The 141036-nt window shown below is 35.0% G+C and overlaps 18 protein-coding genes and 2 long non-coding RNA genes across 40 annotated transcripts; 8 read left to right on the plus strand and 12 right to left on the minus strand.

Moving 5' to 3' along the window:
• Nucleotides 1-2273: 2273 nt before the first annotated feature.
• LOC132792217 (probable cytochrome P450 9h1) lies at nucleotides 2274-4116 on the minus strand. Its single transcript, XM_060801477.1, has 3 exons — nucleotides 3307-4116; nucleotides 2596-3250; nucleotides 2274-2533 (listed from the first exon to the last, which is right to left on the minus strand). The coding sequence occupies exons 1-3, from the start codon at nucleotides 4012-4014 to the stop codon at nucleotides 2355-2357; spliced, it is 1542 nt and encodes a 513-aa protein (XP_060657460.1). The 5' UTR covers nucleotides 4015-4116; the 3' UTR covers nucleotides 2274-2354.
• A 753-nt stretch (nucleotides 4117-4869) lies between these two features.
• On the minus strand, nucleotides 4870-6681 carry LOC132790109 (probable cytochrome P450 9h1). The gene is made up of 3 exons (XM_060798545.1): nucleotides 5967-6681; nucleotides 5228-5900; nucleotides 4870-5169 (listed from the first exon to the last, which is right to left on the minus strand). Exons 1-3 carry the CDS (start codon nucleotides 6678-6680, stop codon nucleotides 4997-4999), a joined length of 1560 nt encoding a protein of 519 aa, XP_060654528.1. The 5' UTR covers nucleotide 6681; the 3' UTR covers nucleotides 4870-4996.
• Nucleotides 6682-7712: 1031 nt separating this feature from the next.
• On the plus strand, nucleotides 7713-9987 carry LOC132791989 (odorant receptor 49b). The gene is made up of 6 exons (XM_060801168.1): nucleotides 7713-8145; nucleotides 9004-9274; nucleotides 9381-9480; nucleotides 9548-9649; nucleotides 9717-9824; nucleotides 9886-9987. Exons 1-6 carry the CDS (start codon nucleotides 7713-7715, stop codon nucleotides 9985-9987), a joined length of 1116 nt encoding a protein of 371 aa, XP_060657151.1.
• A 1823-nt stretch (nucleotides 9988-11810) lies between these two features.
• Nucleotides 11811-12907, minus strand: LOC132789278 (antigen 5 like allergen Cul n 1). 2 transcript variants are annotated; one of them, XM_060797186.1, is made up of 3 exons: nucleotides 12748-12907; nucleotides 12270-12694; nucleotides 11811-12217 (listed from the first exon to the last, which is right to left on the minus strand). In XM_060797186.1, exons 1-3 carry the CDS (start codon nucleotides 12877-12879, stop codon nucleotides 11902-11904), a joined length of 873 nt encoding a protein of 290 aa, XP_060653169.1. In that variant the 5' UTR covers nucleotides 12880-12907; the 3' UTR covers nucleotides 11811-11901. The 2 variants fall into 2 exon arrangements, with proteins under 2 accessions (XP_060653169.1, XP_060653170.1); XM_060797187.1 differs by having other exon boundaries at nucleotides 11813-12196; nucleotides 12748-12906.
• Nucleotides 12908-13001: 94 nt separating this feature from the next.
• Nucleotides 13002-14012, minus strand: LOC132789279 (tabinhibitin 3). The gene is made up of 3 exons (XM_060797188.1): nucleotides 13832-14012; nucleotides 13382-13773; nucleotides 13002-13324 (listed from the first exon to the last, which is right to left on the minus strand). Exons 1-3 carry the CDS (start codon nucleotides 13970-13972, stop codon nucleotides 13018-13020), a joined length of 840 nt encoding a protein of 279 aa, XP_060653171.1. The 5' UTR covers nucleotides 13973-14012; the 3' UTR covers nucleotides 13002-13017.
• Nucleotides 14013-15126: 1114 nt separating this feature from the next.
• Nucleotides 15127-41483, minus strand: LOC132789280 (protein shisa-5). 12 transcript variants are annotated; one of them, XM_060797200.1, is made up of 5 exons: nucleotides 41224-41483; nucleotides 41053-41161; nucleotides 15640-15760; nucleotides 15485-15544; nucleotides 15127-15414 (listed from the first exon to the last, which is right to left on the minus strand). In XM_060797200.1, exons 2-5 carry the CDS (start codon nucleotides 41153-41155, stop codon nucleotides 15249-15251), a joined length of 450 nt encoding a protein of 149 aa, XP_060653183.1. In that variant the 5' UTR covers nucleotides 41156-41161; nucleotides 41224-41483; the 3' UTR covers nucleotides 15127-15248. The 12 variants fall into 12 exon arrangements, with proteins under 12 accessions (XP_060653183.1, XP_060653184.1, XP_060653177.1 ...); XM_060797201.1 differs by having other exon boundaries at nucleotides 41053-41165; XM_060797194.1 differs by lacking the exons at nucleotides 41053-41161; nucleotides 41224-41483 and adding an exon at nucleotides 39416-39584.
• Nucleotides 26152-27501, minus strand: LOC132789283 (uncharacterized). The gene is made up of 2 exons (XR_009632690.1): nucleotides 26835-27501; nucleotides 26152-26639 (listed from the first exon to the last, which is right to left on the minus strand). It is a non-coding gene; the product is annotated as an uncharacterized LOC132789283 (long non-coding RNA).
• LOC132789282 (uncharacterized) lies at nucleotides 31162-32136 on the minus strand. Its single transcript, XM_060797202.1, has 2 exons — nucleotides 31934-32136; nucleotides 31162-31720 (listed from the first exon to the last, which is right to left on the minus strand). The coding sequence occupies exons 1-2, from the start codon at nucleotides 32052-32054 to the stop codon at nucleotides 31539-31541; spliced, it is 303 nt and encodes a 100-aa protein (XP_060653185.1). The 5' UTR covers nucleotides 32055-32136; the 3' UTR covers nucleotides 31162-31538.
• On the minus strand, nucleotides 36433-36891 carry LOC132789284 (uncharacterized). Its single transcript, XR_009632691.1, has 2 exons — nucleotides 36765-36891; nucleotides 36433-36706 (listed from the first exon to the last, which is right to left on the minus strand). It is a non-coding gene; the product is annotated as an uncharacterized LOC132789284 (long non-coding RNA).
• A 718-nt stretch (nucleotides 41484-42201) lies between the features above and the next one.
• LOC132794300 (transcription factor BTF3 homolog 4) lies at nucleotides 42202-43369 on the plus strand. 2 transcript variants are annotated; one of them, XM_060804650.1, is made up of 2 exons: nucleotides 42202-42340; nucleotides 42452-43369. In XM_060804650.1, exon 2 carries the CDS (start codon nucleotides 42452-42454, stop codon nucleotides 42980-42982), a length of 531 nt encoding a protein of 176 aa, XP_060660633.1. In that variant the 5' UTR covers nucleotides 42202-42340; the 3' UTR covers nucleotides 42983-43369. The 2 variants fall into 2 exon arrangements, with proteins under 2 accessions (XP_060660633.1, XP_060660634.1); XM_060804651.1 differs by having other exon boundaries at nucleotides 42253-42329.
• Nucleotides 43370-45198: 1829 nt separating this feature from the next.
• Nucleotides 45199-50265, plus strand: LOC132794294 (GTP-binding protein 1). 2 transcript variants are annotated; one of them, XM_060804637.1, is made up of 5 exons: nucleotides 45199-45371; nucleotides 46443-46821; nucleotides 48312-48492; nucleotides 48554-48896; nucleotides 48959-50265. In XM_060804637.1, the coding sequence occupies exons 2-5, from the start codon at nucleotides 46548-46550 to the stop codon at nucleotides 50225-50227; spliced, it is 2067 nt and encodes a 688-aa protein (XP_060660620.1). In that variant the 5' UTR covers nucleotides 45199-45371; nucleotides 46443-46547; the 3' UTR covers nucleotides 50228-50265. The 2 variants fall into 2 exon arrangements, with proteins under 2 accessions (XP_060660620.1, XP_060660621.1); XM_060804638.1 differs by lacking the exon at nucleotides 45199-45371 and adding an exon at nucleotides 46268-46366.
• Nucleotides 50266-50355: 90 nt separating this feature from the next.
• LOC132794302 (protein NCBP2AS2 homolog) lies at nucleotides 50356-51512 on the minus strand. The gene is made up of 2 exons (XM_060804653.1): nucleotides 51340-51512; nucleotides 50356-50902 (listed from the first exon to the last, which is right to left on the minus strand). The coding sequence occupies exons 1-2, from the start codon at nucleotides 51510-51512 to the stop codon at nucleotides 50818-50820; spliced, it is 258 nt and encodes an 85-aa protein (XP_060660636.1). The 3' UTR covers nucleotides 50356-50817.
• Nucleotides 51513-51553: 41 nt separating this feature from the next.
• Nucleotides 51554-59884, minus strand: LOC132794299 (mediator of RNA polymerase II transcription subunit 9). The gene is made up of 4 exons (XM_060804649.1): nucleotides 59833-59884; nucleotides 52073-52400; nucleotides 51779-51842; nucleotides 51554-51718 (listed from the first exon to the last, which is right to left on the minus strand). Exons 1-4 carry the CDS (start codon nucleotides 59867-59869, stop codon nucleotides 51554-51556), a joined length of 594 nt encoding a protein of 197 aa, XP_060660632.1. The 5' UTR covers nucleotides 59870-59884.
• LOC132794301 (uncharacterized) lies at nucleotides 54234-57472 on the plus strand. The gene has a single exon (XM_060804652.1). The coding sequence runs from the start codon at nucleotides 57179-57181 to the stop codon at nucleotides 57470-57472; it is 294 nt and encodes a 97-aa protein (XP_060660635.1). The 5' UTR covers nucleotides 54234-57178.
• On the plus strand, nucleotides 58038-71354 carry LOC132794293 (putative uncharacterized protein DDB_G0277255). The gene is made up of 13 exons (XM_060804636.1): nucleotides 58038-58398; nucleotides 59887-59998; nucleotides 60113-60316; nucleotides 64236-64308; nucleotides 64372-64742; nucleotides 64815-64908; nucleotides 65507-65651; nucleotides 66229-66834; nucleotides 66904-67082; nucleotides 68783-68984; nucleotides 69053-69168; nucleotides 69229-69303; nucleotides 70026-71354. Exons 1-13 carry the CDS (start codon nucleotides 58051-58053, stop codon nucleotides 70438-70440), a joined length of 2940 nt encoding a protein of 979 aa, XP_060660619.1. The 5' UTR covers nucleotides 58038-58050; the 3' UTR covers nucleotides 70441-71354.
• Nucleotides 71355-71451: 97 nt separating this feature from the next.
• Nucleotides 71452-74179, plus strand: LOC132794298 (uncharacterized). 3 transcript variants are annotated; one of them, XM_060804648.1, is made up of 4 exons: nucleotides 71452-71609; nucleotides 71668-72054; nucleotides 72107-72726; nucleotides 74115-74179. In XM_060804648.1, exons 1-3 carry the CDS (start codon nucleotides 71558-71560, stop codon nucleotides 72715-72717), a joined length of 1050 nt encoding a protein of 349 aa, XP_060660631.1. In that variant the 5' UTR covers nucleotides 71452-71557; the 3' UTR covers nucleotides 72718-72726; nucleotides 74115-74179. The 3 variants fall into 3 exon arrangements, with proteins under 3 accessions (XP_060660631.1, XP_060660629.1, XP_060660628.1); XM_060804646.1 differs by lacking the exon at nucleotides 74115-74179 and adding an exon at nucleotides 73872-73964; XM_060804645.1 differs by lacking the exon at nucleotides 74115-74179 and adding an exon at nucleotides 73860-73951.
• Nucleotides 73965-78177, plus strand: LOC132794296 (odorant receptor 46a). 5 transcript variants are annotated; one of them, XM_060804641.1, is made up of 5 exons: nucleotides 73965-74235; nucleotides 74690-75274; nucleotides 76195-76283; nucleotides 76340-76514; nucleotides 77854-78173. In XM_060804641.1, the coding sequence occupies exons 1-5, from the start codon at nucleotides 73978-73980 to the stop codon at nucleotides 77905-77907; spliced, it is 1161 nt and encodes a 386-aa protein (XP_060660624.1). In that variant the 5' UTR covers nucleotides 73965-73977; the 3' UTR covers nucleotides 77908-78173. The 5 variants fall into 5 exon arrangements, with proteins under 5 accessions (XP_060660624.1, XP_060660625.1, XP_060660626.1 ...); XM_060804642.1 differs by lacking the exon at nucleotides 77854-78173 and adding an exon at nucleotides 76579-76669; XM_060804643.1 differs by lacking the exons at nucleotides 73965-74235; nucleotides 74690-75274; nucleotides 76195-76283; nucleotides 76340-76514 and adding exons at nucleotides 76657-77165; nucleotides 77286-77792 and having other exon boundaries at nucleotides 77854-78177.
• A 441-nt stretch (nucleotides 78178-78618) lies between these two features.
• LOC132794291 (zinc finger protein 595) lies at nucleotides 78619-83386 on the plus strand. Its single transcript, XM_060804633.1, is given in 12 exon segments — nucleotides 78619-79541; nucleotides 79597-79737; nucleotides 79798-79982; nucleotides 79984-80060; nucleotides 80290-80442; nucleotides 80498-80641; nucleotides 80699-80834; nucleotides 81158-81319; nucleotides 81377-81670; nucleotides 81729-81909; nucleotides 81969-82201; nucleotides 82262-83386. Coding segments are annotated over 12 exon segments (3117 nt in total). The 5' UTR covers nucleotides 78619-78706; the 3' UTR covers nucleotides 82838-83386.
• Nucleotides 83387-83573: 187 nt separating this feature from the next.
• Nucleotides 83574-97302, minus strand: LOC132794292 (potassium voltage-gated channel subfamily KQT member 5). The gene is given in 20 exon segments (XM_060804635.1): nucleotides 83574-83730; nucleotides 83798-84009; nucleotides 84275-84390; nucleotides 84445-84548; nucleotides 85076-85441; nucleotides 85510-85606; nucleotides 86331-86373; nucleotides 86431-86515; nucleotides 86585-86655; nucleotides 87411-87498; nucleotides 87501-87856; nucleotides 88208-88300; nucleotides 90461-90654; nucleotides 93395-93582; nucleotides 93725-93835; nucleotides 93912-94037; nucleotides 94862-95037; nucleotides 95100-95317; nucleotides 96831-97022; nucleotides 97113-97302. Coding segments are annotated over 20 exon segments (2976 nt in total). The 5' UTR covers nucleotides 97166-97302; the 3' UTR covers nucleotides 83574-83643.
• Nucleotides 97303-99100: 1798 nt separating this feature from the next.
• On the minus strand, nucleotides 99101-102467 carry LOC132794295 (tubulin-specific chaperone cofactor E-like protein). Its single transcript, XM_060804639.1, has one exon. The coding sequence runs from the start codon at nucleotides 101176-101178 to the stop codon at nucleotides 99676-99678; it is 1503 nt and encodes a 500-aa protein (XP_060660622.1). The 5' UTR covers nucleotides 101179-102467; the 3' UTR covers nucleotides 99101-99675.
• Between the last annotated feature and the right edge of the window lie 38569 nt (nucleotides 102468-141036).

Here is a 141036-nt window from a genome sequence, read left to right on the forward strand (position 1 = left end):
TATTCTCGGTTACTGCGGCAATAAAAAATGCTAAACAATAAATAAGGAACAAAAAGCGCAGTGCAAAGACAGTGAGAAAGAGATTCCGAATACGGAGAGTGAGAAAGTGTGGCGGAGTCAGGGCGGAAGCGGAAGGAAGGAAGGAAGTAAGAATGATGCTCACATGAGTTTATTATGCGATACGGGGCATTATCCGCCAGCTAACAGAGTTCACACACACACATGTGTAAGACAGAGAATATGTGTGTGAGTGTGTGTAAGACAGAGAATATGTGTGTGAGTGTGTGTGTGCACTGAAGCATCATTTTATTTATGCTCATAATGCTGCGCAATGAATAATTATGCAAATGGGTCAACCAGTGGTCAAGTCGCCTGCCAACCATTTTGTCCAAAATGGGATTTTGGCTTCGAAGCAGATATAACCACAAGCCAGTCCCTGCTGTCTCGCTTTCTTCCTCTTTCTCTCCTCTCTGCAGCTGCTGCCAGTCTTCTCCAGTTACAAATTACAAGTTTGCACAATTTGCCAAGCACTTAAGCCGCATTGCAGTTTGCCCAAAATATGACCATTAACATTTAACGCTTACTTCACTTCACTTTTTCCAGAGTTAAGATTCTTCTTCAAATTAAATAAAAAATTCGCTTTTAATCGTTTATTGGAAGAAAAATGCTTAAATGTCGCTGGCAGTTCAGCGAAAATAATTAACAACTTTTTGCCTCTGGGCCAAAAATCGCAGCTAACAAATTTTCAAGCTTTATGTACTTTTTGAGATTTTGTGTTTTTTTTTTTGGTGCGCCTTTTGTCGCCAAGGCTTCGCTCAAGTGCAAGTCCAAGTCCAAGTTTTTCCGCGTAAAACTTTGTTGCCTTTTGATAGAAACTTCAAGTTTTTCGTCTGTGCCACTTTGATATTTGAGATTCTTGGCTTTAGCCTCAGCAGTCTGGCAGCTCATGAAACTCTTGGACCCCCCTCAACGATCCCCTCTAAAAACTCAGACACAACTTAATCGTCTCTATTCGCATTTCAATTTCATGAACTTGAAATAAATGCGATCTATTCACTTTTTATTTTTGAGAAAGACTCCAAATCAAAACAAACTTTTGGAATGAGCTCCTTAAAAAATATATATAGAATATTTTTATTTATATATATATATTTTTTTTTTTGGTATTTTTAGCTGCATAATATTTATTAGACGAAGCAAAAGCGCAAAGCAGCTGCTGACTCTAGGCGAATAAATCAATATCGCATTAACTGCTTAGTCGGCCAAAAAAGTTTTTGCCTAAATATCCCAAGCACATAAATAACGAAATGTCAAAAAGTTTTTGCCCAACAATTTCTTTACCAAATTAAACTGGCAACTCCGCAGTCAACTGCAAATGTTGCGTCCATTTTGATAGCCTTTTGCCATGGACACGGACACGGATACGGATACGGACATGGACACTCGAAACATCTTCCTGGAAATCTTTCAATATTATTCGCTTTCTCTTTATGGAATATGCAGTTTAGGCTAATTGGTAAATTAATTAACAGATTTCTGTCAAAAAGTTTGCTTTAAAGATGCTGTGTTTATTGCTAATTAATTTTTGGGGAATGAACAAAAATTAGCGCAAATTTATGTATTAGTAGTTGGCAGCATCAGCCAAGCTGTCAGAACAAGTTCTTTCATTATTTTGGAATATAATGAAAATGCCATCACGAAACATACAAAAGAAATTTCACAAACTATTCGCCATAGTTGTGTGGCGCCATCTAGGGTTCATTTACATGCATTTAAAGTGCAGCTCTTTTGGCGAACATTTTCGCATTATGTTAACGAATAAAATTAAATTCTGCATAAATATAATAATAGAAAAGCACCTCTTCGCTTCTTCCGCACCAAATCTTTTATCCGTATGCCATTTTGCCAGCAGTTTTACATATTATTATTCTTTCATAAGCCAGGGATACTTGCATGCTTTTGCTTTTGCTGTCGCTTGCAGTAATAAAAGGAAGCTTAGTGCTTTATTTTCGATTGCTTTTAATTAATTCTGTCTGTGAACTTTGAGTGTGTTTTTCTGCTCGTAATGTGGCAAAAACAAATTTCACTTTGATGCATCAGCATAAGAGAAATTAAATAAAGATAATTAAATGAAGCTTGTCAGGGAAAATAGTGCAATTTGCTGTGACTTCAGACGTGATAAATGACTGAAGTCGTCGGTGTTTCAAAAGCAGTAAATATAATAAAGTCTTAATTAGAATCCCAAGTGATTAATTAATACAATAAACAGAGCAGATAGTTTTGGCATTAAACTGGAGTAAATGCATTCAAAGCACTCGGATCAAAGTCAGTCAAAGCCTTTATTATTATTTTGCTTAACTTTCATTCGATTTTCTAGCAACAAATTTGATCCAGAACTTTTCCTTTGGCACCATTGTGAAACCTTGAATGCTGCTCATCATATCCTTTACCGTTTTCTCTGCTGGCTCCAATTGGAATTTGAGTATTAAATGATACACTATGGACTTGACCTCCATCAAAGCCAAGCGATTGCCTGAAAAGGTAAAAATAATAAATTAGAAAATAAATAGAATTAAATTTATACAAGACACCCACCAATGCAATTTCTGGGTCCAACACCAAAGGGTAGATAGGTAAATGGTTTAATCTCTTGCTTATTCTCGTCTGAGAAACGTTCAGGTCTAAACTCTGTGGGCTCTGCAAAGTTCTCTGGATCATAGTGCAATGCAATGATAGGTATAAAGAGCACATCTCCTTTCTTTAACGAGACCACAAACTGATTGTTTTCATCCTTCAGATCGATGTCTGCATTGCACAAGCGATCTGTGCGAGGAGCTGGCGGCCATTTACGCAATGCTTCAGATACAACCATATCAAGATACTTCATATGCACCAGAGTATCATAGTCCAGAGGTTTTCCCTGCAGTTTCTGCTGCACCTCGCGAATTTCATTGTAAAGCTGCGATTGCACTTCGGGATTCTTGCATAACTCGTAGGTGAGAAAGCAGAGACAGGTGGAAACCGTTTCAAAGCCAGCGAAGAAGAAAAGCAGACATTGAGCCAATAAATCGTCGTCTGAAAATTGTTTTTCCGCTGCTCCCTCAGCTTCTCCCTGTCGTTGAGCCTCCATTAGTAAATGTATCATATCTGGTCGTATAATCTCGTGCTCCTTACGATATTTCATAGCATCAAACACCAGACGCTTAAAGTAATCAATGCTCTTCTCATCAAACACACTAACTCGCAGAGCCTGTAGAAAGGAATTAAAGAATCAAACTGCATAACCCAGCAATATTTTAGACTAACCTTCATTATCTTTGGTATGACACTGAAGAGCAATCCTTTAATAATGGCAGTGCCCGTCAATTTCGTTACAGACTGTCCTATTTTAAAGAACTCGTTCTCCTTATCCGCAAACGAATCCACTTTGATGCCAAATGCAGCAGAAGCAATTACATCGTTAGTAAATCGCGTGAAATAATCCTTCATCTCCAGCTCAATGCTATCAGCGCCTTTTTCTTTAATTTCCCCAGCAATATATTGAACTCCAAGCTCACTGCAGACATTAATCAACTCGTACATCGCTCGCATTTTCTTGCCCGTAAATGTGGGTGTCAATATGTTCCGCATATTTTTCCATTTGCGATCTTTAAGTTGAACGAGACTCTTCGAGAGAAGTGATTCAATTTTATCCGATCCCGAGTGATTCATAAAATGATCAAAGTCCTTGACGCCCACATTCTTGATCAATTCCACGTCACGCACCACAAAAATGGGATCACGCAAGAAGTACAATCCATAGACTTTGCAATCCCGATACTCTCGATGCTGATCGATTTGCTTTTGCAATTGCGGCACAGAACCCAGAAAGTCGCCGAGCCCAAAGTTGCCCATCAAAGGCTTTGGCGTCTCATGGCGAATGCCGCGTTCTATAAACGTCTGATATTTGGCCACAGACCATTTGTAGATCAATGCCAACAGCACAATGACAAGTGTACCGATTATCAGATACATTACCGGCTTTATAATTTAGATACTATAAACAGATACGAATAGATTTTTATGCGAAGCGGTCACTTTCTGGGGAACTTTACGGAGCGACCACAAAATAACAACTAATGTCGCAACATCTAAACGAAATATAGAACCCGGGAACTCTCTCGTCATCTAATCAGAAATACAAACAAAAAACAATTATACTCAAAGAGAGAGATATATGTACATACATATGTATATACATTTATCGCATATTCTTGTTCATTCATTAGAACTATGCTCACTCCCTCTCAATTCTCTCGTTGCCGCAAAATCTATTTAAATGTATGAAATAAATTATTCGCTCTCTCAGTCCACAAACTTGTTTTGCGCGTTATTATTCACAATCTCTCGTTAAATTTCTCTACTAGAATATTGTTTGTAAACCAAAAAAAAAAGACAAACAAATGCTCTAACATTTTCCACTTGATACTATGAATCATTCGCCTTCTTTGTCAACCAACTTTTGGTATCAATAGTCATAAATTTTTATCTTTACATTGATATGTGTTAGTACTAAAGATAGCATAAGGCTGCTAAAGGTCAACATGAAATTATCTTGACATTATAATATACAATTTATAAAAATTATAGAGTATTTCAAAGTTGTGATAATGTACTTTAGAATGTGGTTCAAACACAAAAAAGTGAGATAAGCCATTAATAAACAGCAAACAAATAAAATGTTGTTGAAAAGTAATAAACATTTAAATTTTTTGTTTTGTTTTAGCGTTCGCTATTTTTCACTGTTTGTACTTGAATATATGGTTGAATTGATATACTTATTATCTTAAATCGATTCAATAATAATCAGCTCTTATCAGATATGGTTACCTTTATTTATCGGGCGTGTAAATAAAGTAATCTAATCTTTATTATGCATAGATAATTCAATTTCAAATCAAACATATACTAAGCCATATACGCTGATTATTGATTTGTTTATATATTTCAAACACTTTTAAAGCACATCTCGGCGCACAAATTTGATCCAGAACTTGTCCTTTGGCTGCATATGAAATCCCTTTAAGCTATCCATTACATTTTTAACAGTTTTTTCACCCGGCACCAATTTAAATTTGCACAGCATATGGTAAATAATAGATTTTACCTCCATCAAAGCCATTCTGTTGCCTACAAAAAATCAATCTTTGTTACTTTCTTAACTCATTTGTTAAACAGCATTTTTTACCAATGCAACTTCGTGGTCCAAGGCCAAAGGGCAAATATGTAAAGGGCTTGATTTCGTCTTTATTCTCTTCCAAAAAGCGTTCCGGTTTAAAGAGTTCGGGTTCGGGAAAATGTTCTGGATCGCGATGTAAAGCAATCACTGGAATTACTATAATGTCGCCCTTACGAAACTTAACCAAGACTTCTTGATTGTCATCGAGTAGGTCGATATCTTTGCCACACACTCGATCCAAACTAAAAGCAGGTGGCCAAAGACGCAATAGCTCCGATATAACCAACTCCATGTACTTCATTTTCGACAACATATTGTAGTTGAGTGGTTTGCCTTGCAATTCCTGTTCCACTGATTGAATCTCCTCGTACAATTTCGATTGGACCGTGGGATTCATGCAGAGTTCATAGGTCAAATAGGAGAGGCAAGCGGACATTACTTCGAAACCTACAAAGAAAAACAAAACACATTGTGCCAGTAGATCGTCATCATTGAACTCGGCATGCTCCGTGGAGGATTCTGGAATAGTTTCCTGTAGAAGAAATTGTCGTTTGGCCTCCATCAGCAAATGTATCATATCGGGTCGAATGATTTTATTCTCAGTGCGATATTTTATGGCATCGAATATTAGGGTCTTGAAATAATCCAACTTTCGTTGATCGAACATTGAAATGGGCAAAATCTAAACAAGTTTAAATTAAATAAATATAGCAGCTGCATTATTTGTCTGACAATTTGTAAGGTTTACCTTCATCACGCGAGGCATTATGCTATAGAGTATAATCTTGATCATGGCGAGTCCAGAGAAGTGTATCACCGACTGTCCAGCTTTATAGAATTGATTCTTTTTATCCACAAACGAATTGACTTTAATGCCAAATGCAGCCGATGCAATCACATCATTGGCAAACCGTTCAAAGTAATCTTTCATCTCCAATTCAATGTCCAGACTATTTGCATTTCTCAACTCGTTCTCAATGTATCTGACGCCCTCCAGGCTGCACTCATTAATCAACTCGAACATGGCCTTAAGTTTGCTTCCAGTGAATGCTGGTGTCAACGTATTGCGCATTTCCCTCCATTTATCGTCGTTCAATGATATCAAACACTTGGAGAATATGGTCCCGGAGGACTCAGGTAACATGGGGCGATGATTGGTGAAGTAATCAAAGTCCTGGATGCCCACTTTCTTAATCACCTCAACGTCGCGCAACACAAATAACGGCTCCCGCACATTATAGAATCCATACACTTTATGCTGCTTAAATTTCTTATATTTATCAAGAATGACCTGTATGAATGGAGTGCGAGCGAAGATTACTCGTAGACTCAGATTCCCAATGAACGGTTTTGGCATCTCATGAGCGATTCCTCGAGCACTTAAGACACCATATGGTGCCATCGAAAACTTGTAAAGCAACACAAAGAGCACAAGTAAAAGTGCTAGGATAATTAGTGCCATGTTGAACTGCACCTGCCAAATGAATAATTATAACTAAACTATGAATCAAATTCATATAATGATGATATGACTATTTGTAATAAATTATCTAACTGTTGGCATTGATAATCATATGCAAATACAAATTGGTAAATTAACTAATATATATTGAAATAGGTGAAAAGCAAAAAATTATGATTTAATTCTGTATATATATAATATTGTTATTTTATTTTAAATGGCTTAAACAAATATTTATATACTTACTTACAAAAAAATATATATGTATATACTTATAATTTAACGTATTTTTCACTATAGAGCAACGCAGAATCGGCTTTCACTCTTTAATTGCATTTCTCTAATCAAGTGCTCAAATAAATAAATAGAAATAAACAAAATAATTACATTAGCATTTAGCGATTGCGATAGCCGTTGGTATGTACACAAAAAAAGAATATATGATAAATGTTTATCAGATAAACCGATGATAATTCAATGGTAATTGCATATTGAAGAATATTGCAGGCAAATTCAATGCAACACGCACTCAAAACTTATTGATAAAATAAAAGAGAATTAAATGGAAAATACTTTTTAAATTGAAATACTGCAAACATCAATTTGTTCTCTTAAAAGCAATAATCAAATGTACAGCAAAAAACAAACCCTGGTACACACAAAGGTGTGTGTAAGCTTTTTTTATTATATAGTATACAAATGTTCAAATTGCAACTGGGAATCAATAAAATAGTTCAATGCAAATAAAATTAATGAAAAATTGTGTTGCGAACTCGTTGCCTTGAATACACGCTCAGGTGGTCACTTTCATAATAAAAATGCCAAATCATCTGCAACTCAATTTGGGCTATTGAAATTCCAATTCCAATTGAAATTGTAATGAATTTGTTATTGATACTCAACCTGCTGCAGCTTGAGAGCCTTTTCCCATGACTTGAGCAGCAAATTATACGAGAAAAAATCGTTGCATAATTTTAGGCGGCGCTATAAAAGGCCATCGTCAGCGCAGGGCGGCAAACAGTTGTGCGCAAAATGTTTGAGGATATCAAATTAATTTATATGAACGTTCGCATCCTACGCTTCTGGGCCTTGCTCTACGATAAGAATGTGAAGCGTTACATTTGCCTAACGCTGACCATCTTCCATGTGGTCACTCAGCTGCTGTACATGTTGTCCACCAACGAAGGCATCACCGGCATCATACGCAACTCGTATATGCTTGTGCTGTGGATAAACACACTGCTGCGGGCATATTTACTGCTATTCGACCAGAATAGCTACTTGCAGCTGATTAGCAATCTGCAAGCTGACTACTATCAGCTGCAGCGTCTTAACGACGGTTATGTGACGCATCTCTTAGATCAGGTGAATAGACAGGGTCAGCTCATGGCGCGTGGAAATCTCTTTTTTGGTCTGCTCACCTGCATCGGTTTTGGTCTATATCCATTGAGTTCAAGTGAGCGAGGTAAGCAAAAAAATTAAAGACTAACTAAACGTGGCTTATCAGCTGAAAAGCTAAAGTGAATTAAAGTGCTAAACTCATTACAAATTTATGCAAACTATTAATTAAATAGTATAAACTAATCAAATATCAAGCGTTGCATTGCTTGCAAATCCGAGATAAAGTTATGCAAATTATGCTCAGCAAGAACTTGTCTGAAAGCTGTTTAAACAGCACTCAAGTATGTTAAAGTGAAAGTAAAAGAATCTTTTTTATTTATTTAACATTTATTTATTTATTCTCTAGTATTAGCTAAAGCTTAGGTGAATTACTAACACTTCAATTTTACTATTTTTAATATGATATTTTTAACTAACTAAAGCTATTTTAATTTTAATTTTAATTCAATTTTTATTTTTACATCACGAATATCAAATATTAGTAAATCTAAATATGGCTTGTGTGTTTATGATTTATTTAAATATGTGTTTAAAAGTACGGACGGTAGTTATTATGGTAACTGATATGCAAATAACATTTCGTTCTATATGTAAAACATGTTTAGTTGTCGATTCGCTCTAAAACAGAGAATTGCAGTTTATCATATAATATAATTATGGTTGCTTTATCGTTTCAATTTTATGTAGAAAAATAAATGTTCTGAAATTCACTAGCCACAACATTTAAAGTTATGAAGCTAATACTTATTCCACTTGAAATTAAATACTTCTATTAGAAGCTATAATAATTCAAATTAACATTATTCATCCGGTAACATGCACAACTTCTGCACTTAAAGCGTTTAACGCTTTAAATCGAAGGCTGACTTGCCGCACTCAAACTCTAATGCCATCATGGCCATCATCCTTTGGTATATTACAGTTTTGCCCTTTGGTAGCAAAATACCCGGCGTGAATGAGTACGCCACGCCCTACTATCAAATTTGGTTCGTCTTTCACATGCTCATCACCCCGATGGGCTGCTGCATGTATATACCGTACACGAGTCTCTGTGTTGCCTTCATTATGTTCGGGATTGTGATGTGCAAGGCGCTGCAACATCGATTGCGTTGCCTCTGCCAAAAGCAGCTAACCCGAGAGCAACTATCTGTGGAAATAGTCGATTGTATTATCTATCATCAGCGGATCATTGAGTAAGCTAAAAGCAAAAGCACACACACACACGAAAACGAAAATAATAATAACCAAAAGGAATTGATTTGATAGTGGCCTTAACCCAAATTCCAATTCCATCTATAGTTATATACAGACCATCAATAAGCTAACAACCTACATATTTCTGATTGAGTTTTTGGCATTTGGTGCTCTACTCTGCGCCTTGCTCTTTATGCTGATATTTGTAAGTGTGTCACAAGCAAGTGCCTCTCTCCTCTCTCGACCATCACTTGATTCCATGCTATTTTTAGGTGGATTCAACGGCGCATGTGGCCATTGTAGGTGCGTATATAAACATGATACTAGCACAGATATTGGCCCTGTACTGGTATGCCAATGAGTTAAGGGAACAGGTGAGTGAGCTGTATTTTTTGGCCTCGTCTCTTCTAACTGAATTACTGTTGCCTTTTAACGTCACAGAACTTGGCCATTGCCACGGCTGCCTATGAGACCGAATGGTTTACCTTTGACCTCGCCATACGCAAAAACATTCAGCTGATGATATTGCGTGCGCAGCGTCCAGCTTCGGTGAGACTAGAGATAGTAATTTAATTACTTTTCATTACATTTAATTACTGACAAACTGCAGATACGCTTGGGCAACATTCGACCCATCACCCTGGAGCTATTTCAGCATCTGCTCAACACAACTTACACGTTCTTCACGGTGCTCAAACGCATTTACGGTTAAGCTAAATGCATTACACATACGTCAGGTGTGCTTTGTAGCAAAATCTATTGCATACTTTTTGGCTGCTTCATTTAAAAACCCTAAATACATTTGATCTCTACGCAACTATGAATATGCGGTAATAGAATATTCTATAGGTTCATTTAAATCGCCATCGAAGTAGCACAACCTTGAAAACACATTCAATTTTAATTGAAAACATGCAATTTTAAGCACATGTTAGTGGTCTTGAAATATTAATTGGCCCCATTTTTAGTAAACCGCAGAAAAATCTTGACTATTGTGCGCAAACTGCGTATTTAAATGCAGCGTAATTAAATAGTTGGCCTTTAATAAATAATTAAAAGAAATTAAAAATAAATGCTGTGATTTCATTCGATAAATTGTGTTTTATCAACAATAATGAATAAAAAAATATTGTAAATTCTATTATGATGAAAAAATCAATTTATTTTCAAAATACAGGTAATTTCATGTGTTTTTTACTTCACAGATTTAATGTATTTTTATTTTGTTGCTATTTTATCAACACACTGAAAAATTCTGGTACATTTTGATGCGCATCATTTGCGGTTGTCGCGCGCTTCACGCTGCGTTTGCATTTTTCATACCCTCGCCCCTCCTCAATCGACCACACACACATATAAAAAACGCATAAAACAGTGGAAGGTGTGGCACGAGAGCGATAAAAATTGTTTGCTGAAGTTGTCAACGGCAAACGCTGAATTGCCAGGCAACTTTTGCATCGCTGACTTTGAGTGGCATTCTCCAGCAGCATCAGCAGCAACAGCAGCTGGGAGGGTTCACTAGGTGCACGACACTGTCAGCAAATGAAGCAGCTCCAACGACAGCAAAGAACATTAATAAAAATAATAAAAAAAACAATTCAATTTGGGGGAACACAGTGCAACCAAATTTAAGGTAAAATAAAGGCAAATGGTAATCAATTTATGAACAAAGCATTTAATACACAAATGACATAATTAAATAAGAGAATTAATTTCTAGTGAGTGAAACAAACTTTTTTATTACTTAAAATTATCAAACTGCAATTTAAGACAATAATTATAGCTAACCAACCAAATTTAAGGTAAAATAAAGACAAATGGTAATCAATTTATGAACAAAGCATTTAATACACAAAATGACATAATTAAATAAGAGAATTAATTTCTAGTCAGTGAAACAAACTTTTTTATTACATAAAATTATCAAACTGCAATTTAAGACAATAATTATAGCTAATATTTAGAAAAGACCTTCAATATAATCACTAATACTACTAAAGACTATTTCCACGTCTACCGAGAAGAAAACGAACAGCAAGAACTCATATATTTTTCTATTAAATGGTATATTTTTAATTTAGTAGTATATCGATACAGGAAATATACCCTTTGGTATATTGTAGTATTTTTTCGGTATATTATAATATGATTTACACATTTTTAGTGCAGTAATATATCGGAATACGAAATAAAGCTTTTGGCACGCTTTAGTATTTTTTTGGTATATTACTTTATTTTATTTTTATTTGTATTTTTTATATGTATTAGGAAATATTCCTCTTGGTATATTGTAATATTTTTCGGTATATTATTTTAATATTATTTATATATTTTTAATGCAGTTGTATATCGGTAAACGAAATATAGTTTATGTTATAATGAAGTACTTTTTCGGTACATTATTTCAATATTATTTATATATTTTTAATGCAGTACCATATCGGTATACGAAATATCGCTCTTGGTATAATTTAATATTACTTCAGTAAATGAATTCAAAAAATGTTAACCATAATTCCACACTGCAAACATTAATAAACATAATTCAATTGGTTTGATTTTATTTGAGATAGTTATTAGATAGATAGATAGTTATTAAGTATAATATTTCGTGATTATCAGCGAATTAATAGAAACTAAATCCGGACAGAGCAGTGTTGTCGTAGATCTCGTTGATGGAGCACAGATTGACGAATGCCGGATTGCGTCCCGTGCGGCATTCAATCGCCGGTCTATCGCCGCTGAGATAAACCGGGGCATTCACATCGTTGCCCCGCACAAAGTTGCAAGTCATGTACTGACGTGTCCCGAGCAACCATTGTCCAGCATTGTTGGTGGTGTTGTGCGTCTGCCGCAGGATGCCGCAGCCAACGTGGGTGGTGCTATCCCGAACCAGTTGGGTGAAGTACGCAATGCACTTGCTAATGCGAATGTGTAGAATTCTTTTTGAGAGACATTCTCAGGAGTCGGGACTCAATGTTGGCATTCTCTTACCTATTGATGGGCGGACTGTACGCAATAATGTCACGCATGCTGCACTCCTTGTACTCGGCAAACATTTGCTCCAGCGTGGCATTGAGAACCTCTTCCTCTGTATGATATTCCAGTGGCTCATCGCTGTTGTCACTCGGTGCACTCTGCCAACCACCTTCGGCAACCACTTGTGCCACATTGCGAAACTGTTCGCTGTTGCGACAATGATCGTTGACCAGCGCACAGCGCTTCACATTAAGCTCCGCAAAGCTGGCCAATTCCGGATCCCATTGCAGCGTGGCCATGCGTAAAGCAGGCTTAAAGCCCAACAAATCGCCGCGTGCAATACGATCCCGATAATCGTTCAATGCATTGAGAATCAGCAAACGTCGCTCCGGCGTTATGCGCACCACATGCGCATCCGCACTGCAACTCTCCGCCAACTCCTATGAAGCAAATATATTCATAAAAAACAGTAAAACATCCTGCTCTAACTTACGCCAAAATTGTTGCATGCTATGTGCTTCTCGGGTCCCGGACAGAGCACAGGATCACAGTAGTCAAAGGCGTATATCCTTAGCCAAAGGCAGAGCTGCCCGACAACAGCCAGCAGCCAGTTAGTGCTCAACATTGCGTTTGCCCAGCTCTGTCTTCGATACACACTCTCTTATAGAGTTGGCGTACAAATCGATTAGTTTCCCCCGATGAATATCAATAACAAATATCGACTCGGCCATGCCATGTTTAATAATCAATTTTCATTATTTATTCACTCTTTTATGACTCTTGCGCCAAAGGGTTCCACATAGTTTGGATCGATTTCCTCATTCACATCGCATAGAAACTCAAAGAACGGATGTCGTCCGGTTTCACATTCCTGGGCAGGCACCAAGCTCACTTCGTAGTGTGGCATATCATTGACATGGGCACGGGATAGATTGCAGATAACAACCAACCGATTGTTAGCAAATTCATTTCCATCGGGCACAGGTTCAGCAGCAACATCAAGACGCATAGCGCAACCCATTCGATTGCCTCTGTCCTGGATGAGCGGTATATAGTGTCCCACACAAGAGCTTACAAAATAAATAGATAGTTAATTATGCACAATGATGGATCAAAAACCAACTTACTCCATTTCTTTGCGAGTAACCCCTTCCCGGATATTCATGTTACAACCATTTACATCATTTAACCATTCAGGCAATATGATGTGAAGGAAATCTTCAGATATACTTTGTGAATTACGAACACCGCCGCTTATCTCCACGGTCGCCACATAGTTGTACTTTGCAGAATTTGAACAGATTTTGCTGTGATCACACTCTTGGATCAGCACCTTGGCTGCATGTGCCAACTCTGGGTCCCACATCATGGTCGGCATGCGAGCACCAGTCGATGAATTAAACAAGCCACTTGCCAAGCGAGCGCGCACCATATTCACATCGAAAAGTATTTCCTCACGAAGTTGGCTATCCACTGGCACAAAGATATGTTCAGATGAGCCACATTTATCCGAGAAACCCTAGTGATGTAATTATATTATTCTATTGATTTGATTTAAAGTTCATATCAAGACTTACTGTTGGTTTGATACAGCCCACGGGTAACATTCCCTCAGCACAGTATTTGTAATCGCAGGGCGTACAATGTGAACAATTTTGCTCTCCCTGCACACAACTCACGATTGCCACGAGCAACAAGAGCAACAGCATCAGTTGCATTTTGAAAACAAGTCTGCTTTGTATGTGAAGGAAGAGAAGACTAAAGCCATAATTATAGCTTAATGCAGTTGATTAGCTTGGCATCAGCATGGCTAAAATAGGTGTTAATCAATTGGCTACAGTTGGCAGCATCTAACTTTCAACATTGCTCAACTATTTGCTAATAACAGATCAGTGTAGTCTCTTATTTCTAATTTTAAAGTTCTCCTTATGAGAGTTGTTAGTTTCCATCTCACAACATCAAAAATATACATATATCCAAAACTAACGAATTTGGTTACATAAAATAATAACTTAAGTATTTAAGACTCCTCAAAATTTCCTGATTTATTTGCGATCAGATTAAAATCTTAGAATCTTAATCAAAAATGTCATATGGCAAAAAAACGGAAGCAGCTGTCGGGTCTTAACTGCTTTGATTGACAACTTATTTTGTTATCTATGGTATATTTTGAATAAATAAGTAAATCGAATTACCTCATAAAAGTTTTAGTAAATTAATTTAGTATACTTTACCTATATTACCACACTGTTTTACTTTTATTAAATATGAATAGCATTCTTTCTTGTTCTTTTTAAAAATAAATTTGCTGTAGAAGATTATTGTTGTAGCCTTCTTTAAATATGACTAACACATTCCATGCATATTTTTAGATTTCTGTACTATTTCAACTCATATTTTTTCATTTAGAAGTTGTTTGTACAATAGTATTTATTATTATGGAGCATACAAAAAAAATGCAGTTTCAATCATTTAGAAACTATAATTAAAGGAGTCATCCATCCATTTTCAACTCTTTTATATATTTTTCCAATAAAGATTTCAAATTGTATTATTCGTTTTAGTTTGGTTGAATTCTTCACAACATTATGCCTAAAATAACATAATTTGCGACAATTCAAACGCGTTTATTAACAGTTCAATTTCATATTTTGTTCTTATGTTCATAATATAAATTAAAAAATAAGTCACTCTTAGCATATTTACATCACAAATATGTGTGAATTAATGAATAAAGCAAAATGTTACACTTTTTTCCAGATAACAATGTATGGCTCATCTTTTTGGTTTTTTTGGTTGCCTGCAACACATATCGCATTCGTCTATATTAATAAATTGTGGGCAACTTTGAAGCACTTAGTTTAGATGGTTGTGTTTGTTTGTTTGTTTGTTTCTCATTCTTTGTTTCGTTGAAAAAGTTTTGTTGTGAGACATCAATACTTGATGGAAATGTTGGATGAAATGAGGCATATATTGAGGTACAGATCAATCGATTTAATAGTTGGGATTGTAAGGCATTTGCTTCTCATAGCCAGGAGCCGCAACGGAGGGACTCGAATTTGCCATCGCCGCATCGTATGATGGCGGATTCATGTTTGCTGCACCGGCGCCAGGATATTGCTGCACAGGTGGATAAGGTGCGCCCTGTGGTTGTTGCACACTGTAAATTGACATAAGGCACAGCGGTAAGTAGTTGCTTTTGAATTGTGGCTAATATCAATTAAACTTACCCAGGCATTGGTGAATGTGCTGTTGGCATCGGCATTGGCATCTGCACTGTGAGGTTGGGCCTATAAAGCGAAAGAGACAGAGAGAGAGAGAGAGAGAGAGAGAGAGAGAGGGAGATTAACACACACTCATGATATATTGAAGAGTCAAAGCTTACCCTGTGGTCTGGGCGGGATAAGGCGTTGCATATGTAGTCGTCTGGTAGGTTCTAGCTGGCACCGTTGTCACTGGATAACCGCCAGGCGCGGTGTGTGTGGCCGATGTAACCACAACGGGAGCTGCAATTACAAAACGAATACAAATTTGATTAATTTCATGGTATTTTGTTAAACCTATAAAAGGATATCAAATGATGATATGAAAGGATATCAGTATCATCAAAAATCCCTAATTTAAAGTATATGGTCACACTTTTATCTCTTTTGTTTCTGATGTGTGGCTACAAAAATAAAATACAAAACTACAATCTACGAGATTTAATCTAAAATCACTTCTAATTAAAATACAACTGAATCACATACTATTAAACGATATAACATCTCTAATCTAATATATGTATAATCGCGAATATAATATTATCAAAAAGCCCCAATTTAAATATATGGGCACACTTTTATCTATTCTCTTTCCAATGACTTGCCACAAATTTGAAATATAAATCTAAAAATACAAACGGGGTTTTTCTATTAATCAAAAATCATGACTAATTAAAATATATTTCAATCACACGCTATTATTTCATATAACTTTACCATGATCATTTATTACATAGCCCAAATCGCGTTTAGCTTTTGCGCGTCGTATTAAATACACAACCGTTGTGATAATCACGAATAGCATAAATCCCAGGGATAAACCAATAACTAGTCCTGCCGCCATTATAAACTAGCGAATTTCACAATCTACAGCGACAATCAGCTGCCTTTGAGATGACAATGCAAACTGTCTACTGAGCACACTCAGAGCCAAGTCTAATCATCACAATTATCGGGTGTGTATGGAAGTATTGCCTGATAAGCGAAATACGCTCTCTACTACGTACATAGTGTCATTCTTTATTTTCTGTTTTATCAAGAATTTCCACGCTTATTAAATAGCAAATACTCTTGAAAACAAGCGGACACTTGTAAAACCTAAAAACAACAAGAAATAAAAGTTATTTCCTCAAAGCAGTTGCGAAAAAACAAAGTACCGAGAAAAAAGTACAGCTCATTTAAATTGCCTTGAACTTAAATCTTAAAGTTAATAAATAATAAAGGTAATATTACAATGTTTTTTAACATTATTATATGAATACTTTACGTATTTGCAAAGTTCTTTTAGTCGAATTTGGATTAAAAACAATCTATATAATAGGTAAAGAAAATAATACTTGTCTCAAGACTTGTTATGCACTATTTGTCGACAAATATATATTTAAATTTATTGAACTTTTTATCCACTACTTAAAACAATCCACACATTTCTTCTGAACTATCAATCAAAACCAAACAATATTTTACAAATGTTTTTATAAATAAATTTTTTATATGTTGTATTTCCAACAGCACTTTTTTTGCATATTTAATCAACTCGTATTCGCTTAATAGACAAAATAAGTAAACAACAACATGAATTTGTTGAATTGTTAGTTTCCAAAGTTTTGTCATCAGTTGCCGATGTGTGAACACAACTTAATGAATTATTAATTTGGGACAATCAACTACTGACAACATAATGTTGTATCGAAGTTTAGATTTGGTTAATTGTTTGGGTAAAATGCGCCTTTGACACACGTCAACGTAGGTTAATTGAAAAAACAAATTTTACCACTGTCTGCTGCAGACTTTGCCTGTTGTTTTGCTTCCATATGAAATCCAATACAACACAACGCACAATTAAATAAGATTATCGCACTAACACAACACAGCCAGATAAGAAACACTTCCATTGTAAGTCAAATAATTTACACGTAACGTTTACTCTCTAAGGGCACAAAGTGAACTGAATGTTGATGAAAAGTTACCCCAAGTAAATTGAGTTGTCAATTAATTGTGGAGTTCCCCGAAGAAAATGATAACTATTCAATTATTTACCATATTCAGGTCGATTTCGATTTCGATTTTGATTTCGGCGTTTAATCAATTTGCGCAAAATGAGAAAGAAAAGTATAATTGTAGGTATGAACAGTTTAATAAGGATATATTGCTTAGTCCGTTCATTCTTCATTTTGTTAGATGCAAGCTAGTACTAAAGACGAAATAAACTGAGACTAGGTTTAACAAAAAATTCGCACAAAATACTCAAGGGAGAAGATAAGGCGTTACATGTGTAGAAAGTTATAAATAGTAGGGAAATTGTATATGAAATATATATAGGGGCGTATACACATATTTATCGCGCTTATCAAACTCTTATCGTCATTTACTGATTAGATACATAAGAAATTGCAATGATTCAGAGAAGTTGGACAGACCTGCACCCTTCATTAAGTCCGCTCGTCGATTGCGACCACGTGTGAGAAATACTGCCATCGACGTCAGAAAGAAGACGGAAAATGTGAAAAATAATATCCATAACATGCCGGAATTATCCATTGATATTTAATGAAAGTCTTCGAATCGCGTAAAGAAAGTGTAACGAACAACTCAACATACGCGCAACGACTAAAGCCAACAAAATGCACAAACTACGACTAATTCAAAAAGATTACAACAATTGCACAAGTCATGCCGTGAATTTGCAACAATTGAAAAGGGCAATCTGAAGAATCATAAAGATAAGACAAAAGCCAAGCCAAACAAATCAAGTTGATAGAGCTTTCACACCTAATTTTAGACATAAAACAACTCACTTAGATCTTCCAAAGTTTCGACTCGTCGCTGCTGTCGCCTATAATGCAGAGCATAACTGATTGTGCCAAAGATCAGGCCATAGCTGAACACTCTCAGGATCAGCTTTAGTATATACATCAGCAACATCAGTTGAGGATTGTAACTGTACTCCGAAATTGGATCTAGCTGAAGGGTAGAGTTCGGCATTTTCAGACAGCTCAACAAAAACTAAACTCTGCTCAACTTGAATACCAGAAATTCAATATTGAGGTAATACGAAACTTGACGGACTAATGTAGGCGTCAATTGGTCAATTAACGATAAACATTAACTGCAAATTGAAATTAGGAATACTATAACTCCTTCTATCGATTTGCTATACTTTAACTTAATGGTCACTTAGTACCAAAACGCACTTAATTGTGATACAAAGAAATAATAAAAAATAACCAAAAATAAAAATGTAGAAAATAGAGAATATAGTCTGAATTATGTTGGTTTGGCACCTCATATAATAAGGGCAACGAATCACTCACTAATCTGAGCGTTAATCAAAACTTGAGATAAAGGTGTAAACAAACTATACAGCTGATTCCGATAAACTAGAAACTTTAGTATGTTTCTAACGCTAATAACCAAAAACATAGTTTGTTTATCATTTGGCCTAATCGACCTTGAACTAGAAAAGTTTCACAACAATTGCCACTAAAACCAAACACTTTGTTTTCTCACCATAAACTATCGAATTGTTATCAGAGTAACTACATAATAGATCTCAATTTCACACTTTAAATTCATAAAATTAATGGCATTTAAGTTGCACCTTATCTAAAGCACAAGGATCGTATTCTCTTACAAACTTAAATAAAGTACTTTTCTTATCTTTCACTTACGTTGTTCTGATGTTGCTAGGGAACAACTCAATTATATATTCATCAAGTGGCCTGCACTTTTATCAATTGCACACATTATAAAGTTCAAGTAAAAATTTTATAGAACTATTAACAAGTTTATGATTTCACTTTCACTTCTCGCAGTTTTCTCTGCGTTTTTATATTCTTATCTTCTTCGTTCAAAAGCCACGCATAGAGCACAGCCAGGCCACAAAGTATTACCAATGAAAGAAATTCATATGTTAACCTCAGATTATCAAGATGCATTCGGTCTGTCATAAATGACCAAAATTCGAATTCAAAGACTGTTGCGTTCATGTTGAAGGCTTAAATCGAATTAAATCGATCGTTGCATTTTGGGGATTAAACAGCACGCACAACTTTTGATTGATTAGCTATATTAACGTGTTAATACTAACTCATTTACCTCTTTGCTCTCTGTCTTCTTCAGAGTCACACCATCTCAAACATTCTATAATACTGACACAAACATACAAGCAACGGCAACAAAGAAGTAAATTTTCACATGTATCACTCATCGCACTATTAATATTTATGTGAGAGGCAAATGATTGAACAGCCAACACGTGTTGGGAAATGCCTTTTCGCAATTCGAGCGTCTGCTTTAATTCGCTTATCGATTAAGACTGACTGCGTTGCCCAAAATTATGTATTCGGAAGAACAGAGATGAAAGAGTAACAAAGAGCATAGCTAACATCACGAGAGAGTTTTTCGACTATTCGAGAGAGAGTCAAGCTTATAATGTGTGTGTGTAGGCATCCTTCATTCGAAACTGTACCAAGCTTAACGCAGAATAAAGTCAATATTTGGTACAGTTTTATATTTCAACGCTTAACATTTATTTTATTTTTGCAAGTATACCAAAAAATCTGAAAAAAGTTTTCAAACATTTGAGCGCTGGCACTGCGTAAATTCTCCCTAAGTTCTACCTGACTTGAACTATATTCAAGCATGAGTTCATCAGCAAACATGCGTGATCGAACTTGTTTGATCGGTTGAAGGCCAAGTCCAAGTTATGCGGGTGTTTGAGCAAGCTCACTGTGCTTTTTCCTCTGAAGAATTATTGTACTCACTTCTTCCATCACAAATTTGAATATCTGATCCATATCCAATAGCTATTTCTTTCGAAACAACAATTGCAACCGTAAGGCACGATGACGGCAATTATACATAGTAACATAAAATATGAAATAAGGACCGGCATGTCTAGTATCAAGCATTATTCAGCTCGTATTTTGCACTTCCAAGACAACAATGAATGCAAAAGTATAAATCAGACTTGAAGTTCACTCGAATTATCGGAGTTACTTATAGAATGTATGGTATAAATAATCAGTAGAAGCACATCAACTGTAGCTACATATTTATTTATGGGGGAAGCGTCTTGAATGACTTTGTTTAAATAATCAACTTAGATTTCATAATAATACAGATCTCAATGTGTTGCATATTTTTCGGTGGCAACGTTTGTGACGATGCTCGCAAAAGAATGCTACAAAAATAAATTCATTCCATACAAAAGATTCATCTAGCGAAACAACAAACAGTATGTAAATTATATGCATGAAACATTACTTAGTAAATAAATAGAATATAAATAAAACAAATAGAGGCACCAAAATTTCAAGCAGCAAACACAAAAAATTAAGACAAACACTAAACAGACGAATCCCATAAAAAAATTATCGAAGGAATTATGAACTCTCTTATGTAGAACCCCTTTGAGAAAAGGCACTTCATTGTCAGCCAGAACTTAATCGTTTGACGCTTGCATTTTGCAAGCAAGTCATAAAAATCACGTTTTATTAATGCCGCGCGGCAACAACCCAGCGCAATGTGTCTGCAACAAGTTGCAGAGGGGGAAATCTTAAAGAATGATTAGAAATTCAAACTGTGAGATACCCGCTACCCATTTTCGATAAAAGCAAAACAGTGCAGTAAAATGTACCAAAATAATGTACCGCAAAAATACTAAAAATATACGAAATGCTATATTTAGTATATTAATAACAGGCGGACATATCGCCGACCAAGAATATATATATACTTTATAGACAGAAAAGTTTAGATACCAGCTAACAATAAATCATTGAGGATATAGGAACAACACTGTAACAAAGATTTGTTAGGCTTCGTGAGTGACGTCGATAAAGCTGACCTTCTTATATTTATTATTAGCAAAAATAAACATACATTTTTCAAAGAGCTATTACAAAATTCCATAGGAATGGAAATAAGTCGCTGCGGGTTTGCACCTCGTATTAGGGAAACGGATGACTCACTGATATGAAGATTAAGAAAAACTTGAAATAAGAGTATAGACAAATTACTAGTTTATGATTTCACTTTCACTTCTCGCAGTTTTCTCTGCGTTTTTATATTCTTATCTTCTTCGTTCAAAAGCCACGCATAGAGCACAGCCAGGTCACAAAGTATTACCAATGAAGGAAATTCATATGATAACCTTAGATTATCGAGATGACCAAAATTGGAATTGTTGCGATCATGTTGAAGGTTTAAATCGAACTCGTTGCATATTTGAGATTAAACAGCACGCACAACTTTTTGATTGATTTGATTGATTATTAATAATAACTCATTTACCTCTTTGCTCTCTGTCTTCTTCAGTCTCAAACAGACTCACACAATATAGAATACCGCAACAAAGTTCTAAGCAACGGCAGCAAAGAATACAAACGTCCACTATATCTTCCATCGAACTATCAATATTTATTACAAATCAATTTAAAATATTATTCCGAAACTGGACAAAATTCAACATAGACTGAATTCAATATTTGCTTTAGTTTCGCATTTAAACACAACACTCAAGTATACTTTAAAATCAGCAAAAGCTTTAAAACTTGGGCGTGGACATTAAGTTTATTTGGAGTAATTACTAATTACTCTCTCAATTATGAAGCTAAGCTATTAAATTACCAAATGCATTTCTTTTAACTGCACTTTTACGAAATTAGTGCGATCAATTTATGTAGTTTGTATTCGTTAACATTTAAACAAAAAGGTGTTTTTCCAGTTTATGTTTTCCTATTCTCTTTCAAATACAACATCGCCTACCTAAACTGTGTTCTCAATCATTGAGCATGAACAACACAGATGGTTTGAGCGATTTTCAAGCTGGAGTTCAACAGCGAGCATGTGCGCTCAAACATGTTTGATCACTTGAAGGCAAAGTCCAACTTATGCGGGTATTTGAGCAAGCACTCTGTGCTTTTTAGTCTGAAGAATTATTGTACTCACTTCTTTCATCAAACATTTGAATATCCGAATTACATTGGTCATTTGCAAAATAATCGTAATCATAACTATTTCTTTCGTAACAACACTTGCAACCATAACGCACGATGACAGCAATTATAATAACATAAAATATGAAGTAGAGACCGGCATTTCTAGTATCAAGCATTAGTTCGTATTTTGCACTTCCAAGACAGAACAATGAATGTAAAAGAATAAAACAGACTTGAAGTTCATTCGAATTATCGGAGTTACTTATAGAATGTATGGTGTAAATAATCAGTATGAGCCCAACAACTGAGGCTACATATTTATTTATGAGGGCAGCGTCTTGAATGACTTTGTAAAAATAAAAAACTTAGAATTTATAATAATACAGATCACAATGTGTTGCATATTTTTCGGTGGCAACGTTTGAGACGATGCTCGCAAAAGAATGCTACAAAAATAGATACATTCTATAAAAAAGATACATCAAGCAAAACTACAAATAGTATGTAAATTATATGAATGATACAAAATTGGCTTTCTTTCAACACATCTGCTTTGTATAGAAAAGAGCAAACTTGGCTTGATCAAACATTTCAATTGACTCCAACTCGCTGCGTATTTGAGTCAAACATCGAACTGAACAATTACTCATTTACCTCTCCGCTCTCTATTAGTTGCAATAGTTCTTCCAGTAGTGGTTCGCGCTGGAGTCGAGTCACCACAACATTCTGCAATACTGCAACAATATTCCAGGCAATTGCAGCAAAGAGTTACGCCCTCTAAAGCATTTCCCATCTCAGAAAGAACCTTCACAAATTTCACAATCAATTCAAATTGAATTTAGTCACCACTTTTTCCAAGAATTCATCCAAAAGTGAACAAAATTTAGCGTACACCAAATTCAAGATGTGCGTCAGCTTCAAGCCAACACGTTATATGCGTATTAAGAACACGTTTGAACAACGCGACGCGACAACAACAACTGAAAGCAAAATGCGACAAAGCTTAGCTCATTGCGCCAAGTATGATCGCAACATGAAAAGACAACATGTTGTATTGCAACATAAATAACAGAGGGGGAAATCTTAAAGAACGGATGAAAATTCTAATTACAAAATAACAACATCAAATCTTGCAAGCTATATTAGTGGATTCACAGAAGATAATATACATTTCTTAATAATTAGATTATAAATAAATAATGTATGCACAAAATATAGTTACAATCACAACAGCTCTGCTCTCTCTTCTGCCGACGCTTAAAGCAGACGCAGCAAATATTCAAGCAGCATACACAAAAAATGAAGACCATCACAAAAATAGCGAATACACTAAAAGATCCATCGAAAGGATCAGAATACTTTTTATGTTGAAATTTTTTGAAAAAATCCCCTTCATCGTAAACCGGAACTTGATCGAAGGGCCTTTGCATTTTGCGAGCAAATCACTTAAAAAACACGTTTGATTATTGCGACGCGACAACAGCAACTGATTGCAAAAATGCAATTGAGCTTAGCTCATAGCACAAACACTGCTCGAAACGGGAAAAACTCAGACAACTTAGCGCAACGTGTCAGCAGCAAGTTGCAGAGGGGGAAATCTTAAAAAATAATAAAATAAAATAAAATAAGTCGATTCATAAATGCAAATCAGACAATCAATCGCATCCAGTTTTGAATGACTTTATTGAAATAAAACATTTCGATTAGTAAGAAAACTATAGTCGAGTGTGCACGACTGCGAAATACCCGCTACTTATTTTCAATAAAAATAAAACATTACGGTATTCATTTTAAAATATGCCTAATTAATACTGTAAAAATATGTCAAAGGATATATTTGGTATAATTGTATAGTAAAACAATTAAAAAATACCATATCATGCAAAATATACCATAGAGTGCAAAATATACCAGATTGTCAGCTAAAGCAACCAAGACAGCCGAACTATATATACATTATAGGGTCGAAGATGTCTCCTCCTCCATGTTACATTCATTCATTTCATTAAAGAACAAAGTTATAATACCCTAACACCCTACGGATAACGACTACAATGATCCCAATGCTTTTCGGTACCAACTACAAATACCCACATATCATCAAGCATAATTTAGTAATGATTTGATAGATTAAAAATAAATAAAGCATGCAAAAAAATATATTTACAATTGCAAAAGCTATGCCCGCTCATCTGTTGTTTCCTCAACTGGCGACGCTTGTAGCAGAGGCAGCAACAATTCAAGCAGCAAGCACCAACAATGATGGCAAACACAAACAAGGCGAATGCACAGAAAAATCGATCGCCATTATCCCGCGGAAATGAATCAAAGAAATCATTTGAAGGCGTCGGATGCAGATTACCCCAGGCATCATGGATATTCGGAAAGTTGCCTTGATCGTACAATTTGATAGGCGTATGCATTGTGCGAGCAAAGCACTGAAAACACGTTTGAATATCGCGACGCGAGAACAGAAACTGAGAGCAAAATACTACACTAAAGCTTAGAGCGCTACACATAAGAATGTTCGCAACAGAAAACACCCATATAACCCAGAGAGCAATGCGTCAGCGGCAAGTTGTAACATAGAGGGGGAAATCTTAAAGAATTGTTGGAAATTTTAATTATAATTGTGTAAGCGTAAAATAAATAAAATGTTGAATCACAGATTCAAACATACGGGAAGCTAATCAGTCAAGCAATCACATTTATTAATAATTAATACTAGAAATTCAATGCAATCAACAATAAACAACAACACCAACAACAACACTTACTGGCCTGTCGAAAAAGCTCTGCATACATTTTCACCACAAAGCAACAGCGAATGAAATGAATGGTGGCCGCAATAAAGATGATAATCACGAGGAGCAAGACTAGTGGTAGAAATGCCAGAAAATCCATTGCGAAGAAAACACTTAATGAAAATTCATCATCCGTTCAGTTCACAACGAAATCACAATTGCAAATGATTCTTTTGCAACGGCAAATGGCATTTACAACCTGAATTGCTCAAGAAATGTGAATAACAGTTGCACAAGGACCTGTTGCTGTCGTCTCCTGCATAAAGAGAGAAAAAAAACTATAGCGCACTTTTCAGCTACAATATATTACACAATTCTATGGCCTGAGACTGTCACTTGAAGTCGCTTCGTCTTGAAGCCTTGTCACCGACAGCTGAACACTCACACAAAAGAACCGATTAGAGTGCTTTAATCAGTAATACCCGGCTTTTATTGTGCATGAATGAAAAGTATTATTCATTGCACAGCGGCAATTGTTAAGCAAACATTTGCTTAGTTGCGGAGTGCACTTCAAGTATTATGCAAACAAACCCTCATCGTAAACAAAATCGCAGAATCATTATCAAAATATAATAAAATGAAATAATAAACCATAAAGTACGTAAATCATAATGATAATAAAATCGAAGTACATACAAATGATAAAGAATTCAATTTTTGTGTACCATGTGAACAATAAGTAAAAGAAAATATTGTAGTATAATAATAAATAATTTTAAAGTTCTATGAAATGCCTGCATTACAAAATTAACAACAAAGAAAGTCACAGTCAAGTGGGTAAATAGTCCGATATTATTCTAAAGATATACCAAAAAGAAATCATAAATTATTCCGAAGGTATAACAATAAACTTTGTCATCACATATTTAAATGAAATTCATTTGAATCAATTACATAGTGAACACATTTATTTGTTTATATAATATTTGAATATCAACAATACAATAAGTTGTTAAACTCTACCATAGATTCAACATTGATTATTCATTTGTAACAGTAGAAAGCGTTGTAAACATTGTAAATAATTCCTGAGAGTTCTATTGTGTAAATAGTGCATTCTTTCTTCTTAAATTCTAGTTTTTTATGGCATATATTGAGGTTTGTTTCCTTTCACTATAGTATAGATAAACAAGTTTATCAGTCTTCTATTGTTTTTGTTATTCGTTAAAGTAGTGTTGTATATTTTATGTGGCAGTAATTGAGTGCACCAAAGTTTATAGTTATAGCTATCTTTCTGACATTAAACTTGAGATACCCGACATTTAAATTAATTTGTTTAACAACATCGAATAGGTAATTTTTCAAAAGTATTCTAAGAATCCGCCTTTACTAAATCGGTTATACATTCCATACAGGATACGCCAGTTTCGATATCTGCAATAATTGTTAAACCATTAATGAAAAATCTCCCAAAAGGAGTTTTAATATCATGAAGGAATTAATTCTGTAATTCTCTTTGATTCACACTTTACGATAGTAGTTCACAATATTATTCCACATTTATTCATTGTTTCATTGAATTCATTGAGATCAGCCGTGACTTATTTAAAAATATATAAAATTATTTACTGCTCATATTTTCCTCTCTGGTCTTGTCGCCGCAACAATAGCGACAACAAATAAGAATAAAAATAATAACAGCCGCTGCGCCGCCAACTATAAAAATAATGGAGTTCGTTGAAAGATCCATTGTACAAATTAAAAATCGAACACGTTCGTCAAATTCAGGCTTGCAAATGCAACTAACAAAATTCAATTCTGAACCGAACAGAATAGAAATGAAATAAGCTATCCCAAATTAATTTGTAGCTGATGAAACTGGTTTTCCAAGTTAATTTGCAATTTTAATTTCGTAACAACAACAAAATGCAGCATATTCAAAGAAATTATTTTGCGTTGTTCTCAAAAATTGCATATGGAATTTTATATAAAACTTTTTTTCTCTTTATAAACTTAAGTGAACTTTGATATTTAATAGTATAGAAAAGTAGTAAATTTAGCTTTCTGTCGCCATCTGTATTTCGCATTAAATTGTGTTAAGTTTTCTAGCTAAACAGAAATATTATCAGAGCAGGCACGACCTCATATCAGATTTGGTATATACATATATATGTACATAGATATATGTATAAAGCACTATTTCGGCGCATTTACATTTGATTATTGTTGAACATATATTTAAATGTAATTGATTTCTATTAATTACATAGTGAACACATTTATTTGTTTATATAATACCAACATATCAGCAATAAGTTGTTAAACAATTGTTAAACTCTAACGTAGATTCAACATACATTTTTCATTTATAACAGTAACAACATGGTAAATAATTCCTGAGAATTGATTTTCTTAAAATACTAGAACTAAAGCATATACTGAGGTTTTCATCATAATGTAGATAAACAAGTTTATCAGTCTTCTATTGTTTTTGTAATTCAGTGAGGTAATGTTGTATATTTTAAGTGGATTTAATTAAGTGTACCAAACAGTTGGCTTAACTATGAATCAGCCGAGTTGCAAATCTATCTTTCTGACTTTAAATTTAAGACACGGCATTTAAACTAATTTGTTTGTGATCATCGAAAAAGGCCTTTTATATAAGTATTCTAAGATTTCGAAATCTTTAGTAAAACGCCTATAAACTCCAGATAGAATACGCCAGTTTCGATATCTGGAATAATTGCAAAATTATTAATGCAAATACTCCTAAAAGGAGTTTCAATATCAACATATATCTACGGCACATAATGGTTAATTAATTCTTTGGTTTCTCTTGGATTCACATTTTTCGACACTGTTATTGTTGAGAGGCGATTAATTTTAAAAGAATTATATAAAAATATTTACTGTCAATATTTTCCTATCTGGCCTTTTTTCTACAAAAATAACAAAACCAAAAAATGAGGATGAAACTAATAAGAGACAATATGCTGCCAACTATAATGTAAATTGTTGCCGGTTCCATTGAACAAAATAAAAATCGAACACTTTCGTCAAATTCAAGCTTGCAAATGAAACTGACTAAATTCAGTACTAGATCGCATTTGGTGTGAAAAGAAGTTGAATAAGCTATGTCTAAATAATTTGTATCTGATCAAACCGGTTTTCCCAGTTAATTTGCAATGTTTAATTTCGTATAACGAAAGTGACAAAACAAATGCAGCATATTCAAAGAAATTAGACAGCTTTAACGAGTGCCTTGAAATAAAATCTTTTGCGTTGTTCTTAAAAATTTCACATGAAATTTTTTATAAAACTAGTTGTTTTTTGGTAAACCATTTTCTCTTACTTTAAATTAAGTGAACTTTGATATTTAAGAGTATAGAAAAATAGTGAACCTCACTTTCCTGTTACTATCTGTATTTTGCATTAAATTGTGTTTGATGTCTAACTAAAAATAATTATTATCAGGGCAGGCATGACCTCATATATAAGTACTATATATATGAATATACATATATGCATATAATAAATTATTCGAATGACGCTTTCACTATAAAAGCACACTTAACGCGTCATAGACAAAGCACAAAAGTTGATTAAAAGCATTCATAATTTTAACATCAAATATTCAAATCATTTATGTTTAATATTTCTTATACATTTAAGTATTTTTAGTTTAATAGTATTGCCACTTTTTTTGTGAGTTAAGTATAATATTAGCAATTATATTGAAAGGGATCTTTGGTGGATAATATTTTTGTACTGTTTTATGGGCAAATTGTAAAATAATTTATAATTACACAATTTGCTTTGGAATATTTCATTTATCAAAAATGTTTGTCAATTTTTTAGTTAAGACTTCGATTAAAAACAAAAATTCGTCTGAGCTCTGTTCAAAGAGAGCTTTGGCACAGTCATCAAATTATTAATAATAATTTGCAAACAATGCTTAAAAATAGCATTAAAAAAATGTTAAAATATTATATTTTATATTGTCTTGTAAATTTGTTGTCTTTGTTAATATTAATTCGTAACCACGGACCTCCATTGGTCTATGTTTTCTCTTCTAAGGGGAACTTGAATAGATGAAGTATTTAAACTTGTTGTTAAGCGAAGCGAGAAGAGAAAATATTTGTGTAGAATCTTATAATGCAGCTTCCAGAATCCTAAACCGCATCTCCATCGGAGTTTCCACGCATGGCACGAACCAATCGCATCACACTCAAACCAGTGCGAATTGCTGTAAAAATGTTTTCAATTTTCAATGGAAATCAACTGTAGATGCAAAATACGGCATGCAAATCATTCTATACAAACTTATCTCTTCACTGCATGAACATGAATTATTGCTGAATTAATAGTTTGTATAACAAAGTAGTTTATGATGTCACTCGTAAACTAATACAAATTATAAAATAACAAATTAACAATCGACAACAAAATATTTAAGACAATAACTAAACGTGGCAAAACAAACAAGTAAAAAGCAATGTCCATCGCTATAGGAATCGGGATTGTAGAGAACTTTTAGAAGCACAGCGAATCTAATTAGGTAAAACATTTTAAACCCAACACGAACAACGGAATACTGTACTTAACAGAGAGAAAATCCCATGAGAATTAATCATGTTAGTCAATATACAAATACATTTATTGAATAACATTACAATATCACAATTAATCTTTAACAAGCCTCCAGTATCCAACAGATATTGAAATATCCAAAATCACAGTTCAAATCCTTGTTTTTAGCTCAGATAACAGATTTGAATGGCAATTTTATTATATCTACGACTTCGGCATTCAACACTGACTTTTAAATATTATATAAAAATATATTAATTACCATGTCCACCGTCATCAGCAATATATTGCTGCTCCTTCGATTTTGCACACTCATAACAACAGAAAATACACCAAACCATTTGTGCTAAAAGAAAAATAAGCATGACTATGCTAAATGCAGCCTCAAAGATTTCGAGGTACATGCTAAAACTGCGCTTCAAATCAATCGAATTCTTTTGACCACGTTAGCTCAGCACGAGCAAACAAACACAACTGTTGCAATCTCAAAATGCAATTCGAGTCAACAAGGGAAAATCCAAATAGATCAGTTAGTCATAACGATCTCAAGTTAATCTCAGTGCATTTACAATGCTAATTTGTGCAGCATCTTAGAGAGAGAGAACAAAATAGCAAATACTCAGAAGTCATTCAAACTTTGTTACTACAGACTCATGTTAGAAAATGCAGCTCAGAAAATAACTTGTTTAACTGCTTTTCACAGAATTAATAATAATAATAATAATTCTAACACTTTCTGTATCTGCTTTTCTTACAATTGTTAATAGTAATAATAATTCTAATAATTATTTCAAGCGATGCAAACTTAAGATTAACTTATAACTTTATATTACACAAATGTTGTATATAATAATATAACATCCAAATTTATTAATTATAATAATAATATAATTTATTTTATATAAAATGTTTTATATGTACATAAATAATTAAGGAATTGTTGAGTATAATTTAAGCTAATTACAAATTTCAAATACAAAAATTGTTATTAACTTAAAAGTATGTAAAGTAAAAAAAACCTTTGATTAATTCAAAATGTTCTAATAACGTCTGAGACTATTAAGAGTCGTTAAATTTGCTTAAAACAACTAATTTAAGCAAATTTAACGACTAAATATTTTTAAACAAAATTCATCGAATTTACAATGCACTTTTAAGTCACGAAAAAATTTAAGCAAATTGTGAAAACAATACAAAATTAGCTCCGCAAATTTACGTATTAAAATGAATAAAAATTATACTAAAAACCTTTATTGAGAATAAATTTCTACATATTCGAAAACAAGTTTCAATATGTATTCTTTAAATTGAGCAACACAAAAAAGATATCAGTCAGCCTACAAAACATAGCTGAAATGTTTTTGACAACTATTTTAATAAAATATATGAATAGTTTTTATTGTTTATGGCACACGTGTTCAACACATGATAATTCCATTACAATCACTTTTGCTGAGCAAATTTATTAAGACTAAAATTTTAATTTTAATTAATTCATTATTTGAGATGAATGTAAAACGATTTACAACTAAAATATTAATTTTCATTAATTTATTATTTGAGACGAATGTAAAATGATTCACGCTATATCCAAATTACTTATTTTATGTGTTCCTGAGCATTTACAAAAAAATACAACTTAATCAGTCTTTTGTTTATATACGTTAAAATATTGGCAAGTATTCGAGAGTGTTTACAAAATGACTCAATTTAAATTATTATGTTTTGATTTGATTCTCAGAGCTAAAAGCAATTGGAACCCATCGATGCACCATCACAGCCACAATCCGATGAAGCTGTGATAACTTCGGCTGCCACTTCTATAACAGACACCGCAAAATCAGCTTCGGCTTCATAGGAATCATTGTTCGAAGTATTCATAACATCGGCAGCTAGCTCCAAAACTGTCAGAGCAGTGTCCTTTTCTGGAAGTATAATGACGATCTTCAGTGGAAACACTCGAATAAGGAGCTTGAAATTTCAAATATGTATATCTACGGCATCGTGGAGTCTTCTCTTTCACTTCTCGACAATTGCACTTTAATACAGAATTTGCACGCCATTATTGTTCTTTTTGTGAGATCAGCGACAAACTGGTTTTTTTAGAACAAAATAGATTTCAAATTATATTTATTTACTTTTGAGTTGTGGTGTTTCTTGGGTTTCACAGTCGTCACCACAAGCTGCACAACGATATATAATGAATATTAAGAGCCAAAATAATAAGAGAACCAAAAAACATAGCGATATAGGTTCCATAATTGGAAAGTGTTAACAGATTTATCGAACACAACCGCTTAGCGCGAGTTATCAAAAGCAACTGATCACATTTTGAATACAAAGAATTCAGCAAATAGCCTGGATTCGTCATACCGGTTTAAAAGAATTTTTAGGAGAGAAATTTAAAAAAAAAAAAAAAAAAATTGCAAATTGCTACAAAAGTTAATAAAACATTGGCTGATGGTTCTGATTTATTTGAGATTTTTGAGTACTACGAAATGTCCGCTTTTACCTTGAAAATCTCAGACTTTTTAATGTTTCCATTAAGAAGACACAAAAAAATATTAGAACAAACATTAAAAAGGGCATAAAAATGCGTCATGTGCATGAGGAAAGAACTGTGAGAATTTCTTTCACCTAGAATAAGTAGAGAAAAAGTAAATGAGAGCCGACAAGGAGTTCTCATTGAATAATGAACTGCTTGTTTGCGCAAGCAGTGTTATGCAAATGCAAGCAGTGAAATTGCCAATTTAAAATAGTGTTTAAAGTTATCAGTTATAAGCAGTTCATTATCTATATTGGCAATACCAAAACAAAATTTTATAATTATTAAAAAAATATATATATGCGCCATGTGTTCAACTTAAGTCCTTTACGTGTGTCTCTAATTTTATTAATATTGTCCTCACACTTATTCTGTTTTTTTCTTTAACAGTTTATGTTTTAAAACAAATATCCGATTGATATCCCATCACAGCCACAATCCGAGGGGTCATTATCAACTGCCACATCGGCAACAGCCACGACAACAAATGCAGCCACATTTTGGGTCTCAGGAGTCGGATTTTCAGGGTCTATAAAAAGCGAATCTTCAATGTTGAAGTATTTACTTCAAGAAGAAATGCGCGAGCGTAGTTACCTCTGGTGGTTGATTCTAAATCACTTTTATCACCACTGGTATTTAAATAGAGTCCTAACTTTATGACTAATCACCTACCACATAGAAGTTATACAACGATTATGTGCGTTATTAGTTTTAATGCCATAAATCTGAAGCAGTTAAGTCTATAGTAGTTATTACTACTCCAAATAATTTTATTTATTTTTGTTTATTGTTTTTCATGATAATAAAGAGCTTTCATGCATTTTGATTGGTGCAAAAGCTGAAAGCCGGCCGTCATTGAATTATGCACTGCTTGTCAACACAAGCAGTATTATGCGAATGCAAGCAGTTAAATTGCCAATTCAAAATGGTATAAAAAGTTCTTCCCCCCTGAATATCCGTTATCAAGAAGTTCATTATCTATATTGCAATATTTATACCAAGTACCTAAATCTATAAAGGTTTTAGAAACTTGAAGCCATATAACAAATCGTAAATATTACTTTTTTAACAAAAATTAATAAATTATGTATATTATGAAAAAAGGGAACATTTCTTTGTTAAGTCCTTTACGCGTGGGTCCAATTTTAATTTTTATTAATATTATTTGTGGTTACCTTATGCGTGAGCGGTACCTTTAATTTGGTACTCACACTCACTTGTTTTTTTTTTTTGTAATATATGATGTTTTATTGCGATAATAAAACTATGTATATAAATAAAAAATAAAATATATTAAACTCAACGTTATATTCATAATTTGGCAATTCATTTTGTTCGCTCAGAACACTTTTCGGTTTTGCTTACAGGCAAACAAAGTACAAAAATAGAATATCTATTCATCGAAAAACGCATTTGAATTATGGCCAATGATCATATTCATCACTACAATTTTTGCTATTATTTAAAAAGGCGAATCATGTATTTGAGCATTATAAGCAATAGCAAAAAACAATTTCTTTATCTGTGTCATATTCTTAGATTAACTGTATGCCGATAATGTAATTACTTTCGGTGAAATGATTGTGTGCATCCGGTTTCATTTTTGGGTCAGTGGCTACTTTCTAAGTATTCGACGCATTTAGGTTTGAATGTGAAATTATATTTTTTATTTAAAATACTTATTATTCACTTAGACTATCAGAGTATTATTCCATAGAATGCTATAACAAAATCTAGCAGCAACACGTATCCGAACTGATCGAAGCCCCATCACAGCCACAATCCGAGGGGTCAATGCTGGGAAGCGAATCATTATCAAGTGCCACATCGGCAACCGCCAAGACAACATCTGCAGCCACATTTTGGGACTCAGGAGTCGGATTCTCGGGGTCTATAAAAATGTAAACTTCTATGTTGAAGTGAACTTCTTAAGAAGTGTGCGACAGTAAATTATTTACCTCTGGTTGGTGATTGTGAATCACTTTCATCACCACATTTAACACAAGAATAGGTGGAAAGTCCTACAGCGAATATTCCAATAAGAGAACACACAACAATCAATGCCGGTTCCATGCTTCGTTTTCTCTAACTGATCAATTCAATTTAACGTTAACAACTGCACAACACGAACGTGCTAAAGCAACTGGTACTTTAATAGAATTTCATTGAATCCCGCAGCTTGATGACTAATCACCAATCACATAAAAGTTATAAAACGATCATGTGCGATAGTAGTTTTAATGTCATAACTGTGAAGCAGTTAAATCTGTAGTAGTAAGTAATTACTATAATTTATTTTATTCTATTTTATACTGTTTTTTTTTTTTTTCATGACAATAACAAGTTTCATTGATATTCATTAATGCAAGTAACAACAACAAACAGATCCACAACAAGTATTTATAATAACTGATGACCAACTGATCGATCGAAAACAAACTTACAAAACTTGTAACTTATAAATACTCAAATTAATAAAGTTTAGGCTGAATAGTAGCAGACAAAATAAACACAAAATTGGTATAGTAATTGATCCTTAGTTATTTAAATATACAAATGTAGCTTTATTTAAGCACATTTCGAACTTTTTTGTAGATATTAGTTTGAGGAATCAAGAGAAACTATCAAATCACAATTCTTATATAAACAATTTAAAAATAATTATAAATAAATGAATTACTGAGCATAACTTTGATGCAACTTACACTTTTTGGTATTAGGTGCACGTAAATATTTTTCACACAAAAAAAAATATTACGATAATTATAAAAAGATATAGCAAAACAAATGGTTCGATTTTCATATTTCGAATACTATTTGAGATCTTTTCAAAACTTTCGCTCAGTATGAACTTGAGAAAGCAACTAAAAAAATTAATTAGCTTGTGAAAGCAAGTAAAATATTTAGAATCGCATTTTAATGAGTCAAAGAATTATTAACCGCCGTTTCGTCAAAATCTTATTTATAAAAAAAAAACAATGCGTATCCAGGCAATACATAATTAGCGATAACAAAACGACGAATACTTTTCGACAAAGTAGAATTTGAATCCACAATTTAGTGCGATTAAAAAAATCAAAAATATGTTAAACCAGAAATATATTTAACAAGTACTGCTCTCGGTGTTTTATTGCATGTTATAATATTCTTTAAACCGAAGATGTAAATATATACCGAAACTTTAATCATCTCTTTGTAAAGAATTATTACAGACACTTGAGATCGTTCTATTCGAGAATTTTTAATGATGCATTCACCAAAACAGTCGCAATCTTTGAAATTGTTCAGTCTTCGAGCTAAGAATTCACAATTGATCTTAGTATTCACTTTTGGTTGAATGAATATAGCATTTTACCACCTTCAGTACATTTTGCAATAGTATTCCTGTTGCAAAGTCCGCAAGAAAGTTATTTGTGGACTCATGTCCTCCAACTGATCGATCTATCATCAAACATCAGAATTCTATGAACTTAAAATAGCCACTGATATCGGAGTCGTATTAATAGAATCAAATTATGACGACTATTGCTCCTGTACTGCGTCATTGATAATAATTACTGTTATCTGCTTTATTTGTGGAAAATATGTATGTATGTACTATATGTGCACCCAATACAAAAAAGTGTAAGTTGCATCAAAGTAATACTAAGTATTTCAATTATTTATAATTATTATTAAATTTTTGTCAATTGTATATATAAGAATTGTGATTTAATAGTTTCTCTTGATTTCTCAAACTAACATCTACAAAAAGTTTGAAATGTGCTTTAATAAAAGCTACACTTTTGATTAACAGTTTCATGAATTTAGCCTCTCTAAAAAATTAATGTATCTCGAAAGCGAAATACGTACACACAAAATAATGTCAGTCTTCTTAATTATTGGATCAATTTTAATGCTTTCGCAGTACGTTTTTGGATTCTGGATTCGGATTCTAGCATAAAAAATCTTTTTTTGGACAGAAATATTTTTATTAGCATCTATTTAAATTGAATTGAAAGCTATTTAAATCCAGAATACGCACATTGAATATGTTAGTTAAAACACAATAAATATATCACGTCATTCCGCAAATAAAAATTTCATTACATGTATTGAAACTGCTATCGTGATGGATTTTATTACATTTTACATTTCTCACATATGTAAGTTATAAATTCAACATCAATACTTTGTTTAACAGATCCATCTTGTACGCTATGTGTATTACAAATTTCACAGCGAAACTTTGGTTAGAAGAGCCATCTTTAGGGATGTGGTATTTTAGCCCTTCGGACATTAAAATCACCACCAACTTTAAAACCTGTTTTATTTTCAGTCGCTTCTGCTGAGAATGCAGCACGACCGCCAAATTCACTATCCATTTCTGTGAAAAATTGAATAGTAGTAGTAAGGAAGTAATTTGGTGACTGATTCTATGTTACCTATTGCTTGAGCTTGTGCAACACAAATACCAATAACTCCAATTGCAAATATTGCAACAAGAGTACAAATTACAACAGGCAGCATTTTTGGTATCCCCGAAAATATTGATTTCGAACGTCTGAACACTTCTAGCTCTTAAAAGCTACTGACAAAAGTGCATTGCTACTGACATGATAAGAAAAGCTATTCTACCAACTCAACAGCTTTATTAACCGGATGCATTTTTTATCTTAATGACCTAAATTGAATCAGAATTCTCTTTTTAGTGCAAAACTCGAGTAATCTAGCACCTTAGTTACAATCTTATATATGTATGACATCCAGGTAAGTAACCAAGATAAGAGACAAATAATGATAAAAACAAAGCACAACATTAAACAAGTAAGAAAACTACTTCTTTAAAATCAAAACCGTGCGGTATTATTTGTAAATTACACCAAACTAATATACCAAACTTCTACAATTCTTATCTGATCGCAACCAAATCTTCTATAATTATTATTTTATGTACCAAGAATCATGAATCTAGCATTAAGAGTACTCTTTAGATTCGATCTTGTTAATTTGCAGAAGAACATGTCATTTTCGCTTCCTTTTGCCGCAGTCATAAAGTTATAATACCCTTCTACCCTATGACAAGCGGATATAAAAAAAGTATTCCTGATTCCATTATACTATTTGATATATGAAATGAACTTAAATGAGTCAATGTCATTTAACATTCTTTGTCACTATTAAACTCATGCTTAACGATCACAAGACAGTTAAGCAAACATTCAATCTAATGCACTTGTAAACGAAAGAAAAAAAACCAAAGAAATGTGGTAAAGAGATAATGATTTATTAACTACATAAATCAACTAACAGTTTTCGAGAAAATAGATTTTTGGTCTCTGTCTTCGCTTTTCGAGGGCGTGGCGTATAAGGACCGTGATAATGCCAACGAGCACGACGACAAACAGACAGATCAGCACAATTGTCGAGATTTCCAGATCCAGGTCGGTGGGTTCATGTGCCATTTTGTGTTTATAATTGATATTTATTACTTTTTATGGCCAACTATGATTTATTATTGTTTACAAACTATAAATTCGAGCGATATTCATTTGATTAAGTAAAAATAATTCACTTTTTCCCGTGCGACTTCGCGATGTGCATTTCTTTGGCGTTTGGCGGTAAATGATTCGCAAGGTGATCCATTTGTGGTTTTAAACTTATTTGGGATGTGGCTTTCAATAAATATATGAATATGATAAGATATGAGAGCGGGTCTTTAGCTTGCGACGTCACTAAATCGAGTGCTCACCCTGATTATACAATTGCGAATTAACCCAATACGCAGTAGCCTTATAAAAAGTCGCAAAGTGGACCCAAAATTTACAACTATGTTTGTGCGTCAATCGGTTTCAGATTTCTTATTGCGGTTTCTTTTACTTTCGTTAACTTGTTGTTGGCCAATTAGGTTCCCTAATGGAATCTGCTTAAGCCCAATTGATACTGTCGAGTATCGCCATTGATAATCTTTATGTTGCTCAATGTCTGCTGACGTCAACAATGATTAACGAGCACATTATTCAATTACACGTATCACGATCTTGTCCCCCAAATCAGTCTCTTGCAAAAATACAAACGTGTTATGATATTTTAATCAGCCTAAGGTAAGTTCCATGGAAACTCCAGAAAGAAATAAACATTGCTCCATATAAAACTTCAAAATTTACAGTCGGCAAAAATAAATCAAAGTGAAAAAAGAAAATAAACAAAGAAAAAAAATATGACATCTAAATACCCTGCCAAAGTGAGGGTAAGTTTCGTCTCAGAAGTGAAGATTCATTTAAGTTTTAAAAATAAGTAGTATAAGTTGAATTTAAGGAAAACTTAAGTTGAATAGGTTTGATCAAATATTCGACTTTCAAAATTTAAAAGACATAAAAGAGATTATGAAAATTTCAAGTATAAAATATTGAATTTCGCCCTGTAACAACATCAGTGAAAGCCTAAAGATTGAAATAAAAATAAATCTTAAATTCAAATTACAACATTCTTCATAATATGTAAATGTAAATGTATACTTAATACCTATTGAATTTATAATGTCTGATATATAGTACAGAAGTTCAAAGACATCAGAAGTATAAGAAAAATCAAAATGAATTTTATTGTCAGTCCCTCAATTAAAACATTTTTGCACTGCTGAAAACAAGTTTAGCACAAATTGTATTAACTCAATCGAATTTCACAAATTTCCAACGAAAAATGCCAAATTTAAACTTATTTTTTGAGTTATTATTTTGCATTTAATATTATCTCCGCGCTAAACACTTGATTATAAGCGCCATTAATTTGAAAGAAATCTTCAAAATGTGCTTGACGTCGGTGCAAACAATCTAAACGAAGTATGTCAAATTTCAATATGCGAACAAAGTTGGCTGAATTTCAATGGAAGCACTCACAATAATCAAATGCCCACCACAATGCCAATGCAAATGACAAAAAATAATTTGTGCCTCTTCAAATTGCATGTGATTAGATAGAAATACATAACAAATCGTCTACTCTATCTGAGGACATCTTATCAAGGGAAAGTTTGTAGTACAATTGTCCATTGATTATCAACGTTTTTTCTTGTTTGTATAAAGATTCCACTCACTGCTGTTGATCACTGTAGCCGTCTGCAATCGCAGTCTACGCACTTGTAATATACGTAAAATCGTAAACAATGCAAAAACACAGAATATCACTAAGATTGGTATCCAAACAGCGCAATATAGATAAACCATATTGAATGGAATTTCGCGTGGGGCTTTGAAAGGTTCGAAAGTCTGATGTCTACTGAAAATTGTTTCGCAAATAAGCTTAAATATTATATCATTTTTTTTATTTGATAATTATATCGAAATGCGCTATCATCAGCATGGCATATTGGCGAAATCATGCGAAATGCCCTTCAACAATTAAAATTTCTTAATAAAATAATTTAAAACTGAAATTCTTTCAACTAGTTTAAAAGTTATAATAATACAAACATTTTGCAGTATTTTTATGTTCCTATTATTATCGAGTTTTGCAGAATTTCAATCCCTGGGGACTATAAAATAAAATATTTGTAAAATACTAACAAGCACACAAAATAAAATAATTAATGATGTGGGCTTTTCCAAACACATTACGTTCGGACCTCAATATCAAACGTCCGGTTTAAATATAATTCAGCAGCATTATGATATAACATAAAATTAAGTATAAATCGACCGAAGCGATTAAAAGTTATAAACAAATAACGACAATGTCATACAAATTTCTAAACTCTGTAAATTACGATAGACTTTTTTTATTGATTTGTATTTTATTTTTCTATTAAATTGAACAAAAAGTCTTACATTGCTTTTTTTTTCTTAGAACAAACCATCTTTTAAACGAATTAAGATTTTTGTAATAATTTCTATACGAAATATATATTTTTAATAAAAATAATATATGAATATGATGACTCTTAGCATATTTGTTTAAAGTAAAAGCCAGAAAAGATTAAAATCTAAATTGTTCTACATTGTTTTCGCCTTTTTATTTATTTTATTACCAAAATGTTTACCCATTTGAATTCAATTAAATTTATGTTTGTTTCAAAATCAAAAATTAAATGGACCTTTTGATTTGAGATTTAATATTATATAATGTTTGTAAAATCTCAGTGACCCTAGGCGAGGAAGGAGAATAATGAGGCGACGACTTGGCAACCGAATCGAAAATCGAAGATAAGATACAATGCATTAATTCGTTAATTATTAGTCATTCTCCTGATAATAACAGACAGTATATATTTACTTGGGCATATAATTAAACAATGAATGTATATAAATATTGTTAGGATACATACATACAACGAAGTTAAAAGAGTAATTCTGCTTTTGTTTACGAAAGAGAGTGCGTAGACAAAATGCAATAAAAATAAACAACGAAGCATAAACATTATAAATGTGTTTTAGGAACAGAAAAAAATTGTCGCTTAAGGAATTAATTTGTGAAATGGAAATCAAGTGACGCCAATGAAAGCGGTAAACGTTAATTGAAATACAATATATACAAAAACAAAATATATGTGTATGTATGTGGATTAGTCATGAGATACTGCAAACGGACTACTTTTCAGATGACGTCCCGCTTTATTATAATACAGTAGGCTCATAACTTCTCAAGTTCTACGCATGTGTGTTATTCCCCGACTTTGAGTCTCTGGGGGCTGGTGATGAGTCATCGTGGAATAAGATTAACTGGAACACAACTTACTTGACAACACAGTCCCATGGCGCTTGCTGGAACAGCAGTAGCCACAGCAGCTCATGATTAGGAACGCAATCACAAAGAACATGAAGATGCCCCAGAAATCCATGGTTAACTGTCTATTGAGAGATAGGTTAGAAAATTCTATGAAAACAAATGCAACTATTTTGTACTCACGCTTTATAGGCAGCTTTGTTAATAGTTAATGTGTAAATTCCACTTGTTGCAATACACAACACTTGCGTTTTCTGATTTTCTACCGAACGCGTTTACTTTGTTAAGTTGCCCACAGCGCAAGTCGAACTTAAGTTTGGCGAATTCAATTAATCAAATTTCACTTTATAATACGCGGTATCTTATCTAGTTAGATTAGAGCGAGGGATTTACTAATTTAATCGCCAACTTCTCTTTGGCTCCGGGGGCTGTGCGGCACTGCCCCAATGCAAACGAGCTTTCTAAAAGCTGCTTTACTTAAGGCGGTGTGACCACAAGTCAGCGATAATTATGTACGTTTTATTGCCGATAGATATACCAAGTAAACACGCGGTTAAATTTCCATAAAGATTGTAAAAACGCAAATCGGAATCCTCTTCTATTGATCATATTTCCGTTAAATTTATTTATATTTATTAGATAAATGTTTTAACGGCATTTATTTTTTGGACGAAGAGGTCTAGCAAAAAATGGGGAGGGCAGAGGCAAATTCTAAGTATATTACAAATGCTCTTCCACTACTAAGCAGTATTCATTACAGCAAAATAATATAGGAAAATAATAGAAACAATTATTTATTTATCATACATTTAGAAATATTTAGAACAAAATATTTTTAGAACGTAATCGCAATGATAAAATATACCGCATTCAGTTTTCTTTTTTCTACAGACTCTGGTCACACCAATGCTAGGGTTAGTTGAACAACACTTTACCGGTACGCTGTGTTTAGTCCATGCACTCATAACAGCTGTCGTATATCGATTGCTTACTACAGTATCGATTTAAAGCAAAATTAAATAAAAATTTTAATTAAACAACAAAAAGTTCAAGGTAAATACATTATTAACAAACAAAAACAATTTTTAATTTTAATTTGATGAGAAAGAATAACAAAACCAGCAGCTTCACATTAAATCGATAAATGACACGAGTTTTAGTGTTTGTTAGAAGTACTAAACACTTTATACATACTGCTTTGCCATTTTTATCATGGCGATTTCTTTTTGACATTTGACTACCACAAGGCGCACGTGTTTTTCGGGCTAGGAGCTCTGTGCTAAATTAAAGTAAAATCAAAGTAATTTCCAAATGAATTTTCAACAAAACTAGAAAAGAAAACTAACAAATCTATTTTTGTGTGCGCGCGTGTTTCGTGTGTTGCATTCCAAAAAAAAAATAATTATTCCAGATGAATCCAGAGAAACTTAAGAAGTTGCAAGCACAGGTGCGCATTGGCGGCAAGGGAACCCCACGCCGCAAGAAGAAGATTGTGCACTCGACCCCGGCTACCGATGACAAGAAGTTGCAATCATCGCTGAAAAAACTATCGGTCAACACCATTCCCGGCATCGAGGAAGTGAACATCATCAAGAACGACGGCACCGTCATTCACTTCAACAACCCAAAGGCGCAGGCATCGCTGCCAACGAACACGTTCGCCATCACCGGTCATGGTGAGAACAAGACGATCTCGGAGATGCTTCCGGGCATTCTGACGCAATTGGGTCCCCAGGATATCAATCAGCTGAAGAAGATTGCTTCCGAGTTTGCCAATAAGAACAGCGCTGCTGGTGGCGCTGCCGCTGCTGCCGCCGGCGCTGCTGCTGCGGATGCTGGTGATGATGATGTCCCCGATCTGGTTGAGAACTTTGAGGAAGTTGCAATTGCTGGTGCAGCTGCTGGAGCCAAGAAAGCTGGTGAAGTTGCGGCGTCTGCCTAAACAACAACAACTACACTAGTTCATCAACATATACACACACACACACATACATACAAAAACAAACACACACATACAAGCAGAGGTTGAAGCTAGTGGACGAAAAGAGAAGAGACGACGACGAGCTTTGCTTCTGCTATTTTGGGGGTCATGTCAACAAAAACAACAACAATACAAAATAAAGGCATCCAAGTGAGCGCTGAGAACAGAAAAACAACACACGTAAAATATAATAATTATATTAATATATTAAGGGTATTTTCAAACTTTAAACAAAATACTAAAAATAGTTATAGTTGGAAGCGCGCGCATTAAGCGATGGCAGAACAACAACAAATATGTACAAGAAAATTATGTATTTCCAAGCGATTAAAGCACGTTTCCACTACACATACCACGTTTCCACTAACATTTTCTTTTGTTTTGCCTCCCACATAAACAACAACAAGTCCCCATAGTATATTTTACAGTTTTCAATTATATTTCCATTAATATTTATGACAGCAAAGAAAACACTCCAGTAAAAAGTCATTGCCAGTTGTGTGCGCGGGAGCAGCAGCAACCGAAGAAGTCGAAGAGAAACCAAGAGAGAGCGATTATATTTTTAGCATTAGAATTTACTTTCTCCATCTCCTTTAGAAAGCCAATGCTAAAATAGTGAAGCACCCCCTGTGTTTTTAGTGAACACCCCCACTGACAACTGCACCGCTCCTTGCTCCAGTTTCGCCCCCCTTCCCGCCTCCACAAAAACGAACTTTGATTTTGAATGTTCATATAACATTATAGTAAGAACAAAGTTGAAAGAATTGTGAATCAAAATCACACGAAATTGTACCAAAATTTGTTAAAAACACTTTTTATAATTTGTAAACATATTTTTTTAGACTATCATACATACATTAAAACACAAAAAGAACTGTAAAAATAAAACTCATTCATATTGTAAGCATTTATTTCTGGCTTGCATAACTCATACACAACCACACAACAAACCCATACGAGCGCACGCTTACATGCGTGTGATGGCCTGCGCGTGTGTGTGTGTGCCCGTTTTACCATTATGCCTAGCAACGCCTTTTAGGCGTGAAAGAGTGAGAGGGGCCAGCGGTGTGTGGAAGAAGCAGAAGAGCACGCGGCAGACAAAAACGAACAAAAAAACTTGTTGACATTGAAATTTGGCTTTTAAGCTCGTGCAGCTGTTTGAGAAGTTTAAAGAACTTTTGTGTTAAAAAGTCAGTGAAATGAATTAAATATTGCGTCGATTTGCATTCTATAATGTACAATTCAAGTGTACTAATGGGGGCATCGCATGGAAACGATTGCAGGCTATCAGGAAAATGTGTATATAATATAATTATAACATTTCAAAGGTGAAATATGTGCACACACAAACACACACACACTTACATATGTATGTATATGTATGTGGGGCTGGTTTTGTTATTTTATAATATTTGCCATGAGTCACAATCACGCTCTCGGTGTATTTGTTAAATAAAGCCATTTTAAATGTGCGATTTGATGTTTCGCGAAATTTCTGCGGTTAGTGCTTATCAATTTTGTGCAAGGGCATAACAGTTCCGCAATAACTACTGCAATAATTGCTTGAACTAAATGTATATGTATGATATGATCGGCAAACATGTGTAACCACACGTCTTATGAGATATATATTTATAGTTTCACACATTCTTGGAGCACATTTTGCGGTATTCTTTATGTAAACAAAGACCACTTCCCCTTTTAATGAAATCGAAAGTTGGCGCTTGGTTTTTGTACAACGAATGTTATCGATAAGTGCAGACAACGTTGCCACCATGTCCCGTTGCGGTATATAATACAAATTCATTGCGAAGTACATTATTGAATTCAGTTTGCTAAGAGAATATTCGGTAAACAAGTGCATATTAATAAAAAAAAGTGTCGTTAAATAGTTTAAATTGCTTTTATTTCGGCGCTTTTGCATTTTGGTACTGAACGTATATTTTACAAAAAAAGCTTGCGACTGCAGCTGCCTTCCAGTACGGTTTTAAAAATACCGCTTTTCTTTTCGAAAACAGTCCGTGCTCTTGTTTAATAATGAGTTAGAATATAGTAACGTGGCAAAAAAGTTTAATTTGTCCACTTTACAAAAATCTATATTTAAAAAATTGGTACAAACATTGATACATCGATAAAGCAATCGATATTTATCCACCTCTATTGGACAACACTGTCCAAAACAGACTGAAAAACAAAATTTTTACGTGGCTTGCTTGGGAACAGACGAGCATTTTGTCTAATTATCCACATTTAATGTGATTTTTGGTGAATGCACCTGTGGCAAAATTCAATGTGAATAGTGCAACACATAACACACAAACGCCAATAGACACCAAGAGCCAAATGAACTGTAAGTAGCAGCAAATATTGTATCTTCGGCGGGATTTTTTATGCAGTTCCCCAGCAACAAAAAAAAAGCTTTGCGCCTGCAACAGGAGTCACTTTGATCAAAACATCCCTTTCACTTTTAATTGCAAAGCAATTGCAAAACTCCCACGTAGCTGCTTTTCAAGTGTATGTACAATATAATTTTGAAGTGCACAATTTGCTCGCAGCTGATTTGCAGTTTTGTTATTCAATGGTCAACGGAAAAAGCAAAATACAAAAAACAAAACAAAAAGCAAAAGGCAAAAGGCGCAACAAAATAAAAGAGCTGTTTGCCATAATACCCAAACACACAGCCACATGAACATCAATAAGTGTGTGTGAGTGAGTGTGTGGGCGCTAAAAATAAACAATATTGCGAACACAGTGCAAAAACAATTTACTTTGTGTATCATTTTGTATACGTCAACAAAAAACCAAAAACAAAAAATTTGCTTACATAAACAGCCAACAAACGTAAACAATCGAAAGCGTCTCTCGTTTGACAACAAATCTTACGCACACACGTATGCATACACGTATAAGCACACACACATACACACTGTAAGCCCCCGCTGGGCTTCCATCTTCGCTATCAGCTGTTTTTTTTTTGTTGGCCATAGAACAGCGAGCAGCGCGGTGCTTCCTCTTCTTCAACGGCTTCGCTGCCGACTTCGCAGTTGACGTCGCCCGGTCTGCGACGACTGCGGTTAGTAACGGTTATTTCAGATTCTTTTGAAATTGCGGAGTACGCCTCCTTTTACGCTCTCTCTCTCTCTCTCGTTCACTCATACTGAACTGGAACTCTCTTTTTGCTTGCGAATTTCATGCTTAACATTGCGTCAGTTACTAGCAAGCATTTCATCAGCCTATTTAGTATAAAAGCAGCGCGTCAAGCGGCGCATCTCTTATTACAGCAGAGAAATGCAAACAAACCGCATGACGATCAAGACTCAACTGCGACTTCTAGGCATAGGATAGGTTAGGGTCAAACAACTTAACACGGTAACACACAATTTCCTAATTATGCATTTTTTGCTTCTCTTTCGGTTTAAAGAATCATCCTGCAGCATCACTCATTACACAGTCGGGAAATGATTCCAAGGATATAAAAGTCACAAACAAATTCAATTTAGTTAGACACACACACACACTCCCAATCATGAACAATATACGGAGGTCATCACCACCGCCCCCCACAAATTCGCAAGTGGGCGTGGGCGTTGGCATTAAGAGTGCACGTAGCAACATCTTCAACGTGGATGGATTGCCAACGTTGATGCAGCAACAGCTGAACATCGATTACTCCAGCATCAGGGGTAAAGATGTTCTCGTCCAGCCAACAGAGGCGCAGCTGGAGCTGCTCAAGCGGCGTCTTCTCGATCGCATCGCGGACAGCTGTGGCGAAACCATCTACGAGATTGGCGTGGGCGAAGGTGAGTTGCAGTTCATCTCATTTTTCCGACAAATTTGATTAAAGTTTTTCATCATTTTTGCACTTTCCAAATCTAAAATCCCAAGAAAACTTCTTTTTCTCTTTTTATTTTAAGAACCATGATCTCTTTTGATAAATCTAAAATCCCAAGAAAACTTATTTTGCATTATACTTTTCTTTATTTCAAGAACAGTGATCTCTTTTCCAAAATCTAAAATCCAAAGAAAACTTATTTTTCTTTATACTCTTTTTATTTTAAGAACAGTGATCTCCTTTTAGCTTAACAAAAAAAGGTGTCAATGTTTTTTTTTTAATATTATATTTTGCTAGGGCAGATTATTTATATTTGAAGTAAATACAATTTCTTATCTTAAATGCGGTTCCAAACAAACAGGTTTCTTTGAAATTCCTAAATTTTGTTTATCAATCTCAATAGATTGCTTTGAAGAAATAATATTTTTATTTATACTTTTCAAGAATTAGCTAAATTTGTAAATTCATTCTTGAATTAAATTGTTTCGGCAATGTTTTTTCGATCAATTGTTTTGATAAAGAAGACTTTCAATTATCTTAAAATTTCCGATTAGCATCCATTAAACAATTATTAATACATTCGCAATTTTATGCATTTACCTTTTAATGATTATTTCTTTTTATTTGGGATTATTTCACAATAAATGACGCACAAGTGCTACGAACAGGTTTTCACAAAGATATTAAATTGAAAAGATATTTTGATTTATTTTATAGAAATGAATGAAATTAAGTAAAAGATTATAATCAATATATTTTAATTATTTATGAATATAAAATTTCAATGAATATAAAAGCACTTATTTTAAGTGTAGGTGCTAGAAAACCCCTTTAACCCAAATTCACTAAACTTTAGCAAGATATTATCTCTTTCCTTCTGTAGCTTCTTACTATTAAAACATTCTTTATTATATTAAACTAATTTCATGAATAAATAATGTCTTAATACTATCCAATCTCTTACAAACTTCTTCAGAGGAAAACATAAATGTATTTTAAGTGTATGGGCTCGAAATCCCTTTCAACCCAAATTCACTTACTTATGATGACTATAACAAAAAATTATCTATTTCTCTTTGCTAGTCTTTACTATTAAGAGTTGTTTCATTATGTTCAACTAATTTCATAAATAGATAATGATTTAATACCATCCAACCCTTTACAAATTTCTTCAGAGGAAAACATAAATGTATTTTAAATGTACATAGGTGCTAGAAATCGCTTTAAACCTAAATTCACCTACTTTACTATAACAAAATCATATCTCTTTCTTCCCGTGGCTCTTTACTATTAAAACTTTCTTTATTATATTCAAATAAATTAATGAATAGATTTTTTTTTAATACCATCCACTACTACTATAATGAAAATTTTATATTAAAAACTTAATATACGAAAAGATAATACTTTCGAGTCGAAACAAAATAAATAAATACCCTGTTTAAACTCTCCTTCTAGATGGCAGCGACTGCGGATTGAATGCCGATCAGTTTGAGGCTTCCGTGGAGACGCTGCGTCAGCTGGCGAATGCCATCGATGCGGATATGGTAAAGCTACGTGAGCGACCCTCGGAGAAGGGCAAAATCGGGCAGTTTCTGCTGCGCAAGCACATCGAGACCACCGACTTCATGGAGATACGGTAAGCACTTTGATGCAACTTTACTTAAAGTAATCTTTACTAAAAGGAGTCTCCCTTCTAGAGTTGCTGTGGTGGGCAATGTGGATGCCGGCAAGTCGACGCTGCTGGGCGTGCTTACGCATGGAGAACTGGACAATGGACGCGGCCATGCCAGACAGCGACTGTTCCGGCACAAGCATGAGATTGAGAGCGGACGCACCAGCTCGGTGGGCAATGATATACTCGGCTTCGATGGCATTGGCAATGTGGTGAATAAACCCGATCATGGCCATCTCGACTGGGTGAAGATATGCGAGAAGTCCTCCAAGGTGATCACGTTCATCGATTTGGCCGGACACGAGCGCTACCTGAAGACCACAGTGTTTGGCATGACGGGACATGCGCCGGACTTTGGCATGCTGATGGTAAATGCAGTCGAAGAAACTCTAAAAGTATTTTACTTGAATCCTACTTAAATCCTTTATAGATTGGCGCCAATGCTGGCATCATAGGCATGACCAAAGAGCATCTGGGACTCGCCTTGGCGCTCGCTGTGCCCGTCTTTGTGGTTGTCACCAAAATCGACATGTGTCCGCCCAATGTGCTGCAGGACAATATGAAGCTGCTCTTCAAGATGCTCAAATCGCAGGGATGCCGCAAAGTGCCGGTTGTGGTACGCAGCCAGGACGATGTGGTTCTGAGTGCCACGAATTTCGTTAGCGAACGCTTGTGTCCCATCTTCCAGGTCTCGAATGTCAACGGCGACAATCTGGAGCTGCTCAAAATGTTCCTCAATCTGCTGAGCACACGCATGGCCGGCTCCGAGCATCTGCCGGCTGAGTTTCAAATCGATGATGTCTACTCGGTGCCTGGCGTGGGAACCGTTGTCTCTGGCACTTGTCTGCAGGGCACCATAAAGCTGAACGACAACCTCATGTTGGGACCGAATGCTGTGGGCAGTTTTGTGCCCATCACCATCAAGAGCATTCATCGCAAGCGAATGAATGTGGAGCGTGTGCGTTGCGGCCAAACGGCGAGCTTTGCGCTCAAGAAGATCAAACGCACCTATCTGCGGAAGGGCATGGTGATGGTGTCGCCAGAGCTGAAGCCACAGGCTTGCTGGGAATTCGAGGGCGAGATCCTGGTCCTACATCATCCGACAACGATCTCAGCACGCTACCAGGCGATGGTGCACTGCGGCAGCATTCGCCAGACCGCCTCCATTGTGCACATGTCACGCGAATGTTTGCGCACCGGCGATAAGGCGCATGTGAAGTTCCGTTTCATCAAGCAACCGGAGTACATACGCGCCGGCCAGCGTCTGGTGTTCCGCGAGGGACGCACCAAGGCGGTGGGCAACATATTGCGACCGATGCCACATGCGGCAGCATCGCCGTATCGCCCCAAGCCCGCAAAGATGCAGTCGCGTGCCCACAATGGCAACAACAGCGGCAGCAATAGCGCCAACAATCAGCAGCGTCACAACGGACAAGGTTCGTCATCAGCAGCAGCAGCAGCGGGTTCAGGTGGAGCTGGTGGCAGCAAGGAGGGTAGCGAGGAGAAGCAGCAGAATGGAGATCGACGCGAGGGAACGCGGCGTGGTGGCAAACGGAAACGCAACAATCGAAGCGGAGCAACTTCAACTGCAGCGGTTTCCTCATCATCTGCAGCTGTGGCATCCATCAATGGCAATGGTGTGAGCAGTTCCTCCAATTCCAATCCTGTGGAGACGACGTCGGAGCCAATACAAAACTAGAAGCTGGCCAAACTCTGCATTAGTTGTTAAGGCTTAAAGTATTTTTGGCGTTGAGGTTGTGCGTTGAGAATGTGTGGTTAGAAAACACGTTTTTTTTAGCAAGTAAACTGACTTTTTAAAGAAAACTATTTTGCTACGGATAAAGAGACCCAAAAATAACAACAACAGCAACATTTGGCTCGGAATTGTGTCGTGTAAATTTGCTTATAGTAAATAAATGTGTTTTGTTTTCGTCCATGTAAAAAGCAAGATAATGAGAGATATACTATATATATAAGACAAGAAAAGAAAAGAATTTTCGGTAAGATCGTTTTAAGCATATTGAAATGCCAAATTAATTATGATTTTTTGCACTTTCATTTTTCACTTCACTTTCTTTTTCATCAAAAATTTCTAATTTTCAAATATCAAAAGTTATTACGTTGAAACGTATTTAAATTACACAATAAATTCAAAGTTTGACAAACTCTAAACCTATTTGTACTTTATGTGGAATGTTTTGCGCCTAATTAAAACTACATTCGATTTGCCGTGAAAATTAGTTTTTATATTCCTACAGTTATTTAGTCATCATGCTATTAACAAATAATTTAGTTTTTCTTCTGATTCTTCAGCTGCTGCTTGACACCTTCAATCTCCTGTCTCACATTATTCTTGAACATATTCACAAATGACCTGTAAAAAAGAAATTTGAATTACTATATAGCAAGTTGTAGATTTTAATCAGAGCTGCAAATTGATGTGAATTCTTTTAAAGATTTTAATGTAATTGAAACGGATATTAAAAATGAACTAAAGGAACCAAATAGTTATTTAAATAAATTAAAAGTATGATACTAGGTTTATAAGGATTAAAAACTGAATAGTTTCAACTTAAAAAAAGATGACAGGTAAAAGGATCATCTGGAATATGAAAGTTATTCTTTCTAGAGCTCCCTCGTTGTTCCCATTATGATTATTATTACAAATGGAAAGTAAAATATATTTTTTGAAAGTCGGAATAATTAAAGAACCAGTTCACTGAATCAAAACAGTTCGTAGTTCTCACACGAACACGGTCTAAAAGTTCTCGTACCTTGCAGCCCTGATTTAAAGAAATTTTTCGCACTCACTTGAATCGCTCGGGAGTCATCTCGTGTAATCCCTGCTCTCTGGCCAAGCTCTTGGTGCGATACATGAGCGAGACAACCACTTGGGCAGCTCGGCGCATGGGATAGCTGTCGGCCATGCGCTGGATGAGCTGCTCGTTGTTGGCCAGATAGCGCATCAGCAGACGAAACACCATCTTCACAAGAACGACCACAACAACGATTGGCACAGGAACAGTTAGAACTCGGTGTCCTTGTATTTGCGTATCAGTTGCTGTTTAAGTTTCAGTTGATTGCGCAACAGTTCCAGGCGCTGCAGTTGCTCCTCCTTGTTGTAATCGATGCCAGGCAGCTGCTTGATTTGTTCACGCGCAGACTCGAAACGTTTCTGCAGCTCAAAGATCTACGTAGGCAAAATAAAGATCGTTATTTTTATCTCTACATTATTTAAAGCAATGCCTACCTTGTGATTGCAATCTTGGGATTCGCGAAGCTTCACTGCGTTCTCGAGGGGATCCTTTTCCACACTGCGAAAATGAATTGCGAGATTATATAAGTGTTGGTGTTGGCTAATTGGTATTTTTCACTAAATAAATTTCGTATGCTGCGCAAATTATCGACGACAACAGAAAACAAAGAGCCGCAGGAGTTTGTTGCACTCACACTCACGCACAAACACTCATATGACTTGCATCTCTTTCGCCCACCTGTCGACAACAAATGGCAATCGACGACCAAACAATAACAACAAACTCACCAGCGCACAATGTCGTAGATGAGCGGCAAAATTTCGATATCAAGTTGATCGACTGTCAAGGGGCCGGCGGCGCCGTTGCCGTTTGATGTTTGTGTCTCTTGGGAGACGGTTGTTGTTGCTGTTGCGTTTGGCTCGAAGGGTGAATTTGATGTTTGCACTAAACCATCAGCAGTTAGTGTGGGTTTTCTGTCCTCAATTTGATTGTTTGGCGATAATTCCATTATATTTGTATGTGTTTTTTGCCAATGCGCTGCCTGTTCTCTTTTTTTGGTTTTAGAGAGCGGAGCAGCGTGACCGTATGTTGTATTTAAAAATATACTATTTGACTCTACAAAAAATATACCATTCTTAAAATTATTTGTATATTGAAATTCTCTTTACAAATTAGACACTTTTAAGAAAATGGCTTTCAGTCATAAGTCTTTATATCTTGCTTTTATTAAACAAATTTTGTAATTTGTGTTTATTAAAATAAAAATTGGATTACAATTGAATATTTTACAATCTGTGTGTGAAATGGTCACACTCTGAGGAACGTCTGCTTATCGTTATCGATATGTTTTATAAATCAAGCAAAGCAGTGTTGTAAAATTGCCTTTATTTAACTGAGATTCAAGCTTAGCGCGCTGTGAATTTTTCAATTAGAGGTCGACCTTAATTGATCGCGCAAAAACTATTCGCTAATTTTGATTTATTTTTGAAACAGGCCTTTGTATTAATTTAATCATTTATCATACTCATTTGGAATTTTCACGTTTCATTCAGTCAAGCCTTTCCTACACACGAGTCCCAGGTTCTAACGTCTCGCAATTTATTTATTTAATTGACACAATAAAATTGATGAATGACTATTAAAAGAATAAAACTCTCAATATTGTGTTAATTATTATAAATTAGCAAACGGCATTTTTCGACAATCGCTAATGAACTCCACTAAAAATTGTTCATGGCAAATTAATTAAGACCAAAAAAAAGTCGGCAACGAAAAAGTCATAAATTTATGCAAGTTAAGTGAGGGGCATATAACAAAAAAAAAAAATTTACAATTTGATTGCAACGAATAGCGTCGTCTTTGACTTTCGTTGTGCAAAATAAATTAATTTCACTTGAAACCTTGCTATTGATGGCAATTTAAAAACAATTGAAACATATTTAATTCGCCTTCTCTCTCATTGCCATCAATTGAAGAAATGTACAACGAAAGCATTAAAAACCTAACTTCAAGCCTTATAAAACAATGTACATATTTTTTACATTTTTTTTCGTCGCATTTATTGATTGAATGCCATTTTCGAGTCAAAGTCAGACCAGCGAATTCTTCCGAAAATTGCTTTTGTCAATTAAACTTTCAATTAACAAGTTGAGCGCGAGCGGCTTATGAATGAAACCATATACAAAATACAATACCACACAAAAAAATGTCAAAGCTAGCTAATAATTAATGCGAATTAAATTGTCGCACAATTTTGAGGAGAACATTAGCCAATTTTCAGCATACTATAAAATTTTCATTTGTATTACAATTTTTAATTAGTCTCGGTCTAGTTAGGTAGAGTTGGCAACTTAAGAAGCACTTGCGCATCCCAAGACACTTGGCCCTCAAATGCCATTTGACATACAATAATATAAATAACAATATTTTCGGTTGCAGAGAGAGCACAAAAACGTCAATGGCTCCCACGCGAACTTAACCCAGGACAGGTGCAGAGGTCGCTCTTTTAGTTGTTACTCTTAAACATGGCGGTTAAACGAAACAGCTGCTGCTCAACTGTTGCTCCTCTTTGTTTACTGCTGACAGATGCAAGTCAGAGTGCAATAAATCGAGTTTGCTTATACATACATACATCCGAGCAAGAGAGACAGAGATAGAGAGAGGAGCTTTGATAACTTGCAAGTGCGTAGCATGGCGATAACATTTCCATTCTTCTACTGCATTCCACTATCATTTACATATATACAATAATGCATTTGCATGTATGCGTGTGTAAAGAGCGCCAAATAGAGCCCCAGAGCTCTTTGGCGTTGCAAGAGCGAGAGAGAGAGTTAGAGAGAGAGTATCAAACGTCAGTCAGCTGGTAAAACGCAGAGCATGAGCTAAAATTTATATTAGCGTGTGACGTGCGCTCACCAAAATCAGTACGTTTGCTTCCATCGGCTAAAACACAAGTTTTGTGAGAGTCTTAACAACCATAACACCTACAACCACAACAAGTTATTTAAACGGTCAACATCGATAACAACAACAAAGTCAGCAATAACACGTCGGCGTTTCTTTTGTTTATCAAGAGCAAAAAAAAAGTGGAAAAGTTTAATTAGCGCGCTAAGCGACAACGACGCCGCCGCGGCCTAAAAAGCTTCTTATAACGTCTCAGTCACAAATCGAAGGCTCTCCCAGTTTTCCTTCTTGCCTTTTATTACGTGTGCGTGCCAAAATACGTCATCGACGCGCGCAGCGAAAAGTGCGAAGCAACAGCAACGACAACAATAACAACAGTAGCAAACGGCAGCCATTGAAAGCTTCTGAGTGGGCAGCTCACACACACATACAGGCAGATAAATGTATTAAAGCATAGAAGCATTTATTGTACATAAAGAGCTATTGAATTGAATTCAATTGCAACTACAAACGCGCGAGCAATCAACATAAATCGAGGAAAATTTCGCTCTGTTTGAAATAATTAATTTGTTATTGTCAACGACGACGGCGACGTCGACGACATTCACAGTGAAACGCAACAAAAGCCAAGTCAGGCGCGCAACACGTGTGTGCGAGTGAGACGACAGCAGTGTTGTACACCATACCCAGCGAGTGCAAGTGAAATACGCATTTTATACGTAAAAAAAAACGGAACGTAGAACACAGCAGAAAGGGAAAAACAAAAGAAGGCAGAGGCAGTAATCAAAATAGCAGCAGATAAGAAAACGTGCAAAAACAGCTGTGCAGCAGAAGCAAAGTGCATCAACAATAAGAAAACAAAACCCTTATAAATGGACACAAAGCAGCAACGGCATCAGCTACAACAACGATAACAACAGCAATCAAAATTCAAACGCAGCGCGCGCACTTTGTTGTCAATTAGCGAAGCAGCATAACGTCAGCGTAGGCAGAAGCAGCAACGTCGCAGCCGCAGACACAGCATCCCATCAACAACAGACAGCAGGCAATCAGCTTGATCAGCAGCAGTCGCAGCAGCGCAGTAGCAGTCGCAGTCGCAATCGCATCGTTGTTGTTCGACGTCGTCGTCGTTGTCCCGTTCGTTCGTAATCAGCACAGTCAGTGTGTTGTTGTTTCGTCTCGTCTCGTCTCGTTTGTAGTCGTCGTCGGCTCAATAGCTCGGCTCGGTCTTGCGTTTTGGGGCTGCTCTGCTGCTTGTGTGTGTTTAATTCGGAAACTGAATCTGAAACTGTATCTGTAGTTTCCCGCTAACGGCGAATATTCTCACAACTCATTGATATTTTAACCTCGTGTCGTCCGTGTTGGTTGCTGCCGCTCGACCAAGGTTCTGGCCACACAAAATGCTCGTCTCTTTGGGCTTTTCGAAGCCTCGCTTCGTCGGATTAAAAGTGCTCCTATAGCGCGAAGTTAAAAAACCGGCGCAAACAACCAACAAAAAGAAAACAAACTGAGGAAACCAACAAGAATTGGCAAACAATCGAAAAAATATTAAACGATATTCAAATCAATGAGCCAAAGTTAATAAAAAATATTGAATCGAGTAAATCAAACATTGCGCGCAAACAAACAACAAGAAATAAATCGACTAAACAAACAAAGCAGATCATTTTCATTTCGTGGTTGTTAATTTGATTAAACCGATAATATTATACAAAATTTGTGCAATTAGCATTATAACTCGAAAACTCGTTTTCGAAATCCAAAAAGAAAAAAAGTTTGAACGCGACCACCAATCTCAAATAAAAACTTTATTATATTATTAGTGTAGCCAACTGACCAACACACACACACACATAAAACTAACTTAACAACAGCAGAGATAACACAGACAAATACTCTCTAGCACTCACTTAGACACAAATAAGGCTTTCGAAACTTTATCAGTTCTTTATTGTGTTGTGTTGTGTTCACATTAATACCAATGCACCAAACACCGAACGGCTTCTATAAATAACACCCATACAGTGACAAAAACGACAGCTGCTCTTCTCTCTTTCGTCCATGTGAGCGCGCAGCGATTAAACTTAAAGCAAAAAGAGCAAAAAGCAGCAGCAGCAGCGGCAACAACAACGAAAAATTATTAGCAAAGCTTTGCCGTGATTTTTACACTCAGCGGGGAAACAGAATAAAACTGAAACGCGTCTGGAATAGTTGTGTCTACGGTGTCTCTTGGCAATCTTGGCAAAAAAATAATATATATATCTACAAAAAATAATTCGTATATATTTGCGCATTAGTGTGACGAAAAAGTGTTAATAACAACAAGCAAAAAAAGCGAGAAAAAGATTGTGAAAAACGCAACAGCAATAGCAAACAAATGAACATTTTGTTTATTAACATTCTATTAGCCATCGAGAACTCTGTGTTTTAATCATAATGTCTGCCTTGTGACAGTGCCTGAACTATCAACAACAACAAAATCATCGTCTATATCGTCTATATATACACACAAATAAATATTGTATATATATACACATATTGTGGAAGTCGTACAAGTGCCAAAACTATTTGGTTACCAACTAATTAGAATGTCAAATATCTGACAGCGTGCCACATACAAACAAATCATACAAAAAAAACTTTAAAATAACAACAAGAACTTTCAAGTCGTGCTTTTCAAGGAGCTTTTCCCTCAACTGATTAAACAAAATATTTAATTCTTGCAACGGTTTCAAACATAAGTGCGCTAGAATGTTTGCATCAATCTGACAGCGGTTTAAAAGCCCCAAAAGCAAAAACCAGATCCAGATCAACACATCAAAGGATTAATCCAATCAAGTGCACGATCGTTTCGTTCCCTTGCTTCAAAGAAAGGAGACAGTAACGAAGCAGCAGAAGCAACAGCCGCGAAAAAAGGCGAAGAAAAAGACGAAAGCTTTTGAAAACTTTCAAATTTTGTGCATCCCCAAAGTACAGAAACTTAACGATAAATGGAGAAATCTGAAATACGACTGCAACGCATGTCAAATGAATATCAATCGCAATCGAGCTATATGTATCTGAGGAACAAAATGCTGTTAAAAATTGAAAACACTCTACTTCGAAGCCATCGTCAGCGTGAGACCACTGGGATTAAGAAACTATACAATTCGTTTTTTTGTGCTCTTTTAATTTTGCACGCGTTTTCCGCCCCCGAAGACAACGCACAACGAATTTCTTATCAATTCAAAGCATTAATAGTTACAAAAAAAGATTCAAGTTGTAAAAAGAAAGCAAAACTATAGATATTATTTGGTTGTTAGTTGTATCCAAAATCAAAGTGCTGTGCTAAGAACAAAAAAATATATAAAAAAGCAAAAAAAAAAATAAAATAAAACAAATCTTCTTTGTTGTCATAAACAATTCTAAATCAAAATATCTATATACATAAATATATATACAAAATGGTGACCTACATAATTATAAATATATATAAAATTTGAAATACTTTATATTAAACAAAAAACACATTAACTATTTTCTACTTCGAATAATACACATTATAATCATTAATTGTTAATAACATCCATTGGAGAATCCAATAAAAAAAATCACAATTATTAAGGGGGGAAGAAGCTGCAAGAACTTGACAAAATTGCAGGCGAAAACTGGAAGGATACACCCTAAAACCCCGTGTTTCTTTTGATCCGGTGCGTATACGTAACGGGAATTGTGGTCGGGATACCAGCCCGAAAAACTCAGCAAATCGACAGTTTCAATAATTTCGGTATTTAAAAATAAAGAATTGTTTGTGGTTCTTGTGTTGTATTCTCTGAAAAGGAAAAAAAAAACGAATTCAAAACGTAAATTGTTTTCGTACCGAATGGCGCTTTCGTTTCTTTCGCAAAATTCCGGCCTCTTGGATTTACAAAGCATATTTGATCCACAATATTCATTGCAACAACATCAACAACAACAACAGCAGCTACATTTAACATCACAACAACAACAACAATCATCACAACAACGCACTTCAACAAAATTCGATTTAAGCATCTTTAACGACTTTGACCAAATGGAATTCAATAACAATTTGAGTCGAAACCATAATCAATTTCAAAATAATAATAATAGTATAAATAATAATAACAGTAACCACAATTCAACTACCACCAACAACAATAACAACACCATACATACGCACCAGACCAACGGTGAAAATCTGAATCAGGTAAGTTCTTTGATGTGGATATCTTTAAAAAGTGTGGTAGTACCTGAGAGGGTTGTAGATTTCTATTGCAGCACATTTTTCATACGAAATGTATTTTAATTGTAGGTTGACAGATTTTTAAATAAAAAAGTCAATAGTAAATTTCTTTACAAAATATGTTATTAAAAAAAGTTGGAATAATAAAAAAAAGTGGTAGTACTTCAGAGGGTTGTGGATTTTAACTGCTCCAAGTATTCATTGCGAAATATATTTTTACTTTTGTTGACTAAAAAGAGCGCCAAACTTTCATTGCGAAATATATTTTTAATTGAGGTCGAAATATTAAAAGATATAGTTGTACCTCAGAGGGCTGTGAATTTAAAATGCTATTCTTGAAAAAAATTTATTTTTAATGTAGGTATTTTTAAATAACAATTGCGCTAGTTGAATGACTTAAATTTTATTTTCTACGCTTTGGCATTTGGAATTTATACGGCAATACAAATTTAATTTAATTTTAATCTTATGTTTATTTTTATCTTGATCTCAGATATAAATAGAACTCTAATCATAGCACTCTTTATCTATAACTGATATACATATTTTTAGCTTCCCCTAGAAATATAAATCATGCCAATTTAGCAATGTTTTATTGGTTTAATGGGTTCTAGTTTCACACCAGTTTTAATTGTTTATATGATTTTGATTCAGTGCTTAATTAGAACGAAAATAACTTGTGTATTTACAATAAATTAGAATAGGATATCGTATAACAAATTGACTGGCACAGACAGGTAAACAAACAAGCGAACAATGTTGTCAAATGAGAATGTTACGTAAATAAATCGACATTAGATAGAAACTACTTACAAACTATATCTAGACTCCTAGACTCTGGATGGGCTCTTTAAACATACTTGTGTTCTGTTCGCACTTACTATATAAATAGCTTAAGACTGTCTGCTTTCATTGCTCTCACTCTCTTGCTTTGAGGGCTATCTTGAAACAGCGACAGGTCGTCCTCTTGTATGGTTATTATTTACACTCTCTCCCGAAGCTTATCTTTCTCCGAAGCCAATGAAATGAAATCAAATATTATGAACGCACATGCGGCGTAAACAAAATATAAAAAATCTCAATCTACAATATAGACGAGCGAAATGCAATGAATCGATTCAGATTCGAATTTTCTTAACTCTCACCCAGAAAGCTGAGCCTTGATAGGCTCGATTCTCTCAAATGTGCGCTTAGTCTGGCGCTTCTATATTATCAGCAAGGTTTCGGACCCCTATACCACAATTTTTTTAAATGTAGACAAAAGCGATAATGTAGTCGAGGCAGAGTAGACATTTTTAATTGAGGAACGAGCGCTCTATATATTTCGAAAATGTTCAGTTTTGGAAAGTTTTCCACAGACAATCGTCTCAAATGTTGTGTAGTTTTTAGTTGACTTACGTTTCCCGTGAATATTCGTGTGGAAATTCATGTGCATTGTGACTTCTGTTCTAGGTCCAAAATCGTCATTTTATCAGCGGCTATCATCATCAGCATATTGGATCGGATTATGAGCAAGTGATTAACTTTGTTGACTCACCACCGAATTCTGAGGAATCTTGGACAGGTAAGGCACAGATTTCGTTTCACCCAAAGTCACCCAGAAGAAATCCCATCATCAAAATCAAATATGCAATTGGCTAATTGATACGTTTTGATTCGGTTCGTTATTCTGCTGCAGACGCACAGTCCAAGGAATCGCCAGGACCCCAAATAATCGACGTTAGAACAATTTACTCCAACAGTGGTTCACGCAAAAGACGAATGGATTGGGACTCATTAGATATCGGTCAAAGTGAAAATTCGCCGACAACACAATCTGGCGACTTACCCAATAAAGTGCAACAGCACGAGAAGGATAAACACAAGAGAGAGAAGCATTCAGGTAACGTCACTATGTTTGATCTATATCCATTCATATTGTTTTCAACAATTTGTTGACTTTAAAATAAGCATGACAAAGTTTTCAAGAGTTTTGTGCCAAATTCACAATTTATCTTATCTGTCTGACAGTTTGAAGAGTTTCAGCATAATCGAAGTAATTTTTTTATTGTTTACCAATTGGAAGTCAATTTATGTTTTTTGTTCATAGTAAATAGTAAAATGTTTACTATTGTTTACCATATTTTGGTTATAGACATTTTCAAGAATTTCATTTATATTTTTTGAATGTATTCCTATAAACTTATATAAAAGACAATTGTATATAATGTAATAGAGTTATATTATCTTCTTCGAAATTAAGCTAATCAAATTCTTAACTTTTTCCAATCTGTTAATTTTCATTCAATAAATCAAAAAAACACCTTTAAAAGCTAAGATTAGATATGAGTAATCACAGCAAATTCTGATCTACATAGAAACCAAACTTCTCATACTTCCCAGTGATTGCTTAAACGAAACTACAAAGCATGATATTTAATAATAATCATAGAACAATGTATGAAATACTCACATAAACTAGAGGAAACGAAAAATGGAATGCTTAAGTAATGATTATAAACAATTCTAAGGGAAATGTATTTTTAACATATTGAAAACAATTCGACTGACAGTTGCGTATTTTCACGCCATCAAAATGATGGTCAATAGAATAAGAGACACAAAAAGACACAGAACGAGAGAGAAAGAGAGAGAGAGAGAGAGAGAGAACTTATACTAGTTTAGTTAAAAAAGAAGTAAATTAACAACAATTTGATAACCGGTTTTTAGGTATTTTGCGTCTGCGCAATGTGTAATTTGACGCCGCGTTTAATTAGCGGGAGGATCTATCACTGTATCCGTATCTATCACACGATTTGTATCTGTATCTCAAGCTGTAAATGCATCTGGCTAAGGTTTTGTAGAGCCCAATATTCAATATTGTAGTTCTGTCTACTTTTACAGGGTTGAAATGCACCCGATTTGTTTTTGCTCTAGTCTTGATCTTATTTTAATGTGCTAATTGTTTCATAAAACAAAAATGAATATGCTAATTGATTGATATCCAAGTGTTCAGCTCATAAAATTGATTTTTATTGAGCATTTCGTGATTCAACATTTAAATTTTAATTAAATAGTCGTCATACGGCCAACAAATGTGTTAGGTACAAAACCTTTTTTTTAGACTTAAAGTATATCTTAGAAATAAATGAGGAAATATAATTTGCTTGAATGAAATGTGCTCTAAAATTGTATTTATACATTTTTTGTATACTCTCTTTAACTGCAATTCATTTGCAGTTCTTGTCTTGATTCAAAACGAACTTTGCTCTTCCAACTTGTTGTATTTATTAGCTTAGCTTTGAGGCATGTAATTAAGTTAACACATATGTGCAAGACACAGTGTTAATTATTAGAGCTGAGTAAGAATAGAACAAGCTGCTTTTATGGGCACTTTTTATGACTTTTATGATTGTATAAAGAAGCTCTGGGAATTTTCCAATGCAGCCGAAAACGAAACACGCCCCCTTCCAGGCAGTTCAAGTTAAGATGAAAGATCTGCGCTTGGATACATGACTGTACTGACAAGTACTTGAATATTGGGTTGAAATCACGCAAAGGTCAAACAGAGTTTTGTCATTGGCCTAATTACAGTTGCAACAGTTGAGTTCAGCAAATGCTGATACAAAAATATATACTAAATGTCTAGCCATATAATTTAAACTCTTTACAAGCTGAACATGTAAAGAGAGAAAGAGAGAGAGAGAGATATGTAAGCGATTGAGGGGGTTAAACAGAGAAAGAGAGAGAGTCAGAGTCGGGGCCTATCGCAATGCTCGTGATGATGGCTTATCAACAAATATGAAATCAACAACGACAAATGCCCGCAGATAAGACCGCTAAATCGTCGACGTTTTGTAGAACCCGCAATTAAAGCAATTTCGTTTTTACTTAAAACCCACTGAAAACAAAACGAAACGAAACACTCGAAACACACGAAAATTGCTTGTAACCAATTGTCCGATTGTTTAATTAGTTTTTGTTTTATGTACTTTTTCAGCAACAATTAGTCACAACTATTCAATTAATTTTTTTTAACAGCAAATAATAATTGGGCCTTAAAATTGAGGCATACAAGTGGAAAAACATTATTCTCTTTCTATACTTTATATAACATTAGCTCGAAATTCAAATCGAGGCAAGCCTATCCTCAATTTGGCATTATATTTTCTGTCGGGGTTATGCTCTTGAAATTGTATCGATTGACATTTGAGCAATTACTTGAAACAATTTCCTCTTTTATTGTTGACAAATTAGCAAGCCGTGTGAACAGTCCTCCAACTTTCTAAAGTGCAAATAGGTTGACTAAATCGCACACCCTGTGCTGGAAAATGTAAATTGTATTGCTTGGAAAATGCTTCTGCATATGCTATTTTTATAGTACATAAAAAAATTGTAAATATGCTTTATTAAGTAGATTGAATTTAAGCTTCATTCATTGAAGAGTAAAGAATTGTTTTTACCATGTATTTCTTGAATATCTATTCGAAATTGTTATGTCATTATATGCAAAATCTCTTATCTAAGTTCAACATGCCCACTCCCACCCTCTTTACAGGGTATAAAAACAGTAACTACTGATTGTATCTGAATGAAGCGTGCTTCAGTCGAAAATATTTAATCGTCATCATTTGCGTCATCAGGCTCGCGATATGTCTGAATTAATTGCCATAAATTGAAAATTTTCAATTCAATTTTCGTTTGATATATGCATGCATTTAGATCTAAGAATTACGAATAGTTATTACAGGCAGATGTATCTTTGTTAATTACTCAACAGATCATTACTCATTCGCTTTAATTAAGTTGTATTTTGTATGCTGAGAATATTAAATAAAAAGAAAAATAAATATCCTACGGCTATAGGGGCGTATTAGTAATATTATTCGATACGATATTATAATTAGTTGTATATATTTAGTTTTTTCTGTGTGTTGTTATTTTTGTTATTTTGTAAACCGCAAAGATTTTTAATTAATTAAATAAGTGTAGTTTCTGAAACGCAAATGGAATAATGTATGTAATTTCTATTATTATTCGTGGAATATTTAACTTAGATTTGCCTTATCTTGGCGCTACATAATAGGCCATAGTTCTGACACAAGTTCATTGTAAACAAGTAAGAAAGCCTAAGTCGAGTACCCTCGACTATGACACACCATATACCGCAAAGATACTTATATATACCGAAGGCTATATTTGGTATATTGGTATTGTACTAAATTTAAATATACTATAAAGTACAAAATATACCAAATGCTATATTTGGTATATCGATATTGCACTAAATTTAAAGTATACCACACATTAGAAAATATACCGAAGGCTATATTTGACACTACATTTAAAATTTACTGTGAGATTCCCGTTACTTATTTTCAATAAAACCATACTATAAAAAATATCCAAAAATAATAAAATACACCAAGTGCAATCTTTGGTATACGAATTTTGTGTATATTCGAAATATAACTACAAAAAAATACTTAAGGGTATATTCAAAATATGTCATAAAGTATATAGTAAATGTACCACATTATCAATTCAAGCAAATAAGATCTGATTGCAGTGGGCGTTATTTGCTCTACAAAGCTATTTTTTTCTTTCTTTATGAGTTTTGAGATGTTTCCTTCTGCCAGTTACATACATTTCCAGCAGCCACAAAGTTATATTACCATTTAACCCTATGAGTAGAGGGTATACAAATATTATAATAGACTTGACTCACTCCAAAATATGTTATCTATTGACAGTTTTGGTATAAATGTTCATTGATTTCAAAAATGTAATCGACAATTTGTTTTGTTGTTGTTGTTTTACAGGTCGCAGCAGCTGGAGCGACGACATAGGCTTCGATTTGAACGCAGAGTTTAATAGCAACTCATATTTGAACAAGTGAGTGCTGTGAAATATCAACAATGAAAAAACAGGTTATTAATATCGTTATTATCGTTGCAGTGAGAACTTTTTATCGTTCTCCCCGAGCCTGACGGCTCTCAAACAGGAGCCGCAAACGGAGCAGCTCAAGCCAAGTCCCAAGGATCAAAGCACTGGCAATTCCGCTGCTGCTGCTGCTGCTGTGGTAAACATTGGCAAGATCGACAAATCGCCATTGGGCGATGCCAATCATTCGCCACAGCGTGCTCAGGACACAGCAACGGGGGCAACGGGCAAACATGAGTTGAACTCGGTCAATATTTGTGGCTGTGGCTCGCCGCAGGGTTCGCCAGCCGCAACGGACTTTGAACTGAATTGCAATGCCAATGGAAATGGAAATGGCGCCGAGAAAGGCAAATCGGCAGCTGGCATTGAGGCCTATGCACAGGCGTGTAAGTAAAAAGATGACGAGATACATTTGCATCTTCAACGAATGGAATGTATTTCAATTGATTCAATTGCAGCACGCTCGGGATTGCAGCAGCAGCTGAGCGTTGTCGAGGAGGCCAAGATAGAGCCATCCTCATCGGGCGGTGCCGCACGTGCAGAGGATAACAAGTAAGAGATGCTCTACTAACTAAATTATTTAAGAGAGTGACAAAATATTGACTTGTTATAGAAGAATGTGTAGGAAAATAAGTGTAGATAAATAGTACTTTGAGTAAGGCAAATTGTGTGTCTAATCTCTTAAGGAAAATAGAAATATTATCGTAAATTTTATAATTTAAGTTGAAGCAAAGGGAAAAGTTGGATTTACTTCCTATTACATATTATTAAGTGATTACCAACTTCGGTTTGTTTTAGTTTCTTCAATGGAAAAATTTAAATTTAAAGATCCTCAACACTAAAGGTTTTTTACATAATTGTTTAGTTCTTGAATTTAATATTTATACCTTGAATAATTGCATCGAATAACTATTGTATATTTCATTTACTTTCTTTAGTAAAGTAGAAAATAATACTACTATTAATACGATATACTAAGAATACGATATTCAAAATAATAAGAATTGAATTGAAATATTTTGAGCTGTTTTTCTTAAGAAAGTTTTTTTTAGCGAAATTCGAAATTGTCGTATTTATTTATACGTAATATATCTGCAAAAGTTTACTTATTATATACTATATTAAACTTTTGTTTTCTACTTTTCTATAGATTCCAGTACATTTTGGCAGCGGCCACCTCGATTGCAACAAAGAACAATGAGGAGACTTTGACCTATCTGAATCAGGGTCAAAGCTATGAGATCAAATTGAAGAAAATTGGAGATTTATCGTTCTATCGTGATAAGATTTTGAAGGTGAGTGAAATGTCGAGTGCGCTTTGTGCTGTAAGCAAGAAGGAGCAAAATTCAAAATGATAATCTGTACAAAAGTATAAATCATAACTGTCGCGACAAGATTTAAATGCCTTTCCTCGTTGCTTTCTCAGTCATGTGTTGAGTTCAAACTAATTTGCGAAAAATTGCAAGAGAAAAATTTGTGCAAATTGACTGAGTTATTGTTATGGTTGTTTCTATTAAGACTCGTTGACTATACATACGTGCAGCAGTCGAGCTAGATAGGCATATAGTATGATGATTGTGCGATGACAGCAGCGCAGTCAACGCAGACGGAGACGCAGGAAGCGGCTGCGACTGCGACTGAGACAGCGACTGAGACTGAGGGCAGTTATGTGGCATATTGAAATATTAAAGTTATGAGTGTGTGTGGATGTTAATTGATTTTAATATGCCCCAATTAAACTTAATTTGTACGCAAAACAACTTGAGGCATGCGCATCCAAAGTTGACAATGTTTGAAAAAGTATCTTGAAGTAAGCTCAATGTGTAAATTGTAAACTGAACTTTGTACTTTGTGTGTGATTCTGTTTTGCAGAGCGTTATCAAAATCTGTTTCCATGAGCGTCGATTGCAGTTCATGGAACGTGAGCAGATGCAACAATGGCAACAATCACGTCCTGGCGATCGCATCATTGAAGTGGATGTTCCGCTCTCATACGGCTTGTGTCATGTGTCTCAGCCATTGAGCTCGAATTCATTGAATACGGTGGAGATCTTCTGGGATCCATTGAAGGAGGTCGGTGTTTACATCAAGGTCAATTGCATATCAACTGAATTTACACCAAAGAAGCACGGTGGCGAAAAGGGTGTTCCATTTCGACTACAGATTGAAACTTATATAGAAAATTCGACGGCAAGCAGTGGTGGCAACAACAACAACAACAGCAGCAGCAGCTCGAGCAGCAGCAGCAGCACCAGCAGCAATAGCAACAGCAGCAGCAACAACAACAATGGCAGTACAACAACTAGCAACAACAACAACAACAACACTAACAACTTAACAATCACTTCACCCGGCACACCCGACAATCGTGCGGCGGGAATTGGTGGCAATGGCGGCGGTGGCAGCAGCGGCAACATTGCCGCACTTGCCGCACTCAACGGCAAACAGGCGGTGCATGCAGCTGCCTGTCAGATTAAGGTGAGTCGTCTTCCACTCTTCCACACTTCCACTCCTCGAATATTCATTGAAAACCATTTCGATCAACAGGTATTCAAGCTGAAGGGCGCCGATCGCAAGCATAAGCAAGATCGCGAAAAGATCCAAAAGCGTCCACAGGCCGAGCAGGAGAAATTCCAGCCCAGCTACGAGTGCACCATCATGAATGATATATCATTGGATCTGGTAACGCCAGCGACCACAACAACCGGCTGCTACAGTCCCGAATAGTGAGTATCGATCAATTGTCTTTAATTAATTACAATCATTCTGTTGTTCGATGCGCGCCACAATCAATCCAAATCCAATCCAGCAATTGCTTCAAATTATTTTGCGCATTTTCTCCGCCGTATGTTATATATATGCTTATATTCAAGTATTTAGGGAACCGCTTGGGACACGTTTCTCAGCTAAATAGTAAATTACAAGGCAAATTGTAGCTTCAACTCTTTGCATAACACGAGGCGAGTTCAAGTGCACTCCCCCTCGTATACGTAATGCCTTTTGACTGTCCATTTCTATTCCCCATTTCAACAAACATATAATATATAGTATAAGTATTGTGTACTTAATTCAATGAGCACTCGAACTATGTTAATGGAATTCTCCCGAAATGTTATGGAAATCAAACAAATCAAAATGAAATCACTTGGCTTTATTTGTTTTTCTTTCATTCGCCAATCGATCGATGCGTTGAAAAAGAGAGCGCAAATAGACCGGAAATTTATTTGTTTACTCTCACTAAAATTCAGGATCTTTGCTTGCCGGTTCTCTTATTGCTTATGAAGAGAGAGAGATAGAGAGGGAAATGCGGGAGAGAGAGAAAGAGAGACATAGTCTGGCAATGAGTTTTCTTTCTGTAATTTGTTTAGCTCTCGAACCGGTCTCGTTTTTAATTTTTTTGCGCTGCAAAATCAATAAAAACAAGACAAATTCGTAGTTATTTTTAGTACGGCTTTTAACCGGTTTTTACTACCCTGTCTGTGCATTTAAATGAGGGGCTTTGAAAGTATTTATATATATTTGTTTATATTATATTAGAGACAAACTTTTTATAGTTCGCCATTGAACTTATTATTCTGTTGTACATGAATAATACATAAGTTATTTATAATAGATATTGATAAACAGTTAAGAAAAATAAATTTTTATCTTATGTTTATTAAATATGAAAATATGAATAGAATTGAGAATACTTTTAAGATCAAAGAGGGAAATTTTAAATAATATATTATATTAGCTTTATAAAAAACCACAAATTATTATTCATATTTACATATGAATAAATGGATAAAAACAGGGTAACTGTTAGTCGTGTATTGCTTGAATTAATGATTTACTTGCGAAAAATTCTTTGCTCAAATAATTAGCATAATTTAAGAGTTTCGAAGGGGTGCGTTTTATCGAATACATATTAAAAGAAATTGAATTTATTATTGGAAATCCAAAATTGGAAATCATATGAAGCAAATGTAAAAAGCTGAATTACTTGTAGTGATAGCTCATCGAATTTTGAATGATTTTGTAACGTCTGCAAATTGTTTGGCTGAAGGTCAGATAACAATAAAAATTACCAATGGCTGACTGAACAGATTTATATAAGGTTTAATCAACCACAACAATGTATGGATCAAATGACAAGCTTATGCCATATAAGCCATAAAAATCAGAGCGAGAGAGGCGAGAGCGTGGCAAGAGAGTAAAATGAGCGCAAATGTGTGTGAATGTGTGTGTGAGAGTGTGTGTATCTATATCTTGTTGACTCGATTTTGTTGGCCCTTAGAGCATTCGTGAACATGCGCTTGTATCTGAAGGATCACGCCTGTCGTTGCCACAACAAATGCTATCACACAATACTGCAACGAATTTGTAATAAAAATAATTCCAATTTGTAAAATATTTCACTTAACTCTTTTCTTTTTGTTTGCAGTATGAAATTGTGGCCAAATTCGCCGGTTCATATACCAAAATACGATGGAATGCTGCCATTTGCGAGCAGCGCATCACCGGCGACCAGCAGCAGTCCAATTGCAATCAATTCAGTGACATCAACAAATTCGCCAACATTGAAACTAATGGATGCCACAAACATGGTATCGCCGCAGCATATGCCAGCGGATATGGATGATTACGTATGTAGACAAACACACACACACTCACAGAGTAAATTCACTAATTGGATTCGGTCTTTGCTATATAGAATCAGAACATAATGCCGGAATCGATGCCAGCACAAGTGACACAATGGCTGACCCAACATCGTCTGACGGCCTATCTCACCACTTTTGCCCACTTCTCGGGCGCCGATATTTTGCGGTAAGTGAGCTTTTTTTTGATTTCTCCAACAAAAAGCTTATGCTCTCTACCTTTTTGCAGCATGTCCAAGGAGGATCTGATACAAATATGTGGACTAGCCGATGGCATACGCATGTATAATATTCTGCGCGCTAAGTAAGCATAAGTATAGCAAAAAAAAAAGAAACTTGCACGGATTAAGTTTAAGTTATATAGCAACTTTCAACGCTCTTGTTTGTCTATTCTTTAACAAGCTTTTATAATATGAAACGATATGGAAATGTTCCCTCGTTTGTTCACGATCTCGTAGACTATAGAAGTTAAAGACTTTAAATTTGTTAAAAATACTTCCACCTCCTTTACGCAGATCAATTTTTGTTTATGCTGCACAAATTGAGTGTGATTCTAAACGAATGTTGTTCTCAATTACTTTCCTTTCATCAAATAATTAACTTCTAACTTTTCCTTAAAATTTGTTGGAAATACTTTCAGGCATTTTACGCAGATCGAGCTTTTATGCACAAAATTGAGTGCGATTCTGATTATTGAGACCTTATTATAAATGACTTGGTATCTCAATTGTTTTCCTTTTCACAAACTTATTAACTTTTCCTTAACATTTGTTAGAAATACTTACAACAGTTTTACGTAGATCAAGTTTTATTTAAGCTGAACTGATTGAGTGCGCTTCTGATTATTGAAACCTTTTTCTAAACGATGTTTTTCCTTTTGATAAGCTAATTAACTTTTCCTTAACATTTAACTTATACTTCCAGCTGCTTTATTCAGATCAAGTTTTAATAATGATGATTATTTAAACCTTTTTCTAAATGACTTTTGCTTTCTTAATTAATAAACTTTTCCTCACTTGTTTGCAGAACAATTGCACCACGTCTGACTCTCTATGCCAGCATGGATGGCTGCAGCTTCAATGCCATCTATTTGCTCTCCAACACGGCCAAGGAGCTGCAGCAGAAGCTTTACAAGTTACCTGGTTTCTACGAGTTCATGGCCAAGGGCGGCTCCGCTGGAGGTATGGAGAATGGAGGCGTGGCAGCTGCCGCTGCGCTCTACAACAATTGGGGCATGCATTCAAAGTTCTCCGGCAGCGGGTCGAACATCTTCAATGAGGTGAACAAGAGTTGTGTGTACATTTCGGGACCGTCTGGCGTTCATGTTAGTGTCACCGATGAGGTGCTTAACAATGAGATCAAGGATGGCAGCCTCTATGCATTGGATGTGCAGGCGGGCAAAGTTGTATTGAAATTGATCAATAAGCAGGATAATAATTGAACAAACAACAAATATGCTTAGTTGTAGAATTGCCTTTGTTAAAGTTTGTCTAGAGAATGTGAATGAATGAAAACAGAATTCAAATGAAAAGTATAGTTTTTAGCATTTAATCACTAAACTAACTATTCAATATTTTACGAATAACACACACGTATTACAATTACACATCAGATATATACATATAGATCATATATGATATCATTTTCTATGTAAGTTTCAATTTGTAGGAGATTTCGCGCAGCAATTTTGAGCAAGTTATAACAGAAAAAAGATCACCTTCTCTCCCCTTAAATAATATGATTTCGATATTGGAAATGCTTTTATTTTCTTTTATCAGTTTCTCCCCGTTTGTTTATTTGCTATTTTCATCCATTATCTCCCATTTCCATTCCATTTTTTTTTGCATAGCATTCTGTTCTTAATTTTATTTTTTTCGTATCTAATGCTGTATGTTTTATGTATTTAAGTTCTTATTATTTTATTTTCTAACATCATGCACCTACGTAAATAACGTTTATATATTTGTTTCAATATATATATTATCACATAAACACCGCAACACGATATCCGTATGAAACAGTTGCAAAACATTTGAAGTAGAAAAAATTAAAGAAAATACCACAAAAAAAAACAAAAAAAAATATTAAAAACCTAAAAAAAAATATATATAAATTTAGAATATGTTTATAATATAAACCACACAACAAAAGAAAATACAAACCAACAAAAAGAAATTATGATTACCACATTCAAAGTACAGTACCACGATAAATCGAACAACAACAACGAATGTCGGATGAGAGTTCAGCTAACAACCAAACAACATCTATTGTTTTTACTTATCCAGCTTGTCTATTGTATGTGATAGAAGCAATAAAGTGTTATCCAAGAGTGGACTGTCAAAAAAAGAAAAATCCACCGATACTGTGTTTTTATTTGAAAAAAGAAAAATCGAAATCCGAGCTATCGATAACTATTATCAAATTCAACGTAATCGTTCAATAGCAACTCTGGCTCAATTCGGGTTTTCCCCCTGGGAGCTTCATCAATTTTTGTTGTACAATTTTTGTTTTTTTTCGGCAAACTTCTGTTCAAAATTAACAAGTCTAAAATAATTATGAAGATTTTTTTCTTAATACAATTTATTGTTTTGCTGACTTTCGCGCTAAGTAAAAGCCATTGAAATGCAATAAAATTAGATAAAGAATAATTTTTAATCAAATGCAGGCATTAAAGGGGATTGTCAAATTTATTCGAATATGGTTGAGGTCACAAATCGTATATTTACATATCGTGATGAAGCAGGAGCTTATCAATTGCTGCGCACGGAAACTGTACCCACCGGATTGACGCTTCACATGTTTTGTCATGGCGGAGATGTGATTGAGACTCAATGTCAGGATAATGGTCAATTTTCAACACGGTTTCCCATGCGGTGCTCCAAACCAATGGTGGCAAATGCGAAACCTGTGGGTGACAATGATTGTGCCGGGCAAATGTATTCGATTGGCCATCAGATTAATGGAGCCCACTTGGAACTCTTTCGATCCTGCTACGATGCTAGGAACGGACGCGTTTTGTACGCCGAAAGCGATGTCTATTACAAGTCCTATTGTGAGAGTGAGTAGATGATTCTATATGCTGTTCTGATTCGTCTTTTATGCAGTTCCGCGGCGTCCATTTGTGGACGTCACCACCGATGAGATTGTGACACCAGCCGAAGGCACATCTTATATAAAGAGAAATATTTACAGTGCCTTCTGTTCCATCCTTGGCGATAAGCAAGATTACTGGCCCAGTCCTTATAATTTGATCATCAATCGTGGTCATTTGGTTGCCTCAGCGGATTTTCTATTTGTCGATCAAATGTCGAGCACCTTTCGCTACATCAACTTTGTGCCACAATGTAAATCCATCAACGATGGCAACTGGGAGAAGATTGAGCGTTGGGTGCGCAGTCAAATCCCCAGATCATCTCCATTTCATATCAAAACTGGTGGCATCGATGTGTTAAACTTAGCCGATGTGAATGGCTACGATCGCCCAGTTTATTTGTATAACTCAAAGTTGCCAGTTCCACAATGGATCTATAAAGTGGTCAGAGATGTCGCAAGTGGCAAGAGAATCTATGTATTTCTTTCCTTCAACAGCGTCTTCCAAAAAAATCCGCCAAGTGTGCCTGCTTTTTGTCAGGCTGTCTCTTGTCCATTCTACTTATGGCAAGACTCAAAGAACGGATATATATTTTGCTGCAATCCAGAAAAATTTCCATATTAAATCAAACCAGTGAGTAATAGTATTTTTCTTTATTATGATTGATAATTATAAATAATTCACATTTATTGCGTGTCGCAAATTTGTTGAATTTGTGTTTTTTTGTTTTTGCGATTTAATTGGCCGCCTCCATTACTTAAATTGTTCTTTGCATAATTTAGTATTTTTATTTAACGTTCACAGGCGCATTAGGCAATCGATTAGCTTGCAAACACTGGGAAAAATAGTCGACCCAGTTTCCGCAATCACGTTTATTTATTTTGTAATATTTATAACAGGAAACGAGTATTACATTTTGAAATTCAAAATTAAAATTTTTTATAATCATAAAATGAATTTTAGCTGAAATATAATATATTCAGGACGATCAAAATACTAGCTTATCTAATCTAAAATTTTACTGTACTATAATTATACAATTTTTAGGAAAGGAAATTACCACTAAAGCTTGTAATGCTAGACATTCAATTTTAGAATTAACATTACTTAAAGTCGTATTAGTTAGCTGTATTAAACTCTAAGAAGACGGATATTACACTTTTTAATTGAAAATTACAAATTTTCATATACATACATAAAACTAATTTTAACGGAAAAATAAAATATATTAAGGACGAGCAAATCTATCTAACCTAAAATTTGAATTGTTCGAAAAGATCGGTATTAAAAAAAAATAATAAGGAAAAATTAAAAACTAGTTCTTCGATTCTAGAATTAACCTGAATTATTAGTTAGTTTAATTCATCTAACTCTAAACAAACGTGTGCTACCCAATACAAATTTTCAATAAAAACATATTCTAATAATACACCAAAATAATATATCGAAAAAATACTGAAATTTACCGAAGGCTTTGTATTATCTAATCACAACCAATAACTGAAAAATATAAATATTATATAACTTTAAATTTGATTGCACTATTCTTGTAACATAATTGCAAGGTTTAAAAGGATAGTGCAACGCAAAATCAAAATCAAGTAACAATAGTAATTCAATTCTAGAATTATCATTACTTAAAGTAAAGTAAATAAATCGAATTTTAAACAGGGATAACTAACAAGTTGTTACCGCATAAACCAAATTTACACAAATTGAATATTTTGATAGCTAAGATTTACATTTAATATGTGACCATCGATTAGTGCGAATTTCAGATCAATTAAAACGCTTAACGACTTTTTAATCATTTACGCAATGCGCTTTAAAAGCCCTTGGGCACCTCAAGACCTGCATCAGTCATAACTAAGAAACTCTAACGTAATGACGCTGAATTTCGATAGCGAAGTGCAAGTTTTTTATGAAGGACAAAAAAGGATTTTAAACTTTTACTCGATATGGCCGCAGGAGACGAGATGTCAACGTCTAATGCATAGCATACATTTCTGGCACGTTTTCAGTTTCTGGATAATGCTCTTCAATCTGATATTGATGCTGCACATTGTCATTAATATTGGCAACATTGATGAGATCGTTAAGGGATTCTTTGTGCTGGCCACTTGCATGGCCTACACACACAAGGTGAGTTACCTAGAAGGTGATCCCTTCACAGAAAAAAAAAATTGGTTAAATAAAAATTTAGTAGTTCTAAAATCAAATCTTAGTACTAAGAATTTTGGTCTAAAAAATGCTTCAAGAACATGAAAATTTTAATGTTTGAAAAGACATCTTGATATTCGACCCAAGTTCTTATTAATAAGAGACAAAAAAGAAAAGACCAAAAATATTAATTTATGATCCAAAAATGTTACATTATAGTTTTTAGTTTTTTTTTTTTACTATTTATTAATAATTTTATTATTTAATTAACAGATTCAGTTGTATGACATGTTAATCTTTTTACTTACGAAATATTTATCATCGATTCGCGCAGCATTTTAACCCAGAATCTTACTCCAATGAAGAATGGAATATGAATGAAAAAACTTAAAGCTATATTAGGTTAACCAAGTATTACTTTCTATATATGTTTCAGGTTTATTCCGTCAAGGTAAACAATGTTGCTTTGTTGCAACTCTTTCAGGATCTTCATGCCGCACACTTTCGACCAGAGGATGCCGAGGAGGAGCTGATCTTTGTGGCAGCCCGACAACTCAGCTATGCTCTCTATAAGTATTATGGCATAATTTCAGTGACGGCTTTGACCATGCTTCTAATCACTCAATATGCCATCGATAATACGCAATTGCCGTTGGCAACTTATCATCCATTTAGCGCAGAACGCGGCACTTTTGGCTACATCTTCATGTATTGGTATCAATGTGTCGCCTTATCGTTGTCCTGCTTCGTGAACATATGCTTTGATTCGCTCTGCTGCTCCATGTTCATCTTCATCAAGTGCCAATTGGATATTTTGGCATTGCGACTCCAGAGATTGGGATACGATTGTGACGAGATTGTTGAGTTGCAGCTGCGAGATCAGCTCAAGCATTGCATCGAGCATTACATGAGAGTTGTGGAGCTGTCTGCCAATATCGAAGCACTCATCTACAAGCCCATATCATCGCAGATATTCTGTTCGGTTCTGGTGCTGACAGCCAACTTCTATGCCATGTCCTTGGTGAGTTAAGAGTGTTGTCTAAGATTTGTTTAATCAGCGTAAGACTATTGAGTTGGCAGCCTAATAAATTCAACTTGGAATCCATGAACTTTGCGTTGACAAAATTAGCATCAATTTGTGATTTTATTTATATTGAGATTGTTATAATTTATATTCCCATATCCGAAACTATTTTTTAGTCTCAAAAGTATAGCTTCTTTTGGTATAAAAATGTTTGTCACATTTACTTCTCATATATTTCTGAAATAATATCGTAATTTATAGCCTTGAAAGCCATCTTTTGTAATCGATTAAGCCAATCTTTAATTTAATCATTACATTTTCGTGGCTTTTAAAAGTCTTTGGAAAAATATGCAACTTATTTTCATTAATCCGAACATTAAACAAAAAATACATATTTACGTGGAAGAAAATCAACAACTGCTATTTCAGTGTGCAGCCAAAACTTTGTACACTTATAAAAATACGAAAACTACAGAAAAACTTAAAAAATGTAAAGGAGTGTTTGCCATACTCTATTTTACAATAACAATGTGCAAGCGAACAGCTAACAAAGATTAGTTTTGTTTATTCTCACTGCTATTTCAAAGTTCACAGCTGCATATAATAAGCTAATAACAATTTAGCAAAGGTAGAAACAAATTGCTTTTCACTATTCTTTTTTATAATTTTAATACAATTTAAACTTGAAATTCGAAATATAAAGAATTATAGCCAATAGCAACACAAGACTTTATTTACCTTGCATTATACATGAACTAAATTAAATCGTAGACTTAACATTTATTTTCTTTGCTAATACAAATAAGTACAATTCTAATTAAGAAAATTTACCTAACTCTAAATAAATTAATTCCATATAAATCGAGAAATTAATTTCTATATAGATATAATTAAGTGTACATTTAATTCTTTTGCAGTTATCCGATGACAAGTTGGTTTTTCTCAAGTTTTTCATCTACCAAAGCTGCATGCTGATTCAGGTTTTCATACTCTGCTACTTTGCCGGGTAAGTTTAAAGGAATAAACTCGTATTTATGTACTTGATTTATCTTCAATTGTCAGTGAAATTGTGCAGCGAAGCACTGAGCTGCCCCATGAGCTGTACAAGAGCAATTGGGTGCACTGGTCGCGGTCCAATCGACGCCTGATGCTGATGTTTATGCAACGCCTGGACACTGCAATACGCATAAGGACCTTTAATGCGAGTCACGCCTTTGACTTAGCTCTTTTCAGTTCGGTGAGTTGATTTTTTTTTGCACTGTACTGCACTTAATTTGCCCATAATGAGGGCGCCTCATTAGAGCTCATTATCCTGCGTTGTCCTTGCATAAGTTGCGCCTATAAAAGCCTCCAAAGTTAGAGGCTTTATCATTTAATAGTTGTTGAACCGAGCGAACCAAAGATGAACCGCGCAGAGCACCGAGAGATTACCGAAAGTTTCTACAAGTATCAGGTGCGATATTTTGAGATTTTGGGCTTGTGGCAACTGCGTCTAGATGCCACAAAGCAGCAGCAGATGTTGCATCTTCTGCGCTATTTGCTCTTCTTGGGCATTGTGTCGGTCATGCTGCTCTTTTTCGCAATACACGTTTTGGCCAACATCGATCAGCTGACCGTGATAATGCAAGTGTTCTTCATGTTTGCCACCGAAATGTCCTGCATGGTCAAGTTGCTCAGCATACGACTGAAGCGTCGGGAACATGCTCAACTGCTGGATGAGATGCATTCCAGCGTCTATAGGCCAAGAACTGCGGAGGAAACGTTGGCATTCAAGGCTGCCGCCCAGATGGCCTTCAATATGCGCAATTACTATGGTGCCATGTCGATTCTGGCAGCCGCATTGCTACTGGTGATGCAATGGTTTGTGGACAGCAGCGCCTTGCCGCTGGTAATGTATGAGCCTTGTGATCTGGCCAATTCGGGTTGTTATTACTCTCTCTACATGTATCATCTGTTGTCACTGATGCCCACTTGCTGGCTGAACATTGCCTTCGATTCCATGTCACAGGCTTTGCTGAACTTTTTGCGTGCACAGTTAGTGATGCTGTCGATGCGGCTGGAGAATTTGGGTGCTGCCTTGACTCCTTTGGATGATCATCGCATAGCGAAGGAATTGCGGGAGTGTTGCGTTTATTATGCGCGTATTGAGCGACTCAGGGATATGGTGGATGGTTTCATTAAAATTCCCTGTTCGGTGCAATTGTTTTGTACCATTCTGGTGCTCGTTTCGAACTTCTATGAAATGTCTGCGCACGCGGGCGAAACGGCTTTCATCATGAAGATTGTAACGTATCAGTTTGCAATGCTGCTGCAAATCTTCATTGTTTGCTATGCGGCCAACGAGGTCACTTATCAGAGCTCGCTTTTGGGTCATGCTCTCTACAATTCTGAGTGGACCACTTGGAACAAGGACAATCGCAAGATGTGTTTACTGATGATGCTGCGCTTCGATGATCCGCTTTGGGTGCGCACCATAAATCACACGCAGAGCTTTAGTTTGCCTACATTTTCATCTGTATGATATGCAGTTGATTTTGGTTTGATTTAATTATTAACATATTTTATTTACTTTTCAGATTGTGAACTGCTCGTACAGTTACTTTGCATTGCTCAAGAGGGTCAACAGCTAAATGTGGCGGCTTAAAAATTTTTGAAACTTTCGCACGCGTTGGCAGCACTGCTTATCGAATAACGATTACTTATCGGTTTTAGTATATGACTATTTTAGGCACATTTTCAATGATTTGTAATAAATGACAAAAATAAATAACACTGCACATACCATAGCGTCCAGCTCATGTTCGTTGTTCGTGTAAAATGTTTAAACGTTGCAATCATTATACTAATATAATATGGTTAGTGAATGCAATTAATACTCAAAAGCAAACTTAAAAAAATGAGTTTAAATTCCTTCGGATAATTCCACGCATTTTTTTTTTACAAACTAATTTTATTAAATTAAATTAAATGATTTATTCATATACCCGAATTTCCTATTTAATTATTTTTCTTTAAATTACTTTTATCTTAAAATAATAAAGTAAAATAAATATTCTATTGTCTTGGTACATTCATTTTATGCAAATGAGAGGTATGGATTCTAAGATATATGCTCATTTTCATACATTTGCTGTATTAATGTGGACAATATTTTATTAAATTGTTAGAAATGACATTTGATTTGTTTAATAAAGAATGAAAATTGGTATTATTTTTATTGTTCATTTAAACAAATTTTTAAATATGAAACAGTTAAATAATTTGTGTTGTAATTTTTAGTATATTTTTGTGGTTTCACTACAAATGTTAAAAATACCAGATTCTACTTATCGATAAGTCGAGTGCGCATTTTACAACACTAAACATATCATATCGTTCAGCTGACGCTCGTTTTCGCTTTAGCGTTCGTGCTTCGTGTTAAAAGTTAAAATGTCGAAAGAAAATTCAGAAAGCAGCCCTAGCTGCCTGCATTGCAGAGTGCACGATTCAAAACAGACATTTCATGAGATCTTCGACGATGTGGGCATTGACATCGAATTGCCAAATTTACTGGCCAAGTATTTTCAATTAAGTGTCAAACCTGATCCAAAAAAACAGCAGTTGTTGTGCCTAGAGTGTGTGAATACGCTAATTCGCTTCTTTGACATCGACGAACTGCAAAGAGAACAAGATGCGGCTAATGCTGCCAAGAAAGATAAGACACTCAGTAAAAATGACACCAAGACCGCGAGCGAGACATCAACGACAACACCCGCCAAGGCTGAAGCCAAGCCTGCAAAAAAACAGACGCCACCGGCGGCTAAAGCAAAAATTGAACCCAAAAAGGAAATCGCTAAATTGCCGGTCAAGCCAAAGCCTGCTCCGGCTTCGGTTGCTGCGCCTGCAGCTGCAACCCCTCCACATGCAGAGGAGTCGGTTGCTGTACGCATTAGCAAAGGAAAAACGTTGACTGTGACACCAAAACGTATAGAAATCAAGCCCAAATCGAAAGCCAGTCTAGAGAAACCAGTGGGTAAGCGAGGCAACTCCAAAGAATATGATTCAGGGGAACAGGAGCAGATAGGCGCACTGCTACGTGACATATTCGGAGAGGAAAAGTTGGTGGCCAAAGAAAAACTCATTGAGATAGCAGAAGCAGTGCAGCAGTCGGAAAACATAAATAACGAGGAGCAGACACAGTTGGATGAAAAGGTGCAAGAAGAGGAGCAGTCTCTCAAGGAACCGGACAACCCAGACGTTGACGAGCTGGAGTTTTTGCTGGAGGGTAAGCCTAAATGGCCACTTACATGATTCAGTTTAATATCATAATATATCTGTAGGTGACTCCTCGGATTTGGATGTGCCGCAATTGAAGACAGAGAAGCGCTCTTCACATGATACAACGCAATCGCAAAACGAAAGCGAAAGCGAGAATGAAACCCACAAAGTTGAACCCTTCAACTTTGTCTTAATTAGAGAATGTGCGTAGAATTAGATATTAAAATTAAGTATAATTCATAAAAATTGATTTACCATTGCAGCCGACGACGTTGGAGATCTGTATGAATACCTATCGACTGTAGTGAAGACCTGCTTTGAGACCTTGTCCTTTGACTGGGCCACCGTCTGTCAGCATTGCTCGCTAAAGTGCGGCAAATTCGAAACTCTTTTGAGTCATATGCTTAAGTGTCATCAGATGTCTGGGCAGCAGTTCAAGTGTCCCATTGGGAGGCTGCGACAAGCAGCTGCGTGGACGCAAATTCCTGGCCATGCACTTGGTTCTGATGCATGCTCCAGTAGCAGAGTAAGTAACTAAACTAATTTCAGTACGATTAGACTTTTTTTACTCCATTCTATTGCATCGAATACTATCGTAAAATCCGTCAAGCATCAGCTTAATAAATCTTCCACTTAATACTTGATTACAATTCAAAATTAAGTAATCCTGAAGAATGGACTTATTATAAAATACAGATATAGTAGAATTTACTATGTTATTTTTGGATTAATCGATATGAATGAATTTCTTTCAGAATACCGATTTATGGCAGCTGTCCGGAGTGCAACCTGACTTTCTCGAATATATTGCAGTACAACAAACACTCTTGCGCCCATGTGATCAAGAAGCGTCGTGGCATTCGCTTGTATTGCGAAATGTGCGGCCTGGAGTTTCCCTCCTGGAAACGGTAACTTGCTCCTCATTGTATTAGTAAACCTTACTTATTGTAAATACCTTTGCAGCTTCAACTTTCACAATCAATTCCATTTGGAGCGACATCGACCACGCGCCTGCTTTGTGTGCGATTATGCGGACAACAACATCGATGAGCTCTTCCAACATTTGCATTACTCTCACGAACCGGAGGGTTCGCTCTTTTGCGATCTGTAAGCAAGTTTGCCAAGTTCATTAAGTTTACTTTTAAACATCCTCTTCCCTTGCAGCTGTGATCGCACTTTCCGTGATGCTGCCATCTTTGCAGATCACAACAAATCCCATACGAATGTCACCACCAACACATACACCTGCAGCGAGTGCAACGCTAGCTTTGATACTCGTGGTCGTCTCAATGGACACATGGTAATTGATAGTTATAAAACTGTTTTTAGGTTTACTTATAGAGCAAAAACCTGCTGGCTTTTGTTAGGATCTAAATTAGTTGAATAGGTTGAAAAGGCCTACCTTAGATCTTATAATTAGGTATTTTCCTTCAACCGTCTATCTGGCCGATTAAAACTTAAAAATCTAATGTTTGTTATTAATTATTATTAACTAATATAGAATATGTATTCTATTGAACAATCTAAACGATGAAATAGAATAGTGGGTCTATTATAGTTAAGAATTACCCATAGTTCCATTATTTTACATAACTTATTCATGCTTTTCTTGCTTCGCTGCAGCGCATCACCCATGGCACTGTCATCAGTTGTGAGATGTGCAATCGCGAATTTGCCACCGAAGCCAGTTACAACGTACACATGAAGAAGCATCTGATCATCGAACGCGAGGTGCATGTGTGCAACAATTGCGGTTTACTCAGCGAGAGCAATGAGAAGATGACGGTAAGTAAAGATAACTATTTTATTACGTTTGCATTGCTAAGAGTGTCTTGCTTTCAGGCTCATGTCGAGAATGAGGATTCGGTTTGCTTTGGTGTCGATGTCTATGTGGAACTCCTAAGAGATGCCTACATCTGTGAATACTGCTCTACTTACTATAAGACAAAGTCGGATTTGCGTGCTCATCGTGATTCGGGGCTGCACAAGGATGGAGTCTTCTGTTGTCAGCCGTGTGGCAAGGAGTTTAACGACATGAAATTGTATCGTCATCACATGCGCACCTATCAATTGCAGCGCGCGGATGTGGCACATCGCAAGTTAGAAATTTGCCTGTACTTTATGTGCGACTATGAGGTAAACTAGTAGTTGTTTTTTATAGTTCAATAAATTCATATATTGTTGTTGTTTGCAGGATTGCACTGAGTCGTACATCAGTTGGAATTCATTGTATACACACAAGCGTCGCACTCACGATCTGGCCGAGAAGCTGGATGCCAAGCCAAAGGCCGATGAATGGATCTGTCAATTCTGTCAGAAGCAGTGTCGCTCCAAAATGTCACTCTCGGTGCATGTGGCACGGAGTCACAACAACAGTGAGTTGTTAAAAGTTAGTTACAAAAGTTCACAGTTTAATATTTAATTTGCTTTGTAGACAACGTTGCTTGCAAGCTGTGCAAAGCTTCTTATAAAGATGACGAGGCGTTGAAGAAACATCATGCTTACTGGCACGAGCCCGTGGAGTGTTCGTTGTGCTTCAAAGTTGTAAAGAATCGTCGCAACTTTGACACACACATGAATGTAGTGCATTCGGATAACAAACGTTATGCTTGCAGCGTTTGCCAAAAGGGTTTCTATCACAAGAGCGAAATGGAAGCCCACAAGCGAGTGAGTTGAAGGTCTCTTTGAAAAGTTGAAAGAACTAAACAGCATTAACTTCATTTGCAGCTGCATAATCAATCGTATAGCTGCGAGAAATGTAGCTTCATCACAAGGAGTAAGAAATCATTGGCAGTTCATGTGCTGGGGCAGCATTACAGACGCTTTGCATTCGAGTGCAAGCAGTGTACTAAACGCTTCGGCCGTCAACAGGGCTTAACCAACCACATTTTGCGAGTGCATTCCACTAAATTCACATGTCGCGATTTTCTCGAAGGCGGCTGCAACAGAGCCTTCAACACATCGGCACAGTTAACGGTCCATGTGCGCAAGGTGCACAACAGCACCATTAGTGTGACTGAAGATATTGACGACGAGACCGTGGATCTGGAGCCAGAGGAGGAAGAGCAGCAGGAAGAGCAAGAGCAGCAATCAATAAGAAAATCGAAGCGACAGAGGACGACAGCATCTTCTCCATTGGAAAAGAAGCGTTGCGTTCGCCTCAGTAACGACACGCTGATTGAATTTATAAATGCCGAATCGAAGGAGGATCAGAAGAACGCTACAGACTCGGAGATTTTCGAGGAGTTGCAGGAGAGCAAAGCCAACATCTTGCCGCCAAAGCGAAGGAAAAGACAATGTTAAATTTTGCTAAAGCAGTTTATTTAGCTGTTTCTTTATTTCCGATTTGATTTAAATAGTTTCTACCCATAAATTGAACACAAAACTCATGTCGGTAAATGGACACACATGCTCCCAAATGCCAAGTCATATTTTTGATTTCATTTGTATTAATTCAAAATTTAAATATTACTTTTAAATAAGTTAATTTCATTCCTATCACTTTCACAATGCGTCAACTGTCTCTGCATCCATTTCAGTTTTGTCTTTTTTCACTTTTGCCATTCATTTTATTTACATTTGCAATTTGATAGTGACGTTGTCCTTCCATCCAACTATAAAAGCTAATGCTACCAAATATTGGGTGTATCATCCACCCTTATATATCTTCCTTCACATAGTTGAGCTAAATTATTAGCTAAAAAAGAATTTAATTTGTTTGCAAGCAATTGAAATGTTTCGTGTTTTTCTTGTATTAGCTAAAGCCTGTTACAGGGTATCTGCAAGTCTTGCTCTATTCAATATGTACATATTACACTAGTATGTTTTATTACGGCAGCAATTTTGATTTGATTTATTTAAGCAATTATGCATTTTGCAGTTTCTTTTGGTCATTAAAACGTTCGATGAAAAAGTGCAGTGAAATCAAAAAAGTTTTTACGAATGTCTCATGGATTTATGATATAACTATAACTTGGTACAGCAGAGTTTGTACTCGATGATGAGTGCACGCTCGTCTTACAGTTATTATTATTGTAGCTATCATAATAATAATTATTATTATTAATATAATAGATATTACATATCGACTAACTTCAATTGCATTTTAACTAACCAGAATCTGGCGGAAGCAAATTTGATTTATTAAGCGTTGTTGTTTGGTCATTCAAACTTTGAAGATTGAGTGCGGAGCTTACCTGCAATTAATTGAAATTGTTTTTCATAAATTTATAAATTAGAAAATAGTTATATTTAACCACTTACTGGGCTAATTGGTGTTATAACAATGGCGGTACGCGTGGCGCAATGCAGGAGAGCCGTGTCCTCCGTGGACTCATCACAGTCACCATCAGGATCGACATCCATGCCATCGGCGCCAATGTCGCTGTCAATCTCCCACGATGGGAAATGCTCCATCTCGCCCTCGCAGTTCAGATCCTCCTCCTCGAAGTCCTCGTACTCATCGATAAGGATAACTAAACGAACAAAGTGGAACATCATTATTTATTTGGCATCAAATACGATTTCAGCTTTCAACTTTCAACAAAATGCAAAAAAAGTTGATGGCAAAAATAAGATAAAAAGGTATTGAGAATTTTGATATAATCAATGTTGTGCTTTATTGAAAGGGATAACAAATGAATCTTTGGTGTGGCAAGTGGCAAGTGGCATTTGTTTGTAGCATATAAAAATGTGGTGGCATGTGAAGATTGTTCGAAGTTCAGGCTCGGCCTGGCTTACTTGAACTATCTGGCGGCGTTGGCTTCGCCCTGGAATCCAAGGATTGTGCGCCCTCATCTGGCATATTGATGCGCTGCTCGTGTTTGCTATATGGCTCCGATGTGGATCTATGCAGGCTATATACAGGTATTTTTAATATATAAAAAATATATAAATAAATATAAACTTACCTTAAAGTAACGCGTTTTTTAGTTCTATTCTCTAAATCAGTCATAAATACATCATTGTGCTGTTGCTTCTCAGGCGGTAGCTGATATGAGTTAAGCACGGAAGACTAGAAGAAATAGAGATGAAAGTTAACCATTAAAACATATTAAAAGAAGAATAGACAATTTTATAATTGTAAAACTAATTTGCTTTCTTCTACTTTAATAAATTTTATGAAAAAAATCATGAACAATAATATAAATGAAAGTTAATTAAATTAATAAGTTATAAAAATTTGAAAATTATATAACTTTTAAATTTAAATATTAGTTTTTTAAAGCTATGTAGATGGCTGGCAGACTTTAACTGCAGTTCTGTAGCAGAAAGCTTTCTCAATGCTTTAGCATTAAACCACGACGTACAAAAGCTAAGAGCTACAAGCTTAAGCTTTTGCATGTCAAAGGTTTGTTAAGTAAACTTAAATTACTAGTTTAATGTAGCAATAGTAAAAATTTAAAAAATTCCAGTTTTAAAGAATTATTATATATGATGATTATTACTATTTATGATTCTAACTATTTATAAAATTAGAGCCTCTTAGCACTTATCGCTTACATTGTGCCTTTAATTGCTTTCTTGTTGCTTTGCTCTCACCTTAGTATTGGTCGCTGTATGCTGTGTATGCGGCATTGGTGTTTGTGTGGCAATCGCATCCGTTGTTATGGTTGCCGTCTGCGTGGAGGTCAGCGCCGTCTCATTGCTGTCCAGGCGATCCACTGAGGACGACGAGGATGCGCCGGTCGTCACCAGCTCGGGATGCACGCTGAGCGTCGCCGTTCGCTTCCACACATCGATCATGTTCTGATTGTGTGCGTTGTGATGCAGCTGGTGACTGTGACTAGGGCTAATGGAATGTATTTTGGGTTTCGGATTTGCGGGCAACGGAAGCGCTAAGAATCTATCACGATCCTCCATATAGGCCTTGATGAGAATATCCAATTTCTCCTCAATGTCCACCACCTGCAAAGTATACCAAACTATTAATATCCGGCGAGGGAGTGGGCGTTTAATTGCTGGGTATTACTCACCTGACGCTCGACCTTAACCACACGCGAGGCTAAACTGATCTTCGAGGCATACACGTCCTTTGCCTTGGAGCCTTGTTTGCCCAGTATTTGGTCAAGTCTGCGGGTTAGAGTTTTTTCGTTATTAATACTCTGCCATTTTATAAATATTATAGACTATTAAAAAAGATTTGAAGTTAATTATTTGAAATTTACTTGATATGATTGCAACTATTTGAACTTTCTTCAAATATAAATATGATGGTAATAAATAAGGGTATGGTAGATAATTAATGGTTTTTTCTTGTCAGTCTATCTTCTTTTAATATACAGTTTATCTTCGTTAAATATAAATAATAATATTTATAATCTTGTTATTTAAGTACTTCAACAAATTATTACTCCGTTAATGTATAAATCGATCTTTTGGTCATCTTTCCAATGCTTACTTATATAATAAGTCATAATGTTTTATTTTGCATTCTTATTAATTTAAAAAAATACATAAAGAAATAAATAGATCACGATTTTCTATTAGTACCTCTTCACATTAATATTAAGTATACGCAGAGTGAACATATTATTTTTTTTAGCATTATTATTTCGAAATAAATGCATAATTAAAAATATGCCACATGATTTTCACTACATTAGATCCTTTTCATATAAATATTGCGTATACGCAGGGTAGGTTTGATTACTGGTACTTAAGTCAAGCACTACTTAGCTATACCGTAAATATTGCGCATACGCTATGTGAGCTTGATGTAAAGTAAATAAGTTCACTTTAAAAACAAAGCTAGCTAAACTCTTTAAATGTTGTATGCAAAATTACGTATACGCACCGCAAGTGCAGCATTTTGACGCGACCCAGCAGATCCACATGACCTGTAAAGGAATTAGGAATTAAGTTTGCTAAAATTGTGGCAAATTAATTGAACTAACCTGCCGCATATTGCTCCATGACATCTTTGACATCGTATGGCTTCAAAGCCTCCTTAAACTTGCGGCGTGCAACAAAGTACTTGAGCTGAAATCGAGTTTAAAATTATTTGTAATTATAGATTAGATAAACAATTGAAAAACGGATGAAATTTACCTTGCGTATAAAGCGTATGGCGATCTTGTGACGATTTGTCAGCTGCGTGCAACGCGGCTCCTCATCCTCATCTGCGGGCAATTTGTGAATCAGAGAGATTGACTTGTGCGTTAGGTTTTGGTTGCTTGCTTCGCGCGGTTGTTTGTTTTTTTTTAATTTTATTTTTAGCGGCAATTGTTTTTGATTTTTGTGTTTTTTTTTTATTTTATTTTTTTTAGTTACATGAATGCAAGTCAAGTCAAGTCCAAAACAAATCCAACAACACACAATTAACACATTACAAGTAGCGGTTATACACACACACATACATATACAAATAAGTATATATATATATATATTCAAAATATGGAACGCACAATAAGATATTACAGATATATTAGGTTAGTCAAATGCAGTTACAAATACATTTAAATATAAGTTCACAATTGATATCAATGATGGGCGGGACAAAGGCAAAGGGATATTTTAATTGAGCATATAGTAGTTTAAGCAAGCGTCTGTGTGTTTGTGTGTGTGTGTGTTTAGCGGTGTGTGAGTGTGTGTGTGTGGGCGTTTGTGATGCTGATACGAAAGTGGAAGCAAAAATCACTCACACTTTTCAGATGCAGTTAGAGAGACAGAGAGAATTAAACAGAGTGACAGAGAGAGAAACTACAGCAAAAAAATGCAAAATGCAAAAAAAAAAACTAACGTTACTAAATGCTAACAACTATGCAGTATTTTGTTATGTACAATTCGAGCGCATGCTAATCGATGACCTGGCCTACAGCAACAACACAGCTTAACAGCTCAACAGTTTTTTTTTTAGTTTCCGCGCCACACGCACTTGCCACATAAAATGCGCCATGCGGCTCCGTGTCCACGCGGCCATGCAATGAGCCCGTCTCCAGAAAATGCGAGGCAGCCGCAAAAAAAATCGACCCGTACGTCCGCTCGGACTTGGACTCGGATTCGGACTTGGCTGTGGCTTTTCCTCTGCCCTCTCCTCCGGCTGCTGCTGAATGTGGCCCGCTTCCAGATCGGGCGATGGCGTCACGCGTGGATTACGCAGCGAGAATGTGGAGCCAAAGAAGTCACCGTGCAGGAAACCGCAGAGCACAACGGGTATGGTCAACGTATTAGAGCTAGCCACAGCCTTGGGCTTAGCTTGCGGCTCAGCTGCAGTCGAAGTTGTTGTTGTTGCAGTTGTTGTTGTTGTTGTCGTTGGCACTGTGCCCAAACTGGAGCTGTGCTTGCAATTGGCCAAATCAGAAGGCAACGGCGTGGACTTTGCTGTTGTTGTTATTGTTGTGTGTGTTAGTGAATTTGTGTGTGTGTGTGTGCGTGTGTGTGTGAGAAAGCGTATTAGTCTCGGCCTGTTTTGTCCCGGAGAGAGTGAGGGCGGGCGGGGAAAAACGGGGGGCCAAAAATCATATAGAGTTTCGATTTTGTTTCTGTTTTCAACCAATAACAACATCAATTCAATTCAATTCAAGTCAATTCAATTTTAAAATGCAACCACAACATTGACACAACCACAACACTCAATATAAGGAAAATTTGTCTTAAGGTTTGTTTGTCTTAAGGTGTTTTAGTTTGTATAATAGTGTGTTTGGAACCTCGGGCGGGACCTTGTAGACTTACCGTCTGAATTTTTAATATTTTTTAAGCAAGTTGTTTCAGCAACTGAATCTTCGCTAAAACTTGGATTCATGGATTTGCCATTTTGTACTACCTCTGAAAATGTCAAACCAGATGTTAAAGTTTTTTTTCTCTCGTTTTCTTTTTGTTTGTTTATCTTCTTGTTAACGATTTCAATAATTTTGTATTAAGTGCCAATCAACGAATCAATCAATCAATCAATCAAAGAGACACGGTAGTCTATATGGGTCGCACATAACGGTTACAATAACTTTAACAAAATTTTCAATTTAAAACCAAAAAAAATTACAAAAGTTGAACAGCAACAACAACACACACCAGAAATTCAAAGAAAAAAATGTATTGTGTCTTGACAATCCTTTAACAAATCATATAACTACGAGTATTTATTTCGTTTTGAATATTTAAACTGCAACACATTCCTTCATTAAGTCAAAACTAGTAATTTATTTATATTTCATTTCGCATTTAAATATTTGGTTTATTTTCTTGGGTTAAACTCTTTTGGGGAATTATTTGGCGAGTGCGCTGAGATGCAAAAAACATTCAGAATTGAATCTAGGAAGGATTTCATGTACTATGAATATGATGCATGGAATTGATGCTTGGTTGTAAATGAAAAGAGCAAGCAAATATGTTGAATTGAAGTTTATTTAATATACGAGTATATTCATGTTAAAAATGTGTTCATTGATGTATTTTAAATGAAAGATAAGCAAGCAAATGTATAGATTTAAATGATGACTTCGCTGAAAGCTTGAAATCTGTTTGTTAAGCTTTTCCTTTTATTTTTCTTTATCTCAATCAATTAACAATTTGTTTTAATTTGCTTTTCTTACATAAAAATGATTACATGCTCTCTGTTGATTACTTTTTTTCTTTGTATCAATCTTTCAATTTCAATTGTGCAATTAGTTTGCTATAGCAATTGTCATATTGCTTTAATTTATTGGCATATCTTTTAATAAATTGATATTTATTGTTATTGAATTGAATGCTTTTCGCTTTGCTTTTTGCTAAGGGTAGCAAATAACTGACAAGCAGTGACTTGCAATGAAAAGCGGTGGAATTTAAGAGATTGTTATACCATTTGTTTTCAATAAATTAAGAATTATAATGTGAAAGATATTTCTCGCAATATTTCGTGAAATGAGGAATATATGAAAAACGTATGTATTAGGTATATAATCATATTTTAAGAAATCCTAGAAAATGTAAACATAAATATCATTAGCAGTAATAAGGTATTTTAACTTTGTGCCTCCTATAAAGTATAGACAAAACCGCCAATTTACTACAATTGTTAGTTTCTTTGACTGGATTATTTTGAATGTACTACTATATCAAAATACCATATATATTATTTGGTATATTTTGTAATATTTTTCGGTATATTAATATATTTTAAGAATAATACCACATTCAAGATGGGTATCTCACAGTCGAGCAATCTCGACTGCAGCTTTCTTACTTGTCAAGATTTAAATTATATTCTATATGCACAATTCTTTATGATTTTGGCTGATTAGATCTTTCAAATTTATTTTCGTTAAATATAGTATAAATTTTATATTAATCCTATATCATTTTTAATTATTTGTTTATGGTTAGTCATTGAAAGTTTAGTAAAAATTTGAAAGAAAATAAATATCCCAATTAAGTATTATTTGCTCTCCCTCAAATGATGTACTTTAAGTACATAAATTTCAATAAGAAAGTTTTCCATATTTATTTTTATTTCTTAGTAGCAAGCAGTGTGAATGAAATTGAATGATTAAAAAATGATTGAGACGCCCATTTGATTGACAGCGCGAATTGTTAGGGAAATGTCTGAATGAATTTTGGACAGATGGTTCGATGATGAATAGAGAGACAGAAAAAACATGCTTGGGTTAAAAGGCAAACAGAAAACGAAAACTTGTTATTGTCTTTTGCTTGGTTGATTTTCTCATAAATATATATATTTTGTGGCTCGTTATTATTTGCAGTGTGTGGTGAGACAGAAATAGAGAGGGCGAGAGAGAGAGAGAGAGAAAGAGTGTGTGTGCGTGTGTTTCTTTGAGTGCAAACAGAACTTGAAAAAAGTGAAACTGTATAGGAACATTTGCTGATTCAATTTTCAAACAAAAGTCAGCAGAAAATATAACAATAAACGAATTGGAATCAAAACGAGTAAATGAGAAAATTTGTTGGCAATTTTCATTTTGTTCGCTTTGCAATTGAATTGCAACTCACCCAGATTCTCCACAGATGCGTTGATGTCGCGTATGGTGCGAGTGTAGCGAGTGGAGGCACGTGATGAGCCAGGTGGCTTGGACAGCGTTGAGCCATCGCCACCAGGCGTCTGGATTGTCTGGCTCTTGTGACGCCTTATCGTCGGCAGGCGGGCGACGAAGGATGTGTTGTGCTTAAAACTGGATGAGGCCCGTCTGCGGAGTATTCATTGGATATTGACACAGGAAAAAACCAAAAAACAAATATTTGAACAATCAGTAAACATAAATGGGCAAAAGTAGAGCAAAATATTAAAAGATTGAAGAGAGAGAGATAGATAAAAGAGAGGGTATAGCGAGGGGGGTTTATTATTGTTTTTGTTTTTAATAAACGGGAGACAGTGGAGCGCAGTAAATAGAACTGTGTCAGTGTGTGAGTGTGTATGTGTATGTGTGTTTGTAAGTGTGCGCAGTTGTGCTTTCGGCTAGACGTGTTTTGCTTTAGAACAAATTACTTGTGACAGGTGCTGACTGGGGGAAAAAGCTGCAATGACACCAGCTGCAAGTATGTAAAGCTTAAGGAAGACCACTCAAACTTTCAGCTGAAAAAGTTGTTAAAAGCTTTCATGTATAAGCTTTAATTCAGTCATTCCTAAAGTTTTCACCACTTGCTGTAAGAAACTTAAAAGTTTGCGTTTAAAGCTTTAATGTGCTTTTCAAAGTTACTTTAAATGTGCTGACTAATATTAACTTTGTTTTCAGAGCTAATTAACCTTGGTATTTACAAGCACAAATAACAGTAATTTTCTCGTTAAATAAAGTCAATAATTACACAAAATTTTAACTGCTGTCAGCTGGCGTCATTGCGAACTTGAATATTTGTAAACCCACAAAAAAACATTAATAATTGCATAGGACTATTACAGAAATGTGCTTTTTGCTTAATAGTTGGTGTAATCGGTAAATAATTAGATACAAAATGGAATAAAATGTTAATTAAAAAAATCCATTTAATTGTTTGATTGAACTCACATGTTAATTATAGTACACGTATTGAATGGTTTTTGTTATGTTTATTGTTTTTGTTTGTTTTAATTTTTTTCGGGGTTTGTTTTTTTAAACCACACAGCGGCAGCACAATGAGAATCAATTTGTATCACATTGATTAATTTAATTAATATCATTTATGCGACACACAAATTAAATAATTGGCAAAATATAGAATTTAGCATAGTTTTTTTTTCTCTTTTTGTTTCGGAATGGAAAATTAGCCACAGAATGGAGAGATAGATTTAGAGACACAGATAGTATGTGGACAGATAGATATGGATAAATAGTCAGATATATATAGAGTGCATTTTGAGAAGCTGCGAATTACAATCTCGATTAATGTGTGTGTTTGTTTAATTTTTTTTTTAATGTGATTCTTTGATTTTTTTTTGTTTTAAATGTACTTAGGAGCATTTATGCGTTTATGGCTTGGTGCTTAATAAGCAAATACCCTAGAAAAACAATAACATGAATAGCATTTGCAATTTGCATTTGAAATCAGAATACTTTTAATCTTATGTATTTTTTTTTTGGTTTTAAGTTTGTATCTTATTATTTTCGTTATGAACTTTTACCTATATTCGGTTATGTTTTTTAATAATCGCTCCCAGTTTTCAGAACTGAAAAGTTTATAAAAATTATTATGAAAGAAAATGAAAGAGGTACGTAAAAAATGTACGAGTATTTAAACAAATTAAATACGCTGAAACTGAAATTGTTAATCGAGAGACGAGAGTTGTTGTGGATTATATATGTGTGTAAATATATATGTATATATAGTAAGTATATATATAGAGTACAGGGTATATTATATATATAAATGGATTAGTATGTACAGACTACTTGCTGTAGTGTATTGTACAAAACTAATTCGCTAGTTCGCTCGACATGCGCCTTTTATTCGCCGTGATAATTGTTAATTACAGCTGCATCTACAGCACACGTCTCTCTTTAACACTCATGTGTTTCTCATGTGTGTGTGTGTTTGTGTGAGTGTGTGTGTATGTGTGAGAGTGTAACATTTCTACAACTAAGGAAGCTCACACGAAATAACTCTTAAAGAGATTAATAGATAGTACAAATTTGTAATAATTTTGTATTCGTTTAAAGGAAGCAAATAATTATTGGAAATACATTACAAAGTCTATCAAAAATAATAATTAATGTTTTAAAAACAGAAAATAAGAATGTTTGAACAAACAAATGATAGTCTTTAAAAAAAATATACTAATTTTGAAAATCATAAGAAATTTAAAATTTTTAGAGAAAATAAATTTTATGCAGTAATAATCTTTAAATGATAAAAAAGGTTTTATATAAAAAAAAATAAATTGTGAAATATTTATGAATAATAAAAATAATTTTTTCAAATCATAGGAAAATAATATATGAAAAAAGTATATTCTTTAAAAATAAAATAGTATTGCAGCATTATTATTGTAAAATTAAATGTTATTAATAATAATTTTGCAAGACTTTTAAAAGTAAAAAAAATTTTTGGAAATATTTGAACTGTATTCTTTTAAAGGCAAATATTTTTAACTTCTTTAGAATTCTAAAATTAATTAACAATAATGATAATGTTCTAAGACTTATAAAAGAAGGTAAATAGCTTTTTCGAAATCAGAAGAAAATCAAATATTGTTTGAAAAATAAAAATTAAAGTATATTCAGATTTTTCATTTAAATGGAATCGCAAATATTTGTAAATATTTGGTTTAAACGGAGGTTTAGAGTTCTTGCTTTGCTTTTGAGTTGAGAGTTATTTCATGTTGTTCCACTAAATGTCATTGTTACACTCATTTTTTGTTTCGCTGCAAGTCCCGGCATAAATATTGTCTATACTCGTGTGTGCTTATTGGTGTGTGTGTGAGTGTGTTTGTGTGTGTGAGTGGGGATTACTTACGAGGCGGGCGGACTTGGTAGAGCCACCTGATGTATCTTCCAGGTGGCAATTGAAACGGAATGCTCATCGGCCGCATAGCAACGCCAGACGGCCTGGATGAGTGTTGCCGCCGGCTGACGACGCCGTATCATGTGCTTCTGCCGCTGCTGTTGTTGCACCTTCAACGCAAAGCCGCTGCCCAGAATGCCCTGCCGAGAGAGAAACCGTGAAACCGAGAATGATCAATGAGTGGTTTCCCATCCGGTTTGTGCCATCCGGATGCGGCATATTTTATTGCAGCAGTCGCTGTGCCCCAGCTGCAATTGCCGTTGCCGTTGCCGTTCAACTTACCGCAGGCAGCGCAAAGAAGGATATGCCCAATAGAGCACAGCAGGAGGCTATCAATTTGCCCTGCCAGGTGATGGGCACCATGTCGCCATAGCCAACGGTGCACAGCGTAATCTGGGTCAAGTTTAAATAATTGAATAGTCAGTCAAGTTTGTGCAGCAAAGTGTGTGCCACAAGTTATGTTACATACCACGCCCCACCAAAGAGCCTGAGCGAAATTGTTGAACTTATCGTTGACGTCCTTCTCCCACATGTACACTAGGAATGATGCAAAGATTAGGCCTAAGAATCCAATATACATAGTAGTGATGAGCTCCTACAAAGAGAAGACAAACAAATTAATAAAATAATAAATAAACAACTAAGTAAGCTACAGTTAAGGTTGCTCGACTGTGAGATATCCGCTACGCATTTTGAATAAAACCAAAATAGTACGGAAATATTCTAAAAATATACCAAATAATATACCACAAATATACTAGAATATAAGGAAAATCATGTTTGGTATATAGATGAAATTGTACATTCCAAATATACCATTGAGGTCAAAATATACCAGATTGTTAGCCAAATACCCATTTTGAATAAAAGCAAAACAGTGCTTTTCTAAAAATATAGCCAAAATATGCCGCAAATATACTAATACATACGAAAGGTCATGTTTGGTATATCAATGAAATACTACATTCGAAATATACCATTGAGGTCAAAATATACCAGATTAGCCAAAGCAGCTAAGACTTATTAGGCGTAATTTGCTCATAATAGTTTTTCTTATATAACTTCAACAATTGCTTCTAATTTCATAAGAATCATAAATACTATAGTCATTATTGTATATTCCAAAATTTGCGACTTTAGGTTTAAACTTACGCCTGTTTTTCGAATTTTGTCGATTTGCGAGAGCAGAAGTAGATTAGAATAAACTTGATCTGCGTGTTAACATTACAAGTGCTATCGAAAAATCATATGGACAGACAGACGGACAAACGGAGATCAAGTATATATACTTTATGGGGTCGAATATCCCTCCTTCTGCCTTCTACATACAAACATTTCCTGCCGGCACAAAGTTCTAATACTCTTCTACCCTTGGGTAACGGGTATAATTAAGTAGATATATAAAATATATAGTTATACCTGTCTATGTGCGTATACAACCGAGCCGAGCAGCTTCCAGGTGCCGCCACGTCGATCCATGCGCACCATGCGAAGTATCTGAAAGAATCGCAGGCCACGCAACGCACTTGTGGCAAACACCTGGCCAGAGGTGCCCATGCCTAATACTACAATTGAGGCTAATATGGTGATAATATCTGTAAAGAGTAAGATTGTTATTTAGTAAATATATTTAGAATACATATTGAATTACTCTCACCTATAATACAAAATGGTTGCTTGATGAACTTGAGTCGCCCCAGTGTTCCTTGGTAGCGGGAGCGACAGCCCGAAGACCAAAGTCTCGCTCCGAACTCCATGGTGAACCAGATGACGACTATGATCTCCATGCGAAATAATATGTACACAGCGTCCTCCTCGTACTCCTTGATGGTGGAAAACACACTCAGTGCGAGACATGTGAACACCATCAGAAAACTGCAATAGAAATAGATTGCAAGAAATGTTTAAAATAGAATAGGAAATATTTACAAAAAATAAAGAAACCTTATTAACTTTTCTTTATCTTAGAAGAGATGTAATATAATCAAGATAAGATCAAACATCGAACGATGTGAGGGACAATTTTTAAAAATTGTATACGCATTTAAACCAACTTTCGCATGGATTTAATATGATTTGAATAAAATTTATGTACTAATCGTGAAGAGTTACTAAGAAACTTAATATTAATACAAAGTAAATAAAAATAAAAGCATGTTCTATTGATTAAAATAAGAATATATTTATAAATTTAATTGAATTAAATTTAAATATGTATGAATATGTTGATTCCTAGGATCTTGGAATTAAAATAAACTAAAATTTGAATAAATAATTTTGATTTAGACAGAAAATGTACTTACTCTCTGTGAGTCAGAAAGATCAGATCAAAACGAGATTTAAAAAAGTAAATTTTGTTTAAGGAAGAGGCAATTTAAACGATCAAAAAGTTTCTCTGTTTCGTATTTCAATTAAATAAAATAAAATAATTTGTGATTGTTGATCTAATGATGTTTCACGCTCATGTTTCATTTTTTTATTAAAAAAATTAGAAATAAAGTACGACTAATCAAACTACAGTTCTTGGTTTTTCAGTATTACAAGTTAAAGACGTATAAAATAAATAAAGATAATAAAACAAGCTGACAATCAACATACAATATGTTAATAAAAATTTTAAGAAATGCTTTTCTTGTATTTAAAATTTAAAATTCTATTCTATTCTAATGACCTAGAATAATGCACTTTATTTTAAGTAGATTAGAAAACTTCTTAAAAACATAATTTCGTTAAATGTTTATTATCATTTGAATATAATATTTAAAGTATCATTAAATACGAAATATTTTTGCATATAAACTTATTATTAATCGTCATTGAAATAATAAATATTAAACCAATTTTAATGCTAGGAAACATGTGTCTAACATAAGATCAGAATTGTTAAGGAAATAAACTATTTTTATGGAGATCAAAAACTGCGATAGCCAGTTTTATAAATGTTGATTTGAGGGTACTATAATCTAAAGAAGAACAAAAATGAAAGATAACAAGCTGACAAACTGTCAAGGTGTTATAGATCAACTGATTTCTCACAGACATCAAATCAAACTAACTGTGAGTTGATAGTTTAATGAATCAAGAAGTTTACAAAAGAAAAAAATAATAAAACCAGCTGACAAACTGTCGAATATAATATGTAATTATAGATCAAATGATTTGTCATAGATATCAAATGAAACTAACTAGAAAAGAGGTGTGATAACTAGAAAATATGATAGTTTAATAATACGTAGGTCTGACAAATACTGCAACTTAAAAAAAAACTTGAAAAAAGATAACAAAAGTAGCCGACAAATTGTCAAAGGCATTTAAGTATTTAGTAATTGCAATGTAATGAAGTATTAATGTTTGTTTTCTTACTATATAGATAGTTAGTTTTACTTACACCATCACATGATAGAATATTGCATGCAGGCCCCGCGGTCGCTCCAGGAAATTGTAGAGTCGACTTTGCATCCGCCGGTAGCGCGCATCGCGGCGATGTGTGCCGCGATTATAATTGAGCGGCTTCCCTAGGAGTGACATTCGCGGTTGCAGAAATTGTTGCGATTTTGTTGGTCCCGCCGGTCTACATTTCCTACAAAAAACACACACAAAAGCAAAAGCACAGATTTGAATATAGATGACACAGGGTGAATGGATCAAGTTCAACAAGTTCTATATGTACCCCTTGAAACCTCTAATATCGTAGAAAGCGTAAACATCGTTTTCGGGATCCATTGAGAATGCATTCCCCGACAACACTCAACAAAAATACACTTAACTAAAGCGTCAGTCGAACAAAACCGATAACTGATAATACAATATTCAGAGAGAGAGGCTACGACTAAGCAAAGACGTGTGCTGCGTTTGGCGTTCAAATCACAACTCGATCGACAGTTGTGCGATTCGTATGTTAAAACCTTTTCAGCCTAGAGACTTTCCAAAAACCTCCATGTGTAAATTTTGTTATTAATTATATACATAAACTGTTTTATTTTTTTATTTTTCAACACACCTTGCATATTTATTATGAGCGCAGACCTTTATTTGATTTGATTTTATTTCGCATTTTATTTCATTTATGTTGTTGTTGTTATTGTTTTTGATTTTGTTTTTGTTTTTTAGTTGCACCTGACACTCGGCTAAGTCATAAAATTTTGCGACGACTTCAATTTTCGCACAATTTGTTGTTGACTTCGTTCGGCTTTCGGTTGGGAGCGTGTCATCGTGTGGGCGGCCAGCTCCTTAGTTTAGTCACGATCTCTGGAGGTTTTTTCGTTGCTCCAAACGTGTCAAAAGTTCTTCGTACGTCATTAACATTACGTTGAACCCGCCCGCCCGACAACAGTGATAGATAATGCAAACATAGGTGTATTACTTACCACCGAGGGGTGCGGTTTTTAATTGGAAAAATTGTTTTTGACAATGGAAAACTTTTATGTTAGAGTGCTTAAAGGCTAATAAATTACATTTTGTTGAGATAAGCAAATTTTAAAGCCTTAGGCAGGCACTTGACCTAGTTTAAATACACAAAACTCATTTGCATAGCATGTGATTATCGCAGAGATCAGCTATCTCGGTTCTCAATGTGAGCTTGTCGAATCGCATACAAAATGCAGGCAATATGTTTGTCTTATCATAAAAAAGCTTATATCTATACAACAAAATAAAAACCTTTAAAGCTCTTCTTTGTGTGCAAAGTTTTGAGTGCAGATTTTATAATAGATTCTTCAAGATATTCGAATTGCTTGGAAAAATTAAGTATCTCTAGAAGTGCAAGCTTAATACATCGCTTATTGAATTAAAAAGCTTTTAAGCTCATTGCTCATTTGTGAGTCTTGAAGATAGCTTTAAGTGCACTATTTATTCCCTTTATTGTAAAGCCAGTGCGGATAAAAGATATTTGAAAGATTTGATTTACAATTTTAATCAATTTAAAAAAATATGTGTTTCTTTAATGACAATATAATAATTTCTGATATAGTTAATGTTACACTTAAATGTTAAGTTAATTAAAAACTTAATTATAACATTTAAAATAGTCTGTGACAATTGAATTCATTTGTGTAAAATATGAAACCGAATATGTTTACTTCAATATAGTAATAAATATTAATTAAAATTGTGGGCAATCTAATTACCATTTAAAAGCTTAAAAGCTATTTGGCCAAGTGCACAATTGTGCAGTTATTACGTTAAAAGCTCTCCATGCATGCTTAAAGCACTTGGCGCTTTGTGTTGTCTGCGTGACGTGAAGAGTATTTTGCAGTCGCACAGTTGAATTGTCATTAAGCAATCGAATTGCACAATTTCCATTGGCGATCCATTGTTTAGTAATTGTTAAAGAATGATTCAGTTTTCGTTTTTATGGCACAACATTAAATTGCAATAATTTGCTAGTTTTTGCATTTATTGTTTACCTACAAAAATTGCCATAAAACTCCCCCACATGGAACTCAAGCGCATATTGGCATGCTAATTGTGTGTGGGATCTGAGCAAAAACAAGTCTCTGGCCATCTTTCAACCAAATGACGACAGCTTTTTTCCTCACTAACAAAATTGGCAATACATCAAACGGATTGCGGTCTCCTCTTTGTGTCTAATGCAAAAGCTCGCTCTCTCTCTCTCTCACTGTTTCTTTTTCTCTTTCAATCTGTTTTCTTTTTTCACTCAGCAGTGACACGAACCTCGCGAATTCAGCTTGCCACAGAACTAAATCAAGCTCACAGATACATTTCATGAGTCACAGATATTGTATCTTATCTGCTAGTGTTTTGTTGTTTTATTTTGGCATGGCGCAAAACAATTTCGTTGTTTACGAAAAAACAAGTGTAGCAATATTTTTTTGTTTATGTTTAATGTAATGCTTTTTTAGTCTGTAGCCTGGCTTAGGTTAAGTGGTAATTAAAATATATGTATGTATGTGTGGGTTGTATCTGTGTTTGGCCGTTTTTTAATTTATGTACAGTAATTGGTTTTCGGAAGGCGGTAAATAATAATAATCATAAAAAGTATTTATATTATAGAGATATATTTACGAGTACTCGTATGTAAGATACTTTATATTTATTACTCTGTCGCTCTGTCTGTGTGAGTCTCTCTTTGTGTGTGTATATCCATATATGTATGTAGGTGTATATATCGGGTTTGTATCCGTCAGCTTGATACAAGATCACAAGTTGTTGTTACTGTTAGCACCCCGCTCACTCCTGCCGCTGCTGCTACTGCTGCTGGAGAATCGTCTTCCTCACTTCTTGGCATCGATGATGATCTCATCGCCCGACTGCAAATTGTAGCTGTACAGTCGCTTGTTGGGGAACCTCATCTCCTCCGGTCCATGCTCTTTATAGTCCTGATCCAGGTAGTAGAGACGCATTTTATTTGGCGCCAAATTGGTGAGCTTCTCCAGCTTGATCTTCAGATCGCTGACCGTCAAATAGACATCCACAAAGCGACTCTCGCTCACATCGTTGTACGTGAACACGACTTTGACCCGTTTATCGGGCTTCAGATTGACATTGACCAACGGATCGAGTTTGCCATGCACAGCCAACAGTTCCTCATAGCGTGCGGGTCGCTCACTCTCCGGTTTGTCCATGTAGTGACGCACAAAGGCACGCTCCGCATCGACGCGTTCATCCACACTGATCTTGCCACCGCCATTCAACATGGAGACATTGGGTAAGCGGGCAATTAGCAGCTGGCGACGTTCATGCTCTGTGCACTCCAGGGTCTCCCACAGGGGCCAATGTTTGACGCGCAAATTCTGCAGCTGTTCGTATTTGGCCAGCTCATCGATGTCCGCCCAGCTGTTCAGCTGAGCGCAACTGAGATTGAGCAGCTTGAGGCGTGGGAAATACTTGTGACTCTCGCTGCCGCTGGCCGAGTCCAGTTCGGCGGCCGTTGTGCTGGATTGCAGGGATTTGATGGGACACTCGGCGAGCACGAGGGCCTCGAGGCTGGGAAAGAGTCGACCCAAGCGGCAAATCTCTTGCCAATGCTCGATGGGATTGCCGGTGAAGTGCAGTGTCTTGAGCTCCGGATGCGCTTGTGTTAACTTGCGACTGGCCTGGCACAGATTGCAACACGATCCCGTCTTGGTCTGCGTTTCCGCTTCCGTTTCGGCTGCGCTTACTTCGGTCTGTGGCACGCATTGGCAGTGATTGCAGTTCTGTGATTCCGACAGCTCCAACTTCTCCTCCTCCTGGGCAGCATCGAGTAGCACGGCACGATAGTTGTTGAGACTGAGATGCAGCTCTTGCAACACGGGCAGATTCTGCAACAGGGCATCCACACACATCCAGTCCAGATAGGTGCCGTTGAGCACCAGATTCTTGAGATTGATCGTCGGCGCCGCCTGCAGCGCACTTGCCGGACTCATCAGCTGGTTCTTGCTGAGATTCAAGAACTCAATGCGCGGCATATGCTTGAGTATGTTGAAGACCTCCTGCCAGTCGCACAGTTTGTTCTGCGCCAAATCCAATTCCCGCACTCGCTGACATTTCTCGCGAATGCTGTCGAAATCGCCGGCGCAATCGATATCGCAATCGTTGAGCACCAGCAGCTCGGGCACACTGGTCAGCGGGGAGAGGCGGGGTATGAAGATGGCGAACTCCATGCGACCGCCGCATTTAGTAACCGTAAAGTCATTGGGCAGATCGGAACGCTTATGCAGCTCCGGCTGATTGGCGTTCTCGAATTCGCATTCGGCAAAATATTTGCGCTCGAGCGCCTCGAGCAATGAGGGCATCTTGCTTGCAGCTTGCTCTCTCTCGCGCTCTCTCAATTAAACGGTGTCTGTGTCGACAAATTATGTAAATTTTCTTTTTGTTGTGTTTTTGTTTTTGCGTTTCACTTTTGTTTTTGTTGCTGTCTCTCTTCGTTGCGCGACGTTGTTGTTGTTGTTGCTGTTTTAGTTTGCGCGCTGACTGCGTTTGCTGCTGCGCTTTGAGCTTCGACTTTAGCAGCCAAAAAAAGCTTTTTTCTTCCAGTTGTTGTTCCTGCTCTTGTAGTTGTTGTTGTAGTAGTTGTTGTTGCTGCAGTTTAAGTGGTCGCAGCTTCTGGTCGTCGCGTCTGTTACTTGCTGCTTGTACTGCAGTTACTGCGCTGCTGCTGCGCTGCTTATTGATTTTTGGAGAACTTTAGTTACGTTTTTATTTAAAAAACTTTTGTTGCAGTTGTGGTTGTTGTTGTTGTTGCGTGATGCAATTGTTTTGTGCTTGTTTTTGCGCAGTTTATTGCATTTGTCGATTTAAACAAATTGCTGCGCACGTTGTCTGCGTTGCCTTTTGTTGTTGCTGTTGTAATTGCGCACTAATTTAACAAAATTTCGTTGTGGTTTGTTGTTGTTGTTGTCGAAACAAAGAAACACAACAAATGCGTGTGTGGGGGCCACTTGCCAGTCAGTCTACCTGCGCTCCCCTCTTTGTTTCACCTTCTCTTCCTCTTTTTAATATTCCAGTCAATGGCGTTTACTACGACAAAACTGAATTGTTGAGGTTTTTTCTCTTCTCGTTGTTATTGTTTAGGTTTTTTCTAATTGTTATTGCTGCTACTGTTGCTGTTGCTGATGGTGCTCTGGGTTTTTACTGTTGGTGTCTCTCCGTCCGTTCGCAACGCCACCAAACGCTCAACTAAACCACAACACAAGAACGAATTCGCCTCCGTCGTGAGCTGTGCTGTGTGTTGTTGTGTTGTATGTATTCTTCTGGCCCGTTTTGCCAGTCGTCGTGCTGCGCTGTGCGCTGCGCTGCTTGCTTCGCTGTGTGCTTTTTTCTTTTTTTTTTTTTTGTGTGTAGGTCGACGTCGTGCGCACAGGGGCGGATTCAGTGCTACCTTCTTTCACTTGCACTTTAACGCTTCCGTTCGATTTTTCTAAGTTAGTTCCAAAATTACACTATGCGGATAAGTTCTCATCTGATTTGACCTGTAAACGCTTTGCCGCCCCTGCATCGAAAATCAGATAAGAACCTATCACAAAAATTTTAATTCACTCTTAAATAAGCGCTACGATATGATTCCATTATTCATATCGACACGGATTGCTAAGTTTCGAGTTATTTAGGCAAAAGTGGGTGGCGCCATTTGGGCGCTCTGAACGGGCCCGTTGTAAGTTGAAAATTTTGACGGCGACCTTGCGACGTAAATAAATATACGATGCTCAATTACGAAATTGTTTTAGCTCGAGCTAACAACAAATATTGGTGTTCTGCTTTCGCTTTTAGTTGTGTTTTTTTTTTGTTATGGTTTTTGGGGCAAGCTAAAATAGAATATTTGAAATTATAAAAACACACATTTACAATGACCTTGTGCGTTGTGCACTTGGCAGCGGCCCTACATCAATAAAGCAATGGGAATTGGGCGCCCTGATGCTGACTAAATGCGCCACCGTTGCGTGCGCCTGGAAAACCAGTTATAAAGTCAACGGTCATGTCACAGTCAACACACGCTATAGCAAACAACCCTCTTGTAATGAAGATAGCGCAGTTTTTATTGTGATTGACGGCATTAAATTGTGTGTCAGGGGATGCATACAAAAGTTGCAGTCGAATTAAATATTTCCATAACCTCGTCCAGAATATGATATTACTAACGAAATATAATGTGCGACGTAGTTGTCGTAACAACTCAGTGGGGTTCACTTTGCTGACAGCTTAAAAAGGTGCGCAATAAGTGAGCGCGTTTTGACAATGAGCGCGGGGTGGGGAACTGGGGCAATCGTGAACCAGAGAGACAGAGAGGGAGAGCGCGTGAGCTGTGAGAGAGCTCTGGGAGAAGGAAGTGAGAGCACGCGTCGTGAGCACAAAGCTCTTGCATTTGTGCGCTCAGCTGTGCTTTGTTGTCGTTACTCATATAAAAACACAAACATATGTTTGTTTGCATTTGAGTTTTGAACGAAACTGCGCAGCATGTTGAAAAGCTTTGCTGCCCAGCTGATTGCGTTTGCATTGCATGTTGCGTGGAGCGAGCTTTTTACTCATTCTCCCACCAGCTCGCAGCTTTTACAAGTGTGTGTAAAATAACAACAACACAAAGCCAAACGAAAACAGATGGCAGCCCTGTGTGACAATGGGGCACGTTCAACGCCGCTGCTGTTGCTGTTGTTGGCGTCGCTGTTTGGGGGGCGTTACAAATTTGATTTGCAGAAAGCATCAACATTTGACGCCTTCGCCGTTTTTTTTTTTTTCAGTTTTACGAGTCAAAAGTCAATTTGCCAGTGCGAATGTTCAACGATGTCAGATTCGAATACGAATATCTAGAATATCTAGAGTATTTCAACATGCAAGGCAAAAGAAACATTGTACACAGTACGTGCAGCTAGAAATATTTGTAGCAGTTGAATTGACTGACTGGCAGCAGCGTGTGTGTGTGTGTGTCTGTTGCACTTGGTCAACTGTATGACGAGGGCTCCAATCAATTTGCATATGTAGATTTCATTATTGCTGTCATATCTTTGCGCTTCACGGAACTTTTAAATCAACCTGCTGCGCCATATATTATGTCTTATTTGTGCGCTATTATTGCCGCTTGTTGAATCAATATTTCGTTTGGCAAATTATTCTTAAATATAGTAATTGCAAACTTATTTGTTTTATTTATGCAATCTAAAATAAATATCTATACATTTGCATTTATTTTTGCATGCAGTCATTTCGAAATATTTTTGAGTTTATTTTCTTTAATTGTTCATCCATTACGTTTTGTAATGCATTTGCATTTGGGGTTAATTATATCGTTAACCATGACGATATTATAAATATACACGTAGCAAATGAACAAAATGAGTAATGTTTATTGAATATTAGACTGCGCCATGCTTTTAGAGACTTGTCTTTAAAATCTAACGCAGCTGTTTATCTTTAATTATAGCGTACGATTTGATGACCAGATTAAATGAAAACATAACAAAACGAATTATTACTAAACTACTAAAAAGCAAACCAAAAAATTCTATTTAAAATATTTTTGAAAGATCTTTAAGATCAAAATGATAAAATTAAAAATATTTGAGAGTTATAAAATATGGCAACTAAAAGAACCAAAATTATATTCTTACCTATGCTTTAAAAAAAACCTGTGATTTGAGGTGAGTTTACTTTAATATTTAGAAAGTTTGCAATTTTCTATCTTAAAGATTGTTCAATCATGAATTTTAGAACAATTCGCTTGCTATAATCCGCAAAAAGTACTACAAAAATATTTTTTCAAATTCCCAAAATTTAGTATTAACATAACATAAAGATCTATAAAATATCTAAACTTTGTATTAACATAACAGTAGATCTATAAAATATCTAAACTTTGTATTAAATCGATATGAGATCTAGAAAATATCTAAACTATGTATTAACATGACGAGAGTTCTATAAAATATTTAAACTCTTAGAACTTCAATTAAGAAAATTTCACTTTAATTTACTTGAATATTACAATTAATTAATTGCCTTTTTAAAAGACTTTTTTGTCTTTAACTTAAGGTCAATTCTCTTGATATGCTTTCCAAAATAAAATATAATTATAGCAATAAAATTTCTTGTAGATCTTCAAATTTATTGATATTGACATCTATAAAATATCGAAACTTTGAGAACTACAATTATATTCTTTGTGAAACTTTAAAGCAATTGAAGAAATAATGTGACTTTCTTTGAATATTTGAGAAAGTTTAATGGCCTTTTTGAAAGACTACTTAATCATTAGCTTAAGGACAATCCCCTTGCCAAAGTCAGCAAAAAAAAATGTTGAAAACAATTTGGGCTCATTGTAGACATTAATTATGTGTTTGTCGTTATTAGTGTCGTAGTCTCTTTTTTTCGCATTCTTGATGTTGTTATTGTTATTGTTGCTGTCGTCGACCCGAAACGTTGTTGTTGTTGTTGTTGTTGTTGTTGTCTGAGCCATCTTGTGGCATCACACACTCATTTAGTCATTCCATCGATTTAAATGGTTGTCTACAAGTATGCATATACGATATACAATATGTATATTCTGCTCGTATATATATAGTCTATAATTATCTGGCAAAGACGCAACACTTTGTATATTATTCCAAATGCGATTTGTGTGACGGTTTAACCGGCATTTCTTTTGTTGCAGAAAATATGAGCGAAACACAAGCAAATAAGCCCATTTGTCAATAGGCCAACAATAAATGGGGCTCTGACATAATTTTATTAGCACTCGTATATCATTATTTTGTGTTATTCCCAAAGATCGATTGAGTCAGGTCTTTATGGTCGTGCCTCGAAACAATTTGTAATTAGAAATTCTACAAAATACAAGTGAATACATACATTAATACATATTTGTATGTATGTATTTTCTTTAGCTTGGGATTTATTTAATGAAGGCGATTTTATTGCTTGATTTGTGTTTACAAAATTTATATGCAAATATGTGCAGATACATATAAATATATTCGTAGTTATATAGTATAGTCAAATATTTACATACCTACGCATATATATTTATATCAAAGAGAAAAATAAACCAGACGAAAAATCGTTCAAATCAATTGCGTCAATAAATGTGCCTAAGAAGCTGACTGCATAGTTGATATTCTCGTTGCTGTTGTTGTTGCTCGTAAAGTTCTATAAATTGTCGGGTGTAAAATGGAAATTTTGACTTTTTGGACCGGCGGCATTTAACGACTTAAATGGAATGGCACAAGTAAAACGCCACACGTAAACAAAGTGCATGAAAAGCAATTTTCTTGTCTCAAAAATGTTCTCTAGTTCAGTCTAGACAGCATTTTTTCCATATTGTTTTTTTTTGTGACTTGTTACATCGTTTTTGTGCGTGATATTGTTGTTGTTGTTGTTGTTTTAATTTTTTAGCAGCATCTGCGCTGTCTTTGTCTAGCCACAAACAAGTGGTTAACCTTGCGTATGAGTAATGTTATTGTGTGTCTATTAAGCCGCAGTTTTCATAGCATTGAAGTTGATATATTACAATATATATATATATCGTATACATTTAAGGAGGGGACATTTCGTTGACCTATTTGCCAGAGAGTTCAACAAATAACTGAAAGGATAAATATTATTCTCATGCCCATAAATTGCGCAACCAATAAATATATGTTCAATGCAATCAGAATGAGTTCTGCTGTTTTCTGCAACAAATTGGCAAAATTGACAAATTGAATAAATGACACAATAACGTCACGTTATGCCTGGCTGACTCATTGATTGATTGATTGATTGACTGACTTATTGGCCAGTGCATTTGATAGTGCTGCTGTCGCTGACAGCTCTCATTAGTTTTCCACAATATTTACACGCAGCGAGATAAAGATTTTCACAATTTTAATGACACTTGGTCATACCCTGTAACCATAGCAACCGTTCTGAAGGGGTGTAATAGATTTGATTAAACAGTTGGTTGTTCTAAGTAAAGTAATTCCGAGTACAACTTGTTTAAATTGGCAGAGAAATAAGAAAGCGTTTGTAAGGAATTCTAGTGATCTTAAATAAGTTACTTTAGAATGTTCATTTTGCGCAATATTTATTTTTACTTGAAGAACATTTTGATTGCATATTTATTTGATTTAAGAATGAAGCAATTCTTTCTTATTTAGCTTATTTAGTTTATTGTCCCAATCTTTTATTTGGATCAAAAATAATTAAAATATAATTTTATAAAAATATTCAGTTTTCTGTTTTAATCTGTATTACAAATATTTAAAATGTAGTTAAAAAATACGTTCTGTTTGACTTCATTGTAGCTCATCAGGTTTTTAACTGCACTAAAAATGTTGTAATTCAGTTTAAAAAAAGAATTTTAGTTTTCTGTTTTTGCGTCACAGTTTAATCTGCATTAAAAATATTTTAAATGCAGTTTGACAATTTTTTTAAATTTATCTGTGGCTTCAGTTTTTTTAAATAAAATAATTTACTAATTGCATTCATTTTGAAGACTTTTTTAGCGGAGCTAGCTCATCCACTGCATAACTGTAAAAATCATTTTTTTTGTAGCTTGTTTTCACTTTTTTCATGCTTCACATAACTTGGTTGTCACTGTTGTTGTTTTTGCTGCCAAGGGCTAACGTTAATTTAATATGCGACATTTGCACTTTTCGGTCAGAGAGGCAACGATATCCGATGCAACCCCAAACGAGAAGTGGTTGTTGGTTTGTTTGAGGGGAGGGATGAAGGGGAAGGGTGCAAGGTTATTGCTGGTGTCACTATCATCTGAATCGCTATCGCTGTTGGCTGTTGGCTGTTGACTGACTTTAGCCAGCGGTTGCGCTTATTATTTCATGCTTTTTTTTTACTATTTTTATTATTATTATTTCTGCAGTGAATGTTCAATTAAATTGCTGCACTTGGCTCTTGCCTCGTAAAAGTGAAAATTGCTTTATGCTTCATGTAGTTTAACACTTTGGCAGCTGTCTTTTTATACCCGCTACTCATAGGGTAGAAGAGTATTATAACTTTGTGTTTAATAACAACGGTAATTTTAAAGCTAGATAAGCAAATTTTGAGCTCAGTGGCTTTGGTTGACAACTTGGTATATTTTGAACTCTACTAAATATCTTAACGTTAGAGTATATCAATATACCAAATACAACCTTCGGTATTTTTGTATTTTTTTTGGTTTTATTTGTTATGGTTCCATTCTTAGTACTTACTATAATAGCCACAGTATTTGTGATTCTTTAAGCTTTGGTTGCGATCAGATAAAAGTTATTAAAGATATTAAAGATATTTTTTTTTTTATGGGGAAAACCCCTCATTACTACGGGTCATAGTTGCTTATTTTGAATGCAGTACTATACCGTTCAAAATATGCCATAGAGTACAAGAGTAAGTCAAATATACCAAACACATAAATTCTAATAGTTTTAATACATATTTTGTGTATTATTATTTCATTCTGGTATTTTAAAGAATAATACCGCAAATTTATTCGGTATATTTTGAGACCACTGTTTTGGATTTATTAAAAATGGTTAGCGGGTATCTCACAGTCGAGCAGACTCGACTTGTTTTTCAATGTTCGTAAAAATAGACGCTGAAAAATAAGTTTCATTTAAATTTTTTTCCATAAATTTGAAGTTAATTTACAATCGCTTTAATTGAAATTGAATGAATTTTTAAAGCATTAATTTGAAACTAGTGTCATTTTGACGAGGCTGTAAATATTTCGTATCTGTCAGTTGTCTATTTGTGGCCTTGAGCACTTTTGTATCTCAAGTAAAACTGAACTAGTTATAAACTAGTATTAACAAGCAGTTGAATCATTTGATTGCCACGCTGATAAGTCTTATCGTGTTTGCCTAAAAAAAGAATATGATTTTTTTAGCTGACGGACGAGATAATGTTTTATGCTCGTATTTGGTTTTTTTTTGTATTTTGTATTTTGTAGTTCGTAATTCGTGTTGTCGTGCTCGTAAGTGGGCAATAATCGAGTTGATTGAGCACACAAAGTGCTTGAATCTGAATCATCAGCTGTTGCATTATTAAATGAGCTCACAGACTACCATCGAGACCTTCATTTCCACTGCACTTTCTCAAACATTCTGCAGTCTACAGTTTGCTATTGCCGTTTGCAATGCATTTCAACTCATTATATGCAATTAGTGGTTCCCTTTCAGTTGGCCAGGGCATAAAGCAATAAATGGGCCGGTCAAGTCAACTAGCTAACTGAATTATTCATAACCATGTCTCCCTTTCTCTCCCTCTCTCTCTGTCTCTGGCATGAAAGAAATGTTCTCCTCCAACTCTCATTCACTCACTCTCAGGAACGCAGTCCACTTACTTACATATATAGTACATTCATATATATTTACTTGTACAGTACATGAATATGCTGTATTGCAGTCAGTTGGAAGTGAAGCTCTCAGGGCGCAATTAATTTGCTGGCAATAATGAAATCTAGGACAAAATTTTTGCAAAGGAAAATCGTTGACAGTTGGCATACAAGCGCAACTTGAGACTTTGTTCATGCTTTCTGCATATAGAATGAGCGCTGTAGATTAACCGACTAAGAGATACCCTGTCAAGGGCTTTCATTAGCAATATATCATTATTATTTATGGCTTTTTGCAATAATGAAGTTTTAAAAATATAAATATTATATACATTTTTACTTCATAGCTTTTTTTCTAAGAAATATAATTTTTATTTTCACTTTTAAGAGACAGTATTTTTTTTTTTTAATTTAATAATTTTTTTTGTTTTTCTTTTAGAAAACATAGTTATCGTTAAATGAATTTATTATTTCATTTATTATTTTTTAACTATGACTCTCTAGAGACATCTTTATGAATATCTAAAAGACCCATATTAAAAAGTATAAATAAAAAATATAATTAAGGTGCATTGTAACCAAGTGTTATTAAGGTATTTGTAAAATATGTGCTTTATTTCATACATATACTTTCAAAAATCACATTTTAATTAAATTAAGTTTGTTTGAATAAACTTCATATTATTTAAAATGTTACTTTATTTTAAATTCAAAACCGCATTTCTATAATTCAATATAATAATTCAAGTTTAGAACTGCCCACTTTGTAAACACTTTATGACTTGTTCCATGCCTGAATTTAACTACCCGCTAGCCACTGTCAGGATTACAGGGTAAAAAGCGTATTCAGTGCATTGTACACCTTGCACTGTTCTGTAGTTGCCAGATTGGAAATGAAATCATTTGTCAGCTACAGATTGCAGTTACCCGTATGTAGACTGTTGTTTTTTTTCCCTCTCTCTTCTCTCCCTCCTTCATATCCAGCCAGTTTTTGGCCTACATGGCTTAAGGCTCTGCTGCCAGTTGGCAAGTAGAAAAGAATAGAATAGGCAACTATATATATGTATGTGTGTGTGTGTGTGTGTGTGTGTATTTAAGGTATCTGCATATCAATTGTTGGCATTCACACTTGCGCAGACTGTTTGCTTTTTTTGGGCCATGTTTTAATCAAACTAAAATGTCTGGCAAACTAAAGCGTCTTCTTTTTACCTCTCCACAAGACAATTGTATGTGCATTTGGGGCACAGCAATTGAGACAGTGTGTGTGTGTTGGTGTGTGTCTGATTTACGATTAAGAAACGTGCTAACCGTGAAAACTTCGTTAAGTGGACTGTCACACACAGAGAAAGACGTGCTAAAATCAAGAATAAATGCGAAAAACTCTACTTGAAATCGCCTTTAAATTCAAATTCGTTTTTTTTTTGGGTGTTGGCTTTAGGCCAGTTGCTGATTGAATTTAAAGCCTCGTCTAAGTGGTGGTCGAGTAAGATTTCGACAATTGCATTGGCAAGTTGGCAAGCGTCTTTGCGTGAAATTAATTGTGCGGAAAAAAATGCGTTCACAAGCAAGTTGGGATTAGATTGTGAATTTGCCTAGGCACATTTTGAACTTTTCTTGATTTAGAAAGTGAAGTGAAATTGAGAAATACACTTAATACTGTTATGAATAAGAAATTTTATACAATATATAAATTTAATATGCATTAGGTAAATTCTATGGATATTCGCATTTTATTGAAATGTTTATTAGCTCAGCGCGCTTGTCACAATTACAATTGTAAATTGTAAATTCTTTTCTCGCCTGATTTGCTCGATGGTCCGTTTAATGGTTGGCAATTTTGCATTTGGTGGCACGCTGATTAGGCATCAGTTGCCACTGCCACTGATGATGGCGTGCCACAATGTTATCAATGCCGCTTGAATGAATCACTTTAAGTGCGCTAATTTCACTGTCTATCCATTCTATCATATCTTTCTGTTTGGGGCTAAAAACTTTTGTACAATTTGCATATTTTTAGCTGCTTCGGCTGCCGGACAATTTGTTTATTCAAATTGTTAAGATCTGTGAGCTCTCGTCTCTTGTTTGTGGTTTTACGTGATGCTCTTCATCAATCAAATGTTTGTTCTCTTGGTGGTGGCGGGGGGTGGTGAACCGACCGATTGGTGGCACAAAACAATCGCAAATTCATTGTAATTTGTTTGAACAGCTGTCGGGCAAAAGTAAAATGCAAACAGCAAAGCGAAGAAGATGTCTGTTCACTTTTTGGGAGGAGAGAATAAGAAGCGGGGGTCGGTGTAGCTTTGTTTGCAGACAGATTATTTGGATGTTGCTTTGCGACTTTAAAGCGTCGCCTACGTGCAGACACGCAAATGTGCAATGACAGCCTAATGATAATTACGTAAGTGGCTGGTGAGTGGCTGAGGTGACGGCTCAGCGTGTCGCAATGGCGAGCGGCAAATTAATGTGCGGCATGTGCCAATGACACCAGCTTAATCAGCAAGTCGAGTTCAGTTCAAAGCTGCTTGCTAAGCTTTCACTTTGTTCTGTATTTGTAATTGAGATAGCAAACATTATATTTTCCTTTACTTTAAGGTTTGAAGACCAACTGAGCTTTTTAATGCACTTGCGGAAGTTGCGTAATTTGTTGTTGAATATTTTATATTCAAATGAACAATTGACACCAGCTTAATCAGTATGTCGAATTCAGTTCAAAGCTGCTTGCTAAGTTTTCATTTTATCTTGTTGGTACAATTAAGACAACTGTCGCTCTTATTTTTTTAATATTTGTTTAAAACCTAAGCATTCTAATGCTAAGCTTTCACTTAATTTTGTATTTGTTATTGATTTAGCAAACTTTTTATTTTCTTTCAATTTAAGGTTTGATCACAAACTGAGCTTTTTAATGCACTTGCCACAGCAGCTTTATTTGTTATTGCGCCAAGGAAATTTAATTGCATAGTTTCATTCTTCTTACTTATTTGTATTTGTTATTAAAATAGCAAATTTTAAGGTTTGATAACAAACTGAGCTTTTAAATGCACTTGCAAAAGCTGTTTAATTTGCTATCAAAATTCAATTGAAGAGAGCCCAAGTTTTAATTTAATCTTGAATTGAACTTTTTCTTGTGTGTTTCTACATTTCAACATTTTTGAAATTTTCTTCGTCATTATTATTTATTTCTATAGTCAAATACATTCCTTTAGCCGATATTCCTTTTTTTTATGTTCCCATACTCAAACACATACTGATACTTTTAATGCACTTTTTAAAAGACCAAAAATAATGTTTATGACTTCAATGAATTTTTCTGTTTAATTCCCATAAAAATGTTTTTTCTTGTCGACTCAAGGACAATCCTAACTTTTTATGTATTTTGCAAGCTTTTAAGTTTGTTGAAAGTTTAATTTCTCAATTTTGTATATTCCTTAAATATGTTTAAATAACTTTATTTATTTAGCTAATTTATATTTTCACTTATTGTCACTGTTACGCCCCCAGTTGCTTAGCAAATTATTTGCTTTTTCTACAAGGCCACTTTTATGTGGCGCACATCAAATGTTTAATTGTCGTTTTTAGCTGGTGTCATTGGTGTTTTGTATTAGCTGGACTTAATCCGCATTTAACGCCAGATGCGCAACATGAAGGTGGCCTCATCATAAAGTGGCACACATCAACGCACACACACACACACACACAAACACACACTGACAAGTAGACCACAGAAATAACGCAGCGGCAGGCTGAATTATAATTATCACGAAATTGAGTTAGGTTGTCAGCGTTGGCATGGCCATCGCTCCACAGGGCGTATGAGTAATGACACGAACCAGATATAAATACACACACGCATATGTAAACTGTTTTGCTAGATATGCATGCACATTTATCATTATTATTATTATTATTATAACTTTGATGCCATAAAATATTGTTAATTATAATTGCATTTTGCATTAGACTGAACGCGTTCAGCAGCAGCTCAACCAAAATGCCACTCTACAATATTTGAATTATGGCGCCTTTGAGGAGGCCCAACAAAACAATTGCAATTAAATAGTTTGCACAAACTTCGTCATAGCTAGCAAAGTTATTTCACTATTCTTTTGCATTTTCATCATCTACTTCTCTTTGTTCTTGAGAACTTTGAGTAGTCAAATTTTTGTGGAAAAGAATCTCTCATCCCCTTAAGAAAAAACTGTTGAAAAGATTTCATTATATTCCATGTCGGAACATATGAGTTAGCTCCAATTAAAAAGTTTATCAAACATTTGCTGATTAAATTAGTAATTGATTGGGACACAAGCACGCAAATTGAAGTTTCATTTCCCCATTATGGGATCAAGTTTAAAATTCATGAAAAAGCGTAGCATACTTTTTGGGGCAACACTCGAGTCGCATGAGCTTGCCATTTTAATATTGTATATGAAACGTATGAACAACAAAAAAATATAATAACGAAAAATGGATATAAATAAATTATACAGAAACTAGAAATTGCTTGCATACTTGGAAAAATTTTGGTTAGTTATACTTTATACATGAAATATAGCGAATTCTAAATACATATTTCGTTTATTTCGCAAATGATGCAGAAAATTCAAAATACCTCAGGTTATATCCTTGGGCAATTTTGGCTGGCTTTATTTTACACTTGATTTCTAATAAATTTTATATTTTTAGTTTATTTCGTATTTATGGTTGCTAATTATTTAGTCGCGAAATACGAAATGCGCAATGTTTTTCTTGGACATAAAATGGATTTTTTTCGTTTTATAAATTTAGAAAATTCGTAATTTTGTTTGCAGAGTGTGTGCAAACAACTGTTAGTTTTCCAACACACCCCGCTTCTTTAGCGCGCATTTAGCCCGCACAATTGACCAGCATTTGGCATTTGGTTGAGGCGACATTTGCATGTTGGTCTTTCGTTCGCTCTGTTTGCCAAATGCAAACAGATGTCAAACGGTAGGAAATGGAAATGGCAATTGTTTCGGGAGGGGCCACAAATTTGAGGACGTGTAAGCGGTAATTAATTGGGAAATGTCAAGTCAGCGTGGAGAGACAAATGCGATTGCCAACCTGTTATCAGTCAGTCAGTCTGAGTCGCTTTTAAGCGGCAAATGTTGTCAATCAACTTTAGCATTTTCTATTTATTTTTTAATGTGCAACGCCGTCGAGGGTTAAATGCCGCTTGACAGGCATTTGGACAGTGGCAGAACCATCAAGCGGTAGCGTGCAACATGTTGCAAAGACGCGGCAACAATTATGCAGGTGCTTTTACGTCTTTTACCTGGTCTAATCCTTGAAATTGGATACACCGCGCTAAGTAAGCACTTGTATTAAGCCAAGGAAGCGTTTGTCATTTGCGTGCCATTCAAATAAATTGCACAGGTGTGTGTCTGTCGCTGTCTCCCTCTCTGTCTGTGTGTGTGTGTGTGTGTGTGGAGATATTCTGGCGCAACGTTGCGTATGAGCAACTTTTGAATAATTAACTCACTTCAATGGCACTCGAGCTCTTTTGTCTCGCTCTATCTTTCTCTCTCTCTCTCTGTCTGTCGTCTCTACCTCTGTCTGTCGCTCGTATCTTTGTGGCACTTTCTCGCTTTCTCGTCGCCCTGTCTCTGCTTGCCACTTGCCACTTGATGTGGAACGTTATAAAGTAAAAGTGCGCTGCAAGAACATTTGATATGCATAAATTAAAATGCAACCACAGCACACACACACACATACACTCACACACGCAACCACCCTCTGCATCCCTTGTGTGGCATTTTGCAATGTTCTTAATGGAGGCTACCGTGCATGTCTGTGCATGTTTGTGTGTGCTCTGAATATTATAAAATATTCGCTGACTTCATAGCATCCATATATTATTGCATTTTTGGTCTCTGACACTTTATCAATAACTTTGGCAACAAAGTTACATTTTCATTAACAGGCACACGAACACACACACAGTCACACACACAGTCACACACACAGTAACACACACACTCACATAGCACCCACACATTGTCATTGACTTTCCCTAGTTCCTTTTCGGTAACTACATTGTTGAAAATTTACCAACTAAATTACATAAACAACGTTGCAGTAGCTAAAAATGATTTCGGAACTTTGATTTTCTATTATTCATGATGTTAGTTTTACAGATTTTTATGTAGTAAAGACGAGATTCTTCTCAATTGTGAATTGGGGATAAACTCGAATCAGCAAATTGAATCTTTTCTTTAGCATATTTCAACATTTTTGCTGTGAAATTGAGGTGCAAGCAATAGAAAATATTACTAGGAAATAAATAAATTTTGCACGAAATCAAACTGTGAGAAATAGAGTTGAAAAATAAATAATTTATTTATTTGAAAATGTATACCACGTGAATTTACCTGAATTTTGCAATAAATTGAGATGAATTCAGCTGCATGAAATAAAAAAAAAGTGTACGTAAATGCAGACAATAATTACACAAAATTAAGTTGTAAAATGTAGTTGAAAATTATTACTTATTGAAAATTTTTATTTTAACACATTACAAAATTTTTACGTATGCAAAATTTGTTGAGAGATTTTTATTAAGTTTAAAATGGGTATAAAATGCATTTATGAAATTGATTTAGTATTATTTTATTTTATTTGGAATTGAGCCGCAGGAATTATACAAAAAAAATGTTCTTAAAATGATCTGTAAATAAGTGCAGTCAATATATGCCCCAAATCAAGTACTGAAATGAAGGTATTAAATGTGTAATTTGTTAGGATTACATTATACAGCAGAGCTTAAAGAAGTTGAAGTGCAATTCAAATAGCTCTGGTTTAGCTTCACTTGTAAATTGTCAAAACTTCTTTGAAGTTGCATTTAATAATTGAGAAATTGAAGTGAAATCAATTATAGAAATTAATCTTTTCTTTTGAATGTTAACGAATATTTTGTTAGAATTCAAATTCAGTGGTTTAAAAAAATTGAGGTAGAAAATATCTAATCTATTTATCAAGTCATTCAATAATATGTCACCATTACGTATATGTATAGAAAGGCTTAAAGCAGTTGAAGTGCAATTTAAATGGTTCTGGTTTAGCTTCGCTCGTAACTCTTGAGGTTATATTTAGTAATTCAGAAACTGAACTAAAATCAATTCACGAAATTAAATCTTTTCTTTTGAATATTTCAGAATATTTTTATGGTAGAATTAAATTTCATTAATTTATTGAAGAATTCTTCATATGAATAAATGCAATAACTTTAAAAAAAATGTAAGTAGAAAATATGTAATGTTAATATAATAATTTATCGACATTTTAAAAATATGTCACCATTACTTATTCGTAATATAGTAGAGCTTAAAGCAGTTGAAGTGCAATTTAAATGGCTTTGGTTTAGATTCCCTCGTAAATTGTCAAAACCCGCTTGATGTCGCATTGAAGGTTGCTTTGATAAAGTTGTGGACGATAACTTGCAATATTTACAACGAGTTTTGCTTGGTGCTTTGGGGCACCATCACATGCAACAGCTGCTGCCTCTAAGCACTTGCCCCAAAGTGCTGCTGCTGTTGCAAGTTTGATGAACCCCCTTCGGCAGCAAATGCCATCTCCCTCTCCCCTTCCGCTAGCAGAAAAGATTGCATTTGAAATGCGTCCCTCTGCGACTTTGCCGCATTGCTGACCCATTGACATTGACGCTGTGATTTTTGCTTGTTGCACTTGTTGTCAATAGCAGTGCAATCGCATATCGCATATACATATATAAATGGTCTTCTATAGATATACATATATGTAAGTATGCATGCGTTAGGTTGGAGGGCAAAAGTCCAAGTACTTAGTACGTTTGAATATGGAAAACAGTAATCGATATTATTGATTTGCAGATGGTTGGCCTTACGTATTGCCAATCGCCTTACACATATTTCTGTGTGTGCCCAGCTTTTGTCATTACAACTGATTGGCCAATCGGATTTTGCAATCGCAATTCGTGCCATGTAAATATTTGCAATTACTCAGACACAGCGCACAATGATCGCAATGAATGGATGAGTGTGAGGATATAAAGTATGATTAGAAGAGGAATATACTCATCATACTTTTGATGGCGAGTCATTAAAGCAGCAAGAATACAATCTGGCTACACTTTGTTACATCTCTGGGCACAAAGTGTTTGGCTTTGTTTTGTGGGCCAAAGTTAGTTGGCGTGAATAATTTCCACTAAATACAATAAAACCATTTAGCTGCAGGCATTAAAAATTTGCATAGAAATGAAAGCACCGCAACCGGAACTGTGCCACAAAAATAATACAGAAAAAAAGCACACAAAAATAAAACAAAACAAGTAAAAACTGCTACATTCAAGTGTTGATCGACTATGAGATGCCCGCTACCAAATTTTTAATGAACGCAAAAGCGTGCGGTATTAATTTTTAAATATACCAAATTAATATGCAACGAAGATACTAAAAAAATACCAAAAATTTTTGGTCTTCGTTGATATACCAAATATATCCTTTGTTAATTTTTATACTATATTATAGCACAAAGGTCAAAATATACCAGATTGTCAGCCAAATTTACTAAAACCCGTAGAAAAACTTCTACAATATTGTCTGATCGCAATGAAATATTCAGGAATACAGGAGTTATTATTGTGGGTACCAACATTTGCGGAAGTGGGCGTGGCTAAAATTGGAAACAAACTTGATCTGCTTGCAAACATCATAAGTGCTGATGAAAACAATTATAGCTCTAACTTTTATAGTCTCTAAGATATCTTTATACATCATGGTAAGATCGTCTTAACTGTTGACGCTGATTCAGGATATATATACTTATATATATAAAGTTATAATACCCCTCTACTCCATGGGTAAAGGGTATAAAAATATAACGAAGGGAAACAGTTGATGAGCTTGTGTTTTGTGGGCTCTTCTGCTCAGTACTTCTCGGAGGGGTTTTTTCCCGCCCGCGGATGTAAATAATAAAAAGCACATTAAACAGCATTTTCTTTCATTTCGAAACGAAAACGAAACGAAAGCGAAACACAACAATTCCCAGTTTCACTTCGGACTAGGGCACACACACACACACAGACAGTCCACACAGACACACACTTGTAACACAGCCGAAAAGTATGCTATAGTTGCGGTTACTGCAGCAAAAGTGACGTCGTCGTCGTCGTCGTCGTCGTCGACGCTTTGACACTTGGGCAGCTGCACTACTTAGAGGGCTGCGGCCACACGGCCCACTTAGAGTGAAATGCACTTTGCACTTAAATGGTCATTAGATTTTCCCATGCAGTTTATTATGAACTAAGCGCTACTTTGTCGCCACGAAGTATGCACAATTTTTCAAATAGAAAAGAGGAATGCTGGCAAAAGAGATTTTAATGCGAAAATGAGCAAATCAAGAGGAGCAAAGTCAGCAATGCCATAAACAAAGAAACAAATTAAATATAAAGACAGGCTAAATAGATTTTGATGAGATGTTAAAACAAATTGAAAGAGATTTCTTACAGATTTGAAAATCATTTTTGAGATTTAAACGAAAATTGACGGATATAAAAAGGGTTTAAAAATGTTTTTTTTTTTAAATGTCAAATCGTGAAATTTATATTGTTAAAGAGCACCAATTTACAGAAATTTAATATAGTTTTCAGTTATAAAGAGAGAATTTTTATAGATAGATACTCAAATGCATTTTTAAAATAAGTTTTTGAACAAGCTGAGAATTGATTATAACAATTGAATAATCATTTTAATCATTAAAAAGATTGCAGCAATTTAATAAAGCTTTCATAGATTTTTGAATACATCCTTTAAAATAAATTTGCTGTTAGCTGAGAAGTGATTATAACAATTTAAAAATTATTTCTTCGAGATTGCAGCAATTTAATAGAAATTTAATTTTTACAGATACATATTTCTTGAACATATTTGATATTCGAATTCATTTTGTTTTTAATACACTTTCGACAAGCTTCGAACTGAATATAATATTTCCACATTTCAATTAGTAATTCATAAAGTCGGAATTGGAAAAAAGCCACGAAAAACAGAAAATTCCCCGGAGATTTTATGAAGATTTCCTTGTGGACTTTGCATATGCCGAAGCACAAAAAAAATCCTATCAGCCAGTTGTGGATTTTAATCTAGAGTTAAGTTGTCATTTAGTTATTTATAAAGTTCAAATTGTAAATGTTGCGTCAATGTGCGATACGAAAATGAAAAGCAGAACATGCTCAAGAGCATAAAATGTTCGTTATTGCTCAATTACTTTGGGGGTTTCTCATGTTTTTGTTTTGTTCTTGTACTTGTTTGTTGTTTGTTGTTGTGTTCCGATGTCTGAATGTCTGTTGTGGGTCTGTGTGTTTGTGTGTGTTTCGTGTTTTGCGGCCGGAACATAACATCTCTCTGCCTTGCCTCTCCGCCGCGCTTGGCAAATTGTGGCAGCAGCTACTTGGGGGCCACTTGCAACACGGCCTGCCACGTTTTTTTATGCCTTTCATTTTCATGTCCAATTTCGCATTTGGCGCACGCTGAGCCTAAAAGACTGCACTTGAAAATTTAATAGGCGCTGCAGTAGTTTCTTCTCTGCTGTTCTCTGTTCTCTGCCCTGAAGTCCTGAAGTCCTGGGCCCAGGCTTCGCTGTGGCTTTTATGATGACCAATTTTATGATGAGTTTGGTGTGTAGCCTGTCTGGGCCCGTCTCTGTCTCTGTGTCTCGTGTCGCTGCTCCATGGCGCTATGTGCCCTGCCTTCTGACTGACTCAAATGAAATGTGAAATGTAATCCGGTGGCCTGGCATGTGCCATGTTTATTTGCCTGCCAACCAAAGCAGCCAACGTGCAGCCAGAGCAGCCAACCCGGGCCAATGTGCCAATTGAGTTTAATTTGTTGAATGCCTTTTGACAGATTTCAAAATTAACTGGTCGCACACTTGACTGCACCACCAAAAGCAAAAGCAAAAGCAAATGATTCGTGGCCTCACTCACTCACTCACATACTGTTTGTTTCTTACACGACAATAATCACAACACAGCATCTCTATTCGCCCGTATGTGAATGCGAAATTCACATTCACAGTCATGTGTGTGATTGAAGGCATTTCCTAAACCCAATGACATTAGCTCAAAGCCTCAATTGAGCAGTGGCAGCTATCCATTACATGGCTAACGAGAGAATATCAAATCGATGCAGGGCAAAGCTTTTGGCAATTGCATTCAAGCTCATTTACTGATTGAACTGCGTCTAAATGGTTTGTCCATCACCATAACTAGAAGTTCTTGAGTGCTTTATAGCTTAGCATTTCATTTTATTTTACCTTTTTACTATTTAGTCTTATGTGATTGCATTCTAGTCCTTTAATGATGATCGAAGAAAGTATCAAGACTTTTAGGAAAATTATGTCATTGAATTATTTAAAATATTTCAGTTAGAAGTTCTTCGCTAAAATGAAGAGCATCCAATTGCAGGTATATTTGTTATTTATTAATTTATTTCTGAACCAAAAAATTGTTGAATTTATTTGCGATATTTTAGAATATATTTTCTTAATTGATTCCTCACTATATTTTGATTTAACTTGTTCGCCAATTTAGGCTTTCATTCTTGGATTTACTTATTTGAATAAGCAGAATATTATTAAAGTGTTTTGTGATATTTTTAAATCTATTTTCTTGATTTATATCTTACTCTATTTGCATTAAAATTATTGATAAATCAGACTTTAGTTAAATCGATTAATTTCATTATTAATCTTAAATAATAACTTTATTTCCCACTATGAGTATATGGAATATTTTTAAGGTATGTTCTATCGCTACCTTACTGAATTTTCAGTTATTCTGTTTGTATTTTCGTTCAATTGATTTAAACTTGCTTCAATGCCTGATTATTCTTTACTCTTGTTATATGATTAATCTTCTCAGTTATTGGAATTTAAATATACAAATTAATTATATACAATTACTTTGAAAGTGGTCGAAACTTTTTTAAACAAATTTTCTTAGTGTATTTCTTACTATATTTTCATTTAATTTAGTTCATGATTAATTTTAACTCTTGTTAAAATATTATTGAAAGCAAAAAAAGTATTTTTTCTCTCTCAATGTATTTTTAATTGCTATCTTAGTGTATTTTCACTTAGTCTGTTTGTTAATCTCTGTGCTTTCATTCAATTGATTCGAGCTCTGCTTTAATGCATGATTAATCTTAGTTCTTGTCGCATTACTCAGCTATTCTCATTGCTACTTTATCCTTGGCCAGCTTGATTGTTTGCTCGTGCAGATGAGAGGATTTTATTGCACGAATTCATTTGTGAAATTTGATTATGCACACTTACATATATTTATGAAAGAGAGAGAGAGAGAAATGTCAAGGAGAGCGTGGCAAAGGCAAAGGCACTTGGCAAACTCAACTCAACTCATCTCAACTCTCATGACGAAACACTGCCTGTGGCTCTATAAATTTTTAAACATCCCGGTTAGTTGGCAATCATTGATTTGCCGCACAAACTTTCGGGGCACAGAACTTAACCTAATCCGATTAAAGTCAACATTCTGCTGGTTATTTCTATTAAACTGGTTTCCTATGCAAAACAGCTGCTGAATACGGCTTAGTTGCCTCAGTTTCCTAAGCTCTTTTTCCAAAGAAGCAAGGCCCAGGTAAGGCACTTAATGCATTTTCATGCCAGGAAAGGCAAACACTATCGATAACAGAAGGCTCCCTCCCCTTTTTTTTCTCGACAATCTTGCTTCTCAAATGCAACTTTTGCATGCTATTAGCAATTCTGGCTGAGGTTTTAAGCCGGCCTCTTTAAGGGCCTTACACAAAATTACCATTTTACGAGGCACATTTCATTTGCGAAATTGACGACATTTTAATGAGCTTGCATTTCATTTCAATTTCACAATTACTATCAACAATTAATGATGGATTTACCAACAACAATTCAATTTCCACTGTTTTAGGTTTTAATCAACCTTAATTACTTTTAGATACCATGTGAATGTTTAGAAATTATATGCTTCCATTGTTATTGATTACAATACAGAAATAAGTAATGTCTCTCCTCTACGTATATTTAATTTGTTTTGCTTTCGAAACTATTCAATAAATCTTGCTCAGCTTATTGAGCCAATATATATTCGAGTTGCTGGCCAAATTCGACAATAGATTTCCAGCAAGTGCAATTGCTATTCATTGGTAATTTATTGTAGCAAATTGGCAGCACAACAACTGCGAGGGAGCAATTATTCTCGTTGTCAACACGAGTTGGCAGCGATTAAATATTTACGTTTACCATTTAAGTATTTATAAACAGTGTAATAAATGCCTACCCATGATATTTAACACATACTACAAATAAATATAAATATTTTCCACACATTTTCTAACACACAAAGCCCAACAACAACAAAAAGCAAGGGAAAATTTCACAAAACGTGTTTCCTTTTTTTATTGTTTTCTTGTGCGGACTTTTTGATAGCAAACAGACATCAAATAAAATATTTTTTACGGTTCGCTTTTCGCACACATTTTTTATTGTTTTGATAAAAAAGAAAGAGTTTTCATTTGATACATTTTCATTTTCATTTTCGTTTACGTTTATTTCATTTGTTTTCTTTGGGTCGTTTCGTCGTCAAAGGTTAAAGCACTCAAACGCAGAATTGTTGCACTGACGAATCTTAATTCGATTGAGTTTTCATTTCATTTCATACACAACATCTTCCCTTCCCAGTGCTCAACTTTAAGAGCTTAAGTCACGAGTGCGATTTCCGATTCGAATTCAATTAACCAACTTATCTTTAAGGACATCGTGTCACTGTTGTTGTTGTTGTTGTTGTTGCTGCATGGCAGCAGTGCATGATTAGGGCCAAAACATTGCACAATTTGAGCCGAAAACAGTCGTCTGTGGTTTCAACATTACCATAATCCGCTGACTTATGTGTTAGCTGACCATTTGCATAAGCTGCTCACACTCTCTCTCCTCAACTGTTTTGCCGATTGTCGCCATGCAACAAAATGACCTACAAAGTGCAGTACGGCTGAGCGATTTTTGTTTGATTTTAAAGCCCGAAAACTAGGCGAAGAATATCGTTGAGTAGAAAAATGTGTGTTGATGGAAGGTAATCCCAAAAATTACTTTAAATAAAAGGCAAAAGATATCAAGTATACGTAGACTTCTTACAATTTATGTATAGCACATTAATAATAACACAAATTAAACCATTATTTTTGATTTTTTGTTTTGTATTCAAATAAAAATAAAGTATTTTTTCTGTGCTTTAAATGAAATATCCAAACGAGCTGAGAAAAGAAGATATAAAGTATACGAAGATATATTTTGATGTCATATTAATAAAAGCACAAAGCAAGAGATAATAAGAGTACAAACATTCTTTTTTGCAATTGTTTTTTACTATTTGCAAAAATAATAAAACAGTTTTGCATTAAATTGACTGCTAAATACATTTTTTAATAACATATTAAACACTGCTGAGAACACAAGATATAAAGTATACGAAGACATAATTTGATATTTACCTAATTAATAAGAGCAGAAATTTAAGCATTCCTTTGTCCAATTCTTATTTAATATTTAAAATGAAATAAAAAATTCATTTAAACTAAACTGAGAAAGAAGATATTAAGTATGCGAAGTCTGAAAATAATTTGTAATAAGAACACAACTTTTAACTTCTTTTTGATATAATTTTTAAAAGAGTCTTTAAATAAAAGCTAAAACACAGATGTGAACGGAAAATATAAAGTATACGTAAAATTAAATCAATTTGTGTATATCAAATTAATAAGAGCACAAATTTAAACATTCTTTACGATATCATTTGATATTAAAATGGAGTGAAACAGTTTCGCTATGTCTTAGCATGGCAGCTAAAAATATATTTTTAAATAAAAAATAAAACACAGATGAGAAAGAAGGTAAGATATTATTATCAATTGATAATAAAATCACATTTTAGCCTTCATTTTGTTATTATTTATAAATTAGTCTTAAAATAAAAGCTAAAAGACAACTGAGAACAGAATATATCAAGTATACGTAATCTTTAATTAAAGTATGTATTCCAAATTAATATAAGCACAAACTAAAACAGTTTGGGTTTGTTTTTGAATAGAATCCCCTTAAATAAACTATAAACACGACTAAGAAGAGAAGATATCAAGTATACGTCGACTTTCATAAATCAGTTTTTTATAAGAACGCTAATGTAAGCAATCATTTTGCTATTACTTTTTATGCTTAACGCATAATGAATTTGAAAGTCATATTACTTTGAATTTATGTAAGGTGTATTAAAGTCGCTTTGGCCTACTTAATTTGTCGGATATTGGCTCAAAAGGTAAAGGCGAAACAAAGTCAAGTGCAGATACTCGCATGCGCTTATTGCGATATCCGACAATGAATTTTAATGAGTGTTGCAGTTGCAGTTGCAAGTTTGGCCGCGTTGCAGCAACGTTTTTGCGGCTAAAAATAACAAGTGCGGTTGAACAGCTGCAGGAAGCGGCAGCGGTAAAAACAAGAAAGCCGCATTTTCAATGACTTACTAAATATGTAAATTAATGAAACCAAGCCAAAAAAAAAAAAATGGTGAAAAATACGATTGCCAGAGGGAGAAAACAACTTTGACGAAAGAGAACGAACTATTCCTTTGAACTATTTTGGGTGCTGTGTATTGAGTGCAGTTGTTGCGCTTTGTGTGTGTGTGCGTGTGTATTTTGGAATGCAGGCACTAACAAATGGCATTGCCGAAGTGCCTCCAACACATTCTCCCCGCTCTTGTTGCTATTATCGTTAGGTGGAACAAGTGCAGCTAACAATGCACTCGAGCCTTGTCGCTGACACTTGACACAGCCGCAACAATAACGGCAGCCGCAACTAATAACTAACAGCGCGCTGTTCCTCAAAATAGTATAACAAACAACACTCGAATGTGTTTGTTGTTTCGTTGTGTATTGTATTGTAACAACAACAACCACAATAACAATATAACAATAAGGACAGCTGCAATAACTGTGACCGCGTTGCGTATACGTCATGTGGCGCCGCAGTCGAACACAGCCAAAGTGAACTTTTTAATTTCCTGTGTAAATTTATTTTAATTGCTCGCCAACTAGCAACTCTTCTCACACTCTCTCTCTCTCTCCCTCACTCACACTCACATGCTGCGCCCTCTTACATTGATTTAATTTCTGTGTCATTTTTAATTAATTGTTAATGCATTTTCATGTAAATTTAATGAAACGCAGCTCATTAAAATTGTAGATTGCTGCGCCAGCAATTGAAACTGCTATGTGATTCAAACAAATACCCTGTAAAAGTAAACAATTCAATTAGATTGAATAAATACGTATTATATTTAACGACTTTTTTAATAGGACATTTCAAAGTTGCCTCTTCAGTTGTTTGATTTGTTTTTTTTTTTACTACATGTTTGCCGTTGCACTTAATATGTTTGTACTGCAATTTGCATTATTTAATTGCATTGTGCCGAATAATATTAGAATATTACTGGAGAATTGCAAAATTAGCTGTTAAATGAGCGTGGCTAATGGCGTGGCACTTGAAGCGTTACATAAATCTTCTTTAAATATGAAAATAGACAGGCGTTTAAGGCAATAAGCTGTTGAGACTCTTAAAAACTTTTTGAGCTTAAACAAAATGCGCAGACTTTATGTTTAGGCGGACTACAAAAAACAAGTAAGAAAGCTACAGTCGAGTGTGCTCGACTGTGAGTAACTCTGAAAGTTAAACATTGCGGTATTTTTCTTAAAACATATTAAATAATAATTAAATAATAATAAACCACAAAAATAACAAAATACACGAAAGACTATTTTTGAGATACACGCTACGTATTTTAAATAAAAGCAAAGCTGTGTGGTATTATTCTTAAAATGTATCAAATTAATATATCACAAAAATACTAAAATATACCAAAGGCTGTATTTGATAAGTATACGGATATAGGACTACATTAAAAAAATACCATAGAGTGTAAAATATACAAAATTGTCAGACAAAATTGTTAGACGGACAGACAGACGGACATGACTAGATCGTCTCGTCTGTTGACGCTGATCATGAATAGATATACTTTATAGGGTCCAAGATGCCTACTTTTGGCTGTTAAATACATTTCACAAATATTATAATACCCTTTTACCCTATGGGTGGCGAGTATAAAAAGACTTTTCGCAAGTACTTTTAAGCTTAAGCTTTTGCTATTTTTCTTATTTATTTATTTACAAAAATTTGTTTGTTTGTTTATTTATGTTATTATTTCATATTGTTGCTGCAAGCGCAATGTTTACAGATTGTATCACAATTGCAGTTGTAGTTTATATTTGTAAATGGGAATGAGTTGCTTTGATTTATTAAGTTGCATAAATTTAAAAGCTGAAGCTCTGAATGGAAAGATTTCTTAAAGCATATTTGTTCTTTATATTAAATTGATTAAGAATCAATAGGAGCGAAATCTTTTGTTTCGCCCCGTATTTTATTTTAGTAACTTCCCACGCCTTTTTATGACTATTCTGTCATGTTCATAAATGCGTTGAAATGCGTTCATTATTTGTTTTATCTGATTGTCATTTATATTTATAAGGGAGACAGTGCTATCGGTGCCATCGCGATTCAATAATACATATATCATATATCGCATTAAGACCCCCGACAGTAATAAAATAAATATCGTGCCAGACTAACAACAATACGCATAAATCACTTAACACTCGCCTCTTAATCGAATACTGTAGAGTACACAGCAAATAAATGTAACGCCCACGTCAATTATTTTTGATGCGTGATATGTGTGTGGGGGGGAAATGAAACCCAAACTAGACGAAAGTTTGAATTTAATTTAGTTTTTAGACCGTCGGTCGGCTAATTAACTAATATGCACGGAGGGTGGCAAAAAAATGTTAAATAAACAAGTTTTTCGTTTTAATTACATTTGTTGGACTCTAATTGCCTGTGGCGGGCTCTCACTCGGTGTGTGTGTGTGCGTTATATGGGTGTGAGTCTCCAGGGCAATTGTCCGAAATTGATGGGATTTTCGGGCCCAGTTATCTACGAGTTTAAGCGGCAACGGTTTGGCTGTATAGTGCTTAGTGCTCCAAAAAGGCTAAAGAACGTAAATTTCACTCAGTTGACGGTCGATCGATTCGGCCTATAACATGAAAAAAAGAACAAGAACAAGTGGAAGAAAGGGAAAAATATATACATATATAAGTAGTATATATATAGTATATATAAGTACTCTATGGTATATACGACAGCTCGACACTGATTTGGCTTAAGCGATAAAAAGGGGAAAGGTCTTTTGTGTGTGGCGCCAGGCCAAGCATAACAGTTTAAATGCGAGGAGGGTCTATTAAAAAGCAAAATGGAGTACATGCCAGTACACACACACACACCACACACACAACTACACACACATCAGCGCACAAAAGCCAACATGCAATTTATGAACAGCTTTTTTTGCTAGCGGGGCCAAAATGCTCGTTTGAAGCTAACGAAATGTTCCAAGCCCAAAAACCGAAGCCAAAACCTGCCACGTTCAGTTTTCTGTTGCTGACAAACGCAAGAAAACTCACAGCAAAAAACAAAGACAAACCACCTACGTGGATGGAGGTACAGAACAGAAAAAAGTACTCTTAATACTCTAGCATAGGAAGCAAAAAAAAAAAATGGTTGAAACAAAAAGAAAGCGGAGCTCAGGTGCGAGCAGCCAAGTCAAGTTCTAGTTAAGGGATTTCTATGTCTAAGTAGAAGAGAAGGTGTGTGTGTGTGTGTGTGTGGATGGGCAGCAAATTGCAAAGACTTCTCAAGGGAGCCAGCGAAGTTGCACTGCCAATGGTAGTTGGCATACCCTGTAGTAGTTAAGCTAAAGGGTTGGATGAGCGTGTGGAGTGAAGAAGATAGAACTCAGAAAAGAAGGTTAAAGATCATTACCATATTTCATGCTATTTATTTAGTTGATATATATTTATAGAATCAATTAATTTAAATAGTGTAAGGCATTCCAAATTGTTTAAATTATATCTTAAAGAAGCAAATAAAAGGGAAATATGAATTGTATTTATTATAATTTGAAAATACTGAAGTTTTTCAATAATTACTATTATGCAAAATATTAATAGAAATCCTCATCAATACAAGTATATTTGTAAAGTGTTACATTTTTTATTTACTACACAGCGAGAACATTGAAAAGTAGGTTGCATATCTGGTTCTTATGAGAACGAATCTTAAATCATAATTATTATTATTAAATTTTTATTTTTAGAAAAAAAATATACTAAAATATGCTTCATAATATATTTTACATTATTATTTATATAAAATATTCAAAGATCTGAAGTAATTATAACAAAAAGTTATTTATATTTACATGAATTTCGAAATATTTTAATTACATTTCTTGTCCAATATTATAAAAGCTACTTTCGAATATTTTTCTAAGTTAGCCAACTTTTAAGATCACAAAAATTTGATTTTATTTATATGAATTTAAAAATATTTCAATTACATTTTTGCTCATTATTTCAAAAGCTCCTTCCGAAGTGAACCTATTTAACATAGGTCATCGTCTAGTCGCGCAAACTCTTTGCAGCTGTCAAGTTAGCAGCGCTTGTTGCTGTTGTTTGCTATGGATTAAATTTATAAAAATTGAAAGTAGTCTAACGGAGTCGGGCGTCTGTTTGCAGCCTGGAGAAGTAGAGTGGAGTGGAGCATGGACAGTGAGTGAACGAAGTATACGGCCAATGCGCACAATGAAACTTTTACATTGCATTCGTGCGCCATAAGCCGTGAAAGTTTTATGCAAATGTTTTATGCTAAAATATGTGCCAGGTCGCCACTTGGATGCGATGGGAAGAACGCTTGGACAGCACAGGACGCTTTTGCCGCATGCTACATGCCCACTCCCTTCTAATAGAAGCGAGCGAAGTCGAGGTCAGCGCGGCTAACGGCATTTGCTGATATATATGTATGTATTGGCGCATGAGGCGTCGAGTGCAATTTGCAGCGTAACATTTATTAGAGTTGCAGCTCCTACAACAGCAACAGCAGCAACATCCCCTCTCTCTCCGCCCCCTTCTCATTGTATTGCCCTGCGCCCAATCAAGCCCGTAAAAACCTATGAAACCTGACGGTAAAAACCAGCGAAAGTTATTTTGTGCAATTTTTCGCTCGCTATTTTCATTGTTTTTTTCGTTTTTTGTTGGTACGTCCAGCACTTTCAGATTTTATGGTCGCAGGCACAACAAAAGCCTCTCATGTGTGTGTGTGTGGAAGTGTGTGTTATTTTAAAGGCACATTTTGTGTGTAGGTTTTGTAGCATTTTCATTTTCTGTTCCAATTATGAAGTCTGGGGCTAAAAATGTAATTACTAAAGTGTTGCACATTTGAACAAATAGTAGAGGAGCACACTTCAACTTTTTCAATTCCATCACGAAATAGAAAAGCGCACTTTTCGCTCAGCATTTTCCTCTCTCTCTCTCTCTCTCTCTCTCTCTCTCTCTTGGACAGCAATGAGTCACAATTTTGAGTAATAAGTAAAAGTGAAAAGTTTGCAACAACATTTATTCTATGTCATTCAGATAATTACTGTTTTGTATTTTAGATTGAAATTAAACATGAAGCTTCGTTTAACATATATTCAAATTTATAATCCTAATATAATTGCATTGTATTTATTGCTATTTTTGTTCTTTTTTTGTAGGTTTTAAATGGAGTTTACGATATTGTCTAAGCAATATTTGTTGATCTATTTGATTAACTTGCAGAAATTTTCAATATAATTACTATAATATTAGTCATATTATTTACTTTAACAAAAATTTAATTTTTTTTTAAATTTGTATTATATTTTCCATCTCTAAAAATAATGTTTATAAATTTAGAATTCTTAAATTGCTTTCAATTCATTTCGGATAAATTTAATTTTTGCAATATTTGCTGCCTGCAAAAATAGATACTTTAATTTGCTAGCCACTCAATTGCTTCAATTTGTGTAGATACGAGCACATATTATTCATATAATTTAATTTCAAATTTCCGGCAATTGCTTTAAGGTAAACACATACATAAAAACAAATTCATTCATGGATTCTTGCACTGCGTATTCCAAAATGAATAAAAACGTATTTCGCTTTAAATATTTATATTTTGAAACTTCAATATTTTGCAGTCTATACATCATGCCACATTCACATTCAGATCAAGATCAAAAAGGAAAGAGGAAATCATAGTGTGACCAGCTCATTTGTATAAAACTTATATTAATTTTATCTATATATTAAATGTTACTTTTGACTGTTTGAATTGGCATGTTTCAGTATGAATAAATTTAGTTTTAGTTTAGTTTTATCAATATACGAAAAATTCTTGGATTTATAACACTTCTTTTCCTCTTTTAAATATCATATTATTTAACTTACTTTAAAGTTTCAGACAATTGCTGAAGACATTTACAAATAATTTGTTTTTGATTGAATTTTATTGTAAAAGCGTTTGTAAAAAAATAAATTCTATAATTTTGAAACATTTCAATTACTTCAATTTAGATATCCTAATTGATTACATGCTGCTCTTCAATCACACATAAATATGCCAAAATTAAATCGATTAGATTAAGAAGTATTTGATTACGTCAAAGTAATGCATTGTTTGAACACGATTGCTGCAATTTAATTTCATAAAATTGTCTCTAAATGTTTTGTGAATTGTATCGAATTTGTCAACAAAATTTCCTTCCTCTTACTTTCATTTTCGTCGCCTCAACTCAACTCAATCAAACGAAATGAGTTCATATTCGCAGTTATGAGTTAGGAGAAAGAAAACTGTTTGACATTGAGAAGCAATGTTGTTGGCCTTGATACAAAAATTTGCTGTTGGGCCTATTGGGAGTCTGATTTATAGGCGTTGACTAACGGTGAGTAACATGGTGTAATGTAATGTGTGGCGCCCAAAGGGGTTTTTCCCGTAATGGAGAAACGCAATCAAATGCCATGTGTCAACTGCTATTGAGTGTTACTCGACGTATATGTCAACTGGCTGCCTGACTGCTGCCCACGCTTGCCACTGCCTCCTGCTCCTCCTCCTCCTCCTCCTCTTGCCACCATTTGCCCGCGACCTATAGCGGCAAATAATTTGTCGTGTACTTCATACATTTCGTTTGTTTTTTTTCTTTTGCCTTCTACTTGGGCCTCGTAAAGTCAACAAGAACAGCAAAAAAAAAAAAAAAATAATAAATATCAAAAACAAAAAAATAGGAGAAACAAAATGTGGAGCAGGCAGCGTCATTTCATGCTACAGGCCAATAAAAAGGTCGACGGAGTTTTGGGGAGCTGACGACCCAATTCCAGACGTGCCTTATCGCTGGGGTCTACCTCCGGAATACCTATGGAAATACAGCTACAGCATGTGAAAGTTTGTGTGTGGAAAAGGGGGAAAGAACATCATAATTATGCACACTAATTTAATAATAATATTGCCAAAGCAAAGGATATTTGTGTAGTTTTTGGGATTGGAATATAGTTGTTGTTGACGTTGGGGGGGATGAGCATATTAATTGCAGGTTGTATTTTGCCCTTTTGGTGTGTGCGTCGGGATAGTCAAGGATTTTTGGCGTTCAGTGCGCGATTTCCGGCACGCATATTTAATCAATTATACAAATTGCCAGCACCTAAATTGTACTACACTAAATTTGTAGATATTTATCGGCAGGTCGCTACAATACGAAGGGGGAGAGGGGAAAGGTGTCAGCAAAGTTGCGCTGAAAATGTGCCTAAAGTTTGAGGTTGTTTCAGCTGGCGTCAATCTGATTAAATACAACATAAATTGTGTTTTGCGCTTATCAAGACGAACGTATCACAAATGTGCGCAAATTTTTACCAACATGCCAAAGACACACACAAACACACACTCGCTACACACACACTTACACACACACACACATACACGCATTGCGGCCTTAATGGCACACAACGTTTTGCACGTAAATTAAAAATGAAAGCAGGCGCGCATAATTTTCAATTTTCATACAACGTTAAAAGCGCTGAAAAATGATATTGAAAAACGAAACTTAACGATGGCCCCAAAACGATATCAGGGAGCAGCTGCCTCAACCTGAAAAGAGGAGAAGGTAAATGGGAAGAGGCAGGCGGAGGGCAGAAATATGTATTGCAAGTTGAAAATTGTAGTCGCTACACTTGGCTAATATTGTGTAATATTGAGTTTGTCAAACACAAACGCTAGAGGGCGCCAGCTCAGATTTTTGCTCTTCATGAAGAATTTCGTTTAACAAAATAACTTTGGTGTGTTTTTAAAGTGATCACAATGAAATTTTCAGGATATTTTCATGGAACAACGAAGTTTATCTTTTGTTTGTTGATATTATTGAAGAGTGAATATGAACATATTTCATAGTAAAATAAAAAAACAAATCTTATCTTTTAAAAGGGCGCCTCATAAATGAATGTGAATTTGTTTTTCCAACAAGTTTCTAAGGTTTTGGTATTTTTTTTTTTAAATTTAATATTTTAAAGTTTATTACATTTACAAATCTAATTATAATGTTCTGTACATTTCTTGTTGATATTATATTTTTGGTGAACTAATATGAATAATATTTTTCACAGTTTTACAATATAAGACTCCTTCAATATTTTTATTATACTTAAACGCCTTCTTATAAAGGTCGCCCAACAAGTTAGTAGAATACTATTCAAAAACACAAAATTATGAATTTTTTGGTTGATATTATTGAAGAATGATTATAAATATTTTTTAGTTTAATATCCCTTCCAAGAAAATCTTTAGGATACTTTCTAAGAAGACAAACATCATACATTTTTTGTTTATATGATTAAAGATTGAATATGAAAACATTTCATAATTTTATAGCGTCAAACGCCTTCTTATAAAAATCTCCACACAAATTTTCAGAATACTTTGGAAGAAGAACAAGATTATGCATTACTTGTTTATATTATTAAAGTTTGAATATGAATACATTTCATAGTTTATCAACTTGAAATGTAAATTGCCTTCCAACAATATTTTGTGCTGGGCGAAACAATATCAAAGACAGCCTCATAAATATTCCGAATTCTTCATTTTATTTATTTTTTTTGCAGCGTGTACTCTTTATATAGACGTATATATGCAGAGTCGCCGCAGCCAACGCTCAGCACGGGGCAGAGTTGCAACCACCGAAAAAAGGGGTTTGGCCGCAAAAGCCACAGGCCACGACGTTGGGGGATTCCTGCAGCGGCGTCTTCAAAAGTTTTCGCTTTGAAGTTGCGGCTCAAGTTGAACTAAACTAATAACTTGAGACAAATTAACTTATAGACACACACACAGACACACACACACTGACAAGCAGAGGCTTTCTCTCTTTCTTTCGCTTTGAGTTGGCATGCAAATTGTTAAAATACCAAAGTGTTATTTGCTTAAGTGCCAACAGTGTTGTCGTCGTCGTGACGTCATTGTCATTGGATTTATTACGCATACGCCGCATGTGCACCAACAATTTAGTTGGCCTCATTTGCAGGCAACGTTTTTTTTTCTTACTCTCTCGCCTTCTCTTCTCATCTCTATTTTATTTTGTATTTTTTCCCCCTGCTGCTGTCAACAGAAAACAGAAAACTTTACATAGACGCTGGCTGGTTCAATTTGGCGTTCAGTTGTTGCGTTGAATGTCATAAAAATGTGTTTGAGGTAAGGTAACAATAACAAATAAACACGCGCCCGCCTCCCACTGCCATTCATGTGTGTGTGTGTGTCTGTTTGTGTGTGTTTATAGAGAAACGCTTCACATGGCCACACATGCAAATGCCAAGACGCAGCACAAAAGCCAGATAGAAGTGTGTGAAATAGTTTCAACTATGTGATACCAGCACTTAAATTTCTAATAGAAATAATCAAATTTAAAAGAAAACGAAATTTTCTCCCTTTGAAAGAATTGATGAACAAACATGATTAATATATTTCATAGTTTGGAAATATAACACTCCTTAAATATTTTCAATTGAATACGAATAAATTTTCCATTTTATGACCCTAAATTTCCACCATATAAATAAAAATAAGTATGCAGTTGACAGCGCAATGCAGTTAATAAAAAGAGTTGCTAATAGAATTTAATTTCATTTTCGGTCAATCGGTCCCATATAATCAATATTCTGCATGGCATAATTATCCACAATATGTTTCATCAAATTGCCAAAAGTGGATTTAAATAATTATATAATTTATTGTATAATGGTTTCATTTATGGCAACTGTTTTTTTCATACAGCTTATTAAATAAAATTGTGATTCTTAATAGAATTGAAAATAACAATAAACTTTCATTGTGAACATACAAAAAAGAGAAGCTTATTAAATAAAATAGGGGGAAAAAACAATATACTTTAATTTTCAGTTTATGAGTTCCATTAAAATGTAATCAATATTTTAATGAATCAGCAGTTTAGTAAACATGCTTTTATTCAATATTTATTTATTTAAACTGTCTAATTATGCAAAATATGTTCTATAAAATTGTTAATGGAGGATTTAAATAATCATACAATTTATTGAATGATTTAATTTACTTTGCTTCTTCGTTATATACTTAAATTTTCAGTTGATTAGTTCCATAAAAATGTAATCATGATTTAAATAAACTATTGGCAAAAAATTACATTTATTGAATTATTGATATATTAAAAATGCTGATGACATAATTACGCAAAGTATGTTGTATTATATGACTTTAAAAGAGTTTAAATAATCACAAAATTTCTTGACAGCATCTGCTTTGGCAATCAAATAAATTTGAGCTAATACATCACATAAATTGTGGCAGCTTATTAAATACAAGGCCAAGGCAACGAGATTTCATCCTTGTTGTAAGTAATTGACAAGTTAATTGCAACAATAATTAATATGATTCCCGAACAATTCATTCTTCTTCCTGCAGCTGAGCTAAAAAAAGAAGGGTTCGCAACCCGAGATAAAACTGTTGATGCCCCTTGGCACTCAGAATGGGTGCGGGTATCTGAACGAGTATAAAAAAAAGGTAAACAAATATAAAGTGTTGTATCAGTGTGTGCGGGTGTAAGCGAAGAGGTGTGAGAGTGGGCGTGAGTGTGTGTGTGTGTGTACTGTGCTTTTCAGTGCTATTCATTTACGAAAAGCTGGCAAAAAGTTGTGGCAATAAGCTGTGGCAACAGACACAGCGCAACAGCAGACGCTGTGTAGGCGTTGGTTCGGATAAGTAAACCAAGGAGGCGATATCAAACTGAAGCTGCCGCAGAGGAGCTGAGGAGCGAGGCAGAGGGTGATGGAGAGGGGGGTGGCTGCTGTCGACGTCAGGAGACGACAATGCTGGCAGCGATTTTTAAAGTCTAACGCGCTTATTTACACATTGTGCCATATGTGGCACTGCACAATTTGCATACGTATGTATTCGTAAGCCCAGACATTCTCACATGTCTGTGTGTGTGTGTGTGTGTGTGATGATGAGATTGTATAAGTGTGTGTGGTGTATGGTGTGTGTAGCGTTATTGTGTCACTGCCTTAACAATTTTGTAAAATTTCAAGTTGCTACGTTTAATACTTTGGCTCTGACGCCATTTTGTACACTTGGCTGCGTGGCACACATCCTGAAAGCCAACAGCAGCAACAGCAACAGCAACAGCAACAACAATTAAAAGGAACTCTTCCTGCTCTCCCCTTCTGCACCAAACAAGAAGCAGTAGCAACAGCACAATAAGAGCCAGCGGCTTAGCACCGTTCCGACTCGCCAGTTTGCTCGAGAGCGTCTTACGGGCGACGAAAATGAAAGAAAGCAAAAGAAATCATCATAATACCCTCACATCTGAGTTTTGTGCTTGTATTGCTTATAAGTCGCACACACACACACACACACCTACACGTGGCCTCCATCATCCGCACACACACACACTCACACACAAAAGCACGACAAGTCTATTTGTCATGTGCAATTTTGCTGCTCACTCCGCATCTGCTCTGAGTTGTTCAGCGCTCTGCTTAGTTATATACTTGCCTATGAGTATATTTTTGTATAATTGACAGCAGCGCTGTTAAATGCTCTAACTTCTACTTTAAGCACCCTGCAATTATGAATAACCTGCATTGGGGTATCAGCATTACAAACGTGCTTTAACTCTCACCAAATTTAATTTCTAGTTAACAATAAATAAAAAAATGTTTATGTAAATTTCTACTTAGGTAGAATTGTTTTCTGCTAATCACAATATTTTTAAACAAATACTATTGATTGTTAATTATAGCTTACTTTATATTGTTGTTTACCTAATTTACTAATAATCATTACTCATTACTTTTTTTTATTAATTATGATTGTAACTGCAACTTACATGAATATGTTTTCTGACTAATTCTATTTCAGTTTCTATAACTTCAAAAATAAGTAAATTACTTATATAAAATATAGTTTTCTGTCAAATTTTCTTATAGTCTGAATTATCGCATTACTCATTCTCCTAGTTGACAATATTTTTAAATTAATACATAAAAATACAAATCTTTGTCAATTGTAATTTTCGTTAAACTCTTTCCTGCTTAATTTTTATCTAAATGGAATCGTCACATTACTCATCCGCCTAGTATACCATTTTTTTTTAATAAATACAATTGTTATTTCAGCTTAGATAAAAAAGTGTTGTCCAATTTTCTTCCGTTTCTATAACTTAAAGAATAAGTTAATAACTTAAAAATTTCATATTTTTCCAATCTGCATCGTCACATTACTCATCCGCCTTGTATACATTTTATTTTGAAATAATTACTACACATTATAATCGTAGGTTACATACAAATGTTTTCTGCCTAATTTTGTGGTTTCGCTTTCCATAACTTACATTCTATTCGCAGTCAGTCAAATGTTAACCAAGTGTAAATTTAATTACTTCATATTAAGCATACGCCTAGTTAACAATTTGCTTAATTCATTTCTAGATAAGTGTTGGGTTAAATTAAAAAAATTTTACGACTAACATGAAGTCTTTAAATGTAAAACACGCACATTCAAATAACGGCAGAAAATTCACGTCTGACTTAGTTGTATTCTATGTAGAAAGTGGCTGATTTTTCGCACTGTTTACTGAGTATCTAATAGTCAAACGCCGTGTTGTATTGCGTGGCCACTTGTTTTCTTTGCTCTGCAGCATATTTCACTTTAAAAAGGCCCCAAAATACATTTGGTTTCAAATTCGGGGCCGCCCCCTGTTAAATGGCGCGTAAAATTTCACACTCAATTTGTGAGTGTGTGTGTGTGTGGGTGAGTGTACAAGTGTGTGTGTGAAGGGTCTGGTTTTTTGGTTTTTTTTGCTGTTTAATATGCTCGTGGCTTAATAATATGGAATTTATGTGCATTATTTTGCCCATCGTGTTGTTGTTCTTGTTGTTGCTAGCATTTTAAATTTATTGCTCGGCTCATTGATTTGTGGCCTTTGAAATTATTTATAAATTATCAAATATGCTCGTTGAAATCGAGTTATTTAAAAGCAAATAAATTCAATTTGAATTAAACGAGATTCTGATTTAAAGCTCACAACTTAGATTTTTATTTTGAGTTGCACAAATAAAAACGAAAACGACACAAAAGGCTAAACAATTCTTCAGAATAAATAACAGAATACGTAAAAGTCAACTACTTTTGACTGATTGACTGACTGAGTGCGCAAAGCATACCCTGTGAAGTGGACAAAATTCAAGTAAATTGTGCAATTGTCTGATCGAATGTCAAGATGATGAACAGATGAAGTCAAGTACTTGATAGATTTTGTTTTAATAAAAAAAATATTGTTGAATGGCTAAAAGTTTGTAACTATTTATATGGAAAACTTAGTAGTAGGGTATCTTAGCATCGAGCACTCCCTCTGTGCTCCCTTTGTTGTTTGTTTTTCTCATTTTCGAGTTGTTTATTTAGTTACAGAAAAGGATAAGTTGCATGGTTTCCTTGGTACAAAGGACAAATGTGGCACAAAGTTGCGAAACACAATTGGAATAGTCGTAATACTCTTTTAAGCTTTAATTAAATCATTCCACTGGATGTTGAAAAATTCATTTTAATGGTTTAAATTTGACATACAAATGAAACGCATTTAATTAAAAACACGTTTTTGCTGACATCATTAAATTTGTTTGCTTATTACGAACTTAAATTTGAAACTGTTTTAAAACGTCACGTTTAATAAATATTAAATCTAATTTTTTTTATTAGAAAGTAATATTTTGTAATTCCAAAACAATTTAGAAGCAAACAATATAAATCATTTTTTTGTTCATTAAAAAGTATTTTCTTATAATTTCAAAACAATTTTAGAGCAAACTATATAACTATCTGGTCAACCGATTGTTGTTGATTGAATTACAAATCCTTGAAATAATTTCAAGTGGCAACAACTAGCGAATGTTGTCGAGGGAACAAATCTCTAAGCACGCTGCATTTGAATTCCATTTGTAATGTCGAATGTCATTTAGAGCAAAACGCGTGAAAATTGTGAACTGAGTGGAAATGAGCAGAGATTATTTGAATTGTACTAACGTCTGCTTAGACACTGAGGTGGCAATGGCTTCTGCTTAGGCTGCTGCTGCTCTTGGTGATAGCAATTTGTTGTGGGATTAGCCCATTGTTTGCACACGGGCACTCAGTTTCGCAGAGAGGTTCTAAACTTAATTTAACAGATCCGAATGTGCCATCAAACACAGCTGGAACTCGAATAAGGTGCAAATACGTACGGAGCTCAAAATGTGAAAAAACGAGAGAAAACTTTTCTGACCAGACCGAAAATGTTGTAATTGATTTACAAATGCAAATGTCTTTTGCCTCACGTGTGTCCCCTTCCCCTTCCCCGCTTTCGTCTGTTTTAATCCCCCCCACCATCTCGAGAGAATAGTGGAGAACAACACAATTTCAGGCACATACCGAATTTGTCGCTTATCTTTGAAGCTGGCCTGGCCTGTTTCCACACCCTTCATCAGGTAAAAGTGGGTGGCTTTAAAATTGCTTTTGCTTTCCACTCATTGTTGTTGCTGTTGTTGTTGTTGTTGTTGTTATGACAGATGGCTAGGGGAGAGAAGAGAGGATGGGAGCCACTTCCACTGATGTTGTAATTGCTGTTTATGCTCTTTAAGGCAGTTAACAACTGAAGCATACACAATTTGTATTTGTGTTTGTAACAGGGCCTCTCAACTTAAAGGCTAATTGAAGGCTTGAATTTTGCTTGCTGAGAAAATTGTGTATCACGTTATGATTGATTACAGTTTTGTTCTTGCGTTGTGTACCCCTAATTACGGCTTAGAAAATCTCAACAAAATTTGCAACTTTTTTGGTGCCTTAAAATCAAAAAGCTTGATGAACTTTTCTCCTTTTTTTTTGTATTTATTCGCACGGGAGCTAAAATTCATTTCATTATGTGGAAACTTGATTTTAGAAAATTAATCTCTTACATTTGAATAATTAATAATGAAAGTTTTAGTTAAGAAAGCTAAGCTGTACATTAGAAAATGATTTCTTTATATTTTTCAAGCTTTCATATTTACATATGAAAATGGTTTTCAAAGTCAAGTTGAAATTTAGCATACTTCTTTGCTGTCAATTTCTTATGCACTTTTTTACGACAAGTTCGAAAAGAAAATTTGAATAAGTTGGCAGCAAATTTTTAGCAAGTTGGCCGCACATTCTTAGCAAGTTGGCAGCACATTCTTAGCAAGTTGGCAGGGCAGTAACCGAACTGCCAAGAGCTCTTAAGACTCCTTGTTGCAGTTTCAACTCAAATATGTACTTTACAGATTAATCTGCTTACAATTAAGTGAATAACTTGATATTCGCTACTGAAACATTATTTAATTACAAACAGAATATTAGCTCACATTTCATATGATGTTTTAAGTGCTTGCTTCATTCGAGAATTATGCCACTATCGCCGCTTGTTAGAGAAGATTCATGAGAGCATTCGTCTCACACAATTTCACAGTAGTTTCAAGTGCCAGCTGTAAATTGGTTTGTCAGCAGTCGCTGATGGATATGAACCCGGGGAACCTTGGGGCGTGCTTGGGCTATAAAGTCGGCGTCCTCGCTCATACGGGTTCTCAGTTCCCAGTTCCCAGCCCCAGCACGTAGTATTGCAAATGGAAATGGAGAGAAAGAGAGAGAGAGAGACAGATGACAGGAAAAAGCCATAACCGGCTGTCGAGTGACTTGATATCGTCGTAGTGCGGTAGTAGGTACTCCATCCAGAGCAATCTACTGGTCTAAACTCGCATTACGCTCTGCATCATTCTCACGTTTTTCGTCGGTTTATCAGCTGGTGCTAACAACATTTTTTTTCCCTCTTTTTTTGGGAACTAGCTATTGTCGTGTCTTTTGTTTGATTTGTCTGGCGTGTTTTTTGTTTGGCATCAACTCGCGAATTCTTAAGAATTTTTAATGATTTCTGTTTAGTCTTTTGTGCTCATTTCAATTAGGTATACATTGATATACATATATATTTTAAAAGATTGTTATTGTTGCTGTGGAACATATGCTTTTTTATCTGCTATGCCTGCAGTTGGCTTTAACGAGCCGCTAACAAGTGAAATATATTTAAATAAAATATAAAAATACAATTCGTAGCTGCGTAGCCATATAGATAAGTATAAAAAGTATAAACATATATCTCGATGGCGCTGACTGTCTATAGACACTAGACAGCAAACAAATTGCTCAAGCTCAAATATTGAAAGAGCACATTTATGGCACCCGTAAAATCGAATTTAAACCATTTCATTCGCTCTCTGCTGTAAAGAGTGTTTTTATACTGTGTAAA

This window comes from Drosophila nasuta, chromosome 3 (genome assembly GCF_023558535.2).
Source record: "Drosophila nasuta strain 15112-1781.00 chromosome 3, ASM2355853v1, whole genome shotgun sequence".
Lineage (NCBI taxonomy): Eukaryota > Metazoa > Arthropoda > Insecta > Diptera > Drosophilidae > Drosophila > Drosophila nasuta.

Excerpts from the sequence above, each read along its gene's own strand:
- LOC132792217 (XM_060801477.1), bottom strand. The coding sequence starts at position 4,014 with ATGTATCTGATAATCGGTACACTTGTCATTGTGCTGTTGGCATTGATC. Across the intron at positions 3,251-3,306 it reads TCATACCAAAGATAATGAAG|GCTCTGCGAGTTAGTGTGTT; the intron begins GTTAGTCTAAAA and ends TCCTTTCTACAG. Across the intron at positions 2,534-2,595 it reads TGGACCCAGAAATTGCATTG|GCAATCGCTTGGCTTTGATG; the intron begins GTGGGTGTCTTG and ends TTACCTTTTCAG.
- LOC132790109 (XM_060798545.1), bottom strand. The coding sequence starts at position 6,680 with ATGGCACTAATTATCCTAGCACTTTTACTTGTGCTCTTTGTGTTGCTT. Across the intron at positions 5,901-5,966 it reads TAATGCCTCGCGTGATGAAG|ATTTTGCCCATTTCAATGTT; the intron begins GTAAACCTTACA and ends AAACTTGTTTAG. Across the intron at positions 5,170-5,227 it reads TGGACCACGAAGTTGCATTG|GCAACAGAATGGCTTTGATG; the intron begins GTAAAAAATGCT and ends GATTTTTTGTAG.
- LOC132791989 (XM_060801168.1), top strand. The coding sequence starts at position 7,713 with ATGTTTGAGGATATCAAATTAATTTATATGAACGTTCGCATCCTACGC. Across the intron at positions 8,146-9,003 it reads ATTGAGTTCAAGTGAGCGAG|TTTTGCCCTTTGGTAGCAAA; the intron begins GTAAGCAAAAAA and ends GGTATATTACAG. Across the intron at positions 9,825-9,885 it reads GTGCGCAGCGTCCAGCTTCG|ATACGCTTGGGCAACATTCG; the intron begins GTGAGACTAGAG and ends GACAAACTGCAG.
- LOC132789278 (XM_060797186.1), bottom strand. The coding sequence starts at position 12,879 with ATGTTGAGCACTAACTGGCTGCTGGCTGTTGTCGGGCAGCTCTGCCTT. Across the intron at positions 12,695-12,747 it reads TAGCATGCAACAATTTTGGC|GAGTTGGCGGAGAGTTGCAG; the intron begins GTAAGTTAGAGC and ends TTTGCTTCATAG. Across the intron at positions 12,218-12,269 it reads TACAGTCCGCCCATCAATAG|AATTCTACACATTCGCATTA; the intron begins GTAAGAGAATGC and ends TCTCTCAAAAAG.
- LOC132789279 (XM_060797188.1), bottom strand. The coding sequence starts at position 13,972 with ATGCAACTGATGCTGTTGCTCTTGTTGCTCGTGGCAATCGTGAGTTGT. Across the intron at positions 13,774-13,831 it reads TGGGCTGTATCAAACCAACA|GGTTTCTCGGATAAATGTGG; the intron begins GTAAGTCTTGAT and ends TTACATCACTAG. Across the intron at positions 13,325-13,381 it reads GTTACTCGCAAAGAAATGGA|CTCTTGTGTGGGACACTATA; the intron begins GTAAGTTGGTTT and ends TTATTTTGTAAG.
- LOC132789280 (XM_060797189.1), bottom strand. The coding sequence starts at position 24,884 with ATGCATACGCCTATCAAATTGTACGATCAAGGCAACTTTCCGAATATC. Across the intron at positions 15,545-15,639 it reads TATCCCGCCCAGACCACAGG|GCCCAACCTCACAGTGCAGA; the intron begins GTAAGCTTTGAC and ends TTCGCTTTATAG. Across the intron at positions 15,415-15,484 it reads GCACATTCACCAATGCCTGG|TGTGCAACAACCACAGGGCG; the intron begins GTAAGTTTAATT and ends GTCAATTTACAG.
- LOC132789282 (XM_060797202.1), bottom strand. The coding sequence starts at position 32,054 with ATGGAACCTATATCGCTATGTTTTTTGGTTCTCTTATTATTTTGGCTC. Across the intron at positions 31,721-31,933 it reads AGAAACACCACAACTCAAAA|AAAAGGACACTGCTCTGACA; the intron begins GTAAATAAATAT and ends TTATACTTCCAG.
- LOC132794300 (XM_060804650.1), top strand. The coding sequence starts at position 42,452 with ATGAATCCAGAGAAACTTAAGAAGTTGCAAGCACAGGTGCGCATTGGC.
- LOC132794294 (XM_060804637.1), top strand. The coding sequence starts at position 46,548 with ATGAACAATATACGGAGGTCATCACCACCGCCCCCCACAAATTCGCAA. Across the intron at positions 46,822-48,311 it reads CGAGATTGGCGTGGGCGAAG|ATGGCAGCGACTGCGGATTG; the intron begins GTGAGTTGCAGT and ends CTCTCCTTCTAG. Across the intron at positions 48,493-48,553 it reads ACCGACTTCATGGAGATACG|AGTTGCTGTGGTGGGCAATG; the intron begins GTAAGCACTTTG and ends TCTCCCTTCTAG.
- LOC132794302 (XM_060804653.1), bottom strand. The coding sequence starts at position 51,512 with ATGGTGTTTCGTCTGCTGATGCGCTATCTGGCCAACAACGAGCAGCTC. Across the intron at positions 50,903-51,339 it reads ATGACTCCCGAGCGATTCAA|GTCATTTGTGAATATGTTCA; the intron begins GTGAGTGCGAAA and ends TCTTTTTTACAG.
- LOC132794301 (XM_060804652.1), top strand. The coding sequence starts at position 57,179 with ATGGAGAAATCTGAAATACGACTGCAACGCATGTCAAATGAATATCAA.
- LOC132794293 (XM_060804636.1), top strand. The coding sequence starts at position 58,051 with ATGGCGCTTTCGTTTCTTTCGCAAAATTCCGGCCTCTTGGATTTACAA. Across the intron at positions 58,399-59,886 it reads ACGGTGAAAATCTGAATCAG|GTCCAAAATCGTCATTTTAT; the intron begins GTAAGTTCTTTG and ends CTTCTGTTCTAG. Across the intron at positions 66,835-66,903 it reads CAGCTGCCTGTCAGATTAAG|GTATTCAAGCTGAAGGGCGC; the intron begins GTGAGTCGTCTT and ends TTCGATCAACAG.
- LOC132794299 (XM_060804649.1), bottom strand. The coding sequence starts at position 59,869 with ATGCACATGAATTTCCACACGAATATTCACGGGAAAC. Across the intron at positions 52,401-59,832 it reads CACGAATATTCACGGGAAAC|AGTCAAATAGTATATTTTTA; the intron begins GTAAGTCAACTA and ends TATTTTTTGTAG. Across the intron at positions 51,843-52,072 it reads ATCTACGACATTGTGCGCTG|TGTGGAAAAGGATCCCCTCG; the intron begins GTGAGTTTGTTG and ends TCATTTTCGCAG.
- LOC132794298 (XM_060804648.1), top strand. The coding sequence starts at position 71,558 with ATGAAGATTTTTTTCTTAATACAATTTATTGTTTTGCTGACTTTCGCG. Across the intron at positions 71,610-71,667 it reads TTTGCTGACTTTCGCGCTAA|GCATTAAAGGGGATTGTCAA; the intron begins GTAAAAGCCATT and ends AATCAAATGCAG. Across the intron at positions 72,055-72,106 it reads TGTCTATTACAAGTCCTATT|TTCCGCGGCGTCCATTTGTG; the intron begins GTGAGAGTGAGT and ends TCTTTTATGCAG.
- LOC132794296 (XM_060804640.1), top strand. The coding sequence starts at position 76,680 with ATGAACCGCGCAGAGCACCGAGAGATTACCGAAAGTTTCTACAAGTAT. Across the intron at positions 77,793-77,853 it reads GTTTGCCTACATTTTCATCT|ATTGTGAACTGCTCGTACAG; the intron begins GTATGATATGCA and ends TTTACTTTTCAG.
- LOC132794295 (XM_060804639.1), bottom strand. The coding sequence starts at position 101,178 with ATGCCCTCATTGCTCGAGGCGCTCGAGCGCAAATATTTTGCCGAATGC.